Source organism: Typopeltis vanoorti, chromosome 3, assembly GCF_054136105.1.
Source record: "Typopeltis vanoorti isolate ZY-2024b chromosome 3, IOZ_Tvanoo_1.0, whole genome shotgun sequence".
Classification (NCBI taxonomy): Eukaryota; Metazoa; Arthropoda; class Arachnida; order Uropygi; family Thelyphonidae; genus Typopeltis; species Typopeltis vanoorti.
In genome coordinates this window covers 111,866,449-111,972,145 of record NC_143551.1, presented here as the reverse complement: position 1 = coordinate 111,972,145, position 105,697 = coordinate 111,866,449, and the positions used below count along the sequence as shown (strand labels likewise).

The window sequence follows — 105,697 nt, the reverse complement described above, 5'->3', positions numbered from 1 at the left end:
ATAAAACTTAAATACAGATCTTTGTTATATTCCTATGCTTTCTCGACTATTTGTCGTAAAGTGAAGATCTGATCCTGACAGCCTCTATTTGGCCTGAATCCAGCTTGTTCTTCACCAAGCTTTTCTTCCACAATTCTTCTCAACCGTTTCTCAAGTATACTTGCATAGATCTTGCCAGGAACACTCAGTAGGGAAATACCTCTGTAATTCTCACATTCAGTTTTATTTCCCTTTTTATATATGGGTACTATGAGAGCTCTACTCCAATCATCGGGAATTCGTCCCTCTGTCCAGGCTTTCTGAACTATGCAGTGCAGCCACTGTAAGACTCTTATACCACCATACTTCAGCATTTCTGGTCGAATATCATCTACTCCTGCTGCCTTTCCACATTTCAAGCCTTTGATGGCTTTTTCGACTTCAAGTATGGATATGTATTCCTGACTGCATGCCTGGTCAGTGTTTTTTATCACTGTGCTGTCATCACTGCTTGTTTCATTTAGCAGTTTTTCAAAGTAATTACTCCATACTTCAAGGATATCTTTTTCTCCTGTTTTCATTTCACCTTTATCATCTCTAATTCCTTTTACAGCACTCTTTCCTCCATTCCTAAGCTTCTTCAACAACCTCCAGAATATTTTGCCACCTTCTTGATATTTATTTTCTATATTCTTGCCAAAGTCCTCCCATGACTTTTGCTTAGCTAGTTTTACACACTGTTTAGCTGTCTTACATTTGTCTCTGTATTCTGTAAGAGTAAAAGCTGACTTATTTGCCAGGAACTTTTGATATGCTTTCTTCTTTTCCTTCACTGCCTCTTTAACTTCCTGTGTCCACCAGGGAGTTCTGATTTTTTTATCCTTGCACACAACCTCACCACATGCCTCTCTGGCAGAATCAATCAATGTTTCCTTCAGAGTTTGCCACTGAATATATATATATATATATATATATATATATATATATGAAATAAAATTTAAATAATTGTAGATTTTCTTTTTATTAACATTACACTATATGGCATTCAGTAGTAAATGACCTACTACTAAATCACTAGTATTCAGTAAATTGAATTTTCTGTTGGTGAAAATTTCATTATGAAATTATTTTTCCCATGAATTATCTGTATCATTAATTTAGCCTAAATCTATGTTCTTATTCTCAAATAGATGAATGCTTGCATTTACCAATTATAAATTTTGAAATAAAAAAATAAACACTGACAGAGACACTAATCTTATTTTCATCCAGAAGGTATTACAGAGTTAACTCATATGGTTCTGGTGGTGGTTTTTTATGTTCTAACAATACTAATAGAGGTGGTGGAGGATGAATCTTCCTTCCGCAATACCCATCTTTTCGGTGCCATAATCCTGATCGAGGTCTTTTCCCCAGCCAACGATTTCGCTGGGCACTTCCTATGGGTCTTTTACCATGGCCTACATCGGATACTCGTCCAACAACTGCCATACACTTCTCACTTAAAGACACTTCCAGTTTTGATGGCAGCTGTACAATACAACGGTCTTTAACTTTTCTTATAACCTGTGCACTTGCAAAAGCAGCACGACAATAACTTCCTCCTTCACCAGGAAATTTCTCTATATTATGGATCTGTGTTCCAAGTGGAAGAGCTCCTAAAGGATGAGCATCACCTTCTTTAGGAGAAACTACAGAGAAAAGAACAAACTATAAAAAAAGCAAAAGACTAATATAATTAAAATATAACTTTATAAAATATTAAGTTTCTCATCAAAATTAATTCATTGTTAACAACAATTATATAAAAATGGGAATATTCAACATAAGCATCAAATGCAAAGAAACGAGCCTGCAAAGGAATTTTATTTAATTTTAATTTCTTTAGAAATACCAAGTTGATCAAAAGAAAATGGTGTTCAGATTAATAAGAATAACAAAGATGAGATCTTTGTTTTTAATATGATTCTGCCAATGATGTCATCTGTTCATCATCAAATTCCTTCTATGTACCCTCAAGGGGTGTACAGGATATGATAGTACTACATGAAAAATTTACATCATTACTAACTTCCTATCTACAATTTTCCTCCAAATCAGTCTGTTACTTGTCAAGACTCCGATATTATCAGATTTTATATTTCTATCGTGTAAGGAACTTTTTATCGTATCAATCCAGCTATATCTTGGTCTTCCTCTAGGTCATTTTCCTGTCAACCTGGCAGAGAACACTTGTTTTGCTAATCTTTCCTCGCCAAGTAAGCGACCATACCACCTGAGATTAGCTCTGCTAATGTATTCCTGGATGCTGATAATGGCAAGTTCTTTCCTAATATCCTCATTTTTAATATGATATTGCCATTGATGCCATCTGTTTGTGCCCCTAATCTTTCTCAGGACTCTCATATCTGCAGTATCTAATCATTTATCAAGTGTATTACTTCTGACCCAGCTCTCTCAGATCAATAAGTTAAAACTGGTTTCAACACTGTCTTGTATACAGCTAGTTTAGTGTTCCGACTAATTTCTCTCTAATTCACTTGAATTCCTACCATATCAGCTTTGGTGATTCTGTTGTCTATTTCCATATTTAATTTACCATCTTCACTAAAAATCGTGACTAAGCAGTTGAAATGTTTTAATTGTTCCTCAGGTTCTCCATTCACAATGCATTTGACATTTTCATTGTTTCTGTCTTGTTATTGTTGATCTTCATACCATATCTATTACAACAGCTACTCAATTTAGTCAGGGAATCTTGCAGACTTCTAGCAGATTTATTTAGAAGTATAACATAACCTGCAGGGATGCTTAAGGATCAAAGCTGTATAACTGAGAGGAGAACTCCACATAGCCTTTAAAGGAATGCGGAGAAGCGACTAATTCTTTTGAACTAATGTCCAATCCTCACCTTCTCGTGCTGCACCCTGTTGGGTATCTATCTGGATACTGAACGAACGAAGATGGGCTGGCAATTTCGGATTTAGCAGACCAAATTGTATTCTTATTGGCTTAAACCAATATAGAAAATGATGGTACAACATGACAAAATTTCGTGCCGGCTGGGACATCGCCCAGTTAAACAAGAACCCCTTTGTTTTCACCAGGGAACCAGGGTGAACAGCAAAACGTCAGCTACTGGAACAAATCTGAAAGCACACCCCAACTCAACATCACCAGAGTTAAAGATCGGTAATATCAACATAAGAAGCCTGAATGGCAAAGAAATGGAGCTAGCTGAGGAATTAGATAAGTACCAGATCGACATAATAGGGGTGACTGAAACAAAAAAGACAAAAACTGGTGATATCTTTCTGAGCAATAAATACAAAATGTTATATTCAGGCAATGACAATCAAGGAAAAGAAGGAGTAGCCATAGTATTCAACACAAAATACGAGGCTAATCTTCTTGAATGGCAGTGAGTCTTAAGTAAAGTAATGTGGGCAAATATGAGAATGGGGAACTGGACAATGAGACTTATTTGTGCTATGGTCCCACAGAAGGTTCTACTAAGATAGAAGTGGAAAAATTTTTTGAGCCTTTAGAAAAAGCAACTGACACAATGAAAAAGGAAAAGTTGATCCTTGTTGGGGATCTAAATAGCACAGTAGGAAATGATTGTCAGACATACAAAAATATTTTGGGAAAATTTGGAGAAATGAGCAAAGCCAATAATAATGGCAAATATCTGTTGGATTTCTGCTCAGGACATGGACTGGTTATTACTAACACCATGTTCCAACATAAAAATGTGCACAAATTCACATGGAGAGAAGAGGCAAGGAACAAGAAAAGTCTCATTGACTATGTTATTGTTGATAGTGATGTTTTCTCAGTGGTGTAGAACACGAGAGTGTACAGAGGATTTGAAATTGGAAGCGATCACTATTTAGTCTTGAGCAGGATAAAACTGAATTTCAATTTGAAAAAAAAAATCATGTAAGAAAGTTTTAAAGAGAATAAAGGTTGAGCAGCTCTCAAATGTGAATTGTAGACTAAAATACACAAAGATTGTTGAAAAAAAATATGAAAGAGTTTGAGAACAGGAACCAAATCTTGGAGATTCAGTGGCAAGCCTTGAAGGAAACCCAAATTGATTCAGCCAGAGAGGCATGTAGTGAGGTTGTCTGCAAGGATAGAAAAATCAGAACTCCATGGTGGAGACAGGAAGTGAAAGAGGCAGTGAAGGAAAAGAAGAAAGCATATCAAAAGTTCCTGGCAAATAAGTCAGCTTGCGCGCTTAGAGAATACAGAGACAAATGTAAGAAAGCAAAACACTGTGTAAAACTAGCTAAACAAAAGTCATGGGATGACTTTGGCAAGAACGTAAAAAATAAATATGAAGAAGGTAGTAACATATTCTGGAAGTTGTTGACGAAGCTTAGAAATGGAGGAACATGAAAACAGGAGAAAAGATATCCTTGAAGTATGGAGTAATTACTTCGAAAAATTGCTAAATGAAACAAGCAGTGATGACAGCACAGTGGTAAAAAACACTCAACACGCATACAGTCAGGAATACATATCCATACTTGAAGTAGAAAAAGCCATCAAAGGCTTGAAATGTGGAAAGGCAGCAGGAGTAGATGATATTCGACCAGAAATTCTGAGGTATGGTGGTGTAAAAGTCTTACAGTGGCTGCACTGCACAGTTCAAAAAGCTTGGACAGAGGGACGAATTCCCGATGATTGGAGTAGAGCTCTAATTCTACCCATATATAAAAAGGGAAATAAAACTGAATGTGAGAATTACAAAGGTATTTCCCTACTGAGTGTTCCTGGCAAGATCTATGCAAGTATACTTGAAAAACGGTTGAGAAGAATTGTGGAAGAAAAGCTTGGTGAAGAACAAGCTGGATTCAGGCCAAATAGAGGCTGTCAGGATCAGATCTTCACTTTATGACAAAAAGTTGAGAAAGCATGGGAATATAACAAAGATCTGTATTTAAGTTTTGTCGATCTGGAAAAGGCATATGACAAGGTGCTAAGAGAGAAGCTATTCAATATGCTACAGTTATATGGTGTCAATGGGGCATTATATCAAGCAATATTTAGTCTGTATTTGAGTTGTAAGTCGGCAGTTAGAATTGACGGAAGTACAGGAAGATGGTTTAATGTTAAATCTGGTGTAAGACAAGGATGTACATTATCCCCTCTGTTATTCATTATTTATATGGATCCGTTATGAAGGAAAGTGGTATTAAACATGATATCAAAATTGGAGATGTTCCACTGACTAAATTGAATAACTGTTGTAATAGATAAGGTATGAAGGTCAGCATTAAAAAGACAAAGACAATGAAAATAGGTAGAATTGTTGAAAATATCAACTGTGTTGTGAACGGGAAACCTGTGGAACAAGTAAAACATTTCAGCTACTTAGGCACGATTTTTAGTGAAGATGGTAAATTAAATATGGAAATGGACAACAGAATCAACAAAGCTGGTATGGTTGGAAGTCAATTTTCTCTCTTATTCATATGGAATAAGAGAGAAATTAGTTGGAACACTAAATTAGCTGTATACAAGACAGTGTTCAAACCAGTTTTAACTTATGGATCTGTGAGCTGGGTCAGAAGTAAAACACTTGACCAAAGACTAGAGGCGTGAACAGATGGCATCAATGGCAATATATTAAAAACGAGGATATCAGGAAAGAACTTGACATTGTCGGCATCCAGGAATGCGTTAGCAGAGCTAATCTCAGGTGATATGGTCACTTAAACAGAATGGGCAAGGAAAGATTAGCAAAAGAAGTGTTCTATGCCAAGCTGGCAGGAAAACAACCCAGAGGAAGACCAAGATATAGGTGGATTGATATGGTACAATACAATGTGCCTTAGACGATAGAAATATAAGATCTGATAATGATAATATTGGAGTCTTGACAAGTAACAGACTGATTTGGAGGAAAATTGTAAATAGGAAGTTAGTAATGATGTAAATTTTTCATTTAGTACTATCATATCCTGTACACCCATTGAGGGTATATATCAGGAATTTGATGATGACATCATCTGCATAAAGCAAAGGGCTGACATTAACATCTCCAATTTTCATATCAGGTTTAATACCACTTTCCTTAATAATGTGATCCATATAGATAATGAATAAGAAAGGAGATAATGTACATCCTTGTCTGACACCAGATTTAACATTAAACCATCTTCCTGTACTGCCTTCAATTCTAACTGCTGACTTACAACTCAAATAAAGCCTAAGTATTGCTTGATATAATGCCCCATTCACACCATATAACTGTAACATACTTAATAGCTTCTCTCTTGGCACTTTTTCATATGCCTTTTCCAGATCTTCAAAACTTAAATTCATAGCTTTGTTATATTCCCAAGATTTTTCAACAGTTTGTTGTAAAGTGAAGATCTGATCCTGACAGCCTCTATTTGGCCTCAATCTAGCTTTTTCTTCACCAAGCTTTTCTTCCAAAATTCTTCTCAACCGTTTCTCAAGTATACTTGCATAAATATTACCAGGAACACTCAGTAGGGAAATACCTCTGTCATTCTCACATTGTTTTATTTCCATTTTTATATATGGGTACTATGAGAGCTCTACTCCAATAATCAGGAATTCGTACCTCTGTCCAGGCCTTCTGAACTATGTAGTGCAGCTACTGTATGACTTTTATACCTCTATACTTCAGCATTTCTTCGAATATCATCTCCTCCAGCTGCCTTCCACATTTCAGGCCTTTGGTAGCTTTTTCTACTTCAAGTATGGATATGTATTCCTGACTGCATCCCTGTTGAGTGTTTTTTTTTACCACTGTGCTATCACTGCTTGTTTCATTTAGCAATTTTTCAAAGTAATTATTCCATACTTCAAGGATATCTTTTTCTCCAGTTTTCATGTCACCTTTATCATCTCTAATTCTGTTTACAGCTATCTTTCCTCCATTTCTGAGCTTCTTCAACAACCTCCAGAATATCTTGCCACCTTCTTGACATTTATTTTCTATGTTCTTATGAAAGTCTTCCCGTAACTTTTGTTTAGCTAGTTTTACACAGTGTTTGGCTTCCTTACACTTGTCTCTGTATTCTCTAAGAGCACAAGCTGACTTATTTTCCAGGAACGTTTGATATGTTTTCTTCTTTCACTTCCTCTTTAACTTCCTGTGTCCACCATGGAGTTCTGATTTTTCTATCCTTGCAGACAACCTCACCACATGCTTCTCTGGCTGAATCAATCAGTCTTCTTCAAGGTTTTCTTCAAGGCTTGCCAATGAATCTCCAAGGTTTGGTTCCTGTTCTTAAACTCTTTCATTTTTTTTCAATTATCTTTATGTAGTCTACAGTTCACATCTGAGAGCTGCTCAACTTTTATTCGCTTTAAAACTTTCTTACATGTTCTTCTTTTCAAAATGAAATTCAATTTTATCCTGCTCAAACTAAATAGTGATCATAACAATAGAAAGGGGGATGGCAAATGCCTTTATGTTTTAATAGCCGGGTACGAAACTCGGCTTATTAAATTAGTAAATAGTGATCACTTCCAATTTCAGATCCTCTGTATACTCTGCTGTCCTGCACCAGGGAGAAAACATCACTATCAACAATAACATAGTCAATGAGACTTTTCTTATTCCATGCCTCTTCTCTCCATGTGAATTTGTGCACATTTTTATGTTGGAACATGGTGTTAGTAATAACCAGTCCATGTCCTGAGCAGAAATCTAAAAGATATTTGCCATTATTAGCTTTGCTCTTTTCTCCAAATTTTCTCAAAATATTTTTGTATGCCTGACAATCATTTCTTACTCTGCTATTTAGATCCCCAACAAGGATCAAGTTTTCCTTTTTCATTGCATCAGTTGCTTTCTCTAAAGCCTCAAAAAATTCCTCTACTTCTACCTTAGTAATACCTTCTGTGGGACCACAGGCACAAATAACTCTCATTGTCCAGTTCCTGATGTTTGCCCACATGCCCACATCACTCTACTTGAGACTGCCTGCCATTGAAGCGTATTAGCCTCGTATTTAGTATTGAATACTAAGGCTACTCCTTCTTTTCCTTGATTGTCATTGCCTGAATATAACATTTTGTATTTATTGCTCAAAAAGTTCTCACCAGTTTTTGTCTTTTTTGTTTTAGTCACCCCTATTATGTCGATCTAGTATTTATCTTAATTCCTCAGCTAGCTCCATTTCTTCTCCATTTCAGGCTTATGTTGATAGTACTGATCTTTAACTCTGATCATGTTGAGTTGGGGTGTGTTTTAGGATTTGTTCCAGTAACTGACTTTTTGCTGTTTGACCTGGTTCCCTGGCGAAAACAACTGGGGCCTTGTTTAACCTGGGCGATGCCCCAGCTGGCATGAAATTCTGTCATGTTGTACCATCATTTTCTATATTGGTTTAAGCCAATAAGAATACAATTTGGTCGGCTAAATCCGAAATTGCCAGCCCATCTTCGTTCGTTCAGTATCCAGGTAAAGTCCAATCCTCACCTTCTCGTGGTGCACCCAACAGGGTGCACCACGAGAAGGTGAGGATTGGACTTTAGGTCAGAAGCCCTGGTCAGTTCTCTGCATACCTTTAAAGGCTATGTGGACATCTCCTCTCAGTTATACAGCTTTGATATTTAAGCACCTCTATTATATGTCATCTTGTAAAAATAATCATAATTTAAAATTCTGAATATTTTTACATATTGTTTATGTTAGTACATTATTAGTTTTGGTTTCATAATACGTATTGTCGGCACTTGCGATGTGCCCGTTATAGATGTTATTTTTTCAAAATGAAATGTAAAGCAGTTAAAAATTTATGTACTTACTGGATTTGGAGAGCTGTGTTACTTTCAGACATTTTATTGTAGTTTGAAATATTAAGTGTTGTGTTTTGTGAAGACATTCTTGTCGCTAACAGAGACAACGTGCCATCCATTATACTTAGTTTCTCGTTTGCCATTTTCATGGTGTGCACATACTTGCTGAGGAGTTTTATGGGTGATTGACAGCTGACAGAGAGTGTTTAGTATCGAGGTAACAGGAAGTAACAAGAGAGCGTTCGGGAAGAAAAGAGAACGCAGGCTGGCAGATATTTGGGTTCTGAGGAAATTAAGTTTTTTTTTATGTGACAGTCGGAGGAAAATTAATAGTATATTCCGAAAAAGGAATGGTAGAACTGTGAGTTTTTAAAGTGGAAGACTGTCAATAAATATTGGTAAATAAAAGAAGATATTGCAATTGACATTCTAAAGGAATGTTCAAGGAAATGCTGATTGAAATTTTCATCTGTTTTAAGGACACCAGATCTATTTGTTATTTCTACTGGAATAGGAGATGGAATTTAGCAACTTAGATAAAGCAGTAGAAGAAACTTTTTTGCTGATACAAAAATTGAACTGCATGAGGTAAGAGTACCTATACTTCGGTAAATTCAGAATATCTTACTTCAGAGTCAGGAGGAATAATGCGTATTACATGAGAGTGATGGGAAAAGATCCTATGAAAAGAAAAAGAGAATCTTATATCTTCGGAAAAGGGCCTTAACAGAGAAACTGGCAATGAACATTTTAGTATTGTGTAAACAAAGTGTTTAGTCTAGTGGATATGATGATGTTAAACAAATCAGTCATAGAATGAGTTAGAAAATGGGTGATCTCTTAAGTGTAAGTTTATTTTAAAAGGCTTTGGATCCAATTAATTTTGTAGTTAGTTATGTAATTTTGTTTGAAGTGTATATATATTGTTTTTGTATTTGGTCTTAAGTCAGTGATTTTTTTGGATTCCGAAAGAAATAGTAAAAAGGTCATTGCACCAATCGGAGTGAACCTTTGTGCATATATAAATACACTCGGAAATAGAAATAACTGTTATAGAGAAAATCTCATAAAAATGAGGATAGATTGAAAAAATTAATAATAATCTCATCTCTAAACAATCTGTTTACTCTTCTAATTTTTTCAGAGCTCTCAAATATCTGTGGTCTCTGTCCTTTAATCAACTGTCTTATTGCTAACTCAGCTCTCATATCCATAACTAAAACTAATTTGATCACTTTCTTTGATCAATGTCATGCATACAATTATTTTAGTATTTTGACTAATTTCTCCCTTCAACACATATTTAATTAGCAGACTTCCTATCATACCAGCTTTGCTTATTCTGTTGTGTATTTCCATACCTGCTTGAAAACAATAAGCGTAAGATGACTTATTCAGGCATTAGGGAAGGAAGGAACTATCATGAAGATAAGCTTATGAAGAGATGTCAGTTTCAAGTATAGCGATTTAACTTACCTCAGAACAGACAGTCAAGAAATCATGCAAGTATCATAGAGAGCCATTACAATTATATGATGTGGATATGACATTATACAGAGAAATATATAGTCTATATTTAAGTTGTAAACAGCAGAACTGAAAGAGATATGGGAAGATTTTAATGTCAAGTCCGGTTTAAAAAGACAAGAGCACATAATGGTAACTGTTATTCATCATCTACGTGGATTCACGTTATGAAGGAAAGTGGCATTAAACCTGATATCAAAATTGGAGATGTTAACGTCAACTCTAGTTTGCAGGTTATGTGAAACTCCTAAATAAATCCAGTATAAGTCTGAAGATTCCTTAACTAACCTGAATAACTGCTGTAACAAATTTGGCGTAAAAATTAGCAAGATTAAAAAAAATAGAAAAAAACCTAATAATAAAATAAAACCATGAAAATAGCAGGAATGTGGAAAATCTGGACAAGGTGTGGTGGCATTGTGACGTGTGGCTGGTGGTTGATTTAGCTGTATAAAGTTGTTTACGCGTTTTAGTGAAATATTTTTATTGAGGAGTATTTCTTTTAAAATTATGATGTTTAGGTTGAGCACACTGCATATAGGTTTGTGTAAATTGTCTATTGGTTTTTTAGTGAGTATACTTTATGAAACTGTAGTGGTAGAGAATGTGCGAGCAACTAAGCCTAATTCGAATAGAAGCTTATTTATAGTACTTTGTTGTATGCAACTGCTTAAGAATTTCTGTCACTAGTACTATGCTGCTCAATTTAGTTAAGGAATCCTAATATAAGGGGAGGGTTAGCGAGGGGCCAACCACCCCTCCTGCAAAAACCCTATTGGTTACGAAACAAGCACCACAGAAGCCTTGAAATTTCTGGCGCCTTTGCGACTATGATTAATCGTTTTGGGAACTGGAATATACGTAGTTTGGTGAAAGAAGGAGCTCTTTTTAATGTGACGGATGTCTTACGACAGTATGAAATTGGACTTTGTGCTGTACAAGAAGCACGTTGGCCGGGACAAAGCTCGACCCGCAATCAGGGGTACATGCTATACTATAGTGGTGATGACAGAGGACGAAGAGTCCTCTATCATCACCACTATAGTATAGCATGTAATGAGTGATAACTTTTTGTGTAATATTTTAAATTTTAAACCTGTGAACAATCGGCTGGTACTATTAGAGTTAAGGGACGTTTTCAAAATGTGTCTATTGTGAACTGTTATGCACCTACTGAAGAGAGCTCGGAGGAAGCTAAAGATTGTTTCTACGAAGTGCTTGAGCATACTTGTAATAATCTACCGTCCTATCACGTCAAGCTAGTGGTGGGAGATTCCAACACGAAGCTGGGGAGAGAGCGTGTGTGGCGCCCTTTCGTGGGTAGTGAGAGCCTACACGAGGAGTGCAATAATAATGGGATCCGACTTGTGAGTTTTGCCGCCACGACGGGATGCTTTGTAAAGAGCACTATGTTTGCGCATAGTGCTCTTTACAAGTCCACAAACAGACCTGGAGATCACCGGTCTGTTTGTGGACGGTAGAACAGCTAACCAAATAGACCATGTACTAGTGTATCGATGTCACCACAGCTCCATCTCGGATGTGAGAAGTTTCAGAGGAGCAGATGGAGATAGCAACCACTATCTGGTAGCCTACGATTTCAGGCATAGAGTTGCAATTCAGAAGCCCGCATGTCCTACCATACGATTGGCATGGGATCTGGACAAGTTGAAAACAGCGAAAGGCAAGTGGGCTTTCCAGTTAGAGTTGCAGAATCGTTTTGGGGCGTTACAGGATGATCCAGATGGGATGTGGCACACCATCAAAAATACAGTCGCATTAGCTGCCTCGAGAACTGTGGGAAAGAGAAAGAGGAGGAGAAAAGCATGGTTTAATAGACAGCAAAACAAAGGGAAGCACTATTGAACTACCTAGCGGATAGCAGGAAAAGCTGCATATGAGAGAGTGAGAAGAGTGGTGAATACATGTCTACAGAAAGGGAAAAGCGGAAATATCTTAATGAGAAAGTGGCTAGTATAGAGAGAAATAGGGTGATGAATAATGGACGGGAGATGTACCGGACGATCAAAGCCATGTGAGGTGCCCAGACACAAGCGGCAACCATAAGAGATGAGAGTGGAAATCTATTAACAAACTCAAAAGATGCTCTCGCTCGGTGGCGTAGATATTTTGTGAACTTGCTGAATGTCAATATCGGAGGATTATACTCCTTATCAAACTGCTGAACCAGTTATTGAAGAGCCGACATTTAGTGAGATTACTCATGCTATCCACATGCTGAAAAATAATAAGGCTCCAGGAGTGAATTGCATACCGGCAGAGCTCCTGAAAAATGGTGGGGACATCCTGCTGGAGCAGCTGCACCGGCTCATCTTGATGAGCTGGCGAGAAGAACGGCTGCCAGACGAGTGGAAAGGGGTTGCTGATCATCCCAGTATATAAGAAAGGAGATAAGGCTCAATGCAGCAACTCAATGATCAACAGCATCTCACTGCTGTCGACTGGCTACAAGATGCTGTCTAACATCATGCTAATACACCTCACACCATATGCAGAAGAGTGCATTGGTGACTACCAGACAGGCTTCAGGAGGAACCTATAGACCAGAACGTGGCAGACAGTTGCAGAGGACCGTGCCCAGTGACGACATGTTTTGCTTGAGGCCAAAAGTCCCCCCAGGCTGATAGCGCCTGGCTAATGTAATGTAATCCTGAATGGAGAACCCATAGAACATTATTGATTAATGTATTCCATTTTTATTTTTCTACAAGAGGTCAGGCTAGGTAAAAGCTTAATAAGCAGTTAGAGTCATTTTACATTTGTAAAGTGCAGTGCCATGTAGCTCGTATCTTATACGTATGTATTTTAGTATGTATTCTGTATTCAATACAGAGGTCAAAACGTCAAATGTTTCATTCTTAATGGTAAGTAAACTAATTAATCTAATGTGTGTGTGTTGTGTCTCCATAAATTTTTCACTATGAGAGCAATTGAATATTATCATATCTGAAATTTAAGACTTATAAAGCCTTCTGACTGAAACAATATACTTCAATCTTGGTCTTCCTGTGGGTCTTTCTTCTGTTATCTAGGTATCAAACACCTGTTTTGCTAATCTTTCCTCTCCCATTCTATTGAAGTGACATACCATCTCAAATTAGCCTTAATCACACATTCTTGAAAGCTAACATCAAGTTCCTTCATAACATCCTCTTTTTCAATATGATTCTGCCATTGATGCCACCTGTTCAGGCAATTTTTCTCAGAACCATCATATATGTGATCCTTCCAATTTCAAATCCTCTGTATAATTCTTGTGTCCTAAACCAGCATGATGATATCACTATCAACAATAACATAGTCAATGAAGCTTTTCTAGTTTCTTGTCTTTCCAACACACGAACTTGTGCACATTTTTATGTTGGAACATGGTGTTAGTGATGACTAGTCCATATCCCAAACAGAAATCAAGCAGGTACTCAATAATTATTATTAGCCTAGCCATTTTCTCCAAATGTTTCTAAATGCCTGATGGGATTCATTTCCTACTCTACTGTTTAGATCTCCACTTTTTTCCATTTTCTTTATGTCAGTTGCCAGCTCTAATGAACTCAAAAAAATTCCTCTACTTCTTCCTTAAGAGAACCTCCTGTGGGATCACAAGCACAAATAAGCTTATTTGTCTAAATTTCCCATTTTAAAGTTTGCTCACAACTCTACTTGAAACTTCCTTCAAATCCAGAAATTTATCTTCATGTTCAATGTTGAATGCTATCACTATTCCTTTCTTTCCTTGATAGTTATTACCTAAATATGGCATCCTATACTTCTTTAGTATCTCACCTGTTTGTGTTCTTTGTCTCAGTAATGTCAATTATATCCATATGGTATTTTTTTAAAATTTTCTGCAAGTTCAATTTCATTTCCATTAATACTCCTTATGTTGATAGTTATCTTCAATTCTTCTGACAATGAGCTTGTTCTTCTTCTATATGTCAAGTTGGAGTATGTTCCAGTCATTGACTTGTCAAGCAGGTACTCATAATTATTATTAGCCTTACCATTTTCATTAGAGCCCCCCTCCCCCACTGTTTTCATCAAGGAACCAGGAGAAAACAGTGGGGGGGTACTAATTTAACCGAGTGATGCTCCAGCCTGCATGAAATTCTCATAATGTTGTATAATTATGTGCATTTCTGGTTTAAGTTAATAAAGAGTGCAATTTGGTTGGGCAGTGCAAAACTGCCAGCCTGTCCTTGTTCATTCAGTACTCAGTGATGGGACTAACCATGTGACGATGAGGATTGGACAGAAGGATAGGTCAGAAGCTCCAGTCAGTTCTCTGCAGTCCGTAAAGGTGATGCGAAGGTCTCCTTTAAGAAATGCAGAGCCTTTACTCTGAGGGATGAAAATATCACACTTCAAACCCCTGCTTATGTTTCTCTACTTCCTGCTGGCTGGGTGTTACATAAAGAACTACTAAAGGGCCCACCAATATGAAGATGTAGGCAGAGACCTACATATTAACATTGCTATAGACCAGTGTTTCCCAACCTGTGGTCCGCAGACCCCCCCCGCAGGGTCCGCGAGTAATTCAAAGGGGGTCCACGGGATAGTTCATTTTCATTAAACTTTATCTTATCATGTTGATTATATAGAGAAACCTGTGGAGAATTCATGCTAAATTTAACACACGTGAACCACAGTAGTAGGTTTTTTATTACGTAAATATTTCGTCCTAGGTATCTTAGGACATCATCATCAGTACAGTAGAACAATACTAGGCAGTATTGTTCTACTGTAGTTGTTCTACCCTAGCACTGTTCTACTGTAGTTGTTCTACCCTAGCACTGTTCTACTGTACTGATGATGTCCTAAGATGACTAAGACGAAATATTTACGTAATAAAAAACCTACTACTGTGGTTTTATCTTATCATGTTGCTCACACCTGTTGTTCACACCTGGCCTAACTGATATGTTCATATTCTTCCGAATATCTCCATTTATAACAGTATTGCATTGTCATAAATGACACATTTAGTGTTGTAAAATTGTAATTTATTACTTCAACTTTATAATATGTAAAATAAAAAAAATTTCCATTTTGGATTTTATGGGGGCCACGGTGAATGAACATTTGCTACAGGGGGGTCCGCGACTTCAAAAAGGTTGGGAAACACTGCTATAGACTGACCAGACACCAAATTTTAATATACTCCACATTATGGTGGTCAAAACATTAATTCCTGCAGATAGAAAAAGTGTCTTGGCTGATGAAATCATGCTTGTTGTCTAAAGTAAAAGACAATTTCCTAAGTTCTATGGTCAACAGCAACTTCATAAACAATGCTATATAAATTAGAGCAATTCTAGTTAATTCAAAATCCACAGAAATCTAAATTATCAACTTCAAATTAAACAGATTCAATTTATATGAATGTTTAGTAATTGAGAGAGTCAATACATGCATACGCCACTTTTTTTCTGCCAGATGTTTTGAAAGGCATGGTCTATTTTATTCTTAAGTCCTTTCCTAGGCCTATCTGAGAGTCATAACCAGTCAAGTGCCCCTGGTGACAGCAGGATATGGTAGTCAGCTTTATAACCATTGAAATGTATTTTGTTTCCGGTTTTGCTGGATAAAAAAATTCTGAGCTTTCTTTCTGGGGGAAAAAACCCTGAACCTCCACATGAAACCAAATAACTTACTTTCATTTTGAACACCCTTATGTGTTCAAAATGAAATTAAGTTATTTTTACATCTTAGATGAGATTGAAATCTAACTTAGGGGTAGCACTGAGTAAAACAGCAAAATCCATTATTTTTTTTTATTATTATTATTATTATTTCGGGCGACTCCAGGAGTCCTTAGACTCAGCGAGGGAGGCCCTAAACATCATGTCCACACAACTATGCGATTACATTCTCACAGTATCTATCATACCTTATCTTGAACTCGTTCACCGTCATAGCACCCACAACAGACTCTGGCAGCTTATTCCACTCATTTACCACTCTAAAAGTAAAGAACCCAGCTCTAACACCCCTGCTAACCACACTCTTGCCCAGCTTCCATAGGTGCCCCCTAGTTCTCCCACCACCAGTCCTGATCTCAAAAATATCCTCTGAATTAATCCTATAGAATCCCTTTAGCAATTTGAATGTCTCAATCATATCTCCCCTCCTCCGCCTATCAACTAATTTCTGCAACCCACAAATCTTCAACCTGTTCTCATATGGTTCATTCCATAGACCTGTTATCATCTTAGTCACTCGCCTCTGGATCCTCTCCACCTCCTCCCCATCAAGAAGGAACCGAGGTGACCAAATCTGGGCACAGTAGTCGAGATGAGGTCTTATCAAGGCTCGGTACAGAGGTCCAATAACTTGCTTGTATCTGCTCGTCAAGGTATTTTTCAACAACCAAGTGAGTTGATGAGCTGATTTAGCTACTTTTGCAGTGTGCCCCCTAAACTTCATCTCCCTATCCACCAATACTCCCAAGTCCCTGGCCTCATCAATCTCTTGGAGTACAGTTCCACCAATGTGGTATACTGCTGCTAATCTTTTCACTCCAAAATGCATAACCTTACATTTTGTCACATTAAATTGACATCCATTCTCCTTAGCCCAGAACTCCAATCTATCTAAGTCATCCTGCAAGACTTTGACATCTTCTGCATTCACTATTGCCCTACCCAACTTTGCATCATCAGCGAACAAATGAATTGTTCCACTTAGATCCTTCCCTATATCGTTAATGAACAGATTAAACAGCAGTGGTCCAAGAACAGAACCCTGCGGCACACCACTAGTCACAGGCCGTCTTTTGGACTCTACCCCTGAATAAACTACTCTTTGATATCTCTCCATCAACCAACCACCTATCCACCTCACCAACCCTATATCCATTCCCATATGTTGTAGTTTACGGATTAGTATTCCATGTGGTATCCTGTCAAACGTCTTTGCCAGGTCCAGCAATATCACTGTAAACCCATTTCCCTTATCCAGTTCAGCCATCACCTTGTTATAAAACTTGAGCAAAGTTACTGAAGCATGATCTACCCTTCACAAATCCATGCTGTCCCCTGTACAGTATCTCGTTTTCATCAATCCATTCCTGTATTTTTCCCTTGACTACTTTCTCTAAGACCTTGACGACGACTCCTGATATGCTGATCGGTCGGTAATTTGCAACCGTAGTCTTGGATCCTTCTTTATGCAGTGAAACTATTTTCCCCTCTTTCCACACCTTCGGGACTAAGCCAGATCTGAGACTCAGATTAAACAACATGGTCAAGGGCACTGATAATTCTTTAGCCGCTTCACGCAAGACCCGTGCCGGTATACCATCCAATCCCACAGATGTGTTCACATTAAGGTTCTGTAATAGACTAGTCACCTCCACTTCATTCATCACTATTCCCGTATAAACTAATGGTTCCTTCATTTTTTCAATGTCACCACCTGGATGATATGCTTTTGCAAAGTGAGCGCTCAGTAACTCCACTATATCGACTGATTCAGTGACCTCCTTACCATCGTCATTCCTTAAAATCATTTTACCGTGTACAGTTTTTTTCTTGCTTGCAGCATATTGAAAGACTGTTTTGGATTCTCTTTTGCTTGCAAAGCTAGTTTCCTTTCATAATCCGATTTTGCTTTTTTTACCACACTCGTTACCTTTCTGGCCTGCAGGTCACCCCTTTCTTTAAATTCCCTCCACAGTTGTTTCTTTTTTTGCAGCTCAAGCTTAATGGTGTTATTCATCCATTTAACCCCTACTTGTTTTACTATTCGGACCCTAGGTATACAATCAGCCATTACCTCCTGTAAATGCTCCTCGACCACTTCCCATGCTCTATCGACGTCCAGCCCTTGCAGTTGTACATGCCATGGCACTGATCCAAGCAATCTCCTAAGCTTGTCATACTTACCAGCACGGTAAATCCACATATACCCTGTCTTAATCGAAAATTCCACACCTTTAGCCACCTCCCAGATCAAGACCTTATGATCACTCTCACCAATAGGTGGCAACATGGTCATATTCATTACAGTCAAATTCTCAGATGCTATTACCAGGTCAAGCACTCTCACACCCCTAGTATTTTCAATTACATGCTGTCTCAGATAGTTATCCCTTAATAATTGAATAAAATCCTTTTCCTTCCTCACATGTGTCCTCTCCTCCTTCCAATCAATGTTACCATAGTTGAAATCCCCCATAATAATTACCCTCCTCCCACTCATTTCATCAATTTCCCTATGCATACTATCTCCACCATCTATTCCATCACCTGGTCTATAGCAGCACCCAACTGTATATTTTATTCTGCCAGTCTCAATCTCACACCAAATAGTCTCAAATGAGCTCCTTTCACTATCCTGCGATACAACTTCAATTCTCCTTGGCTGCAGTTCATCAGCTATCATTAATAATACCCCTCCCCCCATTTTATTCTCTCTGTCCCTCCTAAACACACTATAACCTACACATTCTATCCCACTAACTATATCTTCTTCCGTCAGCCATGTTTCACTAATTCCAATAACCTGTGGCCAGGAAGAGCCAATCAAGGCCAAAAATTCTTCCTTCTTGTTCCTAATACTCCTGGCATTAGTATACATGAAATGCAGTGATCCCTTAGTCCCACCCCTATATTGATAGGTTATGCTAAATGACCCATTCCCATTTTTTGTCCTTAGTGCTGGCTCGGGTACATTATATACATTCTTACACTCATCTGTCTCACTGATGTCTGCATATCCATTCCCCCCCCCCCCTCCTTGGTAGTTCTAGTTTCCCTGGTTTTGCACATCCATTTTCACTTCATTCAGCAACACTCTTTCCAGTCTCCGCACACCAAGTCCATTCAAATGCAGGCCATCCATCTTGTATAAGTCCTTTCGCCCTTCAAACTCATTCCACACGTCCACGAATTCCACACCACACTTTTGTGAAACATTTTCACACACCACACATTTTATGAAAGAATGAATTGAATTCTTTCATGAGTGAGTGCCACATACAAATGCTACTGGTTAATGTAGAGTATTTCTATTAAGGTTTCAAAATCAGGTTTAGCTGTAGGAAATTCATTTAAATTTTTTCAGTAGTATTAATGATTCTGAAAAATACTGCCATTTGATTGTCAGTGGAATAGTAATTGCACTAACAATCAAATGGCATCAAATGTTCTTACACTAACTAATGCTACCAATTAGTGTGAGAACAATTTTAAAAAAAACTAATCGACAAAGAAAATGTTTGCAATTTGATTACTAGTCTACCTGATTCTGCAGTAGTCCTTTTTTATAGAACATTCCAGATTAGAATTATGATTCTGTATTAACCATGCCATGGTTAATGCAAATTGATATTCTAATGTGGAATTCTAATGCCAGTGATATTCTGATTTTTAATGTTACTGTATATCTTAGTAGTCACTATGGGTGCTCCACTAGTTAACAAAATATAATAAAAAATACACACATGAATGAGACATTTATAAAAGTGGAAATCTGATTTCTAAGAAGTGAAACAATGCTGCAGATGTCCACTAAAATACCAAATAATCCACACCATCCTCCTAATACCCTTAATCTTCTAACTAGTTCTTGCAAATATACTGTTAGCTCTCAACTTCATAATTCAGACCACACTCTCATCCAAGTTTCTTTTTCCACAGGTGTCTGGTCAATTAGTTGTGGTTCTCCAACTAGTGTGTCAAAGCAGCCAAAATAATAAAAAAAAAAATGTAACTTGGTATAAGTGGTTAAATACAAAAATTCCACTTTCAAACTTGGCTTACATTTTCAGCTTCCAATATCTACAAAAAAATAAAATAAAATAAATCGAAATCTGACTCTGAAAGAAAACTTTGTGGAAAACTTGCATTCTACTCAAACTATAGTCATGACTTCTGGTATCAAAGCCAAAAGGTACAACATTCTTTGGCTCTGGTGAGATCCACCTCCCCCCACACCCAGATAGTACCATTCTGTTACTGGAAATAAAAATTCTAAGGATAAAGCTGACCTCCTGGCATCATTCTCCTTCTCCTTCTAGTAGTAAGACTTCTCCTTCTCCTGTATAGATGACCAAGGAAAATCAAGAAATTCCTAAATAGTTAGGATACTAAAAGGTCTCCAGATTTGTCTATTGATGTATAGATGAAAGTCCATTTTTTTGCAGTTTGATGTGATTTTGTTCCATTCAAAATCTGTGTTCTTAGATGCAGACTACATCAAGGTATGCTAACTCTGCTCTGGAGCAAATTTCATTAAATTTTCCAGATTGTCAAAAAAGGATATAATGAGTAGGTTTCTCCAGAGTTGATGTTTTGAGCATCTACCTCTTCCTGCTTAGTTTATGGGCATCTTTGAAGGCCTTCACCAACAGGTTTCAACTTCTCTTTGAGTAAAAGTAATGGAGGTTGCACTATTTGATTTTTCTGCATCTCTTATTCCTTTTTGTAATCAGCAAGTCAGCAAAAGGGAGTCACATTTAAAAATAAAAAATAAAAAAATTGAGAGTGGGCAAGCTAGTGGAGCTACCAGTTTAATTCTGGACAGACTTCAAGTTTAGAGGTCATGCTGCTAAAAATGTGAGAACATTACAATAGATTATGGCGATGATATGAAGGACCTTGACAGGCAGAAAGGAAAGAGATTATGGTTTCTTCATAAAAGGCTTTGACTACTGTGCACAGATATGGTCACCTACGTTTCAAGAAGATGAGGATATCTTAGAGCAAGCTCACAAGATTCACTAAATTAGTGTTTGATCTCTGGAATGTGAGATATGAAGAAAGACTGAGAGGGGAATGCAATGTGAAAAACCTTGTAATGAGACATAAGTTGGTGAGGATTGTTACTAAGTCATTTGATATGAAGTCAAACAGCCTCTGACTTCACAGGTTATTTGTATATAGTGTCTACTGACCTCACATCAAATGCCTTAGTATCCCATAATGCAAAGCCCACTTCCTACCTTAATTGAGGTTAAGATCTCCTTAGCGGGAGATAGATCCATGAAAATACTTAGGTTAAATCAAAGCAGAAGTAATAATTTCCATTTTTATTATTAATCCTCCAACTAAACACAATGCCTTCTGCTGTCCATCACAAACGATAGTATTTTTTGTCTGTAAATTGCATGTGTTCTCATAACCAAGGATCCCAAGTACTCATTGCTGGAGGGCAATCCATTCTACTCTGCTACACACCTCTCTCTCTCTCTCTCTCTCTCCATCTCCCCTACTACTTATTTCTTCACCTACACACAATGACACTACTACCATCAACGCCATCTACCACCCATCATTACCGACAACAGCATTTTTTGTCTGTAAATTGTATGCATTCTCGTGGCTGATTTGCCTGCACGTGGGATGAAAAACCCAAGTTTTCAGGAGGGGAGAAACTCTGGTACTTCCGTATGAAATCAGCTAACTCACCATCAATTGAAAATGCCCATATAACGCTTCCTCTCATCGCAAAAAGAAATGAATTCAAGCCTTTTTCCATCAACCTTGTTTGATGGGAAAAGATACATGTAGTAAAATAGTGTATCACCACATTTTTAAAACATTTTAGATCAGAGATAGCATTATAGAAAGTTTTTCATTTGGTTATCAAGTAAATTATAATAGACAAGAAATTATATTCTTGTCTTAATCATATCTTATATTCATATGGTTTCTGCACTGATTTAATCTATGGACCTAATTCTCACTCAAGGATACTTCAATAAAGATTGAACCAGTCTGGGTAGTGATCCCCCCCCCCATAATGTATTGCAGTCTGCTTTCCCAAAGAAAGTCTGCTTTGCATTATGGGATATTAAGGCTTCTGTTTCCAGAAGAGTAAACTCGAGACTTTGTCTCTGCATTTGCTCTCCTGGAAAGTTTTATTCATCCTACATTACAAACTCACCAAAGAATACAAATGACAAATGCAGTAAATGATCTAGATAAGATTACCCATCCTATTACAGCATTCATTTGATTTTGATAAGGCCAAGTTACTATGTCATGACATTTACAAGCCTAACATATTATGGGGAAGATGAAAACATTACCTTGTTTGATGTAGTACAAAAAAAAAACAGAGAATCAGGTTAAGTTACTTTTGAAGGATGATGAAAGGGATATATAACTTACCTCTCATTTTCTGAAACTTAAAATATTTACAGCCCTTAGAGCCTCACCCAAAAGACTGATTTAAATAAGTTCAGTCATGTGCAATGAAATGTGCTGATTACTGAAATGATCATCACTCGTTCATTGTGTTATGATAGCATAGGTCAACTTCAGTTGATTGATTTCAATAAATACATAGCTAGCTATGTAATTAGAGAAATGCAATAAAGTTATTTTTTGAATTAGTTACTGAAACTATAACAGCTCAAAATTTAATTTACTTTTCCTTACTTGCAATACGTGGAATATGACCTGATGACCTAATTATGTCTCCAGGTTTAACGTTTGCTGTTGCAATAATCCATCTTTTAAGATTTCCTGATGCTACAAGAGCAATATGAGCTGTTCGACAAGGATCATAGCGAACATGATAAACTTTTTCTTCATGGGGTGGACCTTCAGCTGGCCCTTCACGCTTGTAGTCAACCCATCGAAATTTTCTTTTGTGACCACCACCTATGGTTCTAACCGCTACCCTACCTTGAAATAAAATAACAGTTTAAGTTACAGAAATATTCAGTGATATCTTTGTTAGTAATTTTACTTAACTCAAGTGAATTATTACAATATTAAATTAATGATGTTGGATTCTACATAGTTAATGTGAAACAAGTAATGATTTCACTTATGAAATACACATTAGAAGAACAAATGCTTAGTCCAATATTGTATTAGTTCAGCAGTGTTACATCATTTAAGTATTTTTATATTTATTACTTAACAAATTCTATGCTCTAACTAATTAAATAGAAAAAAACAATTCTTTGATTGCATCAACTGCTTTTTCTGGTTTTCTCTTCATAATATTATTACAACATGACACCTCCAAGGACTCATCATGGAAGAGTACTCTACTATATACATCTCGCAGTCTCCCTTACTAAATTCTCCATCTAAACACAATGACACTACTATCAACAATGCCATCTACTGCTCATCACAAAGAGCAACATTATTTTTTGTCTATAAATTAAATGTGCAAATATGTGTGTGTGTCTTTTCTCATGGCCAATTTGCTTGTACATAGAACGAAAACCTGAGTTTCCAGAAGAAAAAAGCCTGTTACCTCCATATAAGAATGGCTAAACTCGCCTTCAATGAAAAAGCCCATATAAAGATACCTCTCATCACGATGAGAATCAAACTATTTTCCAATTTAAGGATGCAATATTCCTTTGTTCTTTCAACTGCACTACAGAGGTACTTACATACCTTTATATTAACTATAGATCACTGTAAATCCTTCCTGCTTCAATTACCAGATCAAATATTATATTTATTCTATTTAATTCCTGGATTAAAAGGTTGCCAAGATTGCTACAAACAATAATATACAAACAAAATTGGAAGACTTGTATAAAACAGTTGAAATGGTTGGTCTTAAAATAAATGACTAAAACAAAAGTGATTAAAATAAACAGCAAATAACACAGAGATCAAATCAATCAGTATAATATAGAGCAATTAAGAATTTTACATACTTGGGAGCAAACGTAGATACTGATAGGGATATAACGCAAAGACTGACAAAAGCCAATACTGCTTTCCGAAAATTAAATAATATATGGAAATCTTCAAAATATCATAATAAAACCAAAACAAGGATCTTCAATATCAATGTTAAGGCCATATTATTATATGGATCAGAGACATGGGAGCTGACCAAAAAACAGGAAACTAAATTAGTTTTCAAACAAACTGCCTGCATAAACTATTAAAAATATTTTGGCCGCAACGTATAACAAATGATATCATATAAGCTGACTGTCCAAAATTTCATCACTGATGAAATAAAAAAAAACGGAGATGGAAATGGATTGGACATATACTGAGAATGGATAGCAGAGAGAAAGATTCCTAAAGTGGCTTTGACATGGATCCCAAAAGGAAAACAGGAAAAAAAAAAGTGGGAGGGGTCCTAAATTGACTTAGCAGAGAATGACAGAAAAGGACTAGCTGGCTGGAAGAGCTGAAGAGAAGCTGAACAGGTGGCTGAGGACAGAAGTATCTGAAAGAAGCGATCTCGGTCTTATGTGCCATGAGACACAAAGAGGATAAGCAAGTAGTAAGAATGGCTGTGGTAGTGAAAGAGTTAGTAGATCATCAGTAAGAGAAAAAAAATTCATCTGGTTAAAATATCAAGGATGATAAGTTTAACCCTTTCAGTGCTGAGAATATTGAAGCTAGTCAAACTCTCCATGATGACTTGTGTTCTTTCATAATGTTCTGTTTTATGTTCTTTTCCTTGGCCACTAAGTGGTGAAGAGAAAATTGTGTTTGTCGAGATCACTGTGAAAAGATAACTTTAAATTTTGAAATTGTGTATGGTATTAGCAATAGTTTTTTAAATATTGTTGTATGATAATTGTGATTGGTAGGTAGTGTTTGGTGTACTTATAATTCTGTATTTATTATTTTTTTTAATGCTTCTTGTGTGCAGCTTTGAGTGAATGAAAGTGAGTGAAATGGCAGCGAAACGTAAGATGACACAGAAGACGAATGCAAGTGGGCATTGATTTTTCAAAAAATGCTTGGGGACAGATTGAAGATATTTATGTGGTGATAAAAATAAGAGAGAGAGAGAGTTTGGGTGTGTAAGAAGTGCAGCATACTTATGGATTATGCGATATCATTGAATGTAAGCAGTAGCGAGCAAAAGATCATGGATGTGGCTACAGGAGTAAGCGGAGTTGATGATACAGCTGAATGCTTGAGCGGTAATGATACGACAGCAAACAAAAGTGGCAATGAGTTCGTGATGCTGATTGGTAAGACAGCATCCATAGATGACAGCAAGTTAGCAGCTGTAAATGGCATGAGAGCAAGCAGTGAGTTCACAGTGGTAAGTAGTAAGACGGTGGATATGCAAAGTAGTGAAAATGTGATTGCATAAATAGCACTGAAAAATAATTCAAGATATGAAAGTGGAGTTGGTAAAGATGAGGCAAGAGATTAAACATATGAAAAATGAACTGAAGAGAATTATGGATTTGCATGGCAATGTGAGGAAGAATGGGACAAAAGAGTTGAAATATCGAATAATTTCAAGAGGTAATGGTAATGTATGGAAATTCGATGATAAGAGTCTAGTGAATGAAAAGGTGCACAACGTCTGTTTTCTGAGAGGTAGAATGAGCAGGGTGGTTAAAGCATTGGATAAGAGGAGTACACAAGCAAAAGAAATGGTGGTGGTAGCTGGCACGAACGATCTGACTAGTAACAAGATGAACGTAAGGAGGGATGTCCTGATGCTGTTGAGAGAATGAAAGATAACAGTGTGGTAAGGAAGTCATAGCATGTTGCCCAGATGTGATAATGAGTTGAGAAGGCAAGCAAAATTTTGAATGGTATGCTAGTAGAGCTGTGAATGAAAAGGTGCACAACGTCTGTTTTCTGGGCGGTAGAATGAGCAGGGTGGTTAAAGCATTGGATAAGAGGAATACACAAGCAAAAGAAATGGTGGTGGTAGCTGGCACGAACGATCTGACTAGTAACAAGATGAACGTAAGGAGGGATGTCCTGATGCTGTTGAGAGAGTGAAAGATAACAGTGTGGTAAGGAAGTCATAGCATGTTGCCCAGATGTGATAATGAGTTGAGAAGGCAAGCAAAATTTTGAATGGTATGCTAGTGGAGCTGTGTGAGAAGAAAGGAATTTATTTTGTGAATGTGTGGGATGAATTTGAGGGGCGGATAAAGCTGTATAAAAGAGGTGGGCTACATTTGAATGGATCTGGGGTGAGTCAGAGAAACTGTTGCTGCAAGAGAGAATGACTGAAGTGAATGTAACACCTCAGGAAGCAAGAGGTGTTGTGAAAGAGCAGAAAAGTAAGGTAGGCAACTTTGTGAATGGAGAGGTGAGTGGCACAAGTGGAGAAAATAAGAGAGAAGGAACATAGAGTGGACAGGGGGACACTGCATGAAAAGTGTACATAATGGTTTCAGGAATAGACGTGCGAGTGTGCAAGAAAGGATTAAGACAATCAAGGATGTGGGGGTGATATTTATGTCTGGGGAGGGGTGTAATATCAGTGATGATAGACAGGAATGAATAGGGAAGAGTGTAGAGGAGTCATATCCAAGAAATGGGATTAGTGGGACTTGTTATAGAAACAGAAATGAGCTAGTGTGTATGTCTACAAATGCTAGAAGTATTCGAAACAAGTGGAATGAAATTGTAGCATTAATAGAGTTCATTTGCCCAAAAATTGTTGGTAAATGAGACATGGTTAATGAGGATGACATTCTGACAGGAATAGAGATGGAGGGATATGTAGTCTTTTGCAAAGAAAAACAAAGCAAAAAAGGGAGGATGAGTGTTATTAATGATGGCAGAGGAGTGGTGCCCATCTAGGGTGGAGATGCCAGGAGCATATACTGACAGTGGTTTTGAAGAAGTATGGTGTGAAGTGGCCAGGACAAAATGTTTAGTAGGGTGCTGTAAGAGACCTGGCAATGTGGTCAGGCTAATAAGAAAAATGTGATTATTATGGGCAATTTCAATTATGGTAATATAGATTGGAATGAAGAGACAGTATCAGGAACCAAAAAGAATGAATTTCTTGAGTTTTTAAAGGATAACTACCTCAAGAAGTATGTAACAGAGGCAACACATAGATCTTGGACTTGATTACCTCATCAGAAGACAAGTAAATGAAGTGTAACATCATCCTCCAATTAGTGAAAGTGACCATGAAGCGATCACTTGGGTGTTGGCCAGCCATATCATGACTTTTGTGAGAAAGAATTATATCTGGAATTATAAGACAGGTGATTATGACAAACTCAGGAGACAGCCTGAAGTGATATCATGACTTTTGTGAGAAAGAATTATATCTGGAATTATAAGACAGGTGATTATGACAAACTCAGGAGACAGCTTGAAGTGATATCATGGAATGAGGAATTGCATGAGAAGGAAATCAATGCTACTTGGTCTCTACTCAGGAATTGTCTAGCAGAGGCAATGACCGAGTGTATTCCAAAGGTCAGGCGATTAAATAAAGCAGGTGTAAAATGGATGACTGAATAAGTGAAATGTGCAATCTGGAAGAAAAAGGCATTGTGGAGGTGACATAAGTATAAATAATCAGTTACACAAGCATTACAAAGAGCAAGCAAGGAAGGTGACTTACTTAGAAGGGGTAGCAAAAGTGCGGCATGAGCAGCAGTTAATAAAATGACATTAAAAGAAATCCTAGGGAGTTTTTTCAATATGTGGCCAGTAGAAGGAAGAATGATAAACACTGAGGAAACTATAGTAGAGAAGTTAAATGAGCAGTTCATTAAAGTATTATTCCTTCCTTGTGACTGTAATAGTTGGTATGGGAAAAGAACCACTGATAGTGAGTGAGCAGGAGGTATATGAAGAATTAAGTAAACTTGATGTCAACAAGGCCATAGGACTTTATGTATATTACTGTGTGTCTTGAGGGAATGTTCCAGGGAGTTAACAACACCTGGAATGTATATTTTTAACACGAGTCTTCGACTAATTCAGGTCCCAAAGGAATGGAAAGATGGCAAATTGTTCTGCTTCATAAAGGAAGTGATAAGACTAAGGCTTCGAATTATAAGCCAATCTGCTTGTCTGGAGGGGTTTGGAGAATCTAGTGAGGAAAGGATTCTGAATTGGGTAGACAGTGTAGAATTCTCTTTAATGGACAGCATGGGTTTGCTAAAGGAAGATTGTGTTTTAGCAATCTGCTTACTTATTAAAACAAGATGAACACATTGGACAAGGGGGATGCATATTCAATAGTATATTTAGATTTTGCAAAGGCTTTTGATAGATTTGATAGAACATGACAAACTAGTAGTTAAACTGGAACAGATGGGGTTGGACAGTCGATTAGTGAACTGGATTGGAGATTGACTGTCTGAAAGGTATCAACAGGTTGTATATGGAGAGTGATATCCCAGAAGAGGAAAGTCACTAGCAGTGTGTGGCCGAGGGTCCTGGTTTTAGGGCCATTGTTGCTTAATTTGTATGTACAAGGGAGATCTGGATAGTTCTGATAAACACCTAGAACAAAAATGATATTAAAGCAACTAATATAATCACATTAAAGAACATAGTCGGTTGGAGGCTTAATAGCATATTGACATCACTAGGAAAGGATTAAAATGAATTTTAATGCTTCCAATATGTCATCTGTCACTGAGACATCTTCAGGGAGTACAAATAACACTTGTATGTGTATTACAAGTGCTATTTGTATACTCCCTGAAGATGTCTCAGTGACAGATGTCATATTGGAAGCATTAAAATTAGTTTTTAATCCTTTCCTAGCACTGTCAATACTCCATTAAACCTCCAACATGATGTCCTCCCAGCACTTAAGCCTTAACACACAAAGAACATACGAGTAGCAGAGCGATGAAATTAACTTATGTTCGTATATTCTTATATCCTCGTATGTTTTTTCTTGTGGCCATATCAGTTGCTTTAATATCATTTTTGTTCTAGGCATTTATCAGAACTTTCCAGACCCCTCTCGTAAATGACATTGGAAAGGGCTTAATACAGTTGTTTGCAGATTATGTAAAGTTGGGGAGAGTTATGAGAAGTAGAGCAGATGTAGCTTTGCAAGAGGACTTAAATAGACTGTCTGAATGGGTAAGTGTTTGGGGATGTCAGTTTAATGTCACAAAGTGTAAGGTTTTAAAATTCAGGAAGCAGAGATGAGATGCAGAATATAGGATTGGTGGGGATATTCTGAAGGATGGAGGAGTGAAGGATTTGAGGATTGTGGTGGATAGAGACTTGAAATTTCATAGACGTTTTGCTAAAATTGTGAGGGTGACACAGCAGATTATGGGAATGATGCAGAGAACACTGACATGCAGAAGTAAGGATGTTCTGATTCCATCGTACAAGACTGATCAAGCTGCATATGGATTTCTGTACACAGATTTGGTTGCCAAGTTTTCAAAAGGATGATGAGATGTTTGAGGGGGATCAGAGATGATTGACTTAGTTGTATTCTGGTCTCCATAATGTGGAGTATGAGGAACAGATTGGGAGAATGCAAATTACAGAGCCTAATGGATAGAAGGAAAAGGGAAGACACGACGGAGATTTATAAGTTGGTAAGGGATAATTACCAGATTTTTCACAGAATATCTGGAGACGGGGGAGAACAAGAGGCCTTCCCTGGAAGCTGTATAAGGTGGGTGATTAGAATGCATTTAACCTGAGGTACAATGAGCTGTGCATGTGAGAGTGGGACCTCCCATGATGAGTCTCTTGACTTCATAGAGGTCTGTTGATAATAATCAATTTATTTATTCGTATGGAGTTCCCTCCCTTTCCTCCCCCTCATGGGGGGTTAAGTATTTATGTATTTATGGCTGTAGATCTGTATGTGATCACGGGCCGGTTTGCCTGCTTGCGGGATGAAAAACCCCAGATAAACTGGGGAAAAAACCCTGCTGTCCACGCCCAAGACCAGCTAACTTGACTATGGCTGAGGAAGATCCTTAAGCTCCTCGCATCGGCAACGATTCCCGTCGCCGACGTGAGGAGCCTAGGACACTCCTTCCCCAGGCATATGGTTGCGAAGCACAAAGCCACTAGGCTAATCGCACAGATGATACTAAATTTTGAAAGTTGTTTGAAAGTTATTATTGATAATAATCAATAATAACTTTCAAACAACTTTCAAAATTTAGTAATTACCATATTTGCCGGCATATAAGACGCACTTTTTTTCAGGAACATGGTTTTCAGGTGCGTTTTGATGCGGGAAATAAGATTGGAAACCCAGGTTACTATTAATAATATATATATAAATATATATATATATTATTTTGTTTAGGGCTGCATTTTTTGTGGGAGGAAGGGTGGGAACAAAGAGGAAGAATATCCTTATATGGAAACTGGGACAGGGGTTAACGAGGTGTGGACCGTTTCGGACGTCGTCTGACCATCATCGGAACCTTGTGGGAATGAGTGTCTTGTAGGATTTTTTTATTTTAATGGGAAAAATCAGTATTAGGAAATGTCTTCCTTTCAATCTAGGGAATTGGTCACCAAGTGATGCAAATCCATGGTTCCCTGATGAAAACAGAGAGGGCCTTGCTTAACAGGGAAAGCTCCAGCTGGCATGAAATTGAAATCTCACCATGTTGCACTGTCGTGTTTATTTCTGGTTTAAGCCAAATAGATAGCAAATGGTTGGGTCAATTCATTCAGTACCCAAATGAATTCATTCAGTCATGACAGTTGGACATTACGTCAGAAGCCTCAATCAATTCTCTGCATTCCTTTAAGGCCATATGGAGGTCTCCCAGTTATCTGGCTTTGACACTTAAGTGAAATCCCACTCCCATATTACTATAATTGAAATAAGACAGACATATTGGTGATAAATTATTTATCTCATCCCATCTTCCTTTTCATGTCAATGGCCTATCACAGCCAAGTAACCTGATTTCTTAGAAACTCCTATCTGCATTGTCTGCTTTGGCAGTAAATTGCACGTATTGATCTGGTCAGTTTGCCTTTTTTTTTTTTTTTTTGGAGGATAAAAAACTTGAGTTTCCATGACGAAAAACTGCTATCTCCATATGAAACAGACTAGTTCACATTCAGTTGATAAGCCCTGATAAATGTTCTTCACATCCTAGATAGGATTCAAATCTCAGGCCTGTCTAACCAAAGGACATTGTCTATGCTGACTAAGCTACAGAGGCTCAGCATAAACGTTAAAATATGACAATGTTATTAACATTGATAACTAACATCATCTTCAAAGTACTAATGCAAAAAAAACATTAGAATTATTAAAAACAATCAAAATAGCATATGATATATAATTCCATATCTGCTTATGCAAACCAGGGCTTGAGAAATATGATCGTCCACTTGCTCAGTAGATTTTGTGAGCTAGCCAGTAGCTGCAGACTAAACAGATTTTTTTTTATTTAATAAAAAAATAACTTTCCAAACAAAATATTTTTTTTAACTTTAACATGCTCATGCAAGGCAGTCTTCACAAGTGAGAACACTGCATGCAGGAACTTACTTTACCATATATGTTGTCACTATACTGGACATGCATCTTTTCATAAAGTTTATTCAGCATGTTAGTTGTTTTTTGGTACAATTTTATTTGTAAAATTAGTACAAGTAACCCTCGTATAACGCAGTACTTATACAATTCCGTTTCAATATAACGCGCCCTACAAATTGTAGTAACCCTTTATCTTTTCATATATTTTTCACTGCACTACTTAAAAACCAAATTTTATCTTTGTTAAATTTGTCTACCCGTATCGCACATGTAGTTAGCGACTGTTTACCATATAAAGTATTTATTGTTGTTCTGCCAAAAAAGTACATTAAAAATCATAAGTTTGTTAATCTCAAGCTGAGCACTTTATTTTCTGGTGAGTTACATACATAATTAATATGTAATGTTCTTTTTTTATGTAAAAAAAAAATATTTTTATAGTAATGGCCACTAAAACTGCAACAAAAGGGAAAAAAACCAACATTAAAAAGAAAATTAATTTCTCTCGAAGAAAAAATTAAAATCTTGGATTGGATGACTTTGAATTTAAATGGATCTACAATTCGAACAATCAAACAAAATGAACATAAAATCCGAGACAGTGTTATTGCTGGGTCGACAGTAAGTGCAAAGAGCGTTGCTCGTGTATGCAAGCAATGTGCTTTGCACTTAAATAAAAATTTCAAATTGTACACACACAATTTGTAATTTTTATAATTTTATACTGTATTTGTTTCATAGTTTATATGTTTTCTTAACTTACATGAATTAAATAAAAATCAATTTTTGTTGTATGTCATTGTTTATATATATATTTAAAAAAAATAATTTCAGAACATAACCCTACTTTTTCTATGTGATCTTAGTCTCGCATAATGCAGCATTTCTATGGAACATAACATCTGCGTTATACGAGGGTTACCTGTATTTGTAAACTATCTTAATGATATCAAAAATCTCAAATGCATCTTTATTTACTTTAGAAAATTTGTTTTACATAAATGGTTTGCTTTCTGCATCCAATGACTACATTATAAGTAGCTACTGTTATATTTTATGGTCGTCGTCTGCGCCATTGTAAAATTTTATTTCTAATATTGTCTTGTATCTTGATTACAACTGTGCTTTGGTTAACCTTATATGTCCTGCGCTCCCAGCACCTTATGTCTTAACTAACTCTATGCTAAGTTTCAGTAAGGAAATATCGTGAGTACACATATTACTATTATAATGACGGAATTAACTCAAGTAAATTATTCTTTATTTGTAGAATTTTCACCTGAGTATCACAGGCATCATCAGTACAGGTACAAGGCTAATTAAACAATAACTGTTATTATTCACAAAGCGCCACCTAAGTAGCTAAGGTTACTTAGGTGGCATTTTGTGAATAATAAGTTATAGTTTAATTAGCCTTGTACCTCTAATATTGTTTAATTAGCCTTGTACCTGTACTGATGCTGCCTGTGATACTCAGGTAAAAATTCTACGAATAAAGAATAATTTACGTGAGTTAATTCCATCATTATAATAGTTAGCAATATGTCTACTCACGATATTTCCTTACTGAAACTTAGCATAGAGTTAGTTAAGACATAAGGTGCTGGGAGCACAGCACATATAAGGTTAACCAAAGCACAACAGTTGTAATCAAGATACAAGACAATATTAGAAATAAAATTTTACAATGATGCAGACAATGACTATAAAATATAACAGTAGCTGCTTATAATGTAGCCATTGGATGCAGAAAGCAAACCATTTATGTAAAACAAATTTTCTAAAGCAAATAAAGATGCATTTGAGATTTTTGATATCATTAAGATAGTTTACAAATACAGGTAACCCTCGTTATACGAGGGTTACTTGTATTTATAAACTTTAGGAAATTTATTTAATTAATAATTAAATAAATTTCCTAAATTTATTTAATTACTATTTTTTTAATTATCCAATTATAATAATTTTTTAAAAAAAAGTGGACTTCAGAAATAAAATTTCCGATCTGCATCTAGACAATTCGGAGATTATGATTAGTCTAGATGTTGTTTCGCTATTTGCGAATGTTCCATTGGCGGACAGCATAGAAGTACTACAACAAGAATTTCCTCCAGACATTGTCAAATTATTTGAATTTGTAATAAAACCCTTTTTTCCCTTCAAAAATTAGTTATACCAGTGGTTCTTAACCTTTTCGAAGTCACGGAACACTTTTGATTATATGAAAAATTTGGGGAACACCAAGGGCATTAGGGCCATAAAACTAACAATAAAAATATGCATGGACTTGCTTTTTATAAAAATTGAACTTATTTTAATACAATACTTGAGTTTGTCGGCTTTCAGCAATATCAGGTCTAATATGTGATATTGCTACCATCATCTCTTTGTCTATATTAGTAAGTCTTTCACACGTTTTAGTTTTTATATGGGTTAATATTGAGAAACCAAGCTCTCACAAATATGCTGTTGAAAACTTAAACAAAATTTTCAGTGCCCTTGAGAGAGCTGGGTATTCGGCTTGGACAAAAATCCAAAATTCCTCAAGAGTTATTTCAGAGAATTTCATTTTTAGAGTATGATCCATTGACAAGGTAACTAACTGTTCTTCTTCTTGTAACAAAAATTCACAACTCCATGTATTAACTGTGCCAAATGGATTTCGTATCCAGTCATAATTGTGTGTATTTAAGGAAGGAAAGTAACTTGAAATTTTTCTTCCAATATTGTTAATTGTTCTGTTATAACGGAAATAAATCCCTCGACTTTTTTATTCAGAGTAGCCAATTATACTCCAAACTGTGTCATGTGACATCTTTCAGCGGCAGAACACTTGTAACCAGTTTGCAGAATACCGGTTAAGAACCACTGAGTTATATCAACAAATCGAAGGGACAGCAATGGGTAATTCAATATCTCCTGCTATTGCCAACTATTTCATGGAGCATTTCAAACAGTGTATCTTTGACAACATTACACCCAGACCTAACATTTGGTTCAGATATGTAGATGACATTTTTGCCATATGGAAGGGCACCTTAGAAGAATTACAACAGTTTCTCTCAAAAATTAATGCACTTCATCCAAGGAGCCAGTTCACCCTAGAAGTAGAAGTAAATAAGCAGTTAGCCTTTTTAGACCTCTTGATTCTTTGCTAACCAGATGGTTATCTACAATTCACAGTCTATAGGAAAGAGACTCATACAGGCCAGTACATCCATGCTGAATCACATCACCATCCCAGTCAAAAGGTAGGCACTATAAAAACACTAGTTCATAGAGCCCACTCCTTTTGTTCTTCAGAACTTTTACAAAAAGAATTACAGTATATTAATTCCTCCTTCATATCCAATGGCTATAAGAAGTCCTTCATAAAAAGAGCTTTAAGTAGTCATGCTCCAGCATCCTCTTCAAGTACAGAAGAACCTACACGTATACCTATCCCCTATGTACAAGGGGTTAGTGAACGCATAGCTAAAGTGCTAAAACCACTAAATATCTGTGTGGCTTTTTGACCCATCAGAAAAATCTCCACATTCCTAATGTCTCCAAAGGACAAGCTCCCACATCTCAGCTATCCAGGTGTCTACCAGATTCCCTGCTCGTGTGGGTTATCATATTTCGGACAAACAGGAAGATCTGCTCTAGAACACCAATTGTATATCCAGTAAGTACCTTGAATCTGAACAGTCTGGAATTGCAGAATATGTCATCAACACCAGACATAGAGTTAAGTAGACCAAGACAAAAGTCATTCACAAAAGCCAGTTCCTAATGGAACGGCTATACAAAGAAACATGTGAAACATTACTTCACTCCTTTAACCTAAACAGATCCGATGGTCTACATCTTTCCCCCTTGTGGGAGATAGTACTTTATAAAGCAGTAAATCTTTCCTAACATTAATTGTATACACTTATATATATTTAATTATAAAAAAAAATAATAATAATAATTAAATAAATTTAGGAAATTTAACCTTAGCTACTTAGGTGGCGATTTGTGAATATAACAGTTATTGTTTAATTAGTCTTGTACCTGTACTGATGATGCCTGTGATACTCGGGTGAAAATTCTACGAATAAAGAATAATTTACGTGAGTTAATTCCTATAATATTATAATAACTATAATAGTTAGTAATAACTCTAGGCTGCTTTACTCTTAAAATAACTTTAATCTGCTTAACATATATTTCACTGTTAATCCTTCTAAATCTTATTCCCTGTTCCCACTGCTAGTAAACAGACTAAATATCAGTCTATCTACAAAATGCAGGTTACCAATTCTCGCAACAATCAATCAGCAAAATTTATTTAGATTAACGACTGCGCCATTCTAATTGAATTTTATGCAGTTTGAGAATTAAGGTAGGGAACACAGGCAAGATCATAGTTAATACACAAATTCCTATAGCAAGTCATGGCGATTATCAATCTAATGTGCACACAGGTTCACTAGTTTTTTTTTTTTAGAGATAGTGCATTGGCAATAGATCAGGCAAGGTAGTTAAACAAAACATTTCATTTTAAGCTAGTAAGAAAGTAATCAACTTATTCAAATACACAGTAGCTACAACATACAATTTAGAACTTTGTACATAACAATTACTTAATTCCATCTATAATAAGCATGTAGCTATTCCCTAAATTACATCTTAACTTAATTCCTTCCATTATATATACAAATTTACAATCAGTTTACCCTTTTGTAACCATGAATTATGATTTAATATTTCACTAACAAATACTTGTAAGCACCCTCATTACACATACTAATTCCAATTCTATTCAGAAACATTAACAAAATGTGCTTGCTATGTGAAAATACACAGTTCAGAAAATTGAACAAAAACTTCGGATACGTCTTCATCATGGGTTACGATTGTTGCTTGGACGTTGTGACGGTTCTCGCTCTGGAAATTGCCAGACAAGGTCAGAGTGATTCTTCTGTCAGTACTGCCACTGCGATTTCCCGTCGGTAACTGGAGAGAAACTGCCAAAGTCTCCGTTATGACTGCAGATAGTAGCACTCTCCTAGCACATCCATACATTCAAACAAGAGCTTCATCGATAACGCCCTCACATCCACATACCTGGACTCCGTTCTCTGGGAAAGGACAAAACTTGAAACCTAAAAATCGAGAACCCTCCTGGTCCATCTCAGTCTTCTTTTATATCGTCTCTAAACCTTTGTTACTATGTTATAGTTTCCTGGATTACCCACCAGCATGATGACATCACTTCGGCTCCCTCCACTTGCGTGTCTCTATCGTGGATGCATATTTTTACGTTTGCAAGAATTTGTGAATGTTTGTTTTTGCTTAATCATCATTCTAATCTCTGTTAATTCCCTCTTTTCTGTTTTACATACAACTTAATAGAAATTATTTTATGCATTTTACAGATAATTTATTACATTTATTTAATTACCGCAAAATTCTATTTTATATGTGTTTGGAAACCTCTGTAAAATCAAACTCGATGAGTTAATTTAATGAATCGCGAGAGATTTTACTATCGCATATTTTCAGCAATTGAAAATTTGAAAAAGGATGTCAGGACAAATGTATTTAGTCAGATACTATGTTTTGTACTAAAATAAGATTGTTTTGCTTGCATGCATGCAGCACACTGTCTGTGGGAGGGGATATGTTTTTTTATTATGAAGTGTCATTCCAGTTGTAATTAGAATATGTCTCTAATTACAATAATTGTTGCTTATAGCACAATGGGCTGTAAATTTCTCTATACTGTATTTAGCGATACAATAAACCTACTTCTTTTTCTTGCTTCTGCATCAGTGAATAAAAAAAAACTCTTAGTAAACCAAGATAAATATGAATAAAACACAAGTACATATATGTAACAAGCACAAAAAATTATATAAGACGATTTCTTGCTCCATCAATCCACATTTATTCCTGTATGCCTAGATGAATCAACAATATTAACTCAATGGCTTAGCCCCCTCCCTATAGTTATTTACTAATCTACCGAATTTATACAGCTGCTGGTTAGATATTTATATTCCACAACAAATAAGTTTTTTTTTTTTTATGACCATTGTTAAATGCAAAAATATGCATGTCTAGAGTTTATAGCAACATGTCATTCATTCCACCCAGCTGCTTATATAATACAAGCTTACATGCCTACTAGCAACCACAGTGATGAAGAAGTTGAGAGAGCATATGTAGATAGTGAGAATCTAATCAAACTGACCAAGAAGGAAGATAATCTTATTGTCATGGGGGATTGGAATGCAGTCATTGGTGAAGGCAAAGATGGTAGAGAGGTGGGAAAGTATGGACTCGGATGCCGAAATGAAAGAGGAGATAGACTTTTGGAGTTCTGCCACCAATTCAATCTGATCATTACTAATACCTGGTATGAGGTACCAAAAAGAAGAAGATATACAGGGTGTTCGGGATAAATTTGACAGTTTCGTAAGGAAAAAGAAAATCTTCTTTGTATCTATTAAATTTAATGAATTGACAAAAAAACATTACAGGCAGAGTTAATTACAATACTATCAACAAGATTTACTCAAAATAACCACCATTAGCATCGATCACAGCTTCAATTCTGCTTCGGAACCTCGAACAAGCTGATGCTACAGTCTCCCTGGGAAGGGCCGCAAAAACTGTTTTAATTTTATCCATTAACTGGGCTTTTGTATTACTGGAAGTGCGATTGGTGTCTTTTTCAACTGCGCCCCATACAAAATAATCCATGGGGTTAAGGTCTGGGGAGTTTGGAGGCCAAACATTTGGACTGGTGAAGTCGTAGAAATTTTCAGACAACCATTTTTGACTTTTCCCAGAGGTGTGGCAAGGGGCCGAATCCTGCTGCCATACATACGGCCTACCATTGGCTACTCTTGTTATCCAGGGCTTGACTACAGTTAGCAACTCCACGAACAAAGCCCGAATTCCAATGCCAGGGTTCTTCAACACCTGTTCCTGCAGATTTGCGAGGAATTCTGCTGTACGAACGCAATCAGATCGTCTGCTAGGGATCTTTCTTCTTGCTACATCCTCGTAGTCACCATTGCAAGTCTCTAGTTCGTGCCTGATTGTTTTTACTGTATTCAGGGAGCATTGGGCAGCAGTCGTAATATCCTTATTTTGATGGCGGGCACGAATCATCATGATACAAGTTATTCTCTTCCATGATTCAGGTGGGTTCCAGCTATCCATCCTTTCTGACATCTTGTATATGAATGAAGAAGGGTCCAAACTTTTAAATGAAGAGAAGTGTGTGTTAATACATGTAACTTACGGAAAAATATAATTAATTAGAAATATGTCAAATTTATCCCGAACACCCTGTACTTGGAAAATGTCAGGGGATATAGGAAGGTACCAAATAGATTATATTATGACAAGAAATAGATTTAAAAATCAAGTAAAATCATGTAAAAGTTACCCAGGAGTTGATGTTGATTTGGTTTTATTGAAATGTAATCTGAAATTTAAAAAGTTGTCACAACCAAGGAAAAGGCCCAAATGGAACATAAGTAACCTAAAAACAGAGGAAAACCATAGAAACTATAAACAGCAAACTGATGAAAGCATTAAAACTGGAGAGAGAGAGAGAGAGGGAAAAGAAAAACATAGAGGGAAAATGGACTCATTTGAAGGATACAATCATCAAGGCTGCCAATGACTGCATAGGATTAAGGAAGAAGCAAATAAAAAAACCATGGATCACCCAGGACATTCTAGATCTAATAGATGAAAGAAGAAAATACAAAACCTCCTTAAAGGAAGAAAGCAAAGACAAATATAAACATATAAAAAATATGATAAATAGAAAGTGTAAAGAAGCAAAAGAACAATGGTTTACAAAGAAATGTAAAGAAACAGAAGATCTAACAAAGACTGGAAGATCGATAAAGCTTATAACATTATAAAAGGAATAAGCCAGCAAAACAAGACATGAAGTACAATTATCAAAAATAAACAGGGGAACATACTTATAGATAAGGAAGAAATTTCGGAAAGATGGAAGGAGTACTTAGAAGATCTATATAGTGGAAAAGATCTAGATGCCAAGGCTCTAGAAGATGAAACAAGACTTCATATGGAAGAAATTGGTCCAACTATATTAAAAGATGAATTTGAATGGGCACTGAATGAATTGTCAGCCAACAAGGCACCAGGCACTGATAACATCCCCTCAAAATTAATAAAATACTCAGGAAACATAACTAAGTCATACCTTTTCAAGATCATAAAGGATATTTATGAAACAGGGATCATCCCCAAAGATTTTACATAATGCTCTATCATACCCATTCCTAAAGTAAATAATGCAAAGAAGTGTGAAAATCATTGAACAATAAGCTTAATATAACATGCTTCAAAAATACTACTCAAAATTATACAAAAAAGACTAACAAAGAAGGTTGAAGAATATGTTGGCAATGACCAGTTTGGATTCAGGAAACAGCAGGGGACAAGAGAAGCAATCCTAGCTCTAAGAACAGTTATTGAAAGAAGATTGGAGAAGAATCAAAATACTCTGATAGTCTTTCTTGACTTGGAGAAAGCCTTCGATAGTATTGACTGGAATCAAATGTTTCACCTCCTAAAAACAATAAAGGTAGATTGGAGAGATAGAAGGCTCATATTTAATCTTTACAAGCATCAAGAAGCCCTAATAGAAGCAGCCAGCAATACAACAAAAATTAAAACCGCAATAGCAAAAATACGTTGAGGTGTAAGACAGGGGGTGCTCTCTTTCACCCATATTGTTTAATCTGTACATTGAAGATGCAATAAATAAACTGGAAGAACTAATAGAAACCAGAACTAAGATAAATGGAATTGATATTAATTGGCTACGGTTTGCAGATGATATAGCAGTTTTAGCTGATAACAAAAACAAACTGAAAGCCACCCTAACAAAGATGGAAGAAATCTTCACACAGTACAGCCTAAAAATTAATTATAAGAAAACAAAATTATTAATTACAAGTAAAGCAAATCCAATGAAAATAAACCTGGAAATAAATAATAACCTACTATAACAGGTATCCTCTTTTAAATATCTTGGAAGTCTTATACAGAAGATGGAAGAAACCAATCAGATATTAAAGCACAAATAATCCTAACCAGAAAAGCATTCTATAACAGAAGAAACATTTTTACCAGTAAAGGACTTAGCATCCAACTCAAAAAAAGGCTAGTGAAAACATACATATGGAGCATTGCATTATATAGTTGTGAGGCCTGGATTCTAACAAAACAAGACATAAAAAAGTTGGAGGCATTTGAAATTTGGTGCTGGAGAAAGATGATGAAAATTAGTTGGACAGAAAAGAAAAGTAATGAAGTTCTGAATATAGTTCATGAAGAGCGGTCATTAATCAAACACACCAATAAGAGAAGAAAAAGTCTAATTTGACACCATTTGAGGCATGGGGGACTGATTACAGAAATAATGGAGGGGACTGTAGAAGGAAAGAGGCCACGGGGCAGACCAAGAATTTTATATATAAATAACATAATGATGCTAACTGGCGCTAAGAGTTATGAAGAGATAAAAAGGAAGTCACAAGACAGGATGTTGTGATGTGTTGCTATATTTACCAATTTCGGATTGATGCACCAAAGAAAAGAAAAATGCAAAAATATGCATGTCTAGAGTTTATAGCATCATGTCATTCATTCCACCCAGCTGCTTATAGGACACACACACACATAATATCAAAAATATAATTATTAATGCTGAAATAGAGAGCCAAAAGGCCTCACTTCGGCGATGCACAATTATTCAAATTAAGTGGATATTGAATCCAACATTATTTCAAAGCCGAATAGAGAAACTACAAGAGTTTCGTGCCAAATATATAGAAATTATAAAAGTTTTGGTGGATCCAAGCATAAGCAAACCTTTCATGACAGTGAAGTGATGCCGAAGTGAAGCCTTTTGGCTCTCTATTTCAGTAATTCTTGGTGCCTTTTGTGATGCGACACCTTTTGGTAATTTGTATGGTAAAGTATAACCTCTACATCACTACAACCTGGGTATTTACATTTTGGGTCTGCCTACTCGCTGATGAGACCTCAACAAAGGTCGAAACTAGTCTGGGTAGTGACCCCCCCCCATAATGTATAACATCATACATGTCTGCTAGGAGATGCGTTTTACATTATGGGAAATACTAAGGATAGTGACCAGAGCTTACTACACCTTTAATACGAGTTGCACCTGTCATGAAAGGTTTGCTTATGCTTGGATCTGCCGAAAATTTTATAGTTTCTATATATATTCAGCACAAAACTCTTGTAGTTTCTCTATTTGGCTTTGAAATAATTTTGGATTCAATATCCACTTAATTTGAATAACTATTAATAATTCATTTATCAGTAATGTAAAGCATTTTTATTCACACAGGTTTTCTCTCTTCCTAACATGGAATTTAGGAGAAGTGACCTGTTCCGGTCTCATGCCATCTCTTTCTTGGTCTTCCAATTCTTCTTTTTCCACTATTTTGTATCTGTATAATATTTTTGGTAGTCTGCTGTTGTCCATTCTATTTAAATTCTATCTAATGTTCTAGTCATTTTTGTTTATACTAAATATTTATACATTTTAGTAATTTAAATATACCAACCAAATATAGCATTCTCCTTAATTATTGTTTTCTAATACATACTGAAACAAACATATTAATTTCCCTCCCTCCCCACCTAAGCAGATTTGGTTAAATTGAAGAACAGAACCCATACTTGGCATATCTGTCGATATGCAAACGAGAAAGAGTGGCAGGACAAAAGTATGCATGCCAGATGGTCAAGGTGGCAGTGAGAGACCTCTACAATTTGCCCCAATGTGAAGGTGTTAAGAAACCACAGAAAAATATGCATACTATAAACGGCCATTCTAGTAACAAAAATTAGTGTAACAAATTATATTTTATTATTATTATTATTATACAGTATATCCATGGGGGATGCTTAAGGGTCAAAGCTGTATACCTGAGAGGAGACCTCCACATAGCCTTTAAAGGAATGCAGAGAACTGACCAGGGATTCTGACTAATGTCCAATCCTCATCTTCTTGTGGTTGGTGCACCTGGTAGATACTTTCTTTAGGTATCTACCTGGATACTGAACGAATGAGGATGGGCTGGCAATTTGGGATTTAGCCAACCAAATTGTGTTTTTATTGCCTTAAACCACAAGTAAAATGATGGTACAACTTAACAGAATTTCATGCCAGCTGGGACATTGCCTGGTTAAACAAGGCCCCCATTGTTTTCACCAGCGAACCAGGGTGAACAGTAAAAAGTCAGCTACTGGAACAAATCCCAAATCAAGAACATCGAAGTTCAAGATCAGTACTATCAACATAAGAAGTCTGAATGGCAAAGAAATAGAACTCGCTGAGGAATTGGATAAGTACCAGATCGACATAATAGGAGTGACTGAAATAAAAAAGACAAAAACTGGTGAGAACTTTTTGAGCAATAAATACAAAATGTTACATTCAGGCAATAACAATCAAGGAAAAGAAGGAGTAGTTATAGTATTCAACATTAAATAATATGAGGCTAATCCTCTTGAATGGCAGGCAATATCAAGTAGAGTGATGTGGGCAAATATCAGAATGGGGAACTGGACAATGAGATTTATTTGTGCCTATGATCCCACAGAAGGTATTACTAAGGTAGAAATGGAGGAATTTTTTGATGTTTTAGAGAAAGCAACTGACACAATGAAAAAGGAAAAGTTGGTCCTTTTTTGGGGATCTAAATAGCCGAGTAGGAAATGACTGTCAGACATACAAAAATATTTTGGGAAAATTTGAAGAAAAGAGCAATGCTAATAATAATGGCAAATACCTGTTGGATTTCTGTGCAGGACATGGACTGGTTATTACTAACACAATGTTCCAACATAAAAATGTGCACAAATTCACATGGAGAGAAGAGGCAAGGAATAAGAAAAGTCTCATTGATTATGTTGATGTCGATAGTGATGTTTTCTCCCTGGTGCAGGACACCAGAATATACAGAGGATTTGAAATTGGAAGTGATCACTATTTAGTTTGAGCAAGATAAAATTGAATTTCATTTTGAAAATAATAACATGTAAGAAAGTTTTAAAGCAAATAAAAGTTGAGCAGCTCTCAGATGTGAACTGTAGACTAAAATACACAAAGATTATTGAAGAAAAAATGAAAGAGTTCGAGAACAGCAACCAAACCCTGGAGATACAGTGACAAGCCTTCAAGAAAACCCTGATTGATTCAGCCAGAGAGGCATGTGGTTATTTTATCTGCAAGAATAAAAAAATCAGAACTTCATGGTGGACACAGGAAGTTAAAGAGGCAGTGAAGGAAAAGAAGAAAGGCATACATATCAAAAGTTCTTGGCAAATAAATGAACTTGTGCTATTAGAGAATACAGAGACAAATGTAAGAAAGCTAAACACTGTGTAAAACTAGCTAAACAAAAGTCATGAGAGGACTTTTGTTTAGCTAGTTTTTATTTTGTTTAGCTTGATGTTTAATTTCTATGTTCTTTGGCAAGAACATAGAAATTAAATATCAAGAAGATGGCAAGATATTCTGGAGGTTGTTGAAGAAGCTTAGAAATGGAGGAAAGAGTGCTGTAAAAGGAGTTAGAGATGATAAAGGTGAGATGAAAATGGGAGAAAAAGATATCCTTGAAGTATGGAGTAATTACTTCGATAAATTGCTAAATGAAACAAGCAGTGATAGCATCACTGCTTGTTTCATTCACTAAATACCGGTATAGACCATATTGGTCTGTTCTGGTCTCATTATCTATCCAATATCCTCTTTTGAGGTCTACCCTGCCTTCTCTTTCCAATTGGCTTATATTTTAGTATTTGTTTAGGATGTCGGGTGTTGGCCATTCGGTTTACATATTCAATCCATTTTTGTTTATAATTGTTTAGTTTTTCTTCTATTGATTTTGTTTTTAGTTCTTTTAAAATGTCTTTGTTCCTTTTTTGATCTAATAATGTGTATTTTGCAGTTCTTCTTATAAATCTCATTTCACTTTTTTTTTTTTTTTTTGTTTATCTTGTTTGTTTATTGCCCAAATTTCACTGCCATATAATAATGTGGGTACTGCTAAAATATTGTATATTTTCAAGCATGTTTCTTTTTGTGCTATATTTGAGTTGAGTGTGCTATTTATCAGGCCTATAATGTGTAAAAATTTTGAAGTTTTTAATTTTATGTCTTTTTCTCCTTCATATGATATTTCACATCAAAGATAACTGAAAGTATTTATCTGGTCTATTATTTTATCATTAATAACTATTTTGCTTCTAACTGGAGTTTGTCCACAAAATGCCATTGTTTTAGTTTTATCTATGGAAATTTTCATTCCAAACTGTTCTACTATAATGTTTAAATTATATATTGCTCTTTGTAAATTATCTTCCTTATCTGATATTATTACCTGATCATCTGCAAATAATAGTGTTTATTTTGTTATTCTGGGAAATTGATAGCACAGTGGTAAAAAATACTCAAAAGGCATACATTCAGGAATACATATCCATACTCGAAGTAGAAAAAGCTACTGGAAAGGCAGCAGGAGAAGATGATATTCGACTAGAAATGCTGAAGTATGGAGGTATAAAAGTCTTACAGTGGCTGCACTGCATAGTTCAGAAGGCATGGACAGAGGGACAAATTCCTGATGATTGGAATAGTGCTCTCATAGTACCCATATATAAAAAGGGAAATTGTTATGTATTGTCATCTGCGCCATTGTTATGTCATCACTTTTCCTAAAATAATTTACTTTCTTTATGAATTTACCTCTCTACAATAACTACAAGACTTACAAAATTTCCCTGACTCTAATATCTGTATCACTTCTTACGTGTTCATTCTATATGGAAAGCAAATTCTATATCTGTAGCCAATTCCTAATTTTACTCACGTGCTTACCTTGACTGTTAAAGGTTATTCCTTGCTAAAAGAAACGAATCCTCTAATTTCTTTCTGGTGCAGTCTCCCCTTCAGATATTGACAAATTTATTTTTTAAAGCTACGCCAGCCAATATCTTAGAATAGAGGGGACTCTTATTCAGGGAGACTTTTCCAGACTTTTGGTGCACATAGTGAATAAATTTAGTGCTTAAACTCATAAATTAAACGCTTTACTGTGGCTAAGTAAGTTCTCGTTTGCAGTCGTAACCTCTATAACAACATGTTATACCTTTCTTTCAATTCCCCCCCCCCCCCCTCACTATGGTTCAGAATAATGAGTGGTAGTTTTGATTCGTATCACAGGCATAACTCAGGTATAGAAGGAAAAACATATTTATTGGAATCTAAAGACATATACACTTAGACAAATCTCACTTTTAATTAGTTCAATGACATGCTAAATCAAACTGTATCAAACTGATTAATACTCTAATGCATGAACAATAAATCCTTCTTTTAAGTTAGAGATCAAACACACATAATATACACATTATACACTTCTAATCAATATTTTACCTACTATGTTAGTCTTGCACATTAAACTAGTCATAATCATCTATAATCATTCCAGACAATTTGTCTTATGGACATTAGCCACTGCTAAATAATCACTTAAAGTTCTTAATACTGTCCATACTTGATTATTACACTACAATGATCTTTTTCTTTTACTGACTGGGTAATTATACAACAAAATCTGTACTTTACCATTTCTTGGGGCAGGATCTCCAGGTCCATTTGAACTGTCCTTTGTTTGAATTACCTCTCGATACTTCCATAAGCCTGTGTCCACGTGGTGGATCACTATGGTCATCAGATTATGCTCTGTTCTACACCTGGCATTGTTCCTGCGTCTATTCTGGATCTGTTTCGGGCCATCCTCGTTACTACTGCCGGTTCATAGGATACGTCCGCAATATTATTCCGTCGGAACTTTCAACGAACTAGCAAAGACAGCACATGCCGACATCTCACGCATTAGCACCGGCCAGAAATTCAAACATCGAAGGGAAAGGCGCACCGTCCAATATCGTACTATCATCAAGAAACACCATCAGGAACTTCCGGTCCACTGGAGAAGTCGAATCATCATCCAGCAAAATAATCAAAAAAGCCTTGAGAAAGGGAGTGCACACCCTTTTTATTCTCCCTTCACTTCCCCCCTTTTTAGCACCCTTTTACCAGCTGCGATAGCGCCCTCTTACTTTCTGCGATCTTTTCCGCCAGCTACTTTCTTCATCCACTGGGATTTCGGCACATCACGAGATCTCTAGCAGCGTCTTCCTGGAAACGAATGATGTGGGTCGCTTTCCAAGATTGCCAATGCTTCAGGCCCACCATTGGACTACTGTTTACGTCTAATTTACCCATTCATTGTATGCATGATGCATTCATATAATACTAATTTATACACACAAAGTTCTTTACATGTCATTATAATTCTACCAAAAGGGGGTAATTCTATTTCTATTTACAGTTAGTTCTTTATTTCTTCTGCTCAAGTACAAGTTTTTTTCTCTCAGCTGATTTTCTTACTTGTTAAATCCTGAAATGAATTGTTTCTTTTTAAAAGTTCTTCATTCAGGATGTAACAGAAATAAAATTGAATGTGAGAATTACAGAGGTATTTCCCTACTGAGTGTTCCTGGTAAGATTTATGCAAGTATATATACTTGAGAAATGGTTGAGAAGAATTGTGGAAGAAAAGCTTGGTGAAGAACAAGTTGGATTCAGGCCAAATAGAGGCTGTCAGGATCAGATCTTCACTTTACGACAAATAGTTGAGAAATCATGGGAATAAAACAAAGATCTGTATTTAAGTTTTGTCGATCTGGAAAAGGCATATGACAAGGTGCCAAAAGAGAAGCTATTCACAATGCTACAGTTGTATTGGTGTCAATGGAGCATTATATCAAGCAATACTAAGTCTTTATTTCAGTTGTAAGTCAGCAGTTAGAAATGAAGGAAGTACAGGAAGATGGTTTAATGTTAAATCTGGTTTGAGACAAGGATATACATCATCCACTCTGTTATTCATTACCTATATGGATCATATTATGAAGGAGAGCAGTATTAAACCTGATATCAAAATTGGTGATGTTAATCTCAGCTCTTTACTTTATGCAGATGATGTTATACTTTTAAATAAATCCAGTACAATTCTGCAAGATTCCCTGACCAAATTGAATAACTGATGTAATAGATTTGATATGAAAATCAACAATAACAAGACAAAGACAATGAAGATAGGCAGAAACATTGAAAATATCAACTGCATCATGAAGAGAGCCTATAGAACAAGTAAAACACTTCAGCTACTTAGGCAAGATTTTTAGTGAAGATGGTAAATTAAATATGGAAATAGACAACAGAATCAACAAAGCTGGTATGGGAGGAAATCAATTGAATAAATTCATATGGAATAAGAGAGAAATTAGTCAGAATACTAAATTAGCTGTATACAAGATAGTGTTGAAACCAGTTTTAACTTATGGATCTGAGAGCTAGGTCAGAAGTAAAACACTTGACCAAAGACTAGAGACTGCAGATATGAGAGTCCTGAGAAAGATTAGAGACGTGAACAGATGGCATCAATGGCAATATCATATTAAAAACGAGGATATTAGGAAAGAACTTGACATTGTCAGCATTCAGGAATGTTTTAGCAGAGCTAATGTCAGGTGGTATGGTCACTTAAACAGAATGAAAGAGGAAAGATTACCAAAACAGGTGTTCTCCGCCAGATTGACAGGAAAAAAACCCAGAGGAAGACAAAGATATAGGTGGATTGATACGATACAAAGTGCCTTAGATGATAGAAATATATGATCTGATAATGTTGGAGTCTTCACAAGTAACAGACTGATTTGTAGGAAAATTGTAGATAGGAAGTTAGTAATGATGTAAATTTTTCATGTAGTACTATCATATCCTGTACACCCCCTTGAGAATACATGGCAGGAATTTGATGATGATGACAACAGAATCGACAAAACCAGTATGGTAGGAAGTCAAGTGAATAAAGTTATATGTTATAAGAGAGAAATTAGTCAAAACACTAAATTAGCTATATATAACAGTATTCAAACCAATTTTAACTTATGGATCATATATAGAGCGAGCAGAACAGAAGAGAAAAGTTTAGAAAAACAAGTGTTCTCTGCCAGGTTGCAGGAAAGGGAAGACCAAGATATAGGTGGATTGGTATAGTAAAAATTTCCTTCTCTCTCTCTCGCTCTCTCTCTCTATGTTCACTGGGCATCTACAGATGCTGTATGGTCACTCTGATGCTAGATGATGTTCCACACCAGGCCTCACCATGTAGTCCTGTTGTTTGCTTTTCTGGCAGCCTCAACTCTCTGAAGATCAGTCACTCCACACACGCCATCCATCTCATTGATGGTCTACCCCTGCCTCTTTTTCCAGGAACTTTACCTTCTATTACTGTTCTGAGAAGTCCTCCTTCCATCCTTTCTATGTGTCCAAAATATTTTAGATTTCTTCTGTCAATATCCTCAAGGAGCCTTAAAGTTCTACTAATCTTTTCTAACACCCATTCATTTGTATGCCTTTCAGTATATGATATCCTCAACAGCCTTCTGTAACACCACATCTCAAAAGCAGATATCCATTTCTTATCTGACTTCTTTAGGTTCCAAGTCTCACATCCATAAGTCGCTGTTGGAAAAACAACTGCATCTAAAATCCTCAACTTTGTTCCCATGGAGATAGATCCATCCTTCCAGATTTTAGAAAGGTCTCTGACTGTTGTTTTAGCTATTCCTAACCTTTTTCTGACATCTTCTGAAAACAGCAATTCTTCACATTAATAATGGATTCCAGGTACTCAAACTTGCTGACTTCCTCAATTCTTTTTCCATTAAGATACACTTGTTTCTCAAGAGCTTCTCTGTTTGTTTTTCCTTTGAGAACCATGATCTTTGTCTTGCTAGAATTGAGTTGAAGTCCTCTGTTATTACTAATCTTGTTAACTTTGTAAAGAATTAGTCCTAGTTCTTCCTTGTCATTACAAAGGAGTACTGTATCATCAGCATACCTCAGATTACTGATCAATCTACCTCCTATCGTAATTCCTGTCCTGAGCTCATCCAATGCTTCACGCATGATGTCCCCTGCATAAAATTTCCTTAGAAGACAGAAATATAAGATCTGATAATGCTGGAGTCTTGACAGATAACAGATTGATTTTGAGGAAAATTGTTGATAGGAAGTCAGTAATGATGTAAGTTCTTCATATAGTACTATCATAATATCCTGTACACCCCCTTGAGGGTACATGCCAAGAATTTGATGATGATGATGAGTATATCCATGGAGTCTAGACTCATCATGAGAACCCCCCACACACACACTCACACAAACACAACCTATCAATCTCTCTTTCTCTCTCTCCTTAAATTCATTTACTGTCAGAGACCTCAAAATTACCTGGCAATCCATTCCATTTATTCAACACGCTTCATGCAAAAAATCTAGTCAGCTAGATTTTACTAACCATGCTCTTACACAACTTCGACAGATGACTAACAGTTCTCTGACTATTTGTTACTTATTGAAAATTTCCTTTGCGTTAATTTTATAAAACCTCTTTAATATCTTACAAGTTTCTACCATGTTCTGTCTTTTCTGCCTGTCAACTTAACTTTGGATTGTTGGTGCATGGGTTACCATACACCAACCTCATAAGGCACATTCCACAGACCTGTCACCAGCTTGGTCAATTATCTTTGAATCCTCTCTACCACTGCCTGATTCCCAAAATACCCAGGTGACCAAATCTGTGCACAGTAGTCAAGATGTGTCCAAATCATAGCCTTATAAAGGGGTATAATTCCTATCCTTACTTGTAAGCATGTTTTTCAACATCCAAGTAATCATTGGAGCTATTTTACCAACTTTTACAACATGCCCTTTGAACTTCAGTTCTTTGTCCATTATTATTATTATGTGACACTTCAAGGGAGTCCAAGGACTCATTGTGGGAGGGCACTCTATTCTGCCTCACTAAATGTATCTCACCCTCTCCGCTACCACTTAAATTATCCCCCAAGTCCCTAGCCTCATCGATTTCCTGCACTTCAATACTATTGATGTGATGCATAGTATGTAAACTTTTCAACCCAACCTTACATTTTTCATCAAATTAAAAGGACAATCATTATCCTCTGCACACAATGCCAATTTATTTAAATCATCCTGCAGGATATCTATATCACCTTCATCAACTATTGTTCTCTCCAATTATATATCATCATCAAACAACTGAATACTCCCTTTTAAAAATTCCCATATATCATTGATATACAAATTAAAGAGTAGAGGCCCTAGTATAGAACCATGAGGCACTCTACTGTCACCCTCATTCTCCTAGATTCCACTCCACCAAAAACTTATCACTCTCTGGTGTATATCAGTCACCTCCCCACATCCATGCTGCTAGCTTCATTATCCATTCCTATTTGCTCCAATTTTTGTAATAGTTTTCCATGTGGTATTCTGTCAAATGCCTTTGCAAAGTCCAGCAGTATCATGGTGTAACCATTTCCTTTATCCAATTCCACTGTCACTTTATTATAAAATATGAATAAATATTACTAAGAGAGGACCTATCCTTTACAAATCCATGCTGCCCACTATATAGAAATACTTGAGTTGCTGTGTCATCCGCCACTGGATTTTATCTTTAACCAACTTTTTCAATACCTTAAGAACCACTCTTGATATATTAATTGGCCTGTAATTTGCTACCTCTGTCTTGTAGCTGCCTTTATGCAATTAAACTATCTTACCCTCTTTCAACTCCACTGGAACCCTGCCAGAGCTAAGACTTAGAATGAACAACTTCATCAGAGGCAATGCCAATTCTCTTGCACATTCACATAATACATGGCCTGACATGCCATCCAGTCCCACTACTGTATTCATTGATATTTCTCAATATACTGAACACCTCCTGTTTATCTATCTCAATTTTGGCATGATTCTCTGTTCACATATCAACTGCAAAATCTCTATCTGGATGATACACCTTTGGAAACTGATGACACAGCAACTCAAGTATTTCTTTTGCTTCTGTCACCTTGTAAAAATAATCATAATTTAAAATTATGAATATTTTTACAAATTGTTTGTGTTAGTATATTATTATTTTTGGTTTCATAACATGTACATCGGCACTTGCGATGCATCCGTTACTGATATTATTATTGTCAAAATGAAATGTAAACCATTTGAAATTTTGATGTACTTACTAGATTCTGATAATTATGTTACTTTCAATCTTTGTTATTGTAATTTAAAATGATCAAGTGTTGTGTTTTGTAAAGACATTCTCACTATGCTAATGGAGACAACATGTCTGCCATTATACGTCTGGCTTGCAATTTTACATGGAGCGTGCATGCTCACCGAGGAGTTTGATGGGTGACTGACAGCTGACACAGAGAGAGAGAGAGAGAGAGCATTCAGTATCAGGGTAATGAGAAAAACAAGAGAGAGCTAATGGAAGTTTGAGAATGCAGACCGGAGAAATTTTGTTGCTAGAAACAGTCAGAAGAATATTAATAGAAGATTCCAAAAAGGAATCGCAGAACTGTGAGTCTTTAAACTGGATGAGTTGAGACTGTAAACAAGTATTTAGTAAATAAATGAAGATATTGCAGTTGATGTTCTAATTGAATGCTCGAGGAAACACTCATTGGAAAGTTTAATCTGGCTTAAGGATGCCAGATTTATTTGTTATTTCTACTGGAAAAAGCGATGGAATTAGCTTAACTTGGATATAATGTTCATGAAGTAGTTTCTCCGGTACAAAAATTAGTAAATTGTGCGTCAAATTGAACTGCAAGAGGTAAGAGTATTTATACTTCAGTGAGACAGGAGGAATAATATTGTGTGATGCATAAGGGTGATAAGAAAGGATCCCATGGAAAAGAAGAAGAAATTTTATATTTTCGGAAAAGGCCCTAACAAAGAAACTGACTATGAACATTTTGTTATTGTGAAAACAAGGTGTTTAGTCTGGGAGACACTTGCTATATAGCAAAAAACTCTTCTGCATTTACCTGCTTTTTTTTCAGCAAAAATGTTATTATTATTATTATGAGTTTTGCTTCTTGGAATGCTTCTTACACAAATGAAATATTCTCCAAACATTACAGCATGATTAATCTTTATGGAATTCCCATCGATTTATTAAGAGATATTAAAAAATGGGGTGGGGTGGAGGGGCTTTGGCAAGTACACTGTTTTTTTTTGTGGTGAGTTTCAAGTCCTGAACATGACAGATGATGTCAAAGCAATAATGCAATCCAAAGCACAGATTTAAAAAAAATCCTGTTGCATATCACACACTCAGTTGTATCTAACAGTTTCAAATCTCTTTGTATATTAGTGCTCTAATTATGTTACTTGTTACAGTTAATGAAATATTAGCATAAATAAATAATCTCATTAATATTATGGCCTGCCAATCAAATTTTGTATCAATTCAAATTGTACTAATTATATCACAAAAAATTTAAATCTCCAAGTTATTACTTTTACCCTCAAAACACTATCTACCCTATCAGTGGGAGGTATTTTCTGTGCTACCCAGAGCATAACCTCAGCTATAACACTTTAGGTTCAACTCTACTCAAAAGATTGACAATGAGGAGAAAGTGTACCTGGTTCTGAAGTCACATGAAAAGGTTGAAAGTTAAAAAATAAATTGAAACAAATTTAATGGAAATTACCAATTCCAAAAATTGGTGATCCTAGCCTTATAAATCTTATAGTCTTATAAATAAATAATAAAAGTAATGATGAAAAGCATATATAGATTTAGAGCAGACAATGGAGTATTAACACACACACAAAAAGAGAGAGAGTGAGAGAACAAGAGAATTTTGGTGAGTTCATACAAAATACTGTGAGAAATTTGATATAAAGATCCAATTCTGAAATGATCTCCAGTCTCTCATATACAGCACAACGTATGAAGACAGATGAGAATTTGTGAACTGCAGACATAGAAAACAGGAGAAAGAGGGGCATCACAATTGAGATTTTACCAACTTCTGAAAAGGTCATACAGGATAATACCAATAGATGGAATTTTTCATTTTATGCAGGGTGAGGTGAGGACATCCATAGAAGTTGAGAATGAATGCAGTCAAGAAGGCAGTGAGAGCTAGATTTTTCTCTCATAGAATGGTGTGATTGGAATGAACAAAATGGATTTCTTTATTTAATAAAAAATAACTAACAAAATGGATCTCTTTATTTAATAAAAAATAACAATTTTTTTTAACTCATGGGTGGCGTGAATGAATTCATGATAATATGGGCCTCCCTCAATGAGTTCCTGACTTCCTAGAGATCTCTTAATAATAATAATGATAATTAATAAAATTATTAAAAGAAAATAATAAATTTCCACTGTTACCTAACAGCCAATGGCATGAATTACCAGGGTACTGCAATAATTTTCAGTCTAAGTTGAAGCCAACCCTGTTTAATTTAATGCTTATGTCCCAATGAAATGACTTTGAAAAAAAATTCTTTCAAGATGAGTATATAGAAGGTATTTAGTAGAGTATTCAAAGGGTTTCTGATTGATATGATTAGAATTAAATGCTTGAAACAACTTTCAAAGCTAGTTGAAACTTTAATAAAAAAAAAAAAAAAAGCACTAATAAAAGACAAATATACAGACTCCCCAGGACCCAAAAGAAAGCTCATCAAGCCTTTAATGGTAAGGTCATTTCAGAATGAAAAAATAAGTATGGACTTAGCTTTCCTCCAATGGTTATATCATACAAAAGAAAATGAAGGTGTGGAGAGATTGTAGATGAATGGTGCTCAGAAACAAGCAGAAAAAAAAAAGTTTGAAGAGAACCTGGATTGATAAAGACAAATTACTTGATAGAAATGTCTGAAAAGGTAAGTGTTAATAAATTTATAATTAAATAACAGCTAAGCTTTATAGTTTAAGGAATTGTCCCTGTTTTATATATATATATAGTACCAACCATTAAGTACTACATTAAATGGGTTATTTATTAATTAACATTTAATTGAAAGAATAATAAATTGTACATACCTGGATAATATCAAAATCAGGATGATGATGAATTGAAGGCAGAAATAAAACTATAAAAATATAAAACAAATTTTGGAAGGTGATGAATTGAAGTACTTAGGCACGATTTTTACTGAAGATGGCAAATTAAATATAGAAATAGACAATAGAATCAGCAAAGCTGGTATGGTGGGAAGTCAATTGAATAAATTCATATGGAATAAGAAAGAAATTAGTCGGAACACTAAATTAGCTGTATACAAGACAGTGTTCAAACCAGTTTTAACTTATGGATCTGAGAGCTGGGTCAGAAGTAAAACACTTGACCAAAGACTAGAGACCGCAGATATGAGAGTCCTGAGAAAGATTAGAGGCGTGAACAGATGGCATCAATGGCAATATCATATTAAAAATGAGGATATTAGGAAAGAACTTGACGTTGTCAGCATCCAGGAATGCGTTAGCAGAGCTAATCTCAGGTGGTATGGTCACTTAAATAGAATGGGAGAGGAAAGATTAGCAAAACAAGTGTTCTCTGCCAGGTTGGCAGGAAAACGACCCGGAGGAAGACCAAGATATAGGTGGATTGATACGGTACAAAGTACCTTAGACGATAGAAATATAAGATCTGATAATGTTGGAGTCTTGACAAGTAACAGACTGATTTGGAGGAAAATTGTAGATAGGAAGTTAGTAATGATGTAATTTTTTCATGTAGTACTGTCATATCCTGTACACCCCTTGAGGGTACATGGCAGGAATTTGATGATGATGATGATGATGATGAATTGAAGTTGCTGGCCTGGTTGGCCGAGTGGTTAATGTATCCACTCTTCAGCCAAAAGGCTGTGGATTCAAATCCTGCCATGGGCATGGATGTTTGTGATTGTCTGCGAAAGTACTAGTGGTGGTGGTAGGCAGTAGATGGTAGTTGCAGTTCGCTATAGTTGGTGGATCAGGTGGAGATGGAGAGTTGCAGAGTAGGTGCCCTCCCTCGATGAGTCTTTGAACTCCTTGGAGGTTTCGTGTAATAATAATAATAATATTTAAAGATCATAAAATTATGAGCTAAACACAAAAAACAAAAAAGTAGTAAAGAAACCCAGTCAGAATTATGATGGTGTGTGCTGGCCATTTCAGTAGATAGTCATCAGATAAAGGATAAGAAAGCTAGTTTATGAGCTTGCTATGTGGTTTGCTAGATATTAGAATTAGGTGGGGAGGAGGGAGAGTAGCTTATTTAATTGCCAGGAAGGATCAAAAGAAGAGAACCTAAAAGAAAGCTCAAAACTTAGAGGGCAAGATTAGATTACATATTTGCATGTTTATTATAACATACAGACTGGTTCTTATAGTTAGGGATTCTAAATATCATAACTGGTTTTCATTTTCTTGGAAATCAGCCGATAACTATTATTAAAAAACTGACATTTATGAATAAAAATACTGATGAATTTTTTAGGCACATAAAGGAAATTACCATATACCCTGACAATATTTTCTCTTTCTCCGATGTGTCCAAAGCTTTAGACATTGTCCACACACACACACCTCATTAATGATCAAAAATCTAGCAAAATAAACAAAATTATCTCCTTCAGATATTCTCTCTAATTAACAAATTTATCTCAGTAGTTTTTTTTAAATATAATGATAGCATTTAAGAATAGGCTTTCAGCTTTCCCAGGGGTCAAATCATGAATGGTCATGCTGAACTTTTTCTTGCCTACATGGAGTCAAAATTTCTATTCCTCTCCCTACCCACCTATATCTCTTACTATGGTAGATATGTTGATGATGTCTTATGTATTGGTAACAAGAATGCAATACTATATATATATATATATATATATATATATATATGTTCTGCTCTTTTAACACCTTTAACTACAAATTATATTTCTCCATTGAATATGAAGATAAAAAAAATCCATTTTTTTTTTAAACTTAACCCTATTCAGATCAGATCATCATATTAATACTCACACCACAAACTCACAAAACATTGATATTTATATCAAAAATAAATACATAAATAAATCCATGATAAATAAATCAATAAATCCATAGTTCATTGATGTGCATAAATACTGATCCTCACCTACTACTGCTTTAAACCAAGAAATCACCCACCTAAAATAAAAGATATCTTATGTTTCTGGCAATATCCCCAACATCTAACTGCAATTCATTCAGCTAAAAATTATGTCCCACAATTAAAAATCAAATGTTCATACCATCTTAAAATTTCTATATATGTGTATTCATAGCATCTACAGAACCATCAAACACATCTTTAAATATTCAAATCACAAAATTTTTATCACCAATAAACTTCAAAATGTACCAAAAACATAAAACCACAGTAACACAGAACAATATATTACTATGGCATAATGTTTAATTGCCAGTCCAGATGCAATACTTGTTACATTGGATCTGCCAAAGAACAATAGCCTCATATCTGACTATCTACTTCCCCCCCCCCCACGCAAAAAAGCACAAGCAACAATATTAAGAAAAATTCCACCGATGAAATATCATTACATGTAATACAATTAAAAACACAACCCAGACGTTGTTGATCATTATTTCATTTCCAAGAAAATGAAAAACCAGTTATGGTGCCCAGAATCTCTAGCTATAAAAGTCAATATACCATAAACACAGAAATATATTATCTTATCATGGCAATTCAATAAAATAAACTACTCCCTCTTATCAACCTAACTAATTAATATCTAGCAAACCACACAACAAACTTAAAACAAGCTTTCTTTAACACCAATCCACTGAAATGGCAAGCACACCATTAATATGCTTGCTGATTTTCTTCAGTACTTTTTTTTTGTGTTTAATCATAATTTTTAATCCAGCACCTTCCAAAATTTATTTTGTTTTTATATCTTTCTTTTAATATATTGTTAAATTATGTATTTGGTTTTTCACTTTCCACATTATTTTACCAGCTTTCATCATTTTTTCAGCTTGTTTTTAAGAATTTCATCTAAATATCATCATCAACCTGATCTTCATAATATTCAGGTATGTGTGATTTATTATTCTTTCAATTTAAAATTTTAATTAATAAATAATCCATAAATGTAATGCCTATTGGTTGATAAAAAAAGGGGGTGTATCTCCTTTAACTATAAAGCTAAGCTTTTATTTATAAATAATAACACAAATTGGGAGTCACATAAAACTCATGTTTCAGAATATCTCAAACAGTAACAACAAGTTATCAAAAAAAAAAAAAAAATCATCAGCTAACACTTATTTGTTCCCATATAGGGTGTAGGTGGGGCAGTTTAAACTATCTAACTTTTGGAGACTGAGTGGGCAGTTCAATCTCCACTGGTAGCCAATCAGAGAGAGAGAGAGAGAGAGAGAGAGAGAGAGAGAGAGAGAGATAGCTGGCCCAAGGCTATCACTAATTCATCTGTACGCAGCGAAGAAGGCGGCAAGCTAGTGCCGCCATCTTGTGGTCCCTAACACAATATTTTTAATGTCTGAAAATAGTATGGGTTCGACAGTAGATTTTCTTGAGTTTACGGGACGAAAAACCCGAGTTTCCAGGAGAAAAAACCTGCTAGCTCGTGCCAGAGATCGACTAACTCGGGAACCGGTCGAAAAATTTCCTCTAGTTGGCGACTAGATATGAACCACGAAATCCTTTCTTCGTGTGGTCAAGCGCCGTAGAGTGCAAACGCCACTTCTACTGAACAAATTATTATCATCGTAATTATTATCAAATTATAGGGAATGAATCATTTATTACTGATATATATAAAATAAAGAGAAGAGAAATATAAAGATATTTATATTTTATATTTGGTACATGGCAGGAATTTGATGATGATGATATTTTATATTTCTATTTTTAATATTTTATATTTATATTTATATAGAGAAGAGATATATAAAGTAAAGAGAAAGTAAAGTAAAGACAAGAGATCTGGGGTTGATGATTGAAAGAAACCTGAAATTCAGGGGGACATATTGCAAAGGTAGTGAAGGTAACACAGAGGATTGCTGCAATAATGAGGACACTGACCTGCAGAGATAAAAGGGTTATCATTCTGTTGTATAAGACTCTGATCAGACCACACTTAGACTATTGTTCTCAGATCTGGTCCCCAGGATTTGAAAGAGATAAATTAACTGTGGAAAAGGTACAGAGGCAGATAACAAAGATGGTTACAGGACTATACAATGTTAATTATGAGGATCAGCTGAGGGAGTGTGGACTGCAGAGTTTGGTGGATAGAAGAAGGAGAGGTGATATGATTGAGACTTTTAAACTGTTGAGAGGTGGTTACAGGGTTGATACTGGGGAGTTCTTTCGCTTGGTTGCACAGCAGGAAGGAGTGATGACAAGAGGCCATCCCTGGAAGTTACGAAAGGAAACTGTGAGAAAGAGAGTGAGGAGTGGTTTCTTTACATGGGTGGTTGAACTATGGAATGCATTGCCTGATGGAGTGGTGGGAGCAAGAACGGTCAATGCGTTTAAGGAGTGATATGACAGACTTTGCATTTCCTAGGAGGGACTGCCCTCGATGAGTCTTGATAGACTTATGTTTCTTAGAAAGGACCTCCCACGATGAGTCTTTTGACCCCAAGGAGGCCTGAATAATAATAATAATAATAATAAAGTAAATGGTATCCATAGTGTAAAGAGTTACAAAAAGTTATAGGTAGAAAGAAAACAAACCTGTTTTTGGATCTCGTCCTCCTAACTTAATAACTGGTAATCGTGCAGTAGTGTATTTACCATCTGCTGGTAACACAGCCCTCCAACCATATACAGATGGCAATGGAACTGGGACATGTGGGGGGAGAGGCCTTCCACCACCCCGTATTTTGCTGTACCGAAAACGCACACTAGTAACCTGAGGAAATGTCGGTTGTTGATTGACAGCTTTTGTTAAGACAGATGGTATTCTTGACTTTACTAAGTCAATACAAATGATCCGGAAAGGTGTTGTAAAAGATGACATTACAGAATTCTAATGGATTTCTAATGCCACTGATTTCAAAGGATTCACTTCTTGATATTAGAAAAAACCTAGAAGAAGAGATGAATTTAATTATATTTTATCATGCTTGGAGTAACTATTAAGGGGGAGAGAAATATATATATATTCAAAATTCATTTTTACTCGGTTGGAATATTATATAAAAAAAGGTTTAATGACTGTTACCGAGAGATAAAAAGATAACAAGATATATTTAAAAAAGATACTACTAGTTTACTAGTTTCGTTACATGAACATCCTCAGGTATCACAATCAAAGAAGTATATAAAAAATTACAGAGACTTAAAATTGTACTAACAGAACAACTATAAAAAGACAGTAGCGTGTTTGAAAAAAATGCAAGTATGAGTTCCAAACAAACGAATACTACGCGCTGTCGCGAGTGCGCCAGTACTGAACAGAAGCAACGTGTGCATCAGAGAGATTGTAACTTGGGCTGTTGTTGATATGAGAGGAATCTAGAGAAATTTCTCTAGATTCAACAATCTTTCTTTCGAGTTCATCGTAGCACACGTGGATGTTAGAAGTTTGAGTCCAGTTTACAATGTGCTGGCAGCCTTCGTGTGAGTTAGCTGAAAAGAGAACGTGGCTAGAGAGAGAGTGCTAGCTCTAGTCCTGTTATAGGAGATATCTCTACGGTGTTCATCCAAACATAGAAGGATGGATTTAGCAGTCTGTCCATAGTATGGCTTTCCGCAATCACACAAAATCTTGTACACTCCTGGAAACTGAGTAGGAAGATGTTTCTGTTTATGTTTGCTAAGTAATGAACGAAGTTTTGGAAGCGTAGTGAAGCACGTTTTGAAGTTAAATTTCTTGAGAATCTTGGCCAGTTTTGGTGAAAGAGAGCTGATGTAAGGCAAGGAGATGAAGGCTCTTGGGGAAGAGGGATCTTCAGAAGTAGTTGAGTGCCTGGGGGAAAGAAATTTGTCAATTTTCTTTGGAGAGAAACCATTGATAATAAACGTTTTTTTAAGAAAACGGAGTTCATTTTCAATTTCTGTTTCTTCTGTAAGTAATGATTTGGCTCGGTGAGCTAAAGTGAAAATAATACCACATTTTTGTGGGGGATAGTGATGGGAGGAAGCATGAAGGTATCTGTCAGTATGAGTAGGCTTTCTAAAAATTGAGATTTTAATGCTCTCAGCACATCTGGTAAGTTTGAGGTCTAAAAAGGGAAGGCAGTCATCTGATTCCAGTTCGAAGGTGAAAGAGATTTTTTCATGGCACTTGTTTAGGTGGTCTAAAAAAAAATTGAGGTTATTGACACAGTCTTCCCAGATGAGAAAAATATCATCAATACATCCAAACGTTGTCTTGCTGCTTATTTTTCTAAGCAGCAAGCTTTTTCTTTTTATACTTGTTCTGTTAGTACAATTTTAAGTCTCTGTAATTTTTTATATACTTCTTTGATTGTGATACCTGAGGATGTTCAAGTAACGAAACTAGTAAACTAGTAGTATCTTTTTTAAATATATCTTGTCATCTTTTTATCTCTCGGTAACAGTCATTAAACCTTTTTTTATATATATATATATATGCATGAAAGAATGATCATTAACTCGATTAACATGCATATTTTTATAAGGAATTCAATGACTAGAACCGAGATTTAAGTAAAAAGGTTTTAATATAAAAACACGACTAGTTTTGGCTTAACAGCCTTCATCAGGTGAGATTATAAAAGAAAGAAAAAAAACTAAAACACTGAAGCTTAAATAAACTATGAACATCATAGAGTCTCTATACATAATTGACACTAAATCGTTGTGGTTGTTTAAAGCTGTTCTTTCGTTAGATGTATTGTTGGGAAAGTGCATGCTATTAGCATCTCGTGAACGCCAGTACATGATTACAGCTGAATGAAAATCTGGGAGGTTGTAGCTCAAGTTATTATTTAGATGAACAGGATTGAAGATGATTTCTCTAGATTCCACGATTTTTTAGTTTTGGCTTAACAGCCTTCATCAGGTGAGATTATAAAAGAAAGAAAAAAAACTAAAACACTGAAGCTTAAATAAACTATGAACATCATAGAGTCTCTATACATAATTGACACTAAATCGTTGTGGTTGTTTAAAGCTGTTCTTTCGTTAGTTGTATTGTTGGGAAAGTGCATGCTATTAGCATCTCGTGAACGCCAGTACATGATTACAGCTGAATGACAATCTGGGAGGTTGTAGCTCAAGTTATTATTTAGATGAACAGGATTGAAGATGATTTCTCTAGATTCCACGATTTTTCTCTCTAGTTCATCATTGCAATGGAAGATGTTAGTAGATTTTTTCAGCAGACTTTGTGACTTTAGTTTTCATCATTAGGATTACCCAAGAAAAGGATATGACTAGATAATGCACTGGCTCGCTGTCTCTTGTAAGTAATGTCCCTCATGTGTTCTTCCATACGCAATTCAACAGATTTGTCTGTCAAAAATAAGGAACATCACAATCACACAATATTTTATATACACCAGGGTATTTGAGTTGATGATGACAAGGTTTCGGGTGGCTTATTAAGAAACGGATCTTTGGAAGTGGAGTGAATAAGGTTCTGATATTGTATTTTCTTAGAATTTTTGCTAATTTATGTGAAACTGTACTTATGTAAGGAATAGATATATTGCCTTTGAATCTATTTGTTTCTTCTGAGTGATGTCTAGGAGGATTAAGAAGGAATTTTTCAATGATTCTCTTGGAATATCCATTAACTTCGAAAGAAGTTTTCAGATGGTTTATTTCTGTAAGTTCATTTAGGTCATCCAGAAGAGAATGGGCTCTATGTCCCAAGGTGGAAATTATTCCAAGTTTATGAGGAGGGAAGTGATGGGACTGACTATGCAGATATCTGTTGGTATGTGTGGGCTTTCTATATATCGATATTTTGAGTTTACCAGAAGAGCGAGTCAGTTTGACATCAAGAAAAGGCAAGGAATTATCCGTTTCAAGCTCAGCAGTAAACTTAATACTTTGATGTCGGCTATTGAGATGTTCGAGGAAAACCATAAGGGAATCATGTCCAAGGCTCCAAATAATGAAGACATCATCTACATAGCGTTTCCAAACTTTAGGTGTTAAAATAAAGGAAGAGATAGCTTTGGTTTCAAAATCCTTTAAGTAAATATTTGCAAGTACAGGGGATAAAGGATTACCCATAGCCAGTCCATGATTTTGTTTGTATATATTCTGTTTTCATCTTTAAATTCAGATACCTGGTGTGACCTTGTTACAGAAATAATCCATATTGGAATGGAGACTTTCATTCTTCACCCTGTTCAAATTCCCCAACCCATATCTAAACCATGGTTCTCCAAAAAGTGTGCCAGGGCTGTCCAAGAAAAGCAAACAGCCTTTCACCAGTGGCTTGAGACCGAAACACCAGCTTCATTCACAGCCTACACAGTTGGCCACAATACTTATAAAACCACCATTAAAAGGGCAAAGTCTAAATTCAACAAGGATAAATGTAGAAAACTAGCTGCTTGTGCGGCTAGTGCCAGAAGGTGCGACTGCCAGTCGCACCTTCTGGTCACAAAGCCATCAAGAACAACTTTTGTCAATCCATGCATCCTCCTCTATCTCACCCTATTGGTAGCATTGTAACATCACCTAAAGAGAAGCCCGATGTTTTGGCTTCGTTCTTTTCTTCTGACTCGTACATAGATGACCAAGGCCTAGAACACTGCATCTTATGCCTTCTGTGACCTTCTGCCAGAAAGGCATCAGAGGAATGTGGAACAACTTGGATACTACAAAAGCAGCCAATCCTGATGGAACTGCATCCACTGGACTCAAGAGATGTGTACCTGAACTAACACCTGTTCTCATCTAGTTCACTAAACTGTACTCATCTGGCATCCACACTTGAGCATGGAAGATAGCTCATATACAACCAGTTCCCAAAAAAGGAAATAAATGTTTACTGTCAAGCTATCAACCTATTACTCTCACATCAGTTTTTGTCTAAAGTAATGGAGAAAGTAATCAACAATAAAGTTCTTTAACACCTTGAGAACTGCTACCTAATTAGTTACCACCAGTATGGATTTTGCCACTCTAGATCCACAGATCTCCTGGCCCACGTCACACATTTGAGAACATTCCATCAAAAGGTTTGGAGAAACCTGTGCTGTTGCTCTTGATTTCTCCAAGGTTTTTGATAGGGTCTGGCATTGAGGGCTTCTCAACAAGTTACCATAATTTGTAAATGGTGACAATCATCTCTCAGACCGATCCCTACATGTAATGGTGGATGGTGTTCTCTCCTCAGATTTTCCTGTCAACGTCCCTCAGGGCTCTGTCATTTCACCTACCCTTTCCCTATTGACAAGCCTTCAGTGCCTAAACATCTGAAACTTCAAGATCTATAACAAGTGACTCGAACACTGATTGTAATAATATCCTTGACTGGTTGGGGTGAAAGCAACCTAGTCAACTTTAATGTTCCAAGACCAAAGTCTTGGAAGAATTGAAGTCAAGACCAAATCTCTCTTCTCAGACTGACTTTTACTCCAAACCTTTTCACACAATCATATCACTTCTGTAGCATCAACAGCTTCCAAAAAAAAAAAAAAAAAAAAAAAAAAAAAAAAAAAAAAACATCTTTTTTTTTCGTCAAGATGGTACTTCTCTGCCAAACAGTTACCCACTCTGTATAAATCCTAAATCTCTGACCAACACTGGAATACTGCTCTCGTGTATGGGGTGGTGCACCTAAAACCATCCTAAAAATTCTTGAGGCTGTTCAGAAAAGGACAGTCCAGTTGAGAAATTATACTTCTCTTACAGACTCTCTTCAGCCACTTTCCCATAGAAGACTAGTTTTTGCATTATTTTCTACAGATAATTCTGTTATCACTGTTGAGCAGAACTATCATCCATTATGCCTCCTATTCCTGCCAGATCTGCAGGAACTTGTGCTGTAGCTGATCAATATAGTTTTACAGTCAAATGTAAAATTATGGGGAAAAAATATCAGAAAATACAAAAATAATAGTTTATTCAAATAACTACCAGATCAGTTTCTGGTAGTTATTTGATCAGTGTATTTCCCTGGTGCAAAAATTCACAATATTAATCATGCCATCCAGATGCAGAAAGGGTGAAAGTACCAATTATCTTGGTTGGCACAAATCATTTGAGAGGCAAAACGTATTCTGTGAGGGATTATGTAAAGCAGTTGTTAGAAGAAGCAAAACTGAAGAGCGAGAAGGTGAAGACTGTAAATCTCCTGCCATGCTATGATAGATGCGAACTGAGGAAGAGGGCACTGGTAGCCAATGACTCAATAAGTAGGTTGTGCACAAAAAATTATGTAGGATTTGTGAGCTGGGTTTAACAGAAAGAAAGATTTGTATAATGCTGATGGACTGCATCTAAATGGTTCTGGTGTTAGGTGTTGAGAGAGAGAACTTTGTTCACTGAGCATGCTAAAGCACAAATTCAGAAACACTTAATTAGAATGGAACAGGCGAGTTTGGGAAAAAGCACCCATGAGGCAAGTGAGTGTGAGAATGACCATGTGCAGAATCTAGTCTCTCAAGGAAAAATATGGAGTAGGGAAGTCAATTCAGGAAGTAAAGGTAGGTCGGAGCCTAAAGGGATGCTGCAGTTTCTATATACTAATGCCAAAAGTATCAGGAACAAAAGGGAAAAGTGCTTGGCTTTGGTTAGTGCAACCTCACTAAAAGTTATAGGCATTAGTGAGACTTGCCTAACAGCAGATGATGCAGTTACAGGGATAGAATGTGAAGGGTTTAGTATTTTCAGGGAAGATAGGATGGGAAGAGGTGTACTGCTGATGACAGCAGATGAAGTGCAGCCAGAAAGAACAGAAGATATACAGGAGGCTTGCTATTCATTTGAAGCAGTCTAGTTCAAGGCCAGTAAAACAAATTATATAGTTAGTTGTGGCTATAGGTCAGGGAGTTCTGCGGATGATCTGGAAGCCATGCATTAGCAAATTAGTACAAGTACAGCTCGAATGATTGTGTAGACAGTGGTGAGCTATGGAAATTTTAACAAACGGCTCACATTGTAGAGCAAAAAAAAAGCCGTATTTCACACAAAAACTTTTATTAATACAGCTTGTGTACAAATGCCAATCAAAAAGTATGAAGGGACAATCAATCTCTAAAGGCTATCATTTTTAAACAAATATTTCATGATCTAAACATGAAATATTTGCACACAATCATCTTTGTTAATTTATCTTGCATAAGAAAAACATTTTTTAACTATCAAAATATAATAAGAATAAAATCTTTTATAATTGCACATATGAAATAGTCTGCATTTTTTATAAACAAAATAAATTTCTTTTGTTTGCGATAGAAGTTTTTATGACAAACAATCTATAAATAATAAATAAATATTATCTAAACATAATAATATTGAAGTACATTATATTTCTCTTTTGTTTTTGTACTTCAAGTGATAATCAACAGTACCAATCAAGGGGCATTATTTTATAGTCCTATTTTTTATATGCAATTACCAAAAGTGAATTCTTATTTGTAAAATGGTAACAACAGTAACTATATTTTATTTAATAAAATCACTTTGTTAGGTTACCGTATGAGTTTTTCGCTTAATATATTTTTAAAAAATTGTTTTGTTTTTCTTGTTTTTTTTGAAAAAATAAAAAAGTAAAGAAGAAAAACAAGGGGCTCACAAATTTGAGAAAAATTTAACAAAGGGCTCAGGCAAGCCCTTTATAGCTCACCACTGGATATAGATGATTTAGGGGTGATGGTGATAAACAGAGTTAAATTTAGAGGACATATTGCTAAGATAGCCCATAAAATTACTTGGCTACTGATGATTTATAAGGCTTTGATATGTACACATCTAGATTACTGTGCTTGGGTCTGGTCTCCTGGGTTTCTTGGAGATGAAAAAGTGGTGGAGAAGATTCAGAAGCAAGCGATCAAGATGGCAAGTGGAATGTCTGTGGAATGTTTCCTATGAGAGAATGGATTGCAGAAATTGGTTGATAGGAGAAAAAGAGGGGACATAATAGAAACATTTAAGAGGACATCCCTGGAAATTGAATAAAGGTGTGGCTAGAAGGGATGTAATAACTAGATTTTTTGCTTGGAGAATTGTGAATGAGTGGAATGGGTTGCCAGAATCAGTTCTGAGTGCTCTGTCTGTTAATGAGTTCAAGGAGAAGTATGACAGATTGTGTGGATAGTTTGGGTCTCCTGCAACGAGTCCTCAGACTTCATGAAAGTGCCAGTACAATAATAAAAATAACAGCTTTCCTTATAGCAATGGCCATATCCATATTTAATTTACCATCTTTACTAAAAATTGTGTTTAAGTAATTGAAATATTTTACTTGTTCTATGGAGAGGATGTGCCGAAAAGTTGTGATAATCACCATGAAGGAATTGAGGTGTGTGACATGTCTTCTTATATATCCTAAAAGAAAAAGAACAAAATATTACAATTTGATGAAATATGGGATTAAAGGGTTTTAAGGTATGTTCTTTCTTGTGGTTATATCAGTTGCTTTAATATTATTTTTGTTCAAGATATTTATCAGAACTTTTCAGCCCCCCACCCCATATATGGTTTCCATTCAGGATGTATCATCTTCATCCATAATCTATGTAGACTCTTGGGTCACTATAAAGGTGACATCCTTACATGCTCTCTCTCTCCAGATGTTTCTGTCTTGGGATTGCCTTAATAAAGTGGAGAATGAAGAATTAGTCCACTTTTTAATATTATCTATCCAGGTGATTCTAAGTAGCTCCCAATGTCTTTTACCAGAAGTCAAATACTTATGCTAATTTAGATATGCTATCTGATCTAGCTATGTGGTCCTGCCACCAAGTGATATTTTCTTGTGTTCTAGCAATGGAGCAGATTTTCCTTCTAATCTCATCATTTCTTACGTGTACCATATATGGTCTCTTCAAAAGTTTTCTGTAGCACTTCATCTTGAAGTGGCAAATTTGTTAAAACAGTTCAATTTAGTTAAAGAATCCTTAAAATGTATACTGGATTTTTAAGAGTGTATAACATTATCTGCATGAAGTAAAGAGCTGAAATTAACATCTCTAATTTTGAAATAAAGTTTAATGTGCCACTCCCATTCATAATTTCATCCATATAGATGAAAAATAACAGTGCATATTGTGTGCATCCTTGTATTGTACCTATTTTTACATCAAATAGTCTTCCTGTACTTCTTTCAATTATAAATTGAAATAACTACTGACTCACAACCTAAATATCAACTATGTACTGCTCTTTATAACCACTGATCCCATATAACTGTAGCATTCTCTTCATCTCTTCTCTTCATTCATCAAGAGTTTTTCTCCAAGCACCTTATCATATATCTTTTCTAGATTTATACAACTTAAATATCATGATATCTCAACTATTTGTCTTAAAGTGAAAATCTGATCCACACAACTCCAATATGGTATAAACCCAGTTTGTTCTGTCTCAAGTTTCTCTTCCACAATATTTCTTAGTCTCTTCTTAAGTATGCTTCTATAAATCTTGCCCAGAATACTAAGTAAAGAAATTATTTTCTCAGACATCTCAATGGAGTCAAGGATCTGTACTAAGGCATTATTCCCACAACATATATATATATTTCTTCTTGAACTCATTCACCAATGAAACACTTACAAGCACCTCTCTCAATACATTCCAATCGTTCACCATGTGCCAAACAAAAAATCTTGTCCTTACACCCTTGCTAACCAAATAACTTTACTTACTGAAAAAAAATCATCTTTTGTATCAATCCTATAAAACTTCTTTAATAGCATATGTTTCTATCATATCCCCTTTTTCTGACTATCAACTAACCATTGTAACCCACAGACTTTCAATCTATCTGCATAAGGAATAATTTAATAAATAGCCCTATCACAATCTTAGTCACTTAACTTTGGATCCTCTCCATCATTTCCTCCTGAGAAACCTAGCCAACCAAAGGTGTGAAAAGTAATCCAGACATAGTCTCTTTATATTAACCTTTATATTAAGAGGAATAATAACTTCCTTATTCTTGCTCATCAGAACATTCACGTAATCTGATGAACTCCATTTGTCACTTTTGCAATATGCCTTTTAAACTTCAACTCCATGCACATTTTGATCTCTTCTTTTCTAAGTGCATTTACTTTACACTATGCCACATCAAACTAGCAGCTGTGACAATAGAAACAGGTGGGGCCAGGGGCCAAAAACAACTTAATTTTTTTATATTTATATAGTGGGTTCTATTATTGATTTATAGTTATTATTTCTATTACAATAATGTTTATTTAGAATCCACTGATGCATTGAGCTATTAATTTTTTAAAATTGTTAAGACATAACATATACGGGCTCATATTAATAACAAAAAAACTCAAAAGATTTGCAGTTGCGGGCATAGCTCAACGGACTAGAGAGAAAAAGAAAAGCTCAACAGACTAGAGCAATGAACTGCAAATCCAAAGACGCTGGTTCGACTCCAACTGGCCGCCATGCAAAATGTTTTCATTTTTCAAACGTTAAAACAAAAAAGTTATTATTTCTATTATTTATTTTATAAATCGATGTCGAAACCTCCAAGAAATGTTTTTCCAATAAACTGTCGATTTTGTTCATAGTTAAAATGTATTGTTTGTGGACGTAATAAAAATTTAAACTTTAAAATAAATTATAACAAAAAACGACAACAATAATTAAACACACTAAAAACAATAAAACAGATCAACAATGAAAATAATAAGACAATGAAAGAATCGCCTGCTATTTACATACAAATGCAGTGACTGAGCCAGACTAAACTGGCCCCAAGATAAGCATTGCAGCCAGTAAACAAACACGATCGCTAGTGCACGTGCATCACAATCAAAGAATCGCGAGCTACGTACATACGTGAAAATACAGTGACTGGGCCAGACTAAACTGGCCCCAAAATAAGTGTTGCACCCGGTAAACAAACACGATTGCTAGTACACTTGCCTCATACATGTCCTGTGTTCTACACATATAAAATAGGGCCAGCCGTGGCTGGCCCCAGAGACTGTACTAAGTCGCATTATACAATATTGCCACAAAATACTACAGTAATTTTTTTATTAAACAATAAAACGTGTTGGAAATAGATCAAAAAATAATAATTACAAGAAATATTTTTTAAAACTACAATTATTGGGCTAGTTATACAAATATAGGTGGGACCCGGCCCCTATAGACGAACCGCCCCTGTCTATATATATCTTCAGTGACTGTCAACACTTACCAATTTTGCAGCATTAGCAAGCAACTAGATACTTCCTCTTAAATCATTTCTTGTATAGTTCGCCCACCGTTTGTAGGTCTCTGCTTGGCATCTTGCCAAGAATAGTCGATTCATACTGAAGGGGAGAAAGAAATCACGGACATACGAATTGGTTGCCAACACGCTAAATCATGTGCTTTATAGGTAAAATTTTCCAACTGTTATACAAGCAACATAGTTAACTACAATAATCATAAAACAGAAGTTAATTTTCTGACCTGTAATAATAAACAACTCATCCCACAATAAGGACTGATTACTCTATTATCGGAATGGATTCTCCTTTTTCTGACATGCGCAGAAGTGTTGAAGGATCTCTAATCGGTGGGCGAACTATATCATTAATATACAAATTAAATAGCAGCAACTTAAGTACGTAACCAATCTTTTTTCCTGCGTTAAATTCCACCATACTATTCTTTGATATCTATTTATCCAATTACTCTCTTATCCAACCCCATTTGCTCCAATTTATAAGAGTCTATGTGGAATCCTGTCAAATGCCTTTGCAAAGTCCATTTATATCCTTTATCCATATTCCTGCACACCTACTCCTGAATTCTGCCTTTTACTAACTTTTCCAATATTCATAATCACAGAAACCATCCAGAAGTGTAATAAACTACAAAAAAAAAAAAGAAAAAAGTGTCACTGCAATAATAAACAGTTACCACCTGATAATTTCAGTTTTAACTATTCTGTATTCCCTGAAAACTATATGCTACATTTCATTTTCCACACTGAAGAAAAACATTATCCCCTACGTTATTTATAAGAACTTAGACTTCATAGTATCAATATCCTAAAAATTTTCTGTGAAGAATTTAACCAGATATGAAAGTCTAGTTTTAAAAAATAACATCAAGATATTGCATGTATAAACTTGTAGCAATGTTCTGGTTCAATCATACAAAACCATCAGAAGAAAATTGTTTTACAGACTCAATTCTATATATTAAACAAAAAGAACATGTTTTTTTTTTCCTGAAAAGTTGGTGTACAAGTTGCAGAGGATGGAAATGGTTAACAAATAGAACTTTTTGAACGATACCAGCAAATTGTGTATGGAGTAATGTCTCAAAAGAATAAGGTAACCAGTGGTGTGACCCAGGGTTCTGTTCTTAGCCTCTGTTGTTTAACTTTTTTTTTTTCTTCCTCCCAAGGTTAAATGGTGGTCAGCATTCACTGTGTAGAAATTATGGAGACAAATTTGTTTCTTTAATTTTTTTTCAAATTTATATTTTACTCTTTCCATCTTTAATTCTCTCACCAGAGATCAGGTTAGTGTAAACAGTTAACAAAGCAGTTATACTATGTGTATTATGATGTAGCTTGTGTTTTAGTTCATATATGGGTTCCTGATGACATTGATATATTGGTCGACATCAAGGGTTTTTTTCTTATTTGTAAGTAAAATAATTGCTCTTTACTTTAGTTACTGCTTTTAGTAATTGTTCACTGCATTGAAATTATGGAGACAAAAACATAATTTTGTCTTCATAATTTCTACACAATCAACATTTAACTCATTTGTTAATGATATTTCATGTGGATTAGCTAAAGATCTGTTTGCTAATGATGCAAAGTTGAGGAGAAGTATAAGGAGAACAGCTGAAGTTAATTTCCTTCAGGAAGATTTGAATAGACTTCTAGTTTTGATAAATTAGTAGAGTTTAGTTTTAATATCAAAAAGTGCAAGGTGTAACATTTTGGAGTGCAGAGATATACACTGAGTTAACTTTGCATTAGGAACACTGACCTAATAGCGTGTTGGTACCCCTCTTTGTGCAATCACAGCTCACAGATGCCTAGGAACAGATGCTATAAGGTGCCGAACATCTTCCATGCGTAACTTGACCCATGTCTACTGCAGCAACTCCATCAGTTCATGCTCATTCTATGGAGGAAGATCAGCAAAGACTATGACCATCTACTCACTTTGAGCTCATGGGAATGAGGAAGAGAGAATCCAGTGGTGAGTGACCAAGATGTTTGTAGGTGTACAGAATTCTCCTTACAAGATTTTAGGGTTACAGAAACTGGTTGATAGGGCAAAGAGGAGATATGAGAGCTAATGTGTATGGTTTCATGTATGATAACTATATGTCTAAGTTACTGTTTTCAGAGGATTGATACAGAAGAAATTTTTCCGTTGACAATTAATGGGGAGGATAACTTGAAATCATTTACATTCCTGGAATTCACAATGAATTTCACCCACCATTCTCTTTGTAAAAAATCTACTCTTCACTACACTTTTACAACTTCCAGAAAAGGTCTCTCATTCTTCCCTTATCACCTTCCACTCTTTTTGAACCACTCTGCATAACCAACATTCCAGAGTTCTGATATCACTTTGGTAAGTCATCACTTGATCCTCTATAGTGTTACACATCAGAATGAAAACTAGGTGACCAAATTTGAGCACAATATTCTATGTGTTGTCTCACTAACATATTACACAGTAGCATCAGCACCATCTTATCACCCCTACTTGTCAATGTACTTCTTACTATTACAGCAATATGATGTGCAGTGTTTGCAACCCTTAGCAACATGGCCTGGGAATTTAGCCTATTGCCAACCATTACCTCAAAATCCCAAATCTCATTCCCTTCCTGATGTACAACTTCACCAACACAGTATACAGCCTTATTATTTCTGCACTTCAAAGTGTAGCACCTTACATTTATTATTAAAGCAATCCCCACTCATCTGTCCAAAAGTCTCTCCAGATCTTTCTGTAGGAAATTAACATTAGCAATACTGCTACCCTATCCAACTTTACACTGTCAGTACACAATTGAAGATCCCAGTCAATTCACATGAATTATCATTAGCAAATAAGTTATATAGCAAGGGCCCAAGAAAAGAATGCTGGATTATATCACTGGTCACCTTGCTTTTCTGAAACACTGTTCAAGAAACATGACCTGATGTATCACTGAAAAAGCTAAACATCCATCAGACCAATCTGTCATCCACTCCCACCTTTTGAAGCTTATACACAGACTTCTGTGGCGGTCATTCAAATGCCTTTCCAAAGCCCAAGAATATCATTGTATGAATCTCCCTTATCCAACATATCTATCATCCTATCATAATGTGCAATCAGATTATTAAAACAAGCTGTGCCTTCTACATATAACTCTCTTCACAAAACCCCTGATTATCACAGAGAATCTGTGTGCTGAGGCTTAAGTGCTGTGAAGAATTCATGTTGGAGGTTTAATGGAATATTATCAGCACTGAGAAAGGATTAAAACTAATTTTAATACTTCCAATATTTTGTCTCCATCACAGAGATATCTTCAAGGATTACAAAAAAACTTTTTGTAACACCACACACACACACACACAAATACAATACAACAGTCAGTGAAACTAAAGTCCTATCTAAGTGGTACACCCTCTATGAGCATTTGCAAGTGGCCTAGGATGTAAAGAGGGATCTCTGATAATTAATGTTTCCCAAATTTTGGGAAGTTTAATGCAACCGTATTTGTTTAAATTAGGTTGATTCCTGAGTGCAGATGCAGATTCAAAGAACAGTCTTTCTTTTTTGAATTTACTATGGTGGAGAATGGTGGTTTTTTCCCAGGAAATCCTTTCGGTTGTATCTAAAACATGGTCTGCAAGGCCAGAAAATGACCATAATCATGATTGCAGAAGTATGATTTGTGTTCTTCTAACGATGGTTGTTGATCTGCCTGTCTGTCCGAAGTAAGCCAGTTTACAGGCACAAGGAATCTGCCACTTACCTCCAGAAACAGCCAATAACATCAGACTTGATGCGGCTAACATCCTCTCCTGGTCGTCACCTCCAAAAATTAATTTATCTTCCAGACAATTCTCCGCCCTCAGAAAATTATGGAAAGAAAAAAGTACTGTCATCACCATAGCTGATAAGGGTGATGCCACAGTTGTTCTAAATGCCTCAGAATATAATCGGAAAATGGATATGGGTGGGGGGGGGGGGGGGTGGGGGGGGGGGGGGGTGGGGGGGGGGGGGGGTGGGGGGGGGGGGGGGTGGGGGGGGGGGGGGGTGGGGGGGGGGGGGGGTGGGGGGGGGGGGGGGTGGGGGGGGGGGGGGGTGGGGGGGGGGGGGGGTGGGGGGGGGGGGGGGTGGGGGGGGGGGGGGGTGGGGGGGGGGGGGGGTGGGGGGGGGGGGGGGTGGGGGGGGGGGGGGGTGGGGGGGGGGGGGGGTGGGGGGGGGGGGGGGTGGGGGGGGGGGGGGGTGGGGGGGGGGGGGGGTGGGGGGGGGGGGGGGTGGGGGGGGGGGGGGGTGGGGGGGGGGGGGGGTGGGGGGGGGGGGGGGTGGGGGGGGGGGGGGGTGGGGGGGGGGGGGGGTGGGGGGGGGGGGGGGTGGGGGGGGGGGGGGGTGGGGGGGGGGGGGGGTGGGGGGGGGGGGGGGTGGGGGGGGGGGGGGGTGGGGGGGGGGGGGGGTGGGGGGGGGGGGGGGTGCAAACCTCCATTTCCAAGAGCAGGTATGCTAACCACTCGACCAACCTGACTGTCCATTCATCGTGAAATATTCAGACTCCATGGAGATGCCCACATATATATATATATAGATATAGATATAGTCTGCGCGGTAAACCTAGTGGCTAGGCGCTTCGCATATGCCTGGGGAAGGAGTGTTCTAGGTTCGATTCCCGTCGGTGACATGAGGAGCTGAAGGATCTTCCTCAGCCATAGCCAAGTTAGCCAGTCTTGGGCTTGGACAGCAGGGTTTTTTCCCCAGTTTATTCTGGGGTTTTTCATCCCGCAAAGCAGGCAAACTGGCCTTGAGAACTCAACACTACAGGCCATAGGATACACCAGGGCATAAGGCTGACCACCTTATCCTGTAAACGGAGTGAGGTCCGATGATCAATGGACCCTCGACACCGCAAGGTAAAAGAGGGTATAAGGAAGATGATGATGATGATATATAGAAAACATACTCATACAGGCACATACATTCACAAACTCTCCCCCTACCACCCCTCTCAGCAATATGGCATTGTTAAAACTTTAACCAATAGACCCCACAATCTTTGTTCCAGTGAAACTGCCCTTTCAATCGAACTCAAACACAACACCTTCCTTTCCAATGGCTACAGTGACTACAGAATTAAAAAAACAATCAAGTCCTTCCCCATTCCTTGACCATCTCTTCAGAAATGCCATCACCATACCTTACATCCGTGGTACATCAGAAAAAATAGCCAGATCATTAAAAAAGTACAACCTCCATACAGCTTTTAAGCCCCACCATAAACTTGCTACCTTTATCTGTTACACTAAAGATCAGCTCACTCCTCACTCAGTGCCTGGAGTATATAGAGTACCTTGTGCCTGTAAACTGGCTTACTTCAGACAGCCAGGCAGATCAGCAACCATCCGGTTAGAACACAAGTCACACATCTGCAATCACGATTATGGTCAATCTGGACTTGCAGACCATGTTTTGGATACAACCCACAGGATCTCCTGGAAAAAAACCCACCATGCTCCACCATAGTAAATTCAAAAAAGAAAGACTATTCTTTGAATCTGCATCTACACTCAGGAATCAACCTAATTTAAACAAATACGGTTGTATTAAACTTCCCAAAATTTGGGAAACATTAATTATCAGAGATCCCTCTTTACATCCTAGGCCACCTGCAAATGACCATAAAGGGTGCACCACCTAGATAAGGACTTTAGTTTCACTCACTATTATATTGTATTTGTGTGTTGTTACAAAAAGTTTTTTGTAATCCCTGAAGATGTCTCTGTGACAGAGACAAAATATTGGAAGTATTTATGGTTATTCCATTAAACCTCCAACATGTATCACAGAGAATCTTATGTCAACAACTCAATCATATATTCTATTCCAAATTAATATCTCCAATACCTTGACCACAACTACATATATATGGACTGGTCTACAATCAGAAATATCTGTCCTAGAACTATGTGTATTCAGTGTTCAAAGCGTTCAGCGTATTCAAAAATTTTGCCTTCTTTCTATTTGTTGGGAACCCTTCCCACTGCAACACTTTCATTAAATAACCAGCTCAAGGACATAGTTAACTCTTTTTGCATTCCATAAAATAGGTAGTGATATGTCATCCATTCCCAAAGCCTTATTAACATGTAATCCAATTAACATTTGACATACCTAATTCTTTCACCTCAAATATTAATATTATTAAGAGAGACCACCAGAGAGTCAGGAACTCATCGAGGAAGGCCATACATCATACCTTTTCAGTTCATTCATAATACATGCACTCAGAAGCTCAAAAGGCGATCTAATCCAATCATGCACCAATCTACAAGAGAAAAAATCTAGCTCTCAACTCCTTCTTGACCGCATTCATTCTCAACTTCCATAAATATCCTCTCCCCACCCTCCATAAAATGAAAAATTCAATTTATTATCATGTATGACCCTTTTAAAAGTTTAAGTCTCAATCATATCATCCCTCTTTCTGCCTTCATAATCTATGTTCTCCAATCCCCATATCACCGTTAACACTCTCCTTTGCACACTTTCCACAGTATCAACATCACCACAGAAGCCAGACCTGTAAACAATTGTCTAAGTGAGGTGATATCATGGCGTTGTTAAGAGACAAAATAGCTTTCTTATTCGTATACATTAAGGCACTGCAATTATCTCTGAGTTGTATTTGCAATTTCTGCTATCTGCTCTTTGAACTTCAATTGCTTATTATTGCCTGATCCATTTCTTCTAGCATAACCACATCAACATAACGACATCAGATATCTCATTACATCAAAGTATATGTACATTTACTTACTAACATTCAAATGACAGCCATTATCCTGCCTATTGCATTATCATCAAATGATTCAAAGATAGGCTGTGAACTAACTCCTTCCTAATGTCATTAATGTAAAGAGTGAATAACAGATCAAGAACTGATCCATATAGTGTGCCACTGATCACCAATCTTGCAGCAGACTCACATCGCCCATATGCCACTTTTTGAAATCTGTCAGTCAGCCATCCTCTTATACATGCTGATATGTTATAATACAATCCCATATTCTCCAATTTATGTAACAATCTTCCATACTGTATCCTGTCGAAAGCCTTAGCAAGGTCAAAAGTATCATAGTGTATCATTTCTCCTTACCTAACTAAAATGTAACATTATAAAATGAACGCAAGTTACTTAAACATGACCTTCCCTTATTAAACCCATGCTGTTCATTGGAAGGTACATTTTTGTATACAAGCTTTTACTAATCTTTCCAAAATTTTCACCACCACTGCAGACATACTGATAAGCAGTGTTCAAGAGATCCACTTGACACTGGTTAGTCATCAGAGACAAATGCCAATTGAAATTTTAGCTTCTTTATAAATTCATTACATATCTATTTGTTGCTTCGCATAATTTACTCTTTTTTTTTTACATTTGTAAAACATTGTCTCATTCACACAGTCAAGTTATCTGATCTCGGGTAGCTGCCATCAAATTTATTAAAGAAGTTTTAATTTCTATCTTTCTAAAAATACTTGAGTTTTAAAATCTTAAAAAATAATAGATAAGCAATTAACTGTGCTTTTCTTGCAAAATAATTTCATTAAAAAAAGGAAAAGAAAAGAAAGAATACTGTAGTACAACAATATATCTTATTCTCCAACACCTTTATCCATTAACTAGGTGCACAGTTGTAATATTATATTGTTCTAAGCTTAGTTTCACAGCTCGCAACATGAATTAGCTTAGTGTGATTAAATAATTGAAAATTTTATATAATGAAAATGCTTTCTAATATTGTTATTTAAAAATATACAATTATCTTGTAAAGAGAAGTCAAAGACTGGATCATGTGATTGAGTATATCATGAAAAATGAGTCTGGCTCCACAGCAAGAGCTACCTACTGTTTTCACGATTTTACTGTCTTTCCTATTAAATTATTGTTTATAGATAATTTATATAAATTCACCCTTCATTATGAACAATAAACAAAAGAAACATTAACTCAATTGCAATGAGCTGTACATCTTAAACTCACATTAAAGAAAACTATATTTTTGTATAATTATGTGTAATATGTAGTGGGAATTAACGAACGTATTATTCTGTTTCTTTATTATAAAGTTTACTTATTTAAAACAACATTTAACAATATTTATATAATGCAAACCAATATCTTGGGCAAGTAAAATTTTTTGCCACCAGAAGATTTAAGTGTATTTCTGGAGCTCCTACTGATAAGTCAATTAGTAGGAGCTCCAGAAATCCACCTCTCACCTGATGGTTTCAAACTCACTGCCACATGGAAAATTGTTACTAGTATTGCAGTCATAACCTTCTCATCCAATATCATTAACAGCACACCCCCTTGTCTCCTATTCTTCCTAAAGAGATACTGTATCCTTTACACTTGATACAGTTAGTATATCTACCTCTGACAAACAGGCCTCACTAATGACTCCCTTCAACACATTTACACCATCATGTATACGCTGATCAAGTACTCATTAAATAATTCCACTACATAGTTTGGCATGGTCACTTTGTTACCATAACAATCACAAATGTCATCCTTCCATTATTTTCTTGCTTGCCACATACCAGAACTCCTATGAATTATCTTTGACCAAACGGGCCAAACTCCTCTCATACTGTTCTTTTTCTCTCTTTTTTTTTTTTACAATACTTTTTGGGCTGCATTTTATATGCCTCACATCTAATAACAAACTCTCTTGCACCTCCTCCATAACATCTTTATCCACAGTGCTTGCCTGATTTCACTGTTCGTCAATCTCATGCCTACTCTATTTATTTGCATTGCTCTTGGTATACATATTGCACATGAGTTGCGTATTGCATGTGTCCGATGCCTCCTAATCAATTCCCATGCTTTATAAATCTCATTTCTGCACAGCTCATTAACTCACTGTGTTGATATTGACTTCACATCTTCTCATAATCAACTACCTTATAATTTCACATACATACCCTCTTGTGCAACCTTTTCATGTTTGACATCTCTCAAATCAGTATCCCATGATTACTTACACCAAGGCAGTGTTGACACCTCATTTACAACCACATCCAGTACCCCAAAATTCTTGTGTTGCATCCATCATATGCTACATAACATAATTATCACTCAGAAACTCTACAAATTCATCTCCTTGTTTATATACATGCATTATCTCTTCCTTTCAATCCACATTATTATCATTATTATTATCTGGGATCTCCAGAAGTCAAAGAATCATCGAGGGAAGCCATACTTTCCCATGAACTCAGTCACACTAGATGCACTCGCTACTTCAACAGGTAAACAAATCCCCTCACTCACTGCTCTGTGAGAGAGAGAAATCTAACTATTACCTGTAAAAGATTCTGTTCTGTTGTACAGTATTTAATGACAAGGTGCTCATTAAATAATCCCTATATATATATATATATATATATATATATATATATATACACACACACACAGATTATATCTTTTGCACCTTTATCCTACTTGCATAACCATCCACCAGCGTTGCCCTTCTATAAATATTCCATCTCTTGCTTGTCACATAAAATTGCTGTATTTTTTTTTTTTATCCAACTCGTCATTCTCTTCTTATATTTGTACTCAATCTTTGTATTTTTTTAATTTATTATTATTATTTTTACCATGCTTCTCATTTTCTAGTCTGCAGCTTATGTTCCTCATGCAACTCAATAAACAGGCCAATTCTACAATTTCCCACAGTACTTGCCTAATTTCATTGTTGCTATCTCACTCCAAGTTGCAGCTGAAACTTGGACATTGAAGAAAGAAGAAATTAAGATTTTGGAAAGCTTTGAGATGTGGTTTTGGAGAAGGACGGATAAAATCAAATGGACAGATAAAATAATTAATGAAGAGGTCTTAAAAAGAGTAGAAGAAGAAAGAAGTCTGTTAAGGAGGATAAAAAGAAGCAAGGGAAACTGGATCGGACATATTCTGAGAGGGAATGGAATCATCAGAGATGCCATCGAAGGAAAAAAACTCAGGGGAAGAGTAAGAAAACGTGAAAAAGAATGTCTCGAATCTAAATTCCGATATTAGCATGTCATGCAAACCATGAAAGAGAAGGCTCAGAACAGAAGAGATTTGAAGGAAAGTTTCTGCTACTAAAAGAAGAACCTGCTCAATTGCAGAATACTCAAGATCTCACTCATACATTCATTCACTCAACTGTTTCTATACAGCAATGCACTGTCAGTTGTGCCTAACCAATTTCAATTCCGCCAACCTTTTTTTCTCCAGAGCTCGTCCTCACAGGATATCTATCATTAGTTGACTACAGAGCTTCTTCACAAGAACACCTGCTTTATAGAGATACATAAATTTAAGACCGATTTTTACTTTAGCGGCTCATGACTAACATTAAAAAGTAAACAGTATTTATTTGCTTTTCTTAAAGAAAGAAAAAATACATAATAAAGACACGGAGAGCAAAAAAAGAAAAACGAATTAAATTTTCTGAAAAAAAAAAAAATTTTAAACGAGTATTGAATTACTTTTACTGACACGAATTTTAAATGACGCTCGCAACCATTTCCAATAACACATACTCTTGGACCGGAGGTTTGTTGTGTAGTGTATTAAATATATGAAGTACAGACTTGCGTATCTGAGGGCTGGCTTTAAACCGGCTTTGATTTTGCTGACATTAAATAGCTAAGTTACCTTTCGATGGTGAAAGCATGGGTTTTTAAATCGGACTTCAACGATATGGGTGGTATATCTTCTTCTTCTGTCTTTGAGTAAGGACACTATAAAAGTAAAGGGTACATTCCAAAGACAACGTAACTTACCACATCACCCTAACCTCACGGTATGGAAAGAGGAGATGCTATCAAGCTGATACAAATCATACCATGCCAATCCATCATAAGACTTATTGGTAACATACTTTTTGACAGGTTCTTCCATGTGGTACTGGGAAACAAAATGAGTAAACTGAAAAAGCTGAACAATGGGCTCCCACACGGCTCAGTATTAGCGCCAATCTTGTTCAACTTACATACATCTGATCTACCGACAACTAAGTCAAAAAAATTGCTTATGCTGATGACATAGCCCTCGCCATCCAACACAAGAGCATTGAAGTAACTGAAGATATTCTCACAAATGACTTTAGAACCATTGGGGAATACCTTCATAAATGGAGACTAACACCAAACCTCAATAAGACCGAGGTCAGCTCTTTTCACCTAAACATCAAATTGGCAAATAGGAAACGTCAGGTCAGCTTTAACAACACAATGCTGCAGCACCAAGATTTTCCTAAATATCTGGGTGTCACCCTGGATAGAACACTATCTTTCAAAAGACATCTGGAGAATCTCTCTTGAAAGATCAGAACCTGTAATAACATCATACAAAAACTGTGTGGTTCTACATGGGGTTCTTCTGCTATTACACTGCGATACTCCACGTTGGCCTTAGTCTACTCTGCAGCAGAATATTGTTCACCGGTATAGCTAAACAGTCCTCATATCAAGAAAATTGACACGCAAATAAATGCGGCGATGAGGACAATAACAGGTTGTGTCAAATCCACTCCCCTCTACAGGCTTCAAGCTTTGAGCAATATTGCACAACCGAACCTGTGCACACAAGATGCTCTGGTAAAAGAATTAAAATAATAAATAAATAAATAAACAGCAATCCCCCTGTTGCCGATACATGAAGACCCCACATATATAAATATGAATTTCCTTAAATCCCGACAGCCTCCACTAATACTGGCTGAAGAACTTGTAAATAGCAATTTCGATGTTAAGTCGAAATGGCTAAAAACTTGGAAAGAATAATCGCCACCAGACTTAACCAAAATCCGAAAGGGATTGAGCTTTCATGTCATCTATGGAAACCTAAATAGAATACGCACAGGACATGGTATCTGCGCTGACAGCTTACACAAGTGGGGAAGACCGCCTTCACCCCAATGCGACTGTGGGACCATAAACCAAACAATCCGGCACATTATGGAGGACTGCAGCATAATAGCCTACCCTAGTGAACTGAGAGACTTTTTTTCAGGCAGATCCTTCAGCTCTTGATTGGCTATCTGAACTTGATTTAAAATTTTAGACTTATTTTTTAACCTGATATTTGTATATGTGCATTACTTGTATCATTTTTATTGTCTGCACAAATATGTATTTATATATTCTGATGTCATGTGTCTTTATTATGCCATATGCTAAATAAAATAAATACTCTTACCTCAACGTGTAACTTGGAGGATCATTTAACTCCAGTGGCGGCCCGTGAAGCTTTAAGTGGGGATGCTGCCTATACAAAATAATTTTTAAAAAATTCTTTTTTTCCTAATCAGTAACCAGTTTATTAATAAATAAATCTACAGATTTATTTATTAATTTAGATTAGATTAATTTAACTCACTACTCATTGGCTGTTCTCTTCAGCATAGGCTTTTAGTATCCTTAGCTAATCCCTTCAAAGGAAAGAAATGAGAAAGAAAAAAAAGCAAACCCTATCAAAAAAAAAATTATAACAGAAACGCGGACAGCAACAAGAAAATGCCTCTAGTCCTCGATTGCCCCTGAAAACACTTCAGAATAGAAAAAATAAAAATAAATCACCTATACCTAGTGGGAGAAACATGAGTCTTGCAATGAGCCAAATTCCAAAGGAGTAGAAAAAGGGTAAAATTGTTCCAATTCATAAGGAAGGTGATAAGACTAGGGCTTTGAATTATAAGCCAGTCTATGTTTTTGGAGTTGTAGTTAAAGTGCTAGAGCGGTTAGTTAGGACCAATATTCAGAATTGGGTCGACAACAGAAAAATACTCTTTGGTGGCCAGCATGGTTTTGTTAAAGGAAAATCATGTTTTAGCGATCTGCTTACATACTATAATAAAGTGATAAATGCTCTGAATAACGGTGATGCACTACACAGTGGTGTATTTAATCAATGACATGCTGGTAATTAAATTGGAACAGTTGGAGCTGAAGAGTAGATTTGTTCGATGGATAGGATATTGTCTGTCTGATAGCTATAAGTGAGTTGTCTATGAGGAGCGATAGTCCAGAAGAAGAAAGTTACTACAAGTGCACTCCAAGGGCCTGTTTTGGAGTTAATTGCTGTTAAATTTGCAGGTAAAAGATATTGGGAGAAGTCTGAATGGTGATATGCAATGTTTGCTGATGAAGTAAGGTTGGGGAGAGTTTTCAGGATTAAAGCGGATGCTGTGGCTTTGCAGGACTTGAATAAACTAGCTGATGGGTAAATGAGTATGGATATAAAACTGAATGTTGCTTAGTGTAAAAAAAATGGCTAACGCCTTTGATTCCCTTTCAAGAAGGAGGCAAGGCTGTTTTTTCCCTATGTAACTTTCGGAGACTGGGAGAGAAGTTCAATATCCTCGGGAGGCCAAATAGATATAGCTGGCAAAAGACTATCACTAACAGTATCCGATATCCGGTGAAGAGAGGCGGATGGCAAGTGCTGCCATCGCGTGTTCCCTAATCCTAACACTATATATTTATTGTCTGAGATCGTGTGGACTCTACGTACAATTTGCATGGTTTTGAGGTCGAAAAACCCGACTTTCTAGGGGGGAGGGAACCGCATTGTCCATGTCAGAGATCGACTAAATCAGGAACTGGTCAGAGAAAGGCTTACAAAAAGTTCCTTTAGTCAGCGATTAGATTTGAACTTAGGTTTTCCTTTGGGCGGGAGATCAAGCGCCATAGAGTGCAAACGCCACTACACAAGTTTGGGAAGTGCAAATTTGAATTTTGTGAACCAGAGATGCCATGTAAAGTACACAGTCGGTGGAAATATCTTAGAAAATGTAGACGAGATGAGAGATTTGGTAGTGATTGGGACAAAAACCTAACATTTTGAGAAAATATTGCTAAAATTGTAAGTACAGCACAGTTGATAATGGGAATGATGTTAGGGGTTCCCTTATAAGGCTTTAATCAGGAGCACATACGAGGGAGACTGGAAGATCTGATAAATGGTTCTGACCTAGCACTACCTCAATTTCCTATTGGTGATGAACACAACTTTTTAGCACATCCTGGTATAGATTATGGTCTGGTTTTCAAAAAAAAATGAAGATATATTTATGCTACATTAGAAAATATTCAGAGACGATTGTTTAAGTTGCTTTCTGGTCTCTGGATGTTGAGAATGAAAGAGAGAGAGAGACAAAGAGAAAGAGAGTGAATTTGCAGAAATTGGCGGATATGAGGAGGATGAGAAATATAATCAAGACATAAATTGAAGAGGCATTTCTTCAGTTTATGTTTTGAGTTTATATCGGCCATAAGACTCGAAGCATTTATGCCTGAAATGCTTCGAGTCTTATGGCCGATTTTTGTGAGTTAACTAGACGAAAAAAACCGAGGTTCCAGAGAAAAAACTCGCATGCCGTACCAGAGATCGTCTAACTCGAAAACCGTTTGAAGAATGGCTAGAGAAACAAAACGTTTCCCTAGCTAGCCATCAGATTCAAATCTAGAATGGATATCTTATGGAGACCTAGCCCTGCAAACGCCATTTCTACAGATACACACGGCTATAAAATTTATCTTTAAGTATATACGTTTTATAGTGAACCTCACAGCCATGATTAGTAGTTGGATATATATATATATATATTCCCAGAAGAGTGGGTGTTATGTTGCAAAGTGGCCAGTTCTTTACCCTGCACTACCTTCTGCCAAAGGTCTATATCACCAAACACTGTCCTTGTTGACCTGGACAACGAGCAAAACAGTATGGATGTTTTTCATTTTTGCACCATCTAAAATGATGGGTGTAACACAGTCAGTCTGCCTTGGGAGGTGCTGCTGGCAGTTTCGTAACCTCTAGCATTGCCTCTTAGCATCTTCAGAATATGTAAGCTCTCCACCTCAATAAGGTTGTATTATTATTATTATTATTATTATTATTATTATTATTATTATTATTATTATTATTATTATTATTATTATTATTATTATTATTATTATTATTATTATTATTATTATTATTATTATTATTTAGAGGACACATCAGTAGCATATGGTACAAATCACAATATTGCTACTCCCATTTCTTAAGTTCTAAAGTATTTTTTTACTTGTGGATTAATATGCAAAGTGTATCAATGAATTCTGCAGGTCGAGCCGAAAATATTGATGTAAAATCTGTACCTGTTAAGTAGAGTATAAGTAATATGATTTCAAAACGCATTTATCCTTGCAACAGTAGAGCAAAGGAAGCTGCCATCTTAGAAGTCACACTGGGATCGCCAAAACTAGAACGAATATGAAGTGCTGCAGATGGCAGGAAGAATTAGCTGTAGAATAACACTATATAATATGAAGGATCTCCTACAGAAATGTGAACTTTCTCTAATCAGGTGTGTGAACGAAGCAACATGGCAACGAAAATCGAATGCAAAGCTTGATGAATGGTGGCGCCTACACCGTAGGGAAAACAGAGCATTGCAGCTTTAAACGGCTAGTGGCAGCCAATATAGCAACCAAGAACAGAGAAAGTTGAGGGCAAGGAATATAATAACATAAACACAGGTTAGTCCATTTAGAATCAATGAAAACATACTACAAAACTTAAAAGACTGCTTAATCATCTTGTTCGAGAACTATATGAAAAATGGACAGCACTAATTTTGAAAAATGTTAATCAATATGAGGAGTTTATTAAGTTTAAAAATAATTCTGTGAAAGTTGTGTTGACTGCTAAAGAAATTAAAAAGAGCTGCCTAAAAGGCAGCAGGACTCCCTGTTGCCTTTCCGTCAGGCGGTGTCAAATAATAATAATAATAATAATAATAATAATAATAATAATAATAATAATAATAACTTGATTAAAGAGACAATGGAAATACGGCGAGACTTAAATTCTCTAAAACTACATTACGGAATAAACAATCTACAGCATAAAAGTTATCTCGCAGACAGTCAGTCTTCCAAAAACTACATCGAATGAGCATTTAAGAGACACAGTAGATCAAGTGAGTCATAAAATTGTGCTCCCATTGAACCCAACGTTATCCAATCAGTTTATCAATTAGCTCAAAAAAAAGGGAAAAGAGGACTGCTGACAAGATCTATCCCCCCCCCCCATTGTACTGAGTCATAAACAGACCGACAAAAGGTAACATCATAACAGCACCCAGCAGGATAATAATCAGCTAACGCCTTTTTGTTTCCGTTTAGGGAGGCCGTTTTTTAACCCTATCTAACTTTTGGAGACTGATTGGGCAGTTCAATCTCCACTGGTACCCAATCAGCTGACACAAGGCTATCACTAATTAATCGGCATGCAGTAAAGAAGGCGGCTAGTAAGTGCCGCCATCTGGTAGTCCCTAACCGGGACGAAAAACCCGAGTTTCCGGGGGGGAAAAAACCCTAGCCCGTGCCAGAGTTCGACTAACTCTGGAACTGGTAGAGAAAAGGCTTAGAAAAAGTTCCTCAAGTTGGCGACTAGATTCGAACGCCTTTCGTCGTGCGGTAATGTGCTGTAGAGTGCAAACGGCACTTCTACTGAGCTACACACGCTCTCCAGGATAATAATAATAATAATAATAACAATAATAATAATAATATTTTTTTGACAAACTTTATTATCATCTTTAGATGTACAGATTATTTACAAATATACAGTTAAAGTTATTACATTACATTATTACATACAACTATTACATTTTTGATTACTATTAAATTTTTGTTCACTACAAGTACCATACGTAATGATAAGTGGATATCTTATTTACAAAAAAAAAAAAAAAAAAAAAATCAGCTAACACTTTAATTCCCTTATAGGGAGTAGGCGGCCTTTATACCCTATCGAGCTTATGGACACTGAGTGGGCAGTTCAATCTCCACTGGTAGCCAATCAGAGATAGCTGGCCCATGTCTATCACTAATTATAGCAGCCACCGATGAAGAGGCTGGCAAACAAGTGCTACCATTTGGTACCAAACACTAACAAGATATATTACCGTCTGGAATAATGTGGACACTACGGTCGATTTTTTTGAGTTTACGGGATAAAAACCCGAGATCCCGGAGGAAAAACCCGATTGTCCGTGCCAGAGATCGAATAACTCGGGAACCGGTCGAAGAAATGCTTAGAAAAAGTTCCTCGAGGCGGTGACTAGACTTGAACTTAAGTCCATCTTCGAGCGACCAAGCGCCACTTCCACTGAGCTACACAGGCCTTATATTATTTACATGTATATAAATAATAATATGTTTTTACATTTTTCCCATATATATTTACAATGATGCATTTATGAAATGAAATGAAATCAAATGAGAATATGAAAATAATTTCATATTAACGATATTGGATGTGGAATAATTTTATATAAATATACACATAATTCTTTTTGCATTTTGTCATTACATTTATATTTCAATCTGCAGTTCATGTTAATTCATAAATTATATTCACAGTTTATATTTCTTTGTTATCAGTAGGAAATGCTGAATGGATTCATTTCACTTTTTAACATTGCTATTTTATTAAATAATAATAATAATAATAATAATAATAATAATAATAATAATAATAATAATAATAATAATAATAATAATAATATTTTTTTTAATTGTGATAATATTTTTATTGATTTGCTAAAATATTTACACTTATAATAAACATCTTGAGTGACATTGCAACACTTATAATTTTAGAGAATTCAGCACAAAGTGCTACATTTTCTACATTGGATTTCAATTAGAAATTTTAAAAAAAATACTTTTTGCCTCTATATTATGTATTTACAACACATGTTCTTCTAATATTTACAATAAAGATTATACAGAATTTTTGAATTTAGAATATACATAGTAATATATATATATTTTTATTGTTCTTTCAAATATTTACATGTGTATAATGATCATCTATTCAGTATATTATTTTACAAGATTCAGCACTTTGTGCTACATATAATGAGATTTAAATAGTAATGATGAAAACAGTTTTTTATATATATATATATATATATATAACAATCATAATAATAATTTACAATTATATTGTTCACAGTTACATAACGCATGAGCGCCTCCGTAGCGCAATTGGAAGAACGACGGTACATTGCGCCCTTCGATTGGAATAGGCCTAAGTTCGATTCTCGTCGCGACGGGAGGAATCTTTATCTGGTCGATTTCAATCGATGGTGAGTTAGCCGATCTCATACGGAGGTAGCAGGGTTTTTTCTCCCGGAAACTCGGGTTTTTCATCCCGCATACATACAAATCGGCCCTTCAGAACACACGCAATTTACAGACAAAAATTACTAGTTGTGGTGGTGTTGGAGGTGGGCGGTGGATGGCGTTGATTCGTAGTAGAGGTAAGGTGTAGAGACAGTTGAAGATGTCCTCCCGCGATGAGTCTTCGGACTCCTTGGAGGTATCAGGAATAATAATAATAATAATAATAATAATAATAATAAGTTGTATAATATTACATGTTGTAGTTTACTATTTTTTTCCAAGTTTGAAAAGGTGTGATTGTACAGCAGTATTTACACATATGCAATCTAAATATTATGTTTCCTTATTTTCACAAACATATGGTGTGAACTCATGATTTACTTTTAAAGAATTTTTTTTTTACATTGCATACATTTCTTACAGTTATTATATACATTACATACATTTGTTACAATTATTATATACATTACATACATTTGTTTATATATGATACATTACTTACATTTGTTTACATGTGATATTTACATTATGTAAATTGGTTTTTTCATGCGATACGTACATTACATGCATTTGGTTACATATGATACATCTTGGATGAGAACTAATTTTTTTTGCTTTCATCCTCGAAGCTTATATGTAAGCTTATCTGAGGATGACACCAGTTGGTTATTATGTATTTTTTTTTTCTTGCTGTGTTGGGAAGCTACGAAATCTATGATTGAGAAATTCGCGTGCGCGCACGCACGCCGCACGCACACATGCACGCACGCACACGCACACGCACACGCGCACACACACACACACACACACACGCACACGCACACGCACGCACGCACGCACACACACACACACACACACACACACACACACACACACACACACACACACACACACACACACACACACACACACACACACACACACACACACACACAATAACTTGGAATGTATTGATGCGTCGCTGAACTGGAAGCCTGAGCGAATATATTGTGTTTCATTAAGTTTGTATGGTATTTTGGGTGCGTGTTTCTAGTTCGTAGTATGTCCTTAGAGCTCTTTTCAAGCTATTGTAGTTTGTAAGGTTTCTGTGTTCAGAAAGTAATTTGTTTATCATGTCTGGGATGTAGAAGTTTCGCGTGGCCTTTCCGTAGTGATTATTGTATTTATATGTGATATAATTAGTAGTCTGAGGTCTTGTTATACGGTATATATTTCTAACTGTTTTGTAGTTGGCATCGAAATAATGTTATAGCAAGTCTGCATAGTGACATAAATGTTTTGCTGTCAGTGTTTTGTGTTCTGCCATTGCAATGTTTATAAGGTCGTGATTTTCTCTTTGTTCCCAAAAGATCAGTTTTGTCATTTTGTACTGTAGTGACATTAATCTATTTAATATGTAGGGTGCTCAGAAAGCATACTTTGTTATAGCGTATCTTAGTATATTTTGGCATAGTGCTTTGTATTAGTGTTTTTTGGCGTATGGGAACTGTCTTTTAACCTGTAGAGTTTGCCACTTATTGTTCGGAGTTTGTTGTGTAGATAGTTTATGTGGCTATTCCAGTTCATATCTGCATCAAAGTAAATTCCAAGGTATCGTATTGTTTCAACATGAGTGATTGTAGTGGTTTTGCTGTTCTGTGTGTTGTTTGTGTTGGAAAGTGGATGTTGGATGGTTATATATTTGTTATCAAGTCAGTGGTCGAGTCAGTGGATTTCTGAATATCATTAATTTTGTCTTTTCTGAGTATAGGTGTATGAAGTTTTTCGTGAGCCAGTCTATGATCAGATTTATATCATGTTGCATATTTGTTTAGGCTATGCTTGCGTTATTATGGATGGATATTATTGCTGTATCGTCTACGTATTGGAATATCTTAGCTTTGAGTGGTAACTGATTAATGTCGTGCATGTAAATGTTGAATAGAGTTGGGGAGAGTACAGCTCCCTCTGGCACTCCACGGGTTACTGGTAGCTCTCTGCTTCGGTTTGATCCGATGCGTGTGATATGCTTTCTATGTTGGAGGTAGTTTGTAAACCACCTGTGAAGAGGCCCGTCTATTCCAACATGGCTCAGCTTTTCTAACAAGGTTTGATGTGTAAGTGTATCGAATGCTTTAGTTAGATCAAAAAAGACTACCATGGCAATTTTGTTTTTGTCTAAGGCGGTATTAATTACGTCTGTAAAGTCTTCCGAGAGAAATGTTGTTCCCTTATTTTTCTGAAAACCATATTGTGTGTTGGGGATAATATGAAAGATTTCAGTGTATGCTGTGAGTTTCTTCAGTATGATCCGCTCCATAATTTGATTGATAATTGGTAATGTTGCTATGAGTCTGTAATTGCTGATTAAATTTCTTTTTCCTTGTTTGTATATGGGTGTCGTTATGGCGGTCTTTAGCATACTTGGTATCTGTCCTGTTTTAAATATTTTATTTATTAGTTTTGTAGGATAGGACTTAAACTACTTGCATGTTGCTTTATATCTTTAGGTCTGATACCATCTATTCCTGGGCCTTTGTTTGGTTTAATTTGATGTATTGCTGAGAGAAGTTCTGCTTCTTTTATGGTTGGGAACCATAAGGTCTGTTTTGATTGCGGTCCAAGTGGAGGGTCTCGTTTTGTGATTGGGGGAATATTTCTGTGCAGTTCTTGGATGGAGTCTGCAAAGTATTGGTTAAAGTCATTTGCTAGTTTTTGGATAGGTTTTGCGTCTTTCATGAAGCTGTTTTATGGTTTCGGAGGCGGTGGTGTTGAGAACAGAATCTAGCATCTCATTAATCAGATGCCAGGTTTGTTTCACGTTGTTTTGTGCGGAGGTTAGTTTGTCTCTGTAGTAGCTTCTTTTTGCATTTCTGATTTGTGCTGTAAGGCGATTCATTGTTATCTTATATTCAGTTTTTAAAGCTGTGTTATTTGGATATCGCTTTAATTCGTTCCATGAAGCGTCCTTTCTGTGTATTTCTAGGATTAAGTTTTGTGTTATCCAGGGATTTTGTGTTGTTTTTGGTCCAATTCGGACTTTCTTTGTAGCTTTCTTATATATTTCCTCCAGTGTGAGTTTAATGTTGTTGTTGTATAAGATATCTGCTGAATCTGATGCCGGGTGTTCCCAGTCTGTTTTTCTTATTTCGTGGTTGACTATTTCTTCGTCTATTATTGTTTTCTGTCGTTTTTCTTCTGTGGGACATTGCATGGGTATTGTCTTGGTGTGCAGGTTTAGAGCGGTGAAGTAATGGTCTGCTACTTTGCACTTTATGACTGATGCAGTGTAACTATTTGGTGGTGCTCGGACGTTTATATGGTCTAGACAGGAGGCAGTGATAGTATTTCCGAATATTTCTTCTCTAGTACATGACGTTATTGTTGGTATTAGATTATACGTGGATAGTGTATCTAGGTATTGTACAGTGTTGTTCTGGTTTTCGTTTGCAATATTTATGTTTATGTCGCCAATTATCATTAGGTGTTCGGTGGAGCATATTTCTTGGCTTGAAAGCCAGCAATTGAGTTCGTGTAAGAATTTTATCATGTTTAGGTTTGGTGGTCAGTAAATAGCATTTAGTATTATGGGATGCTCTGTATTCGTGGTATTACTGATTTCGAGGCAGAGGGTTTCAGCATGCTCAAACTGATAGGCCGTTTCTTTTGCTATTAATTTTTGTTTGATAAATAAATATTAATATTCCACCCCCTCTTTTTGTTTGGCGGCATGATCTATATTGTTGGAAGCCTGGAATTTGGAAAGCAGTCGCTTCGTCATTAGTTATGGATATTTCTGTAAGAATCATATATCAATAATATCAGTGTAATTCCTCAGATAAGCCTGTACTAATAACCAATGTTTTCGGATGCTTCTGATGTTAATATGCAAGATTGGGAGACCTCTCACTTGTACTGTGTTTTGTTTCACTCTGGCAGCCTGTCTATATCTTCCGAGCTTTTTATTTGTATAGACTTTGAAGTCTGTGACTTTCTGAAGAATATTTTGCCGTCTTTTATCCATAAATATTGATACTTTTTTTCTGTTTTTTCTTTTCTTTCTTGGTACAAAAGATTCTGATTGAAAGGTGTTAAATACTCAGATAGAAAAATTGGAGTATTGTCTTGCGATGCATTTAAATTCTTGACTACTGGTTTTTTCGGTCTGCTGGCTTTTATGAGATTGTCTCTTGTAGCCTTGCTTGTCAGACGAACTATGACTAGTGCCAGTCGTGGCGAGCCTTGTTTTCTGTTCTTCCTGGGAATCCGATTTATGGTCTGAATATCATTATGCTGTAGGGGGATGTCAATTGCATGGCCTAACTTTAAAACTACGTCTCTGAGATTTTCTGTGGATTCGGTTTCTGGAAGACCGTTTATGACAAGGTCTTCTTTATATTGTTGTTGGTTTAAAACTTCGTATTGTAGTTTTAGGGAATTAAATTCTTGACGGAGTTCCGATGTGTCTTTTATCAATTTGTGCTGCCTCTCAGTTAATGCGTTAATGCTGGTTTTAATGTCTTTTACTGTTTGTAAGACTTCTTCGACTTTTGAATTATTAAATTTAACAAACTCTTCATATTCGCTAATTTTTTTGTTATTTCTTTATTCTGTTTATCAAATTGTTCTTGGAAAAAATCGACCAAGCTGGCTTTTATATTTTCTAAACATTTTTCTAGTAATAAATTAACGGAACTCAAATTGTAAGACTCATCAGTGTTCAGTTCATCGTCCGGTTCTGCCTCCGGCGTAATCAGTAGCGTCGTGGGTGGTGGCGTTTCTTTGTTCTCTCTACAGTTTAGGCACTTCCATTCTATATATAATAATAATAATAATAATAATAATAATAATAATAATAATAATAATAATAATAATAATAATGATTTTGTTTGTTTGGATGCCAATTCTGCTTTCTTAATCTCGAAGATTTTGCCGAGCTCATCTGAGAAAGATAATAGATGGCAGTGGTTTCATTTTTTTGTTTCAAAGCCTGTATAGCTCTGCGGAAGTGGCGCTTTCCGTCCTCTACGCTTGTTCGCTCGAGTTTGACCTTAAGTTCAAGTCTAGTTTGCCGACTGGAAGAACTTTTTCTAGGGCTTTCTTAGACACGTTCCCGAGTTAGTCGATCTCTGGCACGGGGAAGCGGGTTTTCCTCCCGGAAACTCGGGTTTTTCATCCCATAAACTCAAGAAAATCGACTGTAGTACCCACATTTATTTCAGACAGTGACTTATCTTGTTAGGGTAAGGTATCAAGAGATGGCAGCACTTCTTTGCCAGCCCCCACATCCGCGGCTGCTATAATTAATGATGGACAGGGGCTAGCTATCTCTGATTGGCTACAAGGGGAGATTGAAGTCCCCACAAAGTCTCCAAAAGCTAGATAGGATATAAAGGCCTGGCCTACTCCCTATAAGGGAATAAAAGGCGTTAGCTGATTTATTTTATTATTTTATTTAATACCCGTCGACTAGAAAAAATTTTTCTAAGCCTTTTTTCGACTGGTTCCCGAGTTAGTCGATCTCTGGCATGGACAAACTGGTTTTTTCTACCGAAAACTCTTCACTCTTCACTCTTCACTGCGTGCAGCTTAATTCGTGATTGCCTTGGGCTAGCTATTTCTGATTGGGTACCAGTTGAGATTGAACTGCCCACTCAGTCTCCAAAAGTTAAATAGGGCTAAAAAACGGCCTCGCCTACTCCCTATATACGGGAATAAAAAGGCGTTAGGTGATTTTCTTTTTTAAAGTCTGACCTCAAGTTTGAAAATGAAAAAGATGTCCAATTACTTCTCAACCACAGGTCCCATTAATAAAAATCCCAGAATAATAACAGACACGAAGTCAAAAATTATGGAAATAATGGTGCCAATTGATGTTTTCGAATCACCTCAAGCTAATCTTGAGGAGCAAGGCCGAACTGAAAATGACTGGCAGAATTGCTGGTCATTAGATCAAAAAAATGATTTTTGCTCGAAAAATGAAGGGATGTATATTTGCAAAAAGAAACTTGGCTGTACGCCTTGCAGAAAAGTTAGAACTCTTGGAATTGAAGCAAAGATGGAAATGAAAATTTTCAAAGAATGGGCCAACAATGAGATATTAAATATTCTGGCAAAGATAGGGAGCTACAGATGAGCTCACTTCGAAAAAAAATCTACGATCACAGAGAATCTGGTGTACACAAAGCAGAGTTAAAAATTGGTTCTGAAGCCGAAAAAAAACCCATTGAAGAGGTATTTATATCCCATTGATACAAGATTATGTCGTGAAAAGAAATAACCGCAAAAATGTTTCGAACTGCATATAAAGTAGTAGAGGAAAGCCAATCATTCCATAATTTTGAAAGTGAAATTGATCTGCAACAACTGAATGGAATTGAAATGAGTCGTATTCTTCATTCAACAAATGCATGTATCAATATTGTGAATCATGTAAGTGAAGAAATGAGAAAAAATGTGTTTAAAGAAATCGATCAATCCAAAAATATACTTTCATTGATAATTGATGAATCAACAGCAATAAGCAATAAAACCACTCTCATAGTGTATATTTGATGCTGTATCAAAGGTTTTGGAATTGATTCACCGATAACTTTATTTTTTGGACTTGATCGAATTTGAAAACGTAATGGAAATAAGTGTATTTGATTCCTTACTCCAATGTCTTAACTATTATGGGATGACAGAAGATTATTTAAAAATATATTTAGTTTCTCTAGCATGTGATGGCGCTACTGTAATGTTAGGATGTAAAAGTGGTGTGAAAAAATTGCTGTCAGAAAAATTTCCTTCTATTATAGTTTGGCTTTGTGTTAATCAGTTTATCTGGTGTTCTTCATCCTGCAAGCAGGCAAACCGGCCCCGTGAACACACAAACAGGGATACAGGCAAGAATACCTTGAGGCATAGGAGTGACCATTCTATCTTCGTATTTCGGTTACGAAATCCAAGCATGCTTGGAAGGTTGTGGGCCTTAAAGGCCAGTTAAAGCCATTGGGATAGATTGTGCTAATCACAGACTAGAATTATGAGTAATTGATGCTGTAAAGGAAATTTCAGGAATGAATAGATTCAAATCATTTATTGATAAACTTTATGTCCTATACCATGTTTCACCAAAAAACATTAGAGAGTTGCATTTATGTTCAGAATCACTAGAGGTTGAGCTGCTGAAAATTAGAAGAATTTTAAGTACTCGATGAGTGTCATCTAGTTTCCATTCGGTTTTGGCTGTGTGGAATAATTTTAATCTCTAAGTGCATGACTTTGAAGATGCGATGCATGATCCTAGGAGAGATAAAAATGATAAATATACTTTTAATGGCTTAAGAAGAAAAATAACATCTACAGACTTTTTATTCGATCTAGGATTGATGTGTGACGCTCTGCAAGAATTGTCTGAAGTAAGTTTGGACATGCAAGACAGTGACATGAACCTTTACAAGGCAAATAAAAAAAAAATGCAGTTGTACAACTTTTTGAAGAAAGCAAACAGTATTTTGTACCCTATTGTAGATGTGCTGCAGCTACTGTACGCGATCTGCGCTTTCCTTGAGTTTTACTTCACGAAAAGCTCCAAAAAATAATCCTCCCATTGACCCCAAAATATTTTATACCAAATTGAAAGAGTCAATTGAAAAAAGCTTGCATTATAGCGAAGATGTTGAGCTAGTACTTTAAGCTCACGTGCTTGACCAAAAACATTGGCCTGAAGATATTGATGCTCAGCTAACATTCGGAGAGGCGGAAATTAGAAAATTTTCAATCACACTGAAACTAAATGAAAGAGAAATGATTCGTGGATTCCGTGAATACATTCTCAATAAGACATACCCAGAAAAACTGTTGCGTTTGGTACATGCTCTGAATACCATTCCAATTTCATCAAGTGAATGTGAACGCGGATTTTCGCAGATGAATTTAATTATAACCCCAACAAGAGCTTCGTTGAAGACTAAAACAGTTTCTGCACTTTTAATCATCGAACTCGTCAGACCACCTTTAAGACTTTTCGATCCTTCAAAGTATGTTGATCTGTCGTTACTTAGATGACGACTATGGGCCTTAGATATTAAGAGCAAAGAAAGCAGTCGAGACGATTTGTTCGACGAGAATTGGACAAAACTTTGGAAAACACTCTGAACTGCTCTTAAATTATATAATGTTTTTATAAATTTACTTTTATATTCGGTCTTGAGTTGCATATATTAATTTGTTTGTTTAATTTTACATTTGATCATGACTAAAATAAAAATTACTGAAGACAAATTATATTTAATTCATTTATGCCACTCCATGACAACAACAGCTGCTTTATATATCATTTAAATTAAGATTTGAATACCATTTTCTTTAATAAAAAATTTAACAAGATGTGAGTTCTGGCATCTTTTTTTCTAGAAAAAAAGCACTGATTTATATATATATATATATGTGTGCGTGCGTGCGCGCGCACGTGTGTGTGTGTGTGTGTGTGTGTGTGTGTGTGTGTGTGTGTGTGTGTGTGTGTGTGTGTGTGTGTGTGTGTGTGTGTGTGTGTGTGTGTGTGTGTGTGTGTGTGTGTGTGTGTGTGTGCGTGTGTGTGTGTGTGTGAAGGCCTCTGTAGCTCTGTGGAAGTGGCGCTTGCGTATTCGCGCTCGGTCGCTCGAAAATAAGACTTAGGTTCAAGTCTAGTCGCTGACTAGGGGAACTTTTCCTAAGGCTCGACCAATCCCCGAGTTAGTCGATCTCTGGCACGGGTAAGTGGGTTTTTCTACCGTAAACCGAAGAAAATCGACGGTAGTACCACATTATTTCAGACAGTAACGTAACCTGTTAGGATTAGGTACCAAGAAATGGCAGCCACTTCATCGGTGGATGCCTACAATTTCTGATAGATATATGCCAGCAATCTCTGATTGGCTACCTGTGGAGATTGAACCCCCACTCAGTTTCCAAAAGCTAGATATAGTATGAAGGCCTCGCCTACTCTCTATAAGGGAATAAAAGGCATTAGCTGAATTATATTACACACACACACACACACACACACACACACACACACACACACACACACACACACACACACACACACACACACACACACACACACACACACACACACACACACACACACACACACACACACACACACACACACACACACACACACACATATATAAAAGGAAATTAAATGACTTTATACCGAGAATGACAAATTTATTTTTAAGATACAACTAGTTTCGTTGAAATACAACTTCTTCAGGTATCATGGGCAATGAATAAAATAAAAAAATAACAGACACGTGAAAAAATATATTAACAGATCTAATATAAAACAAATACTGGTATTAGTGCGCCAGTATTGGACAGTGGCAACGTGCGCATCTGAAATATTAAAGCTAAGGCTGTTATTAATATGAGATGAATCAAGCGATATTTCTTTAGATTCAATTATTCTTCCTTCCAGTTTTTCTTCCTTAGAGGTTTTTTGCCAGTCAACGATGTGTTGGCGGCCATCATCTGCGTTGATGGAGAAGAGAACGTGGCTAGAGAGAGCGCTGGCTCTGGTTCTATTGTAAGAAATGTCTCTTTGATGTACTTCCATGCGTAAAAGGATGGACTTAGCAGTTTGGCCGTAATATGGTTTGCCACAATCACATAAAATCTTATAGACTCCTGGATATTGAGTAGGAAGATGTTTCATTTTAGGTCTGCTTAGTATGGAGCGAAGTTTAGGACACGTAGTGAAGCAAGTTCTAATGTTGAATTTCTGAAGCATTTTTGCCAGTTCATATTCAATTTCTGCTTCACATACTAAGCAGACCTAAAATAAAACATCTTCCTACTCAGTATCCAGGAGTCTATAAGATTTTGTGTGATTGTGGCAAACCATATTACGGCCAAACTGCTAAGTCCATCCTTTTAGGCATGGAAGAACATCAAAGAGACATTTCTTACAATAGAACCAGAGCCAGCGCCCTCTCTAGCCACGTTCTCTTCTCCATCAACGCAGATGATGGCCGCCAACACATCGTTGACTGGCAAAAAACCTCTAATATCCATGTGTGCTATGATGAACTGGAAAGAAGAATAATTGAATCTAAAGAAATATCGCTTGATTCATCTCATATTAATAACAGCCTTAGCTTTAATATTTCAGATGCGCACGTTGCCACTGTCCAATACTGGCGCACTAATACCAGTATTTGTTTTATATTAGATCTGTTAATATATTTTTTCATGTGTCTGTTATTTTTTATTTTATTCTTTGCCCATGATACCTGATGAAGTTGTATTTCAACGAAACTAGTTGTATCTTAAAAATAAATTTGTCATTCTCGGTAAAAAGTATTTAATTTCCTTTTATATACAGTTCTACCGAGTAAATAATGAACATTAATATATATATATATATATATATATATATATATATATATATATATATATATATATATATATATATATATATATATATATATATATGTGTGTGTGTGTGTGTGTGTGTGTGTTTAAAGAGAATCACCTATATAACTATATATAAAAAAATCAGCTAACGCCTTTTTATTCCTGTATAGAGAGTAGACGAGGCGTTTATCCCTATCTAACTTCATGGAGACTCAGTACACAGTTCAATCTCCACTAGTACCCAATCAGAGATAGCTGGCCCAAGGCTGTTACTAGTTAAGCGACAACGCAGTGAAGAGAAACTTCTCAACAAGTGCTGCCATCTCGTGATCCCTAACCCTTATACAATATATTTAATGTCTGAAATAGTGTGGGTTCTATGTTCGAGTTTCTTGAGTTTACGGGACGAAAAACAGGAATTTCCGGGAGAAAAAACCCGCTTGGACGTACCAGAGATCGACGAACTGTGGAACCGGTTCGAAAAAGGCTTAAACAAATTTCCTCTTCCTTCGTGCGATCAAACACTGTGGTGTGCCAAACGCCAGATCCACTGAGCAATACAGGCATAATATAACTATAGCCGAATATTAAATTAGAAAATAGCTAATTTATTTTTAAGTCACTATTAGCTTTTTCTTTGTTAGATGATTTCATCAAGTTCGTAATACACAAAAAAGAAAAAGATACACAGAAAACATTACTTAGTTATATCGCTAAAGATTAAAATTATTAACGGGTTGCTAAAATTAGAATAGATTCTTAGTAAGTGCGTAGTTGTTGAAGTGCACAAGTACGTGGTCTGAAGACCTCTATGGCTGTGACTGAGGTTGACATTAAGTGAAGAGGATTTAATGAAATTTCTGTTGATTTCAAAACTTTTCTTTCAATTTCATCTTAGCATTCATATATGATTCGAGATATATCCCAGTATATTGTGTATCATCGTCTGTATGAGACGAATTCAGAACATGACTCCATATGGTTGTGGCTCATGGTAGGTGAGCTCATGGTAGAAGAACCAATTATGTAAATGCAAATATCTATATTCAATAGCAGAAAATGAAATGAAAGAAAGTGGTAAATAAAGAAGATGAATATTTAGAATACACATTTTGCAAGAATAAGAATAAAAAAGGATAAAAAGAACCCTGAATGGCGAAGAAATGTAGCTAGCTGAGGAATTAGATAAGTACCAGATCGACATAATAGGGGTGACTGAAACAAAAAAGACCAAAACTGGTGAGATCTTTCTGAGCAATAAATACATAATGTTATTTTCAGGCAATGACAATCAAGGAAAAGAAGGAGTAGCCATAGTATTCAACACAAAATACGAGGCTAATCTTCTTGAATGGCAGTGAGTCTTAAGTAGAGTAATGTGGGCAAATATGAGAATGGGGAACTGGACAATGAGACTTATTTGTGCCTATGGTCCCACAGAAGGTTCTACTAAGGTGGAAGTGGAGGAATGTTTTGAGGCTTTAGAAAAAGCAACTGGCACAATGAAAAAGGAAAAGTTGGTCCTTGTTGGGGATCTAAATAGCAGAGTAGGAAATGATTGTGAGACATACAAAAATATTTTGTGAAAATTTGCAGAAAAGAGCAAAGCTAATAATAATGGCAAATATCTGTTGGATTTCTGCTCAGGACATGGACTGGTTATTACTAACACCATGTTCCAACATAAAAATGTGCACAAATTCACATGGAGAGAAGAGGCTAGGAACAAGAAAAGTCTCATTGACTATGTTATTGTTGATAGTGATGTTTTCTCCCTGGTGCAGGACACAAGAGTATACAGAGGATTTGAAATTGGAAGTGATCACTATTTAGTCTTGAGCAGGATAAAATTGAATTTCATATTGAAAAGAATAACATGTAAGAAAGTTTTAAAGCGAATAAAAGTTGATCAGCTCTCAGATGTGAGCTGTAGACTAAAATACACAAAGATTATTGAAGAAAAAATGAGAGAGTTTGAGAACAGGAATCAAACCTTGGAGATTCAGTGGCAAACTGAAGAAAACATTGATTGATTCTGCCAGAGAGGCATGTGGTGAGGTTGTCTGTAAGGATAAATAATCAGAACTCCCGGGTGGACACAGGAAGTTAAAGAGGCAGTGAAGGAAAAGAAGAAAGCATACCAAAATTTCCTGTAAAATAAGTCAGCTTGTGCTCTTAGAGAATATAGAGACAAATGCAAGAATGCTAAACAGTGTGTAAAACTAGCTAAACAAAAGTCATGGGAGGACTTTGGCAAGAATATAGAAAATAAATATCAAGAAGGTGGCAAAATATTCTGGAGGTTGTTGAAGAAGCTTAAGAATGGAGGAAAGAGTGCTATAAAAGGAATTAGAGATGATAAAGGAGATATGAAAACGGGAGAAGAAGATATCCTTGAAATATGCAGTAATTACTTTGAAAACCTGCTAAATGAAACAAGCAGTGATGACAGCACAGTGGTAAAAAAACACTGACCAGGCATGCAGTCAGGAATACATATCCATACTTGAAGTAGAAAAAGCCATCAAAGGCTTGAAATGTGGAATGGCAGCAGGAGTACATGATATTCGACCAGAAATGCTGAAGTATGGTGGTATAAGAGTCTTACAGTGGCTGCACTGCACTGTTCAAAAAGCTTGGACAGAGGGACGAATTCCCGATGATTGGAGTAAAGCTCTCATAGTACCCATACATAAAAAGGGAAATAAAACTGCATGTGAGAATTACAGAAGTATTTCCCTACTGAGTGTTCCTGGCAAGATCTATGCAAGTATAGTTGAAAAACGGTTGAGAAGAATTGTGGGAGAAAAGCTTGGTGAAGAACAAGCTGGATTCAGGCCAAATAGTGGCTGTCAGGATCAGATCTTCACTTTACCACAAATAGTCGAGAAAGCATGGGAATATAACAAAGATCTGTATTTAAGTTTTGTCGATCTGGAAAAGGCATATGACAAGGTGCCAAGAGAGAAACTATTCAATACGCTGCAGTTATATGGTGTCAATGGGGCATTATATCATACAATACTTAGTCGTTATTTGAGTTGTAAGTCAGCAGTTAGAATTGAAAACGAAGTACAGGAAGATGATTTAATGTTAAATCTTCTGTCAGACAAGGATATACATTATCCCCTCTGTTATTCATTATCTATATGGATCACATTATGAGGGAAAGTGGCATTAAATGTGATATCAAAATTGGAGATGTGAATGTCAGCTCTTTGCTTTATGCGGATGATGTTATGCTTCTGAATAAATCCGCTACAAGTCTGCAAGATTCTCTGACTAAATTGAATAGCTGTTGTAATAGATATGGTATGAAGGTCAGTAATAAAAAGACAAAGACAATGAAAATAGGCAGAATCATTGAAAATGTCAACTGTGTTGTGAATGGAGAACCTGTGGAACAATAAAACATTTCAGCTATTTATGCACGATTTTTACTGAAGATGGTAAATTAAATATAGAAATAGACAACAGAATCAGCAAAGCTGGTATGGTTGGAAGTCAATTGAATAAATTCATATGGAATAAGAGGAAATTAGTCGGAACACTAAATTAGCTGTATACAAGACAATGTTCAAACCAGTTTTAACTTATGGATCTGAGAGCTGGGTCAGAAGTAAAACACTTGACCAAAGACTAGAGACCGCAGATATGAGAGTCCTGAGAAAGATTATAGGCGCGAACAGATGGCATCAATGGCAGTATCATATTAAAAATGAGGATATTAGGAAAGAACTTGACATTGTCAGCATCCAGGAATGCGTTAACAGAGCTAATCTCAGGTGGTATGGTCACTTAAACAGAATGGGCGAGGAAAGATTAACAAAACAAGTGTTGTCTGCCAGGTTGGCAGGAAAACGCCCCAGAGGAAGACCAAGATATAGGTGGATTGATACAGTACAAAGTGCTTTAGACTATAGAAATATAAGATCTGATAATGTTGGAGTGTTGACAAGTAACAGACTGATTTGGAGGAAAATTGTAGATAGGAAGTTAGTAATGATGTAAATTTTTCATGTAGTACTATCATATCCTGTATACCCCTTGAGGGTACATGGCAGGAATTTGATGATGATGATGGTGAAGTATAAAAAAAAAAAATCAGCTTACGCCTTTTTATTCCAGTATACGGGGAGTAGGCGAGACCATTTAGCCGTATCTAACTTTTGGAGACTGATTAGGCAGTTTAAACTCCACTGGTACCAATCAGAGATTGATCGCCCAAGGCTGTCACTAATTAATCGGTACGCGGTGAAGAGAGACGGCTCAAATGTGCCGCCACCTCGTGGTCCCTAACCCTAACACAATATATTTAATGTATCAAATAATGTGGGTTCTACGGTAGATTTTCTTGAGTTTACAGGATGAAAAACCCGAGTTTCCGGGAGGAAAACACGGTTGCCCCTGCCAGCGATCGACTAACTCGGGAACCGGTCGAAAAAAGGCTTAGAAAAATTTCCTCTAGTCGCCGACTAGAATCGAAACCAAGTCTTCCTTCGTGCGGCCAAGCGCCATGGTATGCAAACGCCACATCCACTGAGCTACACATAAGAATTAAATTATAAAATCTAAGATATCATGTTTCAAAAAAATGTACCCAGTAAACATCCGTTTACTGTGTACATTTTTAATGGACTAATAGCGATAAGGGGTTGAAATCGAAAGTAAGTTAAATGTGATTTTTTTTAAAATGAAAATACCTGTACTGCAATTTTATTGATATTAGCTTTGTAATAACAAAAAAAAATGTTTTTCACACACTTTTAGATAAGTTAATGTTCGATGTTGAGGCTCTTGGTTTAGGTTATCATGTTTTGAAAAAACTATCAAGTTTTTTTTTAACTTTTGAATTCTGCTGTGTTTTTTTAATAATCAACTCCCTAAAATTACGAAAACGTGTGTAATAAAACTGCCGCAGACACTCACGCCACACGACAAAAGAACCAATTACAATGTGATTGGTGTGGTCACGTCCTAATCATTTGACGAACATGTTTCATGTGGGCATTCATTTATGTCGGCTAAATTACTGCATTTTTTCCAACATATGATGGCCTATTTGCCAAAATATGTCAAAAATAACAGGAAATTAATAACAAAAAATAGCCTGTTAATTTAATTATAAGCAAGTCATGGTTAAAGGCGTTTTAAAATTAATAGGGTGTTAATTTCACATGTGATATACGGAGCGGAAATTTTGTGCGTTAAATCCGAAGTCCGTTAAATCGAGGGTTTACTGTGCATATAGCAGAATACTTAATGAAAAACTAAAAATATACAGTGAAAAATATTATTAGAATGTCAAAATAGATTTAGAACAGGACGCTCTACAATGGATGGAGAGCTTTCTGTTTGAAACTACTTATAGAAAAAAAAAGAAGAGAATTTAATTTGGAAACTCATGTTTTGTTTATAGATTACGAAAAAAATATTTGACAAAGTAAAAATATATATGCTCTTTGATATATCACAAACAATAAATATACCTAATATTTTACTACGTGTAATGTTGAATATATATAAAATAATGAAATAAAAAAAAATTAAATGAAAAGGTGTCTGAAAAACAATCTATAATCCAAGGAGTAAGAGAGGGATGCAATCTGTCTTCAACACTTTTCAATACTTACATTAATGAAATATTAATATAATGGAACACTTTATACCAGCAAGGTATAGAAATTTCCCGGAATGACAAAATAAATAGGCTGTTATTTGCAGATGATCAGGTAATAATATCAGATAAGGAAGATAATTTACAAAGAGCAATATATAATTTAAACATTATAGTAGAATAGTTTGGAATGAAAATTTCCATAGATAAAACTAAAACAATGGCATTTTGTGGACAAACTCCAGTTAGAAGCAAAATAGTTATTAATGATAAAATAATAGACCAGATAAATACTTTCAGTTAACTTTGATGTGAAATATCATATGAAGGAGAAAAAGACATAAAATTAAAAACTTCAAAATTTTAACACATTATAGGCCTGATAAATAGAACACTCAACCCAAGTATAGTACAAAAAGAAACACGCTTGAAAATATACAATACTTTAGCAGTACCCACATTATTATATTGCAGTGAAATATGGGCAATATACAAACAAGATAAACAAAGAATAAAAACAAGCGAAATGAGATTTATGAGAAGAACTGCAAAATACACATTATTAGATCAAAAAAGGAACAAAGACATTTTAAAAGAACTAAAAAAAATATTTAGAAGAAAAACTAAACAATTATAAACAAAAATGGATTGAATATGTAAACCGAATGGCCAACACCCGATGTCCTAAACAAATACTAAAATATAAGCCAATTGAAAAGAGAAGGCAGGGTAGACTTCAAAAAAGGATATTGGATGAATAATGAGACCGGAACAGACCAATATGGTCTATACTCGTAATTAGTGTTATGATTCTTTCTTTTAGGGTTACACGGCGATCAGCACTCATATTTGTAGATTTAGGGACTCACAAACACACGTGTTGAACAGATTATTTTATTAATTACAAATAAAATAAAACTTGACGTTTCGCCTCCATATCGAGGTCATCATCGGAAGAATACAACTGTATACAGAACCAAGCTACATGCTCATGCTTTCTATACCAGTAAACTAAATCTACGTAGTTAATAAATATTTTTTCTAGCGTGACCTCTAGTGAAAAAAAATAAAATAAATATATATATATATATATATATATGCAATATATATATAAAAAAAAAAAAAAAAAAAAAAAAAATCAGCTAACGCCTTTTTATTCCCGTATATACGGGAGTAGGCGAGGCCATTTAGCCCTATCTAACTTTTTGGAGACTGAGTGGGCAGTTCAATCTCCACTGGTACCCAATCAGAGACAGATGGCCCAAGGCTATCACTAATTAAGCGGTACGCAGTGAAGAGATGGCGGCTCAAATGTGCCGCCATCTCGTGGTCTCTAACCCTAACACAATATATTTAATGTCTGAAATAAAGTGGGTTCTACGGTCGATTTTCTTGAATTTACAGGACGAAAAACCCGAGTTTCCGGGAGGAAAAACCTGCTTGCCCGTGCCAGAGATCGACTAACTCGGGAACCGGTCGAAAAAAGGCTTAGAAAAATTTCCTCTAGTCGCCGACTAGACTCGAAACCAAGACTTCCTTCGTGCGGCCTAGCGCGATGGTGTGCAAACGCCACATCCACTGAGCTAAACAG

General features: G+C 36.1%; 1 protein-coding gene across 4 annotated transcripts; it reads right to left on the bottom strand.

The window, feature by feature from the left end:
• Positions 1-1,220: 1,220 nt before the first annotated feature.
• mRpL2 (mitochondrial ribosomal protein L2) lies at positions 1,221-80,469 on the bottom strand. 4 transcript variants are annotated; one of them, XM_090415878.1, is made up of 4 exons: positions 80,437-80,469; positions 59,272-59,625; positions 22,701-22,949; positions 1,221-1,670 (listed from the first exon to the last, which is right to left on the bottom strand). In XM_090415878.1, the coding sequence occupies exons 2-4, from the start codon at positions 59,555-59,557 to the stop codon at positions 1,258-1,260; spliced, it is 948 nt and encodes a 315-aa protein (XP_090272004.1). In that variant the 5' UTR covers positions 59,558-59,625; positions 80,437-80,469; the 3' UTR covers positions 1,221-1,257. The 4 variants fall into 4 exon arrangements, with proteins under 4 accessions (XP_090272004.1, XP_090272003.1, XP_090272006.1 ...); XM_090415877.1 differs by lacking the exon at positions 80,437-80,469 and adding an exon at positions 80,159-80,420; XM_090415880.1 differs by lacking the exon at positions 80,437-80,469 and adding an exon at positions 70,114-70,138.
• Positions 80,470-105,697: the final 25,228 nt, after the last annotated feature.

Excerpts from the sequence above, each read along its gene's own strand:
- mRpL2 (XM_090415878.1), bottom strand. The coding sequence starts at position 59,557 with ATGTCATCTTTTACAACACCTTTCCGGATCATTTGTATTGACTTAGTA. Across the intron at positions 22,950-59,271 it reads AGGACGAGATCCAAAAACAG|GTAGGGTAGCGGTTAGAACC; the intron begins GTTTGTTTTCTT and ends TTTTATTTCAAG. Across the intron at positions 1,671-22,700 it reads TCATATTCCACGTATTGCAA|TTTCTCCTAAAGAAGGTGAT; the intron begins GTAAGGAAAAGT and ends TTTTCTCTGTAG.